The sequence below is a fragment of the Lampris incognitus genome, chromosome 11 (assembly GCF_029633865.1).
Source record: "Lampris incognitus isolate fLamInc1 chromosome 11, fLamInc1.hap2, whole genome shotgun sequence".
In the NCBI taxonomy this organism is placed as follows: Eukaryota; Metazoa; Chordata; class Actinopteri; order Lampriformes; family Lampridae; genus Lampris; species Lampris incognitus.
The window spans coordinates 38557506-38695009 of record NC_079221.1 but is presented as its reverse complement, the minus strand read 5'-3'; the positions used below and the strand labels follow the sequence as shown (position 1 = coordinate 38695009).

Sequence of the window (137504 nt, the reverse complement as noted above, 5' to 3'; positions counted from 1 at the left end):
AGGCCCATGTTCCTACTGAGGCGGGGCAGGAGGAGCTTGTGGATGGAATCACAGGGGATGGTGTCAGCAATGTCCCATCATCTTTCAAATTGACGATAGTAATCATTCAGATCATTGGCCAGGTGCAAGTCATTACTGGAGTGTGGGGGGGGGGGGCTTTCAATTTGTAGTTTGGTGATCTGTCTGAGGCCCTTCCAGGCAGAGGCCGAGTCGTTTTCTGAGAACTGCTGTTGAAGTTTCTCAGAGTAGTCTAACATTTCTCACCGCCTTGCTAAACCTGTATTCAGACTCTCTAAACCAGACCTTCCCCCACTCCTAGCAGACCCAGCTCTAGACAACAGGGGGCCCTTCCTTACTTTGCCTGGAGCCGAGAACTATGAAATAAAAGCCAATCGATTTTATCTGTATAGCCCAATATCAAAAATTACAAATTTGCCTCACGGGGCAACATCCTGTCCTTAGACCCTCGTATCAGATAAGGTACAACTCCCTAAAAAAAAAAAAAACCCTTTAACAGGGAGAAAAAAATAGGAAGAAACCTCAGGGAGAGCAACAGAGAGGGGGACCTCTCTCCCAAGACGGACAATGTGCAATGGATGTTGCGTTTACACAATCTACAGAATACAACATTGAAAGAGGATAACAGAATTATTATGGAATTATAAAATATATGAAGCATATGATGAGCAGGATGCCAAGCAGTATCCAGATGCCACTGGAACAGCCATCACCACCATCACCATGTAAAAAAACCCCACATTAGTCACATGTCTGAGTGAGAGAAGGATAGAAATTGAAACAGGATAACAAAAAACAAATAACTATATACCATATAGTTTATATAACTATTTAAAACCATATTTATTTCATGAGGACAACATGACAACCCTTTGATATTGTGCTACCACCATGTGGCGGGGACATTCCTGCAGTCTATAAAGTGGGCATAATCCTTGCATGACATTAATACACAAACCACACATTTGTAGTAAACATGCCTTCATTCAATAAATGTTCATTAAGAATTATGTCCTCAGACCTCAAATTAGAGACCTCAGCAACATCCCCAAGGTACAAAGTCTTTCTAAACCGTCAATAAAAAAATGGGGGTGATATAACTCTTGATGACAGGCATGTTGATAGAAAAACAACACAACCCAGCCAACTCTCAACAGCAGTCATACAATTCAAAATAATCTAAAATGACAACAAAACTCACTCAACACATAGAAGAATTAACACTGTTGATGTGAGGTGTGAATGAGTATTATCTACCAACAACATGAAAGAACCTAACACAGATGTTATCTGTTATTCCTTCAATAAGATGATTTAACAATTGCCTTGAGCGCACAAACAGGATATTTTCCGGCGCATAGAAAAGACGTTTCCCATGTCCTTTAACTGGAACTGCCAGAATGACTGGAGGGATTTAATTATGTTTAATGGGCTCTCAACTACCCATGACAATATCGTGTAAATACCCAAATACAATCTACGAGAAACATGTGGCCAAATGTGACGAACAATAAAAACAGATTCCAGTTTGATGTTGGGTTAACTACAATGCTGTCAGCTCAGCAAGTGGCAGTACAGGAGCTGCACCAAAAGCTGCATCACTGCAACTGTCTGACAATAAACATCAGATGTCTATAGTCCATCCTTCCATTATCCAAACCGCTTGTCCTGCGCTCAGGGCTGCAGGGATGCTGGAACCCATCTCAGCAGTCATTGGGCGGCAGGTGGGGAGACACCCTGGACAGACCACCAGACTGTCCCAGGGCCCACACACACACACACACACACACACATTCACACCTAGGGACAATTTAATATGGCCGATTCACCTGACCTACATGTCTTTGGACTGTGGGAGAAAACCGGAAGCCCCGGAAGAAACCCACGCAGACACAGGGAGAACATGCAAACTCCACACAGGATGACCCGGGACGACCTCCAAGGTTGGACTACCCTGGGCCTCGAACCCAGGACCTTCTTACTGTGAGGTGACCGCGCCAACCACTGCGCCACCGTGCCGCCCATACAAATATATCTGCACGTTTATCTCGTATATACCTCAAATATCTATACCGCTGCGACAACAAAATTAAGACACATTTAAAGCAGATTTCAACTAAAAAGATTTGTAAAGACTACTTCATCCTGGAACTAATTAAAAACTCACACTGTTACACCCGTTGATGAATTAAAGTGAAACAAATAAAAGGTATGACTTCCATCCCTGTTCTGTCTTCCATTTTGTTTCCCCTGTTCATAATATAAATTGATATTTCAATAATGTAGAATAGAGCCCCCCTCAACAGGAAGTCCAACAGCTGTTATTCAAATCTATGTGTCTTATTGTAATCCAGCTCATAAAATTAAAAAGTTTCAGAAGATGTCTCATTGAGTGTTTCAAATAATGTATTTAAAACAACAAACAGGTTTTCAAATCGTTCTGTAAGATGATGAAAATGTTTTTCTATTACCCCGCAGAAAGGACAAACAGAGGGAAGAGAGAGAGCGAGAGAGGCAAGACAGTGAGAGAGTTTTCTTTCACAAAACCCTTTATTAAGCACTACAATTAAATAAATAAAACATAAGCCAACAATACAGCCAGGATTTTCCCTCGTATACAAATTAGAAGAAGAAACCAAGGTCTTCATCATCACCCACTGAGCACAATATTCCCCCTTTATGCCCATTTAAGGCTGAAAGCCTACCATTTTGTAGTAGGCATGCACAGAGTTCACACAGCCCACCGCCCGGGTCCTGTTCTTACGGCTCAGCCAGATGGCTAATTTGGCAGTAGATGATATGAAATTTATAAGTGTGCGTACCTTTCTTCCTGGCTAGGTATTTGGGGCCTTATACAAACAATTGAAAAGAAAAAGCCTCCCCCAAGCCAAAAAAACCAACCCTTTAACAACTCATACACACACACCAATCTAGGACACTGGACAAATAAATGTGTTAGAGTTTCAAACTTAACAAAAAAGACACGCCTCCCTGTGATCAGGATCCAGGTAGACTCTGTGTCTGTTCATGGTTATTGCCCCATGCACAATCCATCACTGGAGGTCAGCTGATCATTTTTCAACCGGTAGCTTGTAGAGGGACCGCCAGCAGCCTTTCAGGGACACGCCTGAGCCAAAAAACTCAGACTACCTCGACGCTTTCATGGCCAGCATAGACTGAAAGTGCCTCACCTTCACACACAGGATAAGTTGCCTTTTTTCCCAGGTCCTCAAACTTACCCAGCTGTGGGGTGGTCAAAGAAAGGAGTCGGCCCTCCACCTCCTGCCACTCCTCCACATTAGGGGAGACAGTCAACTGTGGAAAGCTATATTCCACATCCTCCTCCCACTGGCCAGCTGGCTCACGGTTCTCCATCATAAATGTCCTCAGGTACTCTGGAAATGATGCACACACATCCTCAATAACATGACTCAACAACCTGGGTCTGATTTTAGTGCATTGTTGCAGGGTCCCTGCAGGCATCAGCAGATGTCCCAGCTTCACACATCCAGCCTCCTTCAGAGAAGATGTTATGCTGGCTGAGGACAGGGTCCAAGCCTGAATGAAGCTGTTGCAAAACAGTGGCTCCTCAAACAGCCACAGACCAGCCATATCAACAGGCTCCCTGGAGGCCTTCAGGATTTCCATGAATCAAGGAGAGAGGCATAGAAAGGCAAGAGGTCTGTGAGATCTGCCTCCCCCAGCCTCGGCAGAAACAGTTGCTTACTGTATCCCAAATGACCAGCTGGCCGCAGGATGAGCTTGGCTGAATCTAGCCACCACACACCACAGTGGTAAAGCAGTCTCTGTGCAGTCTTCAGCCTAAAGATCATCACTTGAGAGTTAATGTCCACAAAACCCTGTCCTCCTTCTTCCACTGGCAAGCATAAGGCAGGGGCTCGGATCCAGTGCTGCCCTGACCAGAAAAAGTCCACTATGGCCCGCTGAATGTCTTCAAGCAGGCCTCTTGGTGGAAGTAGAACAATCAGTCTGTGCCACAGTGTCGAGGCAACCAAGTTATTGGCAACCAAAACTCAACCCCTATATGACAGCTGGGGTAGCAACCATTTCCATTTAGACAACTTGGCACACACTTTCTCCATCCCACCCTCCCAATTCTGCTTTTCGATAATCCTTTGTGCCTAAAAATATCCCCAACACCTTCATTCCTCTTCTCCCCCACTGCACACAGACTGGGTGTTGCTCTCTCTTGCCACTGTCCTACCTGTAAGGGTCACTCTTTGCCCAGTTCACTTTTGCTGATGAAGCCTGCTGATATAAGCCCAGACTGTCTTGTAGTGCATCCATGCCCCCCTGATCCCTAACAAACAAATTTAAATCATGTGCGTGGGCAGAAAATATCAAAGGTAGGTTGTGTTGTGTGCCTAACAGTGAAAGACTGCTGAGACGGCTTCTCAGCCTGCACAGCAAAGGTTCAATAGCCAGACTGTAAAGCTGCCCTGAGATGGGACAACTCCGCCTTATCCCCCCTCTGCACAGGGATTAGCTGCCTCAACCCTTCCCCAACCTTCACCAAACACTCAGAACCACTGTACAACAACTCCACCCATGATACAAAATGGTCACCAAAACCAAAAGCCTTAAGTACTGAAAACAACCATGGTCCACCCTGTCAAATGCTTTTTCTTGATCTAAGGAGAGAATACCAATGTCAAGATCATAAAGTTTACATAGGTCAGTCATGTCTCGGAAAAGAAAAAGATTGTCCATTATTGTTTTGAAAGGTACACAGTATGTTTGGTCCATATAAACAAGTATATCCAGATAGTCAGTCTGTATGACAGTGCTCTGGAAAGCACTTTAAAGTCCGAGCATAAAAGGGCCACTGGTCTCCAGTTTTTCAGCAAAGCCAAATCTTCCTTTTTTAGGGAGCAAGTAGAGAACGTCCCTCTTACAAGAGACATGCATCATCCCTGCATGGAAGCACTCCCAAGAGTACTTCATATAGGTCAGGTCCAACAGAACACCAGAAACACTTGTAAAAGTCAGTGATAAGCCCATATATTCCTGGAGCCCGTCCTGAAGCCATTTAACCAACAGTCAACACTTCCAAGCTGAGTTCTCTGTCCAGGTCTGCCTTTTCCTTGGGACTGAGCTGAGGAAGCCCCTCTAGCAGCTCTGCAGCACTGTCTTGATCATACTCCTCTACTCCAAAGAGAGAAATGTAGAAAGCCACAGCATGACTCCTCATTTCCTTCAGATCAGTCATCACTCTGCCACTGGGGAGCTTTAGGGATGTCATCAGCTTGCTCCTGGCAACAGCCTTCTCCAAACTGAAGGACAGAGAGCTTGGAGTATTCATGTCTTTGATGTTGAGGAAATGAGACCTAACGAGGGCTCCTTTCACTCCCCTGCATGAAAGTCCTGAGCTCCAGTCTTTTTCTTGCAGCAGGCCATCAGCAGCAAAGTCTGGATTACTGTTCATAGCATACTCAATGTTCTTAATACTGTCCTCCAGCTCCTGAACTGCTGCTTTAATCCTAACAGTGGAGTGAGATGTATACTGCTGACAGAAGATGTGAATCTGTGCCTTGCGCACTTACCATCACTGCCTCAGCAAATCAAAATTAGCTTTTTTACTTTGCCAGCAGACCCAAAACTGTTCAAAGCTCTGAGAGAAAATGCAATCCTGCAGCAACGTGTTGTTGAAATGCTAATATGACCTAACTTTTTGCCCCGGAAAAATTATCAAATTTAGTGATAAGATGATAACCAATGACGCCAACTGGAATAATGGAGCTACCAACTAGACTGGATACAAGTGACTTTGAAATGTTGAACCTATCTAACCTGAGTGCACTCATCCTGTTATTGCTCACCCTGACCCACGTGTACTGTCTAGCAGTGGGGTGTTTCAACCTCTATGCATATAGCAAATCTGAGTAACTACTCTGCCTAAGCTACCAGATGACTAAATGTGTGGTTCACTTGTCTTGTCCATGGTGAAATCAATGGGGCAGTTCCAATCCCCACCTATGATCAGCTGCTCCTGACCATACTTCTGCAGCTCACCCCTTGACAGACTGAGAAAGGCTAATCTGTTAGCCCCCTGAATTGGGGCATATACATGGACCAAGCAGAAAAGGGCACCTTTCAATTTCTACCCTTACAGTCAGACACCTCCCCTTAACTAACTCCACAGATGATAAAATTCTTGGATTGGTTCTTTTAGCTAGCAACACTGCTACCCCCCCCCCCACACACACACATACTGAAATTGGTGCCATGGCTGAGTGTATATGACCTCTCCCACCACCACCCCCAGTTTATCTCATTAGTTTGGCCATTAGGAGTTTCCTGCAGAAAAACCACATCCATCTTTTTCGGCTTCACAACCTCAGCCACTATAGCCCTCTTACATCTGTCCATCCCACCATTAATGTTAAGAGATCTAATCCCTGCATAAGATGGGTAGAACAGAGAAAAAGATAGAGACAGAAACAGACTGGCATGAACCAGAAAAAAAGAATGAAGTACCCTGTGATGCTTGATCATATTTCACAACTTTTGTCCTTCTTAAGTTTTCCCCTTTGCTACCTTTCTCAAGGCTGTGATGTGTTTAAGGCAAAAACGTTTTTTTCTCATCAAGTAGCTCAAAACCAACCAGCTTTTACAGATGACCAACGGTCCTAATGAACTTCCCTATATTACTGAAATAATCTTTTACTGACTTACCAAAAGTTTCATCCAAAAAACAAGGAAAAATTATGTCTTCTAGAGAATACAGATCTGTGTTGAGGGTATGATGTTTCACCAACTGACACACCATCAGACTCCAAATCACAATCCATATCCTCAGCCTCACCTGTAATCTGTCTACTGGGAATCTCCTTTACACTCAGTATTCCGCCTTCAGTAGGCCTACCTCCACTCTTCACACTCTGCCCCTCACCGTAGAACACATCCTCAGTCCCTGCCGAGCTGCAGCCACCTGTTCAGCTGCAAGTGTTTCTGCAACCTCTGCCCCCAGCTCCGATGCCATAGGCTGGGAGCCTATTTCCTCATCTAAACCAGTGGAGCAGGCTGTTCCTCCGACTGACTCTGTTCTCCTCTCCCCGCCTCAGAGATATTATCTGGGTGTGGGATGTTAGCATCGGCGGTGTCTGCCTCCGCTTGCTGTCTATGTGAACCACTTTTGGCTGACATTACCACACTCAAAACATTTCAACTGCTCCGAACTAGCATACGCTGTAGCGGTCATCAGAGTCAGTTATATACAGTTAAGTTCATTTAATAATTTTGAGTTAAATATAAGAACAATTTATATCTTGGAAAAAATAATATTTTGTGTTAATCAACATCAATATAACCAAGAACACACATACGTTTCTTCTAAATTTATTTCTGATTTTTCCCCCAATCGCTCCCTATTCTAGTTCAAACACCCACCCTCCTACTGTATGCATGCGCCAACTGCGTCTCTCCGGCCAGCAGTCTCGAAGGAGATGCCTCACCACTTGCGTGACAAGGCGATTCCAGGCCGAACCACAGCTTTTTCCGACACACACAGAGACGCATTCATGTGACGAACACAAGCCGACTCCGCCCCCCTCCCGAAGAGAGCGTTGCCAATCGAGTCCGGCCATAGTCGGTCTGACGAGACCGAGGCGCGAACCCTGATCCCCAGTGGGCAACTGCATCGACAGAGCCGCTACACCACCGCAAACCCTTAAGAACATATGTTAAAAGACCAGTCTAATAGTTCCATAGCGGAACTATTAGACTGGTCGCTGTTCTTGTGTTGCAGTGGGGTCAGGTTGTTATTGTAAGGCTTCTTTTCTTACCTCCTTGATTTAACACGGCTAATGAGGCATGCAAGTTTATGTGCATGTTTCTACATGCTTGTAGCTATTGGATATGCTAAAGGCTAATATGCTAAATGGCGTTCACGTGATAGCAACATGATCCCATCCATGTTTCAGTGAATGTTTAGCAAGCTCATTACCTGGCAGTTTAGCAGCTTATAGCCTTCAAAGTTGATGGGTTATATAAGCTATATTTTGTGTTTGTGATACCTGTTTTAATGGTTATTCTCTGAGAATATTATATCAGATTAATTTTGTTTTGTGTATTTTATTTATCTAGTTCTCAAGGCATGTTTGACGGCATGGATATGCAAAATAAATGCCTGTAACCCAAAGAACGCCATGCGTTCGTGATTTAACTGGAGGGAAGTTACATACACCATGTACGAGCCATAACCGTGTTTAACTCTAAAAGACCCCCCCAAACTATGTGTTGGAGAGTCCAAAAACATATGTCTCCTGCAGGATCTGTACATCTGAGACTGGCAGTTTTGAAAGCACTGGCAAATTCCGCAGCTTATTTTCCAACGGCGCGTTGGACATAAATGGCGGAACACCCGACACTGTGATTCTGGTAAAGGGAACCGATAATGGGGAAACAGCACTATAAATATCCCTGATAACTACACCACTCTCAATCATCTCACTAACATGACACTCCTCCTTCACAAAAAAAAAAAATCTCACCACAGCCTTGTTCATCCTGGAAGCAAACAGTAGATTGCCATTTCCAACTTGCTCTCCCACGGCCAACAAACTCTCCTCCACCGCCACACTGGGCTCCAGTGGGACAATCTGTATCCCGTGATGGATGAATTGGGGATGTGTCTTGGAAGACACCATTCCTCCTGAAAACCACTGACAAAACCACTTCACACTCGGTAAAAGGTATTAAGAAAGCTTACATACACATATGCACATAGAACAAACGAAGACTACAGGGGAAAATCTGAAAAAACATACAGCATACAATTCAACCTCCGTGCCAATCTCACATTCACCACCCTCACTCATGCTCACACACCCAACCTCCCAGCATGCAGTAGAGAGAGAGAGAGAGAGAGAGCGAGAGAGAATTCACTTGTGAATTACCTACAGATATTCTTGAATTACCTAAAGAATATCTGTAACGGCGTCCGCATAGCATAGCAGTCTATTCTGTTGCCTACCAACACGGGGATCGCTGGTTCGAATCCCCGCGTTACCTTCTGCTTGGTCAGGCGTCCCTGCAGACACAATTGGCCGTGTTTGCGGGTGGGAAGCCGGATGTGAGTATGTGTCCTGGTCGCTGCACTAGCGCCTCCTCTAGTCGGTCAGGGAGCCTGTTCAGGGTGGAGGGGGAACTGGGGAAAATGCCGTGATCCTCCCACGCGCTACGTCCCCCTGGCGAAACTCCTCACTGTCAGGTGAAAAGAAGCGGCTGGCGAATCCACGTGTATCGGAGGAGGCATGTGGTACTCTGCAGCCCTCCCCGGATCGGCAGAGGGGGGGGAGCGGCGACCGGGACAGCTCGGAAGAGTGGGGTAATTGATACAATTGGGGAGAAAAAAGGAGGGGAAAAAAAACCCCAAAATGTTTCAATATGTTTGTTTCTATAAATATGACAGAGATCGAATGTAAAGTTCTTTACTGCAATCATCAAGAATACAACACCGCTCGTGCCAAGCACATAACAACAAAAAACGGTGTCCCACACTCAAACTTCCTAATAGAAACAAACATTAACCTCAAAAGTTCCACTGAGAAATAACATATATTGTTACATTTCCTTTTTTTTCCAAACATAACATTAATTAACATAAAGTCCCTTATGTATTTGTTTTTTTTTCCCCAAGTGTCCCCATGAACTCCTTAGACACTGTCCCTGAACTGAATGTGTGCCGCCCTTGTGTCAACTGACTCAAAAAGTCTTTCAGGTGTGCTGGTCTCCTCAAAGGTCGACCAGACCTAGAGCGAGGAGTGTGGGCTACATCTGGCGGTACTGGCCCATCTGAGCCCCCCATTTGAGTTTCCATTTCCATGTTTATCGGTGTTTCTTCTGCCTGCTCTGCGGCCTGTTCCTCAGCTTCCACACATTCCTCTGCTGCGGGGAAGTTTTACTCTATTTCCTTGCTCTCCTTTAGGTGTCTCTTGTTCCTCCTAAAAAAAAACCTGGCCTTGCTCTGTTCTCACCTCATATGACCTTTGCTCCACTGGTCTGAGTTCTGTCGCTCTCTGCCACCAGTGTCTAGGCCCTGTCAGTGGCTGGACCCTCACCTTGTCATTACGGTGCAGCTCTGTGAGGTCCTTGGCTGAGGTGTTGTAGTACTTTGCCTGTTGTTTTTGGTTTTCTTTGACTGCCTCATGATGCGTGGTTGTTCTAGGTCTCAACAGCATCTCACTCATCAGCAGCAGTGTCTTTGTGCGTCTTCCCATGAGCACCATTGCGGGGCTGTTGTCTGTGAATGTGATGGGGTATTACGGTGGTCTAGCAAGGCTAGATAAGGATCAGCCCCTGCCCTCTTTGCTTTGGCCATCAGTCTTGGCTGTTTTCACTGCCGACTCCACTTTTCCATTACTCTGCGGCTAGCATGGAGAGTACGTTTTTTGTTTGAAGTCCCAGTCCTTGCTGAAGTGTTTAAACTCGTCTGATGTGTACTAAGGGCCGGTGTCTGAGTACACAGCGTCAGGTATACCGTATCTGGCAAAGTGTGATTTCAGCTTCCGAATCACTGTGTATCTTTCTCCAACTGATTCACTTCCCAGAAGTTTGAGAGATAATCCACGGTGATCAAGTATTCTCTGTCACTAAATGAAAACAGATTGGTCCCTACCTTCTCCCAGGGACGTTTTGGGGCCTCAAGGTCTCCTTTTGCTGCTTTACACCCCAAGCACTGCATGGGCTGCACTGTCCCATGTAGGTTTTCAGCTGTGCATTCATGCCAGGCCAGTAGACACACTCCCAGGCCCGTCTCAGACATCCATCAACTCCTATGTGGGAAGAGTGTATTCTCTGCATTATCTCAGACTGAAGGGCCGCAGGCACAATAACTCGCTCTCCCCTGAAGATAACCCCATTCTGCACACTAAGTTTGTCTCTGTCGCAGAAATACGTGATCACTGCCAAGGGCACCTCTTCTTTCACTGCCAGCCACCCGTGCTGAATCACCATCTTCAGCATCTGCAGGTCTGTGTCCAACTCTCTAGCGCGCTGTAGGGACCGGAGCCTCTCGCCTGACACTGGCAGATAGAATCAATCAACATGATGCACTACTTCCACCTCCGCAGAGTCTCTGGTCTGAGATACACCCTGCTCAGGGTGTCAGCCAGCATTAAATGTTTCCCTGGGCAGTATCGGAGTCTGACTTCATATCCCTGCAGGCCCATCAACATGCGCTGCAGTCTTTTAGGTGCACTGAGCAGTGGTTTGGTCATTATGCTCTAGAGTGGCTTATGGTCGGACTGCACCTCTACAGGCCTCCCCTAGGTGAACGGATGAAATCTCTCCATCCCAAAAAGCACTGCCAGTAGCTCCTTTTCAATCTGAGCATAGCCTTTTTCTGTCTCGGTAAGGGCCCTGCTGGCATATGCGATCGGTTGTCCCAGCTGCATTAAGGCAGCTCCTAGCCCACTCTCTGAGGCATCACACTGCAACACAAGCTGCTCCGCTGGGTTGTAGTATTTCAGTACTGCAGTCTGTGAGATTATTTCCTTGATTTTTTCGAATACCTGTGTGTCTGTCTGTCCATTCCCATAAGACATTTTTGTGTGTCAGCTCTCGCAGTGGTTCACAGAGGTTGGATGCATGGTCACAAAACTTTGCTAGGTCATTAACCATGCTGAGAAAACGCTGTACCCCTTTTACATCTGTAGGGTGAGGCATCTCTTTGATCGTTGCTACCTTCCCTGGGTCCACCTTCAACCCATCTGATGACAGTATGTGGCCTATGTAGAGCACCTCTTTAAGTCTGAGCTGCAGTTTATCTGAGTTCAGCTTAACATTGAGGTTCCTGCATCTTAGTCTCCTCGGTTTCATATTATGGTCTTGTATAGCCTCTTTGTTGTTCTCTCCTTCTCCCACAATTAGAATATCATCTGCAATGATCTTGACCCCAGGGAGACAGTCCATCGCTTGGTTCAGTTTCCTCTGGAAGATCTCTGGTGCTGGGCTGACCCCCACTGGCATGCGTAGCCACCTGTAGTGCTCCATAGGCGTGGAGAAGGTTGTAAATTAGCTGGATTTCTCATCCAGTTCAACATGCCAGAACCCATTCTTGACATCAACCACAGAGAAGACACGTGCCCTGTTCAAATCTGGCAGCATGTCGTCCATTGTGGGCAGTGGCTCCTCGAGTGCTGTGTTTAGTGGCTTTGGGTCTATGCATACTTTCAATTTCCCAGATGGCTTGCACACCACCAGTAGGCTACTGATCCAGTCCGTACTTCTTTCAACTGGACATATGATCCCTCTCTGCTGTAGACTGGCGAGCTCGTCTTTTAGTGGGTCGTATAGTGCCACTGGAACCCTTCTCTTCGGTAGCTGTACCGGCTCTATGTGCTCGTCCACCTCCAGCTTGCCTGGCAGGACCCCATCTCCATGGAAAACATTGGTGTATTCCTTTTTCATCTGCTCCTCTGACCAAACCCCTGATGTCTCGACTGCCAGTATGTTATGGTGTTGTACTGTGATCAACTTCATTGCTTGGATAGCTCTACTGCCTAGGATGGGTCTGTGTATGTCTTTGTCAACCACAATGAACTCCACCCTGTATGACTTCTTGTTGCATGGATTAGTCACCGTCAGTGTGCACTTCCCGCGTGGCATGAGGGTGCTCTTATTGTACATCACCAACACCCAGCTGCATGTCTCTAGGTGCCTGCCCTGTGTGAGGCTTACAGGGATGACGTTGCAACTCGCACCACAGTCCAGCTGAAATCTGATTGGTTTTCTGTTCAGCAGCATGGTTGCATACAGCGCAGTGCCAGGTTCTGTGGTTGTCTTCTGAACCATATTGACAGTCTCTGACCCTGGGCTTAACGTTGTGCACAGCACATCTCCCTCACTTTCTGACTCTTCTGCAGCATGTTCCATTGATAGGACCCCGTTTTCTCTTAACCGACCTCATCCTTTTCCAGACTGTGGCAAAGTGATTGTTTTACCCACAACCCTTGCACGTTTTCCCATATGCAGGGCATTTCTTTTTTTCCCTCTCATGTCTCTGCCCACAGTATCTGCATTGGATAGTGTTCATTCCCTAACTGGGGTCTATCCGTCTTGGTCTGTCTTTTTGTGACACTGCATGGACTGCTTGTGCATTCTGAGCCTCTATGGCCTTGGCTCTTTGTCTGGAGAGCTCTGCTGCTCTTCCAATCTGCATGCATTTGTCCAAAGTCAGATCTGTCTCTCTGAGTAAATGTTCCCTCAGACGAGAGTCCCATGTCCCACACACTATCCCATCCCCGATAAAAGAGTCTGTGATATTTCCAAAGTTGCATGTAACAGCCAGGGTTCTTAACTCAGTGATATATTCGTCAAAACTCTCATCCTGCCCCTGACTACGTGTGAAAAAGTTATATCTCTCAATTGTTTCATTTTTCTTAGGGTCACAAAATGCAGTTAATATCGTGAGTACTTCTTCCACAAAAAGGTTGTCTCTTGTACTACCAACCCCAAGTGTTTCACATATCTCTCTCCCATTTCCCCCGATCAAATAGTACAGCAATTTCACTTCAACAGTCTCTTCCTTTCCCTCCATTGTAAGATCCATATATAACGTGAATTCCTCCCTCCATCTTTTCCAGGTAAGGGCTAGATTACCTTCCTCAAAGTCAATCTTTCCCGGAGGTTTCAATGCGCTCTCCATGGTTGTTATGGTGACGTTAGCTACTCACGCGCTCTGACTCCAACTTCTCCGACTGGCGGGGAGTAATTAGCTTGTCCTAGCTAGCATCTGGTTGCACTTGCTAACTTCGTTTTCTCAAAGGCGATCGTTGCACTTCCAACCATGGCTTCCAGGTTCATACCACTGCCACCGTGTTTCAATAGGTTTGTTTCTATTAATAAGACAGAGACCGAATGTAAAATTAACTAATTTACTGCAATCATCAAGAATACAACGCCGCTCGCGCCAAGAACATAACAACCAACGGTGTCACACACTCAAGCTTCCTACTAGGAACAAACATTAACCTCAAAAGTTCCACTGAGAAATAACATATATTGTTACACAAAACACCGCAATTTTAAACTTAACCTTAACCACCAACCATAATTCTAATGCCTATCTTTAATACTAGATCCAAGCCCAACCACAATGCCAGCCTTACACCTAACCCAGAAATAACCCTTTACCTAATGGAGACCAAAAAACAAAAAAATGTCCGAGGTACCCAAAAAAAGGTAAGTTTATAATCCTTACAGGTCAATGGGTCTTTTAGAAGTGTGACTAGAAAAAAACATACATACACACCCCGAGAGAGAGAGAGAGAGAGTCCAAGGTCAGTGTAGTTTCATGTTTTTCCGGAGGTTTTCATGGGCTTTGATGTACATATAAGCCTTTCCCCACCCCCGGGAAGACAGCGGTGGTGTTTGGAGACTGACACGTGCACCATGACGTGCTAGGGAACATCACAATATTTTGACTGGCGCATCCTCCGCCACGTTCCTCTCCCGATGCCACTGATACCCTCTGGCGGCCCACTGGTCACAAAGCATTAACAGTGAAGACTATTGACCGGCCTCTGCAGTGGCCCGGCTACTTCACCACTCACGCAGAAACAGAAGAAATGAGCAACGGAAGTTTTCTTGGGGAGAAGCTAAATCGGAGTTTCTGTTTCAAATGGGCTGAGATTTATCTGAAGTGCTAGTGCTACAATACAGCATGAAAACCAATGTTAGCGTATGCCGCTATGATATCCCTGTTAGACTATGAATAACATTACATCTGTGTGGCAAAAAAAAAAGGCAAGAAGAACCGAACACTGGGAGTGTAAAGGGGTCAAACAACATAGAAAATGCAAACAAAACACTGAGCATGAAAAGGAGCATGTCACACGAGACAAGCCAGTCTGGGACCGCTGTGTATGAATTAGGAAAACCTGTCCCTGAACACGTTTGATGTACCCTTCCATATTTAGTGCCAACTTCATTTTAGGGGCCCAAGCAGCACAGCTGCTCCACGCCCAACTCCACACCCGACCAAGCCGGAGGTAACATGGGGATTCGAACCGGGATCCCCATGTTGGTAGGCAACGGAAAAAACCGCTATGCTACCCGGAGCCCCGTTTTGGAGTTATTTTAGGGTTAAGATTAGGGCAAATTTAAAGGTTTATATTTAGAGAAATAGGATTTTGGAATTTTTTTGTCCCTGCAAGGCTATATTAATACAGACTTTCAGGTCTCCTTGTGTCTCAGTAAGGGAGGAACACTGGGAGAGTGGGCGAATCCAAAGCCAAAATATTAACAGAAACAGTTTAGAATCAGAAACACTTTGTCATTTCATTTCATGCACTTGCGCACATGAAATGAAACATCGTTTCCTCCAGACACGTTGTCTTTGTGTTGCAGTGCAACACAAAGATAGAAACACATATCCACAAACTTCAAGAACACATACTATATTCAAACTAACACAGTTCTACTACTACTACTTTCGGCTGCTCCCGTTAGGGGTCACCACAGCGGATCATCCGTTTCCATTCTTCCTGTCATCTGCATCTTCTGTCACACCAGCCACCTGCATGTCCTCCCTCACCACATCCATAAACCTCCTCTTTGGCCTTCCTCTTTTCCTCTTCCCTGGCAGCTCCATATTCAACATCGCTAAATAAATAAATAAATCACTGTCCAGGAGAACGAAAACCAGCCAGGATGACTGTCGGAACTGCCGGTCTATATGGGCTAGCAGTTAGCTTAGCCTGCTCCACTTCCACATCCTGTCAGACCGCCCTCAATGTTTCCTCTTCGGGCACAGCTCCGGTCAGAGCCGTGGTCCTTAGGCCCACAGGACGCAGCAGACCAAGCTCCCTCAGCCAATCCAAGACTAGCTCTCCCAGCCAGTCACCTTCGACATGTGTCCCCACACTCCACGACGACACTAAAAACACAGTCAATGCTAGGTGAGGCCGCCGCCAGACCGCCCTTGGTATTATCAAACTGCCGGTCTGCATGGGCTAGCAGTTAGCTTAGCCTACCCCGCTTCCGCGTCCTGTCAGACCGCCCTCAGTGTTACCTCTTAGGGCACAGCTCCAGGCAGGACCGTGGTCCCTGGGCCCACAGGATGCAGCAGACCAAGCTCTCCCAGCCGATCCAGCGCCAGCTCTCCCAGCCATCAAACGAAGACAAATTAGACGCAGACGTGGACAAAGACACTGCATGGACGGTACTGGGTGAGGCCACTGCAAACGTGAATTTGCACCGCTATCTTCCCACACTGGAAGTGGAACATATGTTCATAATTTGTTTTGTTTTTTTACTTTTTTTTTCATTGACACGTTTTTTTATTGACATGTTTAAATTCTACATGCAACCCAAAACAAAAGCAAGAGGGGGGAAATAAAAGTAAAGAAAATAAAGAACATTAAATAAATAAAATTTAACATGTAAGTGAGAGGGAGGGGAGGGGTTCTCTGCAAGTTCAAGTTCATCTGTCAGGTCAGAGTTCCACAGCACCCTTCTTCTCTATTAACCGCAGTGATGAGAAATAATGACACAGTTCCCTTTGAAATATGAAGAAGTTTGGCTGCGTTTTCAGGGATCTGTTCTTATGGAAAAATAACTTTCCAAGAATAATAATTGTGTTAATTGCCAAATCATGTGTTCTATCTTTCACAAGCATACCAAAAATCCCATCCTCTTTTTTCAGTTCAGAGAAATTGAAACAACCAGTAATGCAGATCTTCCCAAAAGGCACCAGCACACATGTTCATAATGCATATGAAGCAACCGATGCATATGAATAGCTACGGATGATGCAACCATCACTAACATCCAGGCAAAGATACAGTATCTCCCCCTGCATAAATTCAGCCAGCTTTGGGTCACGGGACTCCATACATCAAAACGATTTTAACAAGGGAAAATTCAGCAAGTCATGACGTGCCAGTCATGGATATATAGGACTGAGCTGTGCCCTCTGCCACGGGTGCAAAGCTGCTCTGTTTGTGTCTGCTTTATCTCACGGAGTAACTTACTTGATTAAAGTGCGTCAGGACTACTATGATGTGTAGCCACCACACATCTGTCACGTTTGGTCAGGGAGGCGGGGGGGGGGTAATCCTCTCCATGTATTTGTCCTCTCTCTACTATCGATTGAGGGATTTCCATAACCCACCACTGGGGGGGTGGGGGGCACAGCAATATTGCCCTGAGGCAGACAGATGTCAGTTCTACCAAAGCATCCCAGTGCTTGGCCTGTGGTAACACGTCTCTACATATCTATCTGTGTGTGTGTGTGGGAGGAGATGGTTAGAGCAGACTCCTGATAAAAACAGTGTCTGACCTCCTATGTGCAATCCTATTATTAGCTCCTGTAGGTTGTTATTTGACATGCGGTCATGGGAAAACTTCATCTCGCATCCTCGTTCCAAGTAATAACCCTGGTCACGGAGCAAACACACAGCAGAGCTTGCACAGGAGCCTGGCATCGAGGACAGGCAGTGGGAATGTCGCTCTCAATCTTCCTCACAGTGGCGGAGCCTTCCATAAGGGCCAAAGCTCCTCACATTCATGCGAGGGAACAAGTATAGACGTTGCCTGTCTTGTCTCATTCTACACTTAACAGGGCACCAAAAAGGAATAACAGAATAAGAGGACTATGTCCAAGGGATGCTGTTACAGATACAATACTTAGTTGTACAGATGTTATCTTCATCAGTGTCAGACGTATTTATTTATAATGACTGGCTGATTAGTTCCTCCAGAATGGACAGAAAAAAACAGGAACTTCTGCCTGGAAATAGTGAATCATCTCGCCCAGCTACAACTGAATCTTCCCACTAAAGAGCTGGCATGAATGTACTTTGGTAATGGTATGACAGCCAGACTGTTGACAGAGAAAAAACACAACAGTAGCAAATTATAGTGAAGTAGAGGTTGTCAGATGTGTCTCTCTTTGCTCCATTTCTTCCTACACGTTTCAGTTGGACCCTGACGCAGTGGTCATTTCAAAGAGACTGTAAAATACCTATAGCTAGAGAGCTGAAAGCCTATTATTTCTGTGCAAGATTACAAGATTTGTGTTTCAATATTGGTTTATTCTCAAGTTAGTTGACATAGCTTCTTTTCTTTCTTTTTTTTACCATGATTAATGTCAGTGACACTCATGGATGATGATGTTTTCCTTTTTTGTAAAACAAACATTCATCCAAGGAATGTTGGAATGTTTTGCTAAGTGAGTACATTCTGTTTCAGCAATGCCCTACTTCACATTCAACTCTTTGGACACATTGAGGCGGCCCCGTACAAACTGTCTTCACTGGCCAACAGAAGGACATCCAATACAGCAGTTTGAGGTTCATTATCTTGCAATCTTCTTCTTTCGGCTTGTTCCCCGTTTTTCAGGGGTCGCCCCAATGGATTTTATAGTTTCCATCGGTACCATGTGAGGGTATAGCACCAATAGTGGCCGTTGTTAACGTGGGCCTTGACTGATCCAGTATGGTCTTGTCAATCCACATACTGATTTAGCAAAATTTCATATCAGATGCCCTTCCCGACACTACCACTAACCCTATGGATGGGGGCACAGATAAAGTGCTGGATGCCATCCCAGAATTCATGGACTTGCACCCATGCCTGTCGCAGCATGAGATACATTTTAGTTGTCAAGCTAGGATGCTCAGTGTGAGAGCTCAAACGTATTGTAGCAAATTCAGGGGCAGCCAGGAAGCGAACCCAGGTCTTCCACATCACGGGCGACTGCGCTAACCAGTCAGCTAAGGATCATTATCTTGCAGTAAGGGTTATTGTTGGTATCGTACAACCAGGAGCACAGGCAATGAGCCATAAATGTCATTACAAATTCAAGCCGGTTGTGACATCACATTGCCATGGCCAATCAGTTCACACAAGGTAGTGACGGTGTGAACTGATTGGGTGGATTGGTCATCTCCCAATATGACGTTACAACTTTCTAGATTTTAAAATGGCTTGTATGGCTCGTTGCCTGTGCTCCTGATTAAATCACGAACTACGTACTATATATATGTGTATGATCTTCCAGCGTACTATTAGTATGTGAGTTAAATGAAATCAAGGCAAACTCGTCTTAACCTCAGACAGGCAATTTACTTCTTTTAGCTAGCTAGCTATAGCAGCAGCCAGCGCCATTTTGCTAGGCTTAACTTGCCATCCATTCAGCCATTATCCAAGCCGCTTATCCCAGCCGGGGTCGCGGGGACTTAACTGTAGCTTAACTTCTTACCTACTTTTGTTTAATTTTTTTTGTTTAATTTACATTTTTAGAAAAAATAGTGTAAACTACTAATAAGACACGTTGGTCCCTGGCTAACGGGTCTGACCCTTTAGCCGAGCGGTTAGTGATGTCGCCTTGTGGTGCACTACCCCCGGCAAGAAAATAACCGGTTACATTGGTCGTCACCCTCCCCGGAAGCGCGCCCTCGCGCTTTGTTATTCCCGCGCTCCCAAGAGACTTCTGAGGATCCGCACACTTCCGGATCCCACCAGTGTAACCGGTTATTTTCTTGCCCGGTGCGGGATTCGATGTGGGGTGTACTGCACCACAAGGTGACATCACTAACCGCTCGGCTAAAGGGTCAGACCCATTAGCTAGGGGCTAACGTGTCCTATTAGTAGTTTACAATAGGCTTAACTTTGTGACTAAACTGATATGAACCATCCCGTTAACCAGGTTAGGCTGGAGGCCGGTATGTGGCATAGGTTGGATGGCAAGGTAGGGAGGCTGTTATGGGACAGCCGCGACAAGCACACAACCGGAACTCGCCACTGCAGTAGCACAACGCGGAATGAAAGGCGAAACCCAAACACAGAGCTGATAATGAAAACAGAGGCGAGTAAACTGGCAGCTATGCTTACGTCGCTGCAGCCGTGAGCCGGTTCCCATTTTGGTTCTGCAGTGAGGAGCACTTGCGACGACGACGTCCCCCTCTCAGTGAAGCGGTCCGAAGAAGGCTATCCCAGCTCCCGTGAGCGGCCAGTCCTGTTCGTTGTAGTGTTCAAGTTTTGTTCAAGTTTTGTTTGTAGTGGCGAGAGAGGTGTGCAGAAACGCCGTGGCCTCCTCTGAATGGGTGCCATACAGTCCCCTAATTTAGCATGCCGGCCGGCGCTGACAAATCGTCAATCAGCGATTCCCGCCAAACGAATGGGCGGGACGTGACGTCACATTCATGAACCCTGCTGCCCCCTGGATTTGTAGCGGTTTTTGTTTTTACTCTCTCAGGCGTCACGCAGCACAACACGTGGTAATAAGCATAGCTGCGGCATCTCGTGTTCACAAGCAGCTCCGCACAAAAGAGATGAGGAAAGAAAGACCCCAGAACATATCCGTAACAGAGACGGACAGGTCAGAAACTGACAGGTTTAATAACAGAATGTAAAAGGCTCTGATATTCCGCTTAGACAACGTTGGGATTTTACAGATTTATACTAATGCAAGATACTTTTAGGCAGGTTGCCTTCAATCTGTTGGTAGCCAACAGTCGCGGAAAGGTTTGGAAATTTGAAGAAGGTGTTGGCAGCCTGTGCATATTTGTAAAATGTAAATTAATTCCAGATTAATGTACTAAAGAGACCGTTCTACTGCTGTTCTACTCTCTATCTTTAGTGGTAACAACACCATTGATAGAGATACACAGGAGCGTGCACTTACAGGAAGATTTTATTGTTACCATCTGTGGTTTTGTGTACTGCCAACAGAGTCTAGAATGACTTTGACTAGCATTTGAGTGTTCAGAGCGGAGGGTTGTCTCACCTTGTCATATTTCATTTACAGTTTGTCAAATGATATCAACCAGATTTTATATTCTATGCACACAAGGGTACCCACTGTACATAGTATATGATGACATCCATCCATTAGCTGAACCGCTGATCCTGCTCTCAGGGTCGCAGGGATGCTGGAGCCTATTCCAGCAGTCATTGGGTGGCAGGCGCGGTGACACCCTGGACAGGCCGCCAGGCCATCAGAGGGCCGACACGGACACCCACACACACACACACACACACACACACACACACACACACACACACACACACACACACACACACACACACACACACACACACACGCATTCGTTCCTAGGGACAATTTAGTATGGCCAATTCACCAGACTTACATGTCTTTGGACTGTGGGAGGAAACCGGAGCCCCCAGAGGAAACCCACGCAGACACGGGGAGACCATGCAAACTCCACACAGAGGACGGCCTGGGATGACCCACCAAGGTTGGACTACCCCGGGGCTCGAACCCAGGACCTTCTTGCTGTGAGGAGACCACGCTAACCACTGCGCCACTGTGCCGCCCTATATGATTAAATATGAAACAAAAATAAAAAAGAGTAAAAGTACTATTTTACAGTGTGCAATAGAAATATTGTAAGTATTACCCATCTACATGCTGTGCAACGTGAAGACTGTCCACCCCTTTTTCAAAATTAAATAGTGTACATTTGAAAACATCTGCTATTCTGCAGTTAGTTGAGGATATGGCAATGGTGTATGAACTTACTTACTGGGGTAATGGCTACAGAGAATTGTACTTTAATCAAATCAAATCCATTTTATTTGTGTAGCCCAATATCACAAATTAAAAATTTGCCTCAATGGGCTCAACAGCAACACAACATCTTGTCCTTAGACCCTCTCATCGGATAAGGAACAACTCCCTAAAATAAAACCTCTTTAACAGGGAGAAAAACTAGGAAGAAACCTCAGGGAGAGCAACAGAGGAGCGAGAACTCTCCCAAGACGGACAACGTGCAATGGATGTTGTGTTCACGCAATTTACATAATACAACATTGAAAGAGGATAACAGAATTATAATGGACATAAAACTTATGAAGAACATGATGCACAGGATGCCTTTAATGTGAAGGAATGTGTTATATATACATATATATATATACATATATATGCATATATACATATATATACATATATATATGTGAAGATTTGTTCGCTGAGTTTGATGTGTGGATTTGTTGATCACTTCAGATTATTGGCAATGGCTTCTCTGTATGTTATATCCTGCTTATTTACATGCTGGAAACAAATCATCATCATCACCATTACCAACATTTCTATGATTCACCAGTTGAGGATGTGTGCTACACTGCCTATACAATCCAGTGGGCCATTTCAATGCTACATTAACAGAGGCCACTAAACATTAAGCTCGGGACAGTACAAATAGCAGCTCACTGGCCCAATCGGGCAGGCCAGGGCTAAAAACTGGAGTTTGAGTGACGTAAGTGTTTATTGCCTGGGATTTAATACAGGGCGCAGTGGTGAGCGCGGTCGCCTTACAGCAAGAAGGTCCTGGGTTCGAGCCCCGGGGTAGCCCAACCTTGAGGGTCGTCCCGGGTCGTCGTCTGTGTGGAGTTTGCATGTCTGTGTGGGTTTCCTCCGGGGGCTCCGGTTTCCCCCCCACAGTCCAAAGACATGTAGGTCAGGTGAATTGGCCGTACTAAATTGTCCCTAGCTATGAATGTGTGTGTGTGTGTGTGTGTGTGTGTGTGTGTGTGTGTGTGTGCGTGTGCGTGTGCGTGTGTGTGTGTGTGGGGGTGGGCCCTGTGTGATAGTCTGGCGGCCTATCCAGGGTGTCTCCCCGCCTGCCGCCCAGTGACTGCTGGGATAATAGGCTCCTGCATCCCCGCGACCCTGAGAGCAGGATAAGCGGTTCGGAAAATGGATGGATTGAACCCGGCTTAGAGGACGGGGACGTCCGGCGCGTTTCATGAAAAGGTGATGAATAATGGCTATTTGCCTATTACACAGTGTGATAGTGACGCCTAGCGACGACTTTATAAATGACTGCTCGTTTCAAAACGCGTATATGATAGACGCAAACACACACACACACACACACACACACACACACACACAGTGTGTGTCTATATATATATATATATACACTACCGTTCAAAAGTTTGGGATCACCCAAACAATTTTGTGTTTTCCATGAAAAGTCACACTTATTCACCACCATATGTTGTGAAATGAATAGAAAATAGAGTCAAGACATTGACAAGGTTAGAAATAATGATTTGTATTTGAAATAAGATTTTTTTTACATCAAACTTTGCTTTCGTCAAAGAATCCTCCATTTGCAGCAATTACAGCATTGCAGACCTTTGGCATTCTAGCTGTTAATTTGTTGAGGTAATCTGGAGAAATTGCACCCCACGCTTCCAGAAGCAGCTCCCACAAGTTGGATTGGTTGGATGGGCACTTCTTGCGTACCATACGGTCAAGCTGCTCCCACAACAGCTCAATGGGGTTCAGATCTGGTGACTGCGCTGGCCACTCCATTACCGATAGAATACCAGCTGCCTGCTTCTGCTCTAAATAGTTCTTTCACAATTTGGAGGTGTGTTTAGGGTCATTGTCCTGTTGTAGGATGAAATTGGCTCCAATCAAGCGCTGTCCACTGGGTATGGCATGGCGTTGCAAAATGGAGTGATAGCCTTCCTTATTCAGAATCCCTTTTACCCTGTACAAATCTCCCACTTACCAGCACCAAAGCAACCCCAGACCATCACATTACCTCCACCATGCTTAACAGATGGCGTCAGGCATTCTTCCAGCCTCTTTTCATTTGTTCTGCGTCTCACAAACGTTCTTCTTTGTGATCCAAACACCTCAAACTTGGATTCATCCGTCCACAACACTTTTTTCCAGTCTTCCTCTGTCCAATGTCTGTGTTCTTTTGCCCATCTTAATCTTTTTCTTTTATTGGTCAGTCTCAGATATGGCTTTTTCTTTGCCACTCTGCCCTGAAGCCCAGAATCCCGCAGCCGCCTCTTCACTGTAGATGTTGACACTGGTGTTTTGCGGGTACTATTTAATGAAGATGCCAGTTGGGGACCTGTGAGGCGTCTGTTTCTCAAACTAGAGACTCTAATGTACTTATCTTCTTGCTCAGTTGTGCAACGCGGCCTCCCACTTCTTTTTCTACTCTGGTTAGAGCCTGTTTGTGCTGTCCTCTGAAGGGAGTAGTACACACCGGTGTAGGAAATCTTCAATTTCTTAGCAATTTCTCGCATGGAATAGCCTTCATTTCTAAGAACAAGAATAGACTGTCGAGTTTCAGATGAAAGTTCTCTTTTTCTGGCCATTTTGAGCGTTTAATTGACCCCACAAATGTGATGCTCCAGAAACTCAATCTGCTCAAAGGAAGGTCAGTTTTGTAGCTTCTGTAACGAGCTAAACTGTTTTCAGATGTGTGAACATGATTGCACAAGGGTTTTCTAATCATCAATTAGCCTTCTGAGCCAATGAGCAAACACATTGTACCATTAGAACACTGGAGTGATAGTTGCTTGAAATGGGCCTCTATACACCTATGTAGATATTGCACCAAAAACCAGACATTTGCAGCTAGAATAGTCATTTACCACATTAGCAATGTATAGAGTGTATTTCTTTAAAGTTAAGACTAGTTTAAAGTTATCTTCATTGAACAGTACAGTGCTTTTCCTTCAAAAATATGGACATTTCAATGTGATCCCAAACTTTTGAACGGTAGTGTATATATATATGTATTAAACTTTTTTTTGTCCTGTATCTGTGTTAATATTCCGCTCCTCATTAGTTGAGCACTTATAACACCATTGACGGTTTCGGAAAAAAAGATACATATATATATATGTGTGTGTGTGTGTGTGTGTGTGTGTGTGTGTGTGTGTGTGTGTGTGTGTGTGTGAGAGAGAGATATTTAACAAACCCACCCAACTTCCCTCCAAGGGAAAAAAAACAACAAAACACTGCACCATTAGACAGTCAAGTCAAGTCAATTTTATTTCTGTCGCCCAATATCACAACAATTTTGCCTAAATGGGCTTTACAGCAACACAACATCCTGTCCTTAGACCCTCGCATCGGATTGTAGTGAGCAGGTTTTGATATGTAATGAGCGCGCATGCGCGAGGGTTGAGCCTTGAAGATATGCCTAGCAAAAGGTCAACGTTATGCCTTGGTCTACGGTCCATTCTTTACTAATATAAGTACTGTAAAGTACAATTCACTGTGCCCAGGAACAACGTGTCTACGCTTTCATCCAAGTCCTTTTCCTTAATTTCTTCCACTCTCATTTTCGTTTTACAAACAGCGACAAAATGCCCCCTTTTCTTACATGTCTTTCACTCAGCAGTGCGCGCGGGACACGCATTGAATGGATTTTGATGTGCCTTCCCACACGGATGAGGAGCAACTCCCTAAAAAATAAAACAACCTTTAACAGGGAGAAACCTCGGGGAGAGCAGCAGAGGGGGGGGGGGTCTCTCTCCCAAGATGGACAACGTGCAAGGATGTTGTGTTTACACAATTTACACAATACAACAATGAGAGGATAACAGAATTATAATGGAATTATAAACTACATGAAGAACATTATAGCGAATTCGGGGGACAAGGCAACCACAGGAACTGCCGCGGCCGGGAAGCAAACCCGTGTCGCCCGCACCGCAAGAGGCGTCGCTAACCGCTCGACTAAAGGATCAGATTTGCGAGCCAGCGGCCAGCGTGTCTTGTTATCCATCCACGTTACAATATGATGCGCAGGATGCCAAGCAGTGTCCAGACGCCACCGGGAACAGCCCAGGACCCGAGCCACACGACCACCATCACCATGTGAAAACAAACAAATCAGCTCGTCCTGTACACTTTTGGACGTACCTTTGAAAACCGCTGCCTTTTCTAGGTGCTCCTGCATTGCGGTATCCAACGGCGAAACTAAGTCCACAAGGCCGCGGAAGACGCCGGGGTTATTGGATGAGTTGGTCTCGTCGTGTCCTCTAAGGGCTAGTTCAAATGGTCCCACACAATGTCATGCGGTCTATAAGCTTTGACACAATGTGCCTGCCGGTTTTTGTCCACCTCCTTGTTGTGATTCCGCGCACTCACGCGGTAGCTCTCGTCAAGCTGTGCTGCTATTGTAAACTACTAATAAGACACGTTAGCCCCTAGCTAACGGGGCTCACCCTTTAGCCGAGCGGTTAGTGATGTCGCCTTGTGGTGCAGTACACCCCGTATCGAATCCCGCACCGGGCAAGAAAATAACCGGTTACTTTGGTGGCAGCGGTGGGATCCGGAAGTGTGCAGATCCTCAGAAGTCTCTTCGGAGCGCGGGAATAACAAAGCGCGAGGGCGCGCTTCCGGGGAGGGTGACGACTGTAAACTAGTTTCATAGCGCCATTTAAATGTGCTCTGCTTGACTTGGGTTTCTTAGCCCGTTCTGAAAAGTGCCTTAAATCACTCAGCCCCCTTGTCCTGACCCTGCTACTGGTGACCGGAACAATAGGCGCGGGAAACAGGATACTGTATTCCGTGTTGAGCAGCCACATAGCCATGCTTTCTTCTCATACCATGTTCGCGAAGGTCCTGTTGTAGGTTTTCCCTTTTGTCCTTTGTTCGCTGAGTCATGTTAATGTCTGGTCTATCAGGGGCCAAGCTGCTTAATTACTAACTTGTCTTGTAATAGTAGTCGTTCAGCTCGGGTTTTTTTTTTTTTAATAAACTGTTAGACACAACAGGTGCAACAATGCTGGTCGCCATTTCTGCAGTCGTCTAAACGTGCGGACTCAAGAAAACGGCAGGGGGCTGCAGAGTACATGAGTGGGGCATACTCATTTCTGCCCCAATTAGCCCCTACTGGCGCTTATTGCAGTTCCCATCTTTGACCACAAGGCGCTATAATAAATCTGCAAGCGAAAGCGTGGCGCTTAGGTCTCCTGCCCCAATATTGCGCAACCAACTAAATTGAGACCGAATCGCTGAAATGACGATTTTAACTTTCAAAGATCAAAGGTTGTTGACTAGTTTGATTCATTTACTGCACAAAAACTGGGTAATATTTGTTGCAATGTAAATTACGATGTATTAACGCGGAAAAATCGTTTATGAGAAGGAACTATGTTTTTGGTTGGATTTCTTTTTTTCTTTTTTTTTAGTGGGCGCTGCCCCACCTGCTCATATGAACGGGCCGCGCCTGGTATGTGTAAGTATTCATTGAGAAGCAAAATCTGCTGACTGATAGCCAGTACAGGTTTGGACCAAACAGATCCACATCTCTGACACTCATTGAATTAATTAAAGAAATAATTAATTGCATAGACCAAAAGAGTTTGCTGTGGGACTATTTAGAGATCTAAATAAAGGCTTTCGAAACCATTGATCACAATAGATTAATAGACAAATTGGAAAGGTATGGTATCAGAGGGGTGGTGCAGAATTGGCCAAGAAGCTATTTAAGTAACAGGCAGTAACAACTCTTCTACCATGGTGCGGATGGGAGAGAAGGGGTAAGGGGTAGTTCTGAAGGAAGAGTATGTCAAGAGTGTGTTGGAGGTGAAGAGTGTGTTGGACAGAGTGATGAGTATGAAGCTGGAAATTAAAGGTGTGATGATGAATGTTATCAGCGCATATGCCCTGCAAGTTGGGTGTGAGATGGAAGAGAAAGAAGAATTCTGGAGTGAGTTGGATGAAGTGGTGGAGAGTGTACCCAAGTAGGAGAGAGTGGCGATTGAAGCGGACTTTAATAGGCATGTTGGTAAAGGGAACGGAGATGATGAGGAGATGATGAGCTGGTATGGTGTCAAGGAGAGGAATGTGGAAGGACAGATGGAGGTGGATTTTGCAAAAAGGATGGAAATGGCTGTGGTGAATTGATATTTCAAGAAGAGGGAGAAACACAGGGTGACGTATATGAGTGGAGGAAGGTGCACACAGGTGGACTATATCTTAAACAGGGGGTGCGAGCTGAAAGGAATTGGAGACTGCAAGGTGGTGACAGGGGAGAACGTAGCTAGACAGCATCAGATGGTGGTCTGTAGGTTGACTTTGGAGATCAAGAAGAGGAAGAGAGTGAAACAGAACCAAGGATCAAATAGTGGAAGTTGAAGAATGAAGACTTATGTGGAGTTAAGGGAGCAAGTAAGTCAGGCACTGGGTGGTAGTGAAGAGTTGCTGGATGGCTGGGCAAGCACTGCAGAAATAGTGAGGGAGACAGCTAGGAAGGTACTTGGTGTGTCATCTGGTCATCTGGACAGAGAAAGGAAGCTAAGGAGACTTGGTGGTGGAATGAGGAAGTACAGTAAAGTATACAGGAGAAGAGGCTGGCAAAGAAGAAGGAGGAGAGTGGAGAGATGAAGAAAGTAGACAAGGAGTACAAGGAGATGCGGCATAAAATGAAGAGAGGTGGCAAAGGCAAAGCAAAAGGCGTGTGGTGAGTTATGTGAGAGGTTGAACACTAAGGAGGAGAAAAGGACTTGTACCGATTGGCTAGGCAGAGGGACCAAGCTGGGAAGGATGTGCAGCAGATCAGGACAGTCAAGGATAGAGATGAAAATGTGCTGACAAGCAAGGAGAGTGTGTTGAGAAGGTGGAAAGAGTACTTTGAGGGGCTGATAAATAAAGAAAATGAGAGCGAGAGAGATTGGATGATGTGAAGATAGTGAATCAGGTAGTGTGGTGGATAAGCAAAGATGAAGTGAGGGCAGCTATGAAGAGGATGAAGAGTGGAAAGGTGGTTGGTCCAGATGACATACCTGTGGAGGCATGGAGATGTTTGACTTTGATCAGTGATGTTTAACAATAAAATGTTGAAGCCATTTCAGAATGTCCCAGTTTCTTCAAATGGCACTTCTTCGATTTTTCAGCAACGGAGCTGACATTGGGGTAATACTGATGTTTTTTTTTATTTAAATGTTAAGTCATTAGCTTGTCATTTTGACCTTTCCTCTGAATCACCTCTACCACCCACCCCCCACACACACACCCTTCAAGACATTCACAGACTCATTAGTTTGATGCAAGTCCCGCTGCGCCGAACTGTGGACAAAAGTGGCTGACATCAGCAGTGAGCTCTAAATGCTCCCAAGTCCCCTCGTGAGGATAGAGGATGATAAAATGTGGAAGTAAGCAGATGCACTGCCGCCTTTTTATGGTGTTTTGTCGTTTTAAATGCATGTTGAAGTAGATCTGTCACTACAACTGAACAGCAACCTTGTGCCAGTGCCTAACCCAGTACAGTCAGTGTTAATCAGCCACTGTCCTCTTTCTAGGTGTGTGTGTGTGTGTGTGTGTGTGGGGGGGGGGGGGTTACTGCACCCTGTTGAAAACGGAACAGAGTCATCTGCTGCCTTTTGTTAAAATCATACCCCTCTTCTCCTTTCCGCCAGGGCAACTAAATGAGCCATGCATACATCTATGAGTTCTGAAAGAAATACAGAAATACTCCCCCAAAAGAAGACGGGAGACTTGGTTGAAATGATTAATTAAATGCTGAAACATGTGATGATCTAATTATCATGTTGACTATTCAATATGATATAAACTAGTATCATGATCTATTCTTGGATGCTGTTTCTGAATCCATAAAGATGGTTCTCCATTTACTGATGTTGCAGAAATGCCACCAGGACATGTCTGTTGATCACCGGTACAGACGTAGCCCTTCTGTTAGCTCTGAGAGACACTTTCCCATGTCCGTAGGACTGAACTGTGCAAAATCCGTGAAATAGCAACGATTAGTGATCCAAGTGGTTCCCTTGTATAAAGCTGTCATTTTTGTACCGCTTAACTAATATTTATTTTTGAAAATCTGTTTGTCTTTCCATGTGTTGAATTACTTCTTTGCTGACTTTCATGCAGTGGAACACTCTCTAGTGAATCATTGTGATGCACAGGGGCTAACGTGACACAACACAAACAGTTCTGTTAAGACTAATCTGTCAGTCTGTCCTGGCTAATGACTTCAGTCTTGGCCTTGCTCAAAGAATTGGACAGGAGTTCCCCGTCCGGTGGTATGGAGACTTTTCTGCCTCTAGAGGCTGACTCCACTCTTATCTCGAGCTCCATCCTCTTGCATCAGAAAGCCCCCCCCCCACCATGTCCCTCTGAAACACCCCATCCACCACTTCACCACCGCATATGAGTCATATGACCAACAGACAGACAGACAGACAGACAGACAGACAGATAGACAGATGGGAATGAATTTGATTTTTTTTTTAACTTCAGCATATCAAAGACAGGGATGATGGTTGGTTTTCATCTATGATCTAATAACAATAATAATAATAATAATAATAATACATATAAGTTGTGCAGCACTTTTCAAAGTACTCAAAGATCGGGAATCAGGAATCAGGAATCAGGAATATTTATTTGTCATTTCATTCCATGACCATGCACCAGTGCGCACACACACACACACACACACGCAACAAACACACACACACACACACACACACACACACACACACACACACACACACACACACACACACACACACGTATATAAAATAAACATAAAAGCAACACACCAAAAACATATAACACACACATTAATCACACATAAAAAGCAATTCTTCAAAGGGGGCTTTTGCTTAATGATTTGAATATGGACAGATCAGTGCATTTTCTGAAGCGTTTGGGGAGAGAGCTCCAGAGGGAGGGGGCAGCTATGGAGAAGGCTCTGTCACCCCCAGACCCGGTGCTTGGTCCTGTGTGGTGGAGACAGGAAGTTGGCACCGGAGGAGCATAGGCTGCAGGAAGGAGTATGGTAGTGGAGCAGGTTGGGGAGATAGGGGGCCTGGTTATGGAGGGATTTGTGATTGAGGAGAAGGACTTTGAATTGGATCCATTGTGGGACAAGGAGCCAGTGGCGGTTCTGGGGGGACAGGGGCGATGTTGTCGTGATAGTGGGTGAGCAGGCGGGCGGCAGAGTTCTGGTGGAGTTCAAACTCCATCAGAGTTCCCATCGATGGTATGGCAGAAGTTGTGTGTGGTTTTTTTTAAAACTATTTAATTAATCCCCATGGGGCAATTCTTTCTCTGCATTTGAGCCATGCTAGCTAGCTGTGTAGCTAGGAGCAGTGGGCAGCCACCGTGCAGCGCCCGGGGACCAACTCCAGTTCTTCTTGCCATGCCTTGCTCAGGGGCACAGACAGGCGTACCAACCCTAACATGCATGTCTTTTTGATGGTGGGGGAAACCGGAGCACCTGGAGAAAACCCACCGCAGACACGGGGAGAACATGCAGACTCCACACAGAGGATGACCTGGGATGACCCCCACAAGGTTGGACAACCCCGGGGTTCGAATGCAATGTAAAAGCATGAGCTTATATCCAAAAAATCACCAGACCTAGCAGAATTACGCCAGGTGGTGCCACTCTAATAGATCATATATTCACAAACGTTATGGAAAACAATGCAGAGAGCAGGCTATTAACAAATGACATCAGTGACCATTTACCAGTTTTTGCAGTCTATGGCAGTAACTACAAGAAGGATAAGGATGCCAATAATGTGAAATACAAACAAGTAAGGACAACGAGCCATGATTTAGAAATTAATTACTAACACAAAATTGGAGAATAATATACGATGAAGAAGAGCTCGACAAAGCATAAATATTCAATCCCCAACAGCTCAGCAACCTCACCGTTCCTTGACGTGCTGGTGTGTAAAAAAATAGCATCTTTGTTCACGTTTCTCCACAGATGCCTTGAGGAACATGTGTCCTGGTATCAAGGCTGGATGGCTGACTTGGCTCCAGATTTGCCGTGTGTCGATTAGCTTGTGGTAACTTGATTAAATGCAAATTGATTTTGGAATATGCACCATTTACATACAACTGAAATGAAAGGGGCCTCAATGGGGTCCTATATCCACTCTCTGTACATGCACAGTATAAAGAGTGGGCAGTTGCTGGGTTGGTTAGGTACATTATTTTCGCCCCAGGGAACTCTGGCCACGCCTGTGACGTAGCCCTCCTAAAATAGTTTTCCATATTTGGGGACTATTCCTCAAACATGTTGTAATCCATCGAGTACTGAATCCATCTCTTGGGTGTGGCCACCACAGGCACTCGTCCACACTCATCGTCATGGACGCCTTGTCCCCTGATGCACATCGCCACATCTGCCTAGCACAGTGTATCCCGCCACATGTTCCTTCTCCTGCCAATCCCGCCCAGACAGAACAACTGTCAGCTACTGAGGACACTGCCTGCCTCCTGCCAGTGTTGGATCATTCTCCAGAGTTGCTGTACTGCACTACTATATATATATATATATATATATATATATATATATATATATATATATATATAGTTACAAATATAATTTCTTACATACATAGTTTTGTTACAAATGTACTGTTACAAATGTATATTGTTACATATCTGTTTTATAGCTGGCATATTTTGTAACAAAGGAAAAACAATTCTAGAAGGACAGCTTCATAGATTTTGACAAAACATTTTGAGCTGAATGTGAAATAATACCATGAAATCCTCAAATTTTATTAATCAAGTTTAATGCAACCTTTCACAAAAGCAGACAGTGACATAGCCTACCTTTTGATTTCCATGCTCTGCAGGCCATTAGAAACATTTCAGCCCCCCCCCCCCATGATGTACTCATTCAACGCAATTTCCATTTGTCTTTGGGTCCATAGACATGATGGAAGTCAAACCACCTTCATGGTCTTCAACACCAACCTTTGCTCTCATGTTTGACTTACTGAACATCTGGCTGTGTGAACATCTGGCTGTGTGGCCGAAGGCCTGCAGCCCCATCAGTTTCCACAGATAAAGATGGTACACATCATTTGAAATGTGATATCAAGTTAACAACAGACGTAGTGAAAGCGTTCATGTGTAAGGCGAACCTTAAAGCCACAGGTTAATCTATCCAAGAGCAATCCAACTGTTCCTTATATTCATTTTCATTAACACATTACCACAAAAGGCATATTGACAAAAATCAACCCGAATCAAACTCTTTTAGCTTCCTCAGTGAGCCTTTTTATTCAGATTCAAATCCAGAGTGAATGCAACAGCTGATCCATTGCCAGTCTGTGGAAGAATCCCTGAGTCAGTCAACTCGGTTCAGTGACTGTGCAACAACGCACATCATGCAAGAAGTAATAGCTCTACAGTGTTAGGCTGTAAGAAATCACGGTCTATTACAAAGTCATCGTCCATAAAGAGTCAACATAGGAATAGTCTATGTAACGAACCCGTCTCGGGTTTCTGGTCGACAAGAGTCGCTGAGGGTATTCACAGCTCAAAAATAAACAAGTAGATGGGACAGGTAAATAAATAAATAAATAAATAAAAGGGAGCTAGCGCTGAGCATAATCTTTGCAGGTATTTTCAGACATCATGCCCCGGAAGCGGGCTGTTCATCAGCTGTTGACCCCCGCGCTACATTTGGTAGCAGCCCCAGTGCATGGGCTGTCATTCATAAAGATGTATAGCAAGGGAACAGCTAAGTACATTTTTTTATTCGATTCTAAAAGTGTTTTTAGTAACATTCATAATCAACATTATGTACACAGTTCACTTTGTACATCTTTTCAAGACACTCACACAAGCCGCTGTGTGTCTTCATAGCTCAGCAGGCTAAGACCGACAGCAGGGTCCGGTGGGGATCTACTGGACTGGTGTCGGATGCGATGACAAATGAGGGATGATGGACGTGGACCGCGCCTCTGTGAAGAACAGTCATGTGCATGAAGGAAGATGTGAGTGAAACTACAAGCCGCGCAGCCCCTCTGACATGTATGGACTACACCCACCTGCCCCCCCCCCCGTTACCACACTGTGCCACGGTCCCGCTGCCAAACAGGCCAACTGCGGTGTGCGCCGAGAAACTCACACAAAACCCAAATGAATGAAAAGATAAGAATCACTTTTTTTTTTGGTTGAATTCTTTAATATTCTTAATTGTTTAATTGAAGAAAACAGATACAAATAAGACTTAGAAAAAAAAGAAAGAAATAAAAGCTGTCTTGAGAGGTGCCGTCAAGTGAATAACTTTGAGCCGAAAAGAGGTCTGATTGCCGTGTCAATTGTTTTCAACCGTATCAATAAGATTTAAGAAATACGATCACAAATGATTAGATCATTAGTCACAATACGATTCCTCGTTACGGAAACGCACCAAATAAAGTCTGAAAAGCCTCCTCTGAAACAAAACTGTGTTGTGCAGTTCCAGCCCTTCTCCTACCCCCAAAGGAGGGTTGGGATTGCACTAGCGGTTCGGGCTAACGACTTTTTAATAAAAACAGGAACTTCTGGGCCGCGAGCCGAAAGCAGATATCTTTCTTTATCTTTTTTTTTTTAAATGACGCCTTAAATCCTGACGTGGGGCGGCTCACATGAGCAAATGGTTTGACAGCTTGCTCATTTTGGAAAGGGGGGGAGGGTCAGGTTTTTTTAAAAATTTTTTATTGCTTCTTTTTCCTCTTCAACACTTTGCTACTGCCACGAGCTCAGAGAGCGTCTACATAATCACACGAAGAACGAGTAAAGCAGCACTGTCTATTAAGGCTTGCATGAAATCTCTCCTGGTTAAAATCATTAAACTCTAGAAAATAAATTATTCCCAACGACTAAATATGAACGGTGGAAAGAGCTTCGGCGGGGCTGGAAACTCTAGGGGAGACACACACACACACACACACACACACACACACACACGCACACAATGATGGTGTAGAGATTGTGATGACATGACAACATACAAAAAAAAAAATCAGAATAATTCATACTACATGCCGCGCGGGAGGTGCAAGGAGAGCGCCGGACACCAAGTAGTCACTCCAAATCCTCCGACCGGTTTGCGTTCAGGACCAGGGGACCAACCCTCACTCTGCAGCCAGTGTTTTAATTGGAGTCACAGCAGAAATGAGGACACCTCTTATGAATGGGATTAAAAAAAAAAAAAAAGGTGAAATGTAGTGGAATATGGATTCATTAGCCGTGTCTGAGCCTATGGGTCACTGTGTCGACCTGGTAGCAAGAGACAGAAATGGAACAGGGAAAAGCTGCTTGGGACACGTTCTGTCAGCAGCTTCGATATCATTGAGCAAGAGTGTGTGGTCAGCGTCAAGGGGAGGCCAATACAAAGCAACAGCCACCTAGGTGACCATTTATATATACATATATCCATCCATCCATTATCTGAACCACTTATCCTGCTCTCAGGGTCGAGGGGAAGCTGGAGCCTATCCCAGCAGTCATTGGGCGTCAGGGAGACACTCTGGACAGGCCACCAGGCCATCACTCACACACTCACTCACTCACTCACACACACACACACACACACACACACACACACACACACACACACACACACACACACACACACACACACATTCATTCCTAGGGACAATTTAGTAAGGCCAATTCACCTCACTTACATGTCTTTGGACTGTGGGAGGAAACTGGAGCCCCCGGAGGAAACCCACGCAGACACGGGGAGAACATGCAAACTCCACACAGAGGACGGCCCGGGATGACCCACCAAGGTTGGACTACCCCAGGGCTCGAACCCAGGACCTTCTTGCTGTGAGGCGACTGTGCTAACCACTGCGCCACCATGCCGCATATATATATATATATATATGAAAAAAAAAACGAACTTTGGTGCTCTTAAATCAGCTAAATACGCTCATTTCTTTCGCCTCAAACAGTGCACTAACTGTCGCACCAGGGACCAGAGTGTGTACATCCTCACAGGTGATAGCAAAGTTAAAAACAAGGGTGCGGGGAGGTAAAGAGGGGTGAGCGGGCTTAAAAAGGGGAGGTAGGAAAAGGAAAAAGGAGAAATCCCTTGCCTGAGCAAGCTTGAATTTAAGGCAAAGGTTTGAACGTCACAACTGTATGATCTAAACCACACAACGCCAACAGCTGCCAGGCTAGGCCAGGACAGTAGGTGGCTTGTTACTGTAAAACACTACACGGCTCACGTTGTAGTGGCTGCAGCAGCACTTTACATTGACTCCAGAACATTGATGGGGGGGCGGGGGTGGTGGTTTTGCTGAATATTTCCAGTGTATGGACTGACAATGGTGGTTAGAAAGATCACATCAGAGGGATTTGAGACTGTCTAATGATCAGCGAGTCATCCTAAAAGTCCCTGGCAATAAACGTGCAAGTGACGAGTTGTGTACAAGTGTTTGAAAGTTGGAGGGGAGAGAAAAAAAAAACACCCCAAAAACAAATGAAATTTGAGGGCGATGGTCTTGTGACATGTCGACGGCTGCCAATACAGAACCTGTAACAGACTGAGAGCATCCTCTTAGGACCACTTATAGGATTCGAAGCTCTGACTAAGTTTGTTCACACAGACACTAACCTCTCACTTAGTTTGTCTAAAAACTCTGTAATGCTCCCGTCTCTGCTGCCACCCACAGCAAAGCGCTGGAAATGCAACTCGATCAATACCGTCACTGACATCTGGCTCGGTCAAATACTGCCTAATGGTTAAAGGTATCCGGGAGTATTACCAAACAGCAGAAAATGGACATAGGTTTAAAAGTAAAAACCCACATGGTAAAAAACAAAACAAAACAAAAACAGGGAACCAGGCTGGGCCACAAGGCACTGATTCCCATTACAAGTCCCAGCTAACAAGCGGAAGGAAGGGAGACATACTGTATGTTAAGTGAGGTCACCGCTAAAGTAAACCACATTAACTTACAACTGTAGAAACACACATGACCCCCCCCCTCCCCCCACGCGAGACGAACATAAAGGTGAAAAGGATAAGCTGCTGACAAGCCTGTGTTCCAAGGGCAAGAAGACGAGTGCTTTTGGCCTCTTTTCCTGGTTGGCTGGCGAGTGGAAAACGTGATGGGAAGCAGAGGTCAGACTGCGCAGTGCGGGATATGGGCTAATTTGCTCTCCATGTGACCTCCAAGGGATCAGGATTGAAAGCTGAACGGGGGCATTATTATTTTTATTTTTTTTAAACAGGAAGTCGGAGAGGACGGCAGGGTAGTTGGGGTCAAAAGGGGAGGGGGGGAGGAGCATGGGGAAGGAATACTGCACCTCCCCCATCTTCAATGTCCAATTAGTCCTCGTCTTCTCACCTACACCAGAGAGCTAGGTCCACAGACCGTCTACGTCTACTGACCACGGGCGTTTGTTCCCTTGTGCTCCCTCTCTCTGCCCGTCGTCATCTTTCTCTGTCTATTGTCATTAATGATATCTCTAACTCTGGTCTCTATGTGTAATAGGTTTGAGCCCCCTCCCCCAGCCTACTGGACAGACGTCCCAGCAGGGGGAGATTGGAGTAGAGGGAGGGGGAACCACGGGGCGGCCGCACTGGCACCGGACAGAGACGGCCGCACGCTGAGGGCGGGACAGGGTGGTCTAGTTTTGTTTCTTGGCCTCCTGGTTGCCGTAGCTGGAGCCCGTTTTCTTCACCTCAGTGACGCCTATGAGGCGACGAATCGCTACGGATGCTGACCAAAAAAAAAAGGGGGGGGGGAAGGCAGGGGACGTTAGGAAATGCAGTTTTAATATCAACAGTGTTCCTTGACACTAGCAATTTCTAGTCTTTTACCTTTACTGCCAGATTGGGACTACTGTACAAATGCTACTTGTTAGCAGGTCTACCCTCGATCTGCTGGAGGGATGAACTGCAGCATTGGTGTTATGAATGGCCAGATCTCTGGCAGCAGAGGCACATACCTACAATGAGGAAGAGGATGAAGCCGATAATGAGGAGGGGGGAGCCACTGACGGCCACCCCACAGGCAAAGTTGATGAGGGGCGAGAGCAACAGAGTTGCCCAGAACAGGAAGTTCAGCAGTGTCCACAGCCTGCGGTGTGGGATGATTGTGGGGCCCGGGAAGCTGCCTTCCTTGTGATAGTGCTCCTGTAGGGCATCCTGGCAATGACACAGATGGAGAGTTAGATCTTTATTTAAAAAATACACCATTCTTATTTAAAAAAAAACACCATTTAAACCTGAATATCATGGTTTGCCTGTGACTAAGTATGTACAGCTACCTACGGTTTTAAAGTTTCCTAGAGGGAGGACAGTGGCCCCTCTGTGACTTAGAAAGAACCAAAATGACTATCAAACAAAAGTCAGCTACCTGTGTGCTGGAATGATGACTTTAGTCTGTTGAAAAATTTGAGGCACTTGCATGGTGGGATGTTTTGGAATAGGCTGTTTCCTGCTGATTTTTGAATGTCATCTGTCACAAAGGTTTACTTAGAGATCAGAACTTAACAGACATGTCTCCATTCCACTTATGCTATGTACTTATGTGTGAAAATGCATAGCAGAGCTGGGCAATATCTCAAAATAAAATTGATATAGTGATATGAGAGTAGATATCATCTGGGAATTCAGTTCTCATAATATCCTGATAAAACTTAAATGTTGTCATTCCCTGGACTTTAAGGCTGCATTACAGTCTTCTTCTTTTGGCTGCTCCCGTTAGGGGTCGCCACAGTGGATCATCTGTTTCCATCTCTTCATGTCCTCTGCAGCTTCCTCTGTCACGCAAGCCACCTGCATGTCTTCACTCACCACATCCATAAACCTCCTCTTTGGCCTTCATCTTTTCCTCTTGCCTGGCAGCTCCATATTCAGCATCCTTCTCCCAATATACCCAGCATCTGTCCTCCACACATGTCCAAGCCATCTCAATCTTGCCTCTCTTAGAGGGACAGCTCCAACCTGAGCTGTCCCTCTAATATACTCGTTCCTAATCCTGTCCTTTTTCATCACCCCCAATGGAAATCTTAGCATCTTCAACTCTGCCACCTTCAGCCCCGCCTCCTGTCTTTTCATCAGTGCCACATATAACATAGCTGGTCTCACTACCATCTTGTAAACCTTCCCTTCTGGTACCCTTCATGCCCAACACTCTTCTTCACCCACACCACCCTGCCTGCACTCTCTTTTAAACCCATCCACCTTCGCCACCTCTACTCCTTGCATCCTCACCAATCCACTGTCCTCTCTCTCATTCACGCATATGTATTCCATTTTGCTCTTACTTACTTCCATTCCTCTTCTCTCCAGTGCATACCTCCACCTCTCCAGGCTCTCCTCAACCTGCTCCCTACTCTCACTACAGATAACAATGTCATCTGCGAACATCATAGTCCACCGAGACTCCTGCCTGATCTCGTTCGTCAACCTGTCCATCACTATTGCAAACAACGATGGGCTCAGAGCCAATCTTTGATGTAATCCCACCTCCACCTTGAACCCATCCGTCACTCCTACAACACACCTTACCACTGTCACACTTGTTTCTTTATTTACACATATGAAAAATTAAAAAATATACAATATATAATTGGTAGGTACCATGCCAATCGTTGAGAATTTGTTTTCCTGATGCATTGCTTGATGCAGCACTACCATAAGAGCAAAGTATTTGTGATGTTTAGATTGAGCCTTTGGGTCTTACCTTCTCCTGGTAGAGCTTGTGGAGCCAGTTGGCACACTCCTGTTCATCATCAGGGATGTCCTCCACAGGGAACCGCCTGCACAGGACGGAGGGAGAGACGGGGAGACAGCAAGAGAAATATCAGTCCATTGTCATGTTGTCCCAAGTCTGCTGTAGCAATATCTGACCACCAGGGGGCAGCCCAAACCATTACTTCTTTCAGCTCTGCGGCTATGACGGTGTCAGTCTCACTAAGGGCCATACCGGGAAATGAGAATCACATCAAGGACCAGGCATGTAATTTAACGACATGCTTTTATTTCAGCGAAAAAATAAAAATAAAATATCTTTGATTATATTGATGCATGTCCCATATAGCCTTCTCATTTACAATTTGGTCCACATATGGCCCTAAAAAAGTCAACAAAAATTTTTGCTTAGCCATCATAGCATAGTCAAGCAAAATAATGCATTCTGATTACATTTTTACAAGTAGGCTACCATGCAGCCATCTCACGACAATCTGTTTCACAGGCCTGAATATCACAACTCAATGGTCATGTAGGGCATTTAATAAAACAAAATACATCCTGATGTAAAAGCAAAGTAATGAATCTTTAATTTTGTTCTTGCCCATATTTCTTCAAGTGTCACATAAACCGTATCACAGGCCTGAATATGACAACTCAATGGAAGTGTGGGGCATTTAATGAAAAATAAAAGTAAAGGATTTTTAATCATGTAGTTTACACGTCCCATACAGCCTAGCCTTCTGGTATGCAATCGGCTGCACATAAAACGCTAAAACGTACAAAAACCTTGCAGTCAAGCAAACATGCAGCCTATTTCACGGACCTAAATATGATGCATCAGTATTGGTATGCTACATAGACAGGCCTATTTCCAGACACCTGACAGCTTTTCTTTGATGCAAGTTTATCAATTCTTGGCTTAAAGTCCTGAGCTGTAGCCCCTTTCAGAATGGAAGCAAGATGTTTTATCTGTGAGGTGGAATCTGTGAGAGGACTTGTTGATCTTCATTAGAGAACATTTGATCATACAAACAAGTGCTCCCAAACATGCTCAGGGCACAAAGGTGGACCTTTGGCATCGTGTTTGGGAGATGAATGGTGCAAACTCACTTGCCCCAATAGAATCAAACTTGGCCTTCAGTGCACCATTGTACTGTAATTCAATCAGTTCTAATTGTAAGCGTTCAGGAGCGCTGTTCACATCAACTGAAAATGGATTTGTAAAAAGCTCAACCCTGAATTTCTGAGTCTCAAACTCGGCAAATGTCCTGTTGAATTCTGCTTTGAATGTCTTCAGTTTTTCTGCCCATCTCCCTCTTAGGAAAGCGGTGGTGAGTGTGTTTGCCACTGACTGACAGGTCGGAAAGTGAACATAATTTCCCTGCTGCATTTGGTTCTCCCATAAATGCAGTTGTGATGTCTACAAGACATGTTATTTTGTAATGTTAATTACTGCTTTCTAATGCTTTGTACTGAATTGTATCATTTGTTAAAAAAATGTTTATAGAGTTACACATCACTTCCTGTGAGTCAGCACATCACTTCCTGTCAGTCAGACCAGGAAATGCCGGAAATGCAGGGGAAGCCATATGCGTTAGTCAGTACATGGATCTATTCGCATCTACACACAAGGACTGATGAATCAATGTCGTAAGTTGTTGTATTTCATTATTTACATGTTAAAGTTCATTTGATGAAAAGGTGTTTAATAGATTAAGATTTAAAAATGTTGTATTTACAAGTATATACAAGGTAGTTCATGCCTTTGTAATACTAATTCCAGTACAATTCTAAGTTTGTAAAAAATAACACAAGGCTTAGTGCATTTTCCTTTTCTGTATTTTTATTATCCTGCAGTTTTCACTCCATGTCAATGTGAAGGATTTACCAGTAAATGTTTCTGCAACTACAATGATGACTCTTTCTTCATTTTGAGTGGAGTTTAGCTTCATGTTTAGTCTGCGGTTCTTACGCCCTTACAAGAACACTAAAGTGACAAGACATGAGATCAGTGTTTGCAAAGTATCAAAATGGCTTCCAAAAGTGTAAAATCATCAACCTCAAGTGTAAGATCATTAGTCTCTTCGTTCAGCACAGGGCTAAGGCCGAGGCAGCTAAGATAAGAGCAGCATACGCATCACAGCGAATAAAGCTGAAGCTAGTCAGCTAATAAGGATTTGAAGGCAAGCGCTAGAGACGCTGAAAAAGAGAATAGATGCCTAAGCACAGTTAGAAAAAAATAAAATAGATGCAGAACTAGAAGTGCACTTGAGTGCAGCCCAGCAACTTGACCTCATGACAAAGTGGCTTGGCAAGGAGTCATGTGAATACATAAAATGCATACGCTCGGTGTATATTGGCAATCCCACTGAGGCACTACACAAAGCTTGGGAACATCTCCGCAAGTGTTACGCCACCTCAGAGATTATAGAGAAGTCACTTTTTCAGCGGTTGGAGAGTTTCCCAAAGCTCACCACCAGAGACCATGCCAAGCTTCGCGAGCTCTGCGACTTGCTGACTGAAATCCTTGGTGCCCAGGAAGATGGCTATCTCACAGGTCTGTCGTATTTGGACACCTCACGAAGCATCTCGCCAATCTCAGAAAAACTACCTTTTGGACTTCAGGGAAAACGGTTGACTACTGACTCGAGATACAAAGAAGAGAACAATGGTCAGTTCCCTCCCTTTTGAGTACTTCTGCAGATTCGTGTGTTATGAAGCCAAAAAAAAACAAAAAACGGAACGATCCCAGCTTCATGCATCAAGGGAGCACTGCAACCTCTACCAAACCTGAGAGACTCACCTTGAAGAAATTCAACAATAACAGAACTTTCTCAGTACACAAAATACATGTATCCACAGTGAGAATCAAAAAACTAACAAATGATGACCCAGCCAAGACCTGCCCAGTGCACAACAACCCACAATCACAATAGGATTGTGGGGCATTTAGAAACAAACCAACTGACGAGAGAATGACCTTCCTCAAGGAGAAAGGTATACTATGTTTCAGATGCTGTGCGTCCACCTCACACCTTGCCAAGGATTTCAAGTCATCAGTGAAATGCCTGGAATGCGACAGCACCTACCATGACACAGCCATGCATCCTGCTCTGCCACCTCAAATCCCAAAGGCTGCTTCACTGTCCCAAGAGAACGGCGGGGAGAGAGAAGCCAATGCTAACCCGGCTGTCGTTAGCTCAAGCTGTACAGAGGTTTGCGGTGCAGGCCAATGGAGCTGGTCCTGTGCAAAGATCTGCCTCACAGGTATATCCAAGGATGCTAGGCACAAGGCTATCAACGCCTACATGATAATGGATGACCAGAGCAATCACTCACTGGCCAAACCAGAGTTCTTCAATCTCTTTGGTGTAGAAGGCAAACCATTCCCATATCAGCTGAGAACCTGCTCTGATTTAGTAGAAACGTCAGGGAGACGTGCTGAAGGATTCCAAGTCGAATCTGTAGATGGCAAAGCGGTCATTTCTCTCCTACCACTCATTGAGTGTAGTGAGATCCTGAATAATCGTTCAGAGTCCAACACCAAGTGCCGTGCTACACCAACCCCATCTTCACCATATCGCCAAACACCTCTCGGAACTAGATCCGAAAGCAGAAATTCTGTTGCTTTTCGGAAGAAACCTTCTGAGAGTGCACAAGGTGAGACAGCAGATTAATGGGCCACACAACGCTCAATTCGCACAACGCCTAGACCTTGGCTGGGTGGTAGTGGGAGAAGTGTGCCTGGGAAATGTTCATAAGCTAACGGTCAACAGCTTCAAGACCAATGTGCTGGAAGGCGGTCATCATTCCATTTTTCAACCCTGCAAACTTCCTTCAAACCTTCCCTTTAACTCTTGCTGGTACCCTGACACTCTTTTCCACCCACCCCACCCTGCCTGTACTCTCTTCTTCACCTCTCTTCCGCGCTCCCCGTTACTTTGGACAGTCAACCCCAAGTATTTAAACTCATACGCCTTCATCACCTCTACTCCTTTCATCCTCACCATTCCACTGTCCTCCCTCTCATTCACGCATATGTATTCCATCTTGTGCCTACTGACTTTCATTCTTCTTCTCTCCAGTTCATACCTCCACCTCTCCAGACTCTCCTCAACCTGCATTCTACTCTCACTACAGATCACAATGTCATCCGCAAACATCACAGTCCAGTGGTTTTCAAAGTGGGGGCCGCGGCCCCATAGGGGGACGCCAAGGGGGCCTCAGCAAAATGGAGGGAAGATGAGGGAAAATGCTAAAAAAAATTTTTTTGAAAAATAAATTGAATTATTATGTATATTACGATCAAATATATTTTATAACAAGAAATGCTTATAATGGAAAACAGAAATATTCAATATAATGGAAGGATTCAAATTTGAAGTATAAATGTCATTATTGCATTAACAAAAGTAAGGAAATATATTCAGGAGTTTTTTTTCCCTTTCTTTTTAACATTTGCCGTAGTATTGTCGATGGGTTTCTAAAGACATCTTGCAAAAAGGGGGCCCCCGACCAGAGGCTAATGCTATTTGGGGGGCCTTGGCATGGAAAAGTTTGGGAACCCCTGTCATAGTCCACAGAGACTCCTGCTTGATCTGTCAGTCAACCTGTCCATCACAATTGCATGTGTTGCAATGAAATATGTGAATGAAATATGTGGATCATGTTGTAAAGAAACATTATACTTTACGCATTATGCTTTGAAGGACAAGAGACAGGCTTTTTTTCCTCAGCCCTTTTACAAGGGCATCAGTGATCTCAATGGAAACAGGTCTGTCCTCTGTCCATTGTTCAGTCTCTTCTTTCCAAATCAAACAGATGCTGACAAAGAGAATAGCACAACACAGATGAGCTAACACGTCAGGCCAGGACTCCATAGTCTACACCCATCTACAGGCCAGTGGCTACTCTTTCAAGGATGAGGATGTGCACATCCTTGATAGAGAGGAATGCTGGTTTGAACAGGGAGTCAAAGAGGCTATCTATGTGAAGAGGAAACAACTATCCCTGAACCGAGGAGAGGGGGCTAAGAGTACATCTGTCGTCATCTTACAATGTTGTGAATGCAACTATTCCCCAAACCTCTGTGAATAGTACACATGGCTATTGTAACACTAGATAGTGGTCATAGCAATTTACATACGAAACCGATCGTTGGTTGCTGCTGTTATGCAAATGTGCTGTTTATAAGGGTGGGGATACCTGCAGTCAGTTGAGACTGAAGAAGTCACTTAGATGAATGATGAAACATTTTTCCCATTAAATGTTGTGCCCAGATGAACTGATTCAACTTTCTTGGAGTCTCTTCTCTTGTTTGGAGGGGACTGCCCCAGCCATCAAAAGAAGTTATTGTTCCGAGACCATGAACGTGATAGGCAGCAGTCCAACATTTTGAGAATTTTTCACTATCCATTGTGCCATTGTTATGACACAAAAATGCGCTTGGTAGGAGGCCAAAATGTGTAAAATACATCATGAGTTTCCATGTAATAGGAACTCATAAAGCAGGCAGCATAAAGCATCATCACTGTAATTGTCGTATAATGAATTATAAGTCTAAAGGCTGGTGTTCGGCCGTACCCACCTCACACTCAGGTCTGCTTTGTATTTCTTGCCATTGACGATGCCCAGCAGAGTTGGAGTTTGCTTGTCTTTGAAGTTGAGTGTCACATCATAAACTGCAGTGACTGTGAGCAAAAAAAAGGTTTAAAATAATCAGTCTCATGTGGTTTGATGATGCAGAAATAATACAATTCTGAGAGCATGTCTCCTGTGCGCGTACCTGTGCCCTTGAGACATTTGAGGGTAGTGGTGAAGCCCTTGGTCCGGGGTAGAAGATGGTATTTGAGTTTGGGCAGGCCTTTACTCTCCGCCACCTGCATACTGATTTGGTGCTTCTTCTCAGTAAAGCGGGTGCCTTCGCAATACAGCAGAAACTGTGTCGTGGAGGAGAGCAAAGTAACACGCATAAACACAGGGATATATGGGCGCCTCTAGGATCTACACATACTTGAAGTGACCTCTTTTCTCTCATCCAATCACCTACCCTAGTTTTTGTTAAGTTTAATTACAGATCAAGTGCGACTTAGTGAAAACAAGATGCTAAAATTAAGACACCAACTTATCTCAATGACTTTAAGTGGGCCACAAGGATTACAGCTACAGAAAATAATGTGGCTCACTTGTTCATCATGTACACCATGTACACAAGGCTTTGTCATCAGCAGTGGTCTGATGTCTGCCTTTTGCAGGTAATCTGATCAACTACTGATTTGCCTAAGCTCTCTTGGAAAGCTGGTTAAGAGGTGCAGTGGAAAAATAAGGCTTGGTGCAACTCAATGTGCTCTGGACCTCTAAGAAAGGTCTATGAGGGATGAGTCCTGCCATACTAACCTATATATAGATTTTGACACCGGTCTTCATATGGAACAGTGGGGCATATTGTCACCCAGAAAGATGCTAGGAATATTAAGTCCCTTATTTGTGTGCTCTGAAGTATAGCAAAGTAAAACAAAATGTGTAACACTGCCAAGGCATGCTGTAAGAGTCCCGCTCATGTAAATTTATTAAGAAAATACCCCCTCCCCCAAATGCAGCTGGTGAACTTTAAGGAAATTTGATCTGCAGAATGTGAAACTCAATGGGGGAATATTCAAAAGACAAACTCAGTGCAAGGGCACCATCTGGATTTTGTCAAACAGCAACAGGAAAGTGATGCTTTCTGTGACCATTTTCTCCAGTCTGCTTGAACATTCTTTGGTGGATAGTGGCTCCACAGTACAGCTCTCATCAAGGAGATGCACTGAAAATGACAGATACCGGTGTTGTTTGCGAAACTTTTTTCTTTTTTGGGGGGGGGGTCTCCCTTTTTCTCCCCAATTATATCCAGCCAATTACCCCATTCTTCCGAGCCGTCCCGTTCGCTGCTCTGCTCACCCACTCTGCCAATCTAGGGAGGGCTGCAGACTACCACATGCCTCCTCTGATACATGTGGAGTCGCCAGCTGCTTCTTTGCACCTGACAATGAGGAATTTTGCCAGGAGGACATAGCGTGTGGGAGGATCACACTATTCTCCCCAGTTCCCCCTCCCCCCTGAACAGGCGCTCCAACCGACCTGAGGAGGCGCTAGTGCAGCGACAAGGACACATACCCACATCTGACTTCCCACCCACAGACACGGCCAATTGTGTCTGTAGGGACGCCCGACCAAGCCGGAGGTAACATGGGGGATTTGATCCGGTAATCCCCATGTTGGTAGGCAACGGAATAGACCACCACGCTACCCAGATGCCCCATTTGCAAAAATGTTTTGAATGTATTTTGCCTGTTCTTTTCACCAGCCTGATCTAAACTACTTTTGCACTGGTTGCTGAGATACCAGCCTGTAAACATGCTCAATTAAATGTAGGGATGGGTACCGAAACCCAGTATTAACTTATTATAAAATCTTAACGATACCCACCCGTAGCTAAATGTGCATTAAAGCAACAAGTAAATGGAGGAAGAGAAAAACCCCTCAAATTTAACACACACACAAAGACACATTCATACATACACGCTTGACGCCATACTTACCCACATAAACTCAGGGTAGTCTTTAAGCCTATCCAGGCCTCTGAAGACAGTCTCTCTGTCCTCCTCCCACTTCCTCTTGCAAAAGACGATTTCCAGGAAGTACCAGGTCCAGCCAATCAGAGGCACCTTCAGCAACTCATGTTTGGCCAACACCTTTGAACTCTGGGAGGTGACAAGACAAGCCCAACAGATTTTTATATCCAGTGTCGATTAAGATCTAAGTGTTATGACCTACTGTATTCTGGTTAAGTGGGTTTATATTCACACTGTATTTGGGTTAATGGATTATAATCCCTGTCAAAGTGTTCTTCCAGATCCAATTTAAATTCATTTTCAGATATGACAACCAAGCAAACTAGGTCCTAAAACGCTCATATTCAACAATGGCTACTAATACTTTTAACTGTCAGTTGTTTTAAATTGCTTTCAGTTGTGTATATGTACCTAAATGGTTCATATTGCTGTTGCAATTTCATTCTATTGAGTAAACGATCAATTTTATTCAAGCACTAGCCTCAAGCAACATTAAAGTCTCAGAAGGAAATAAAGCCTTGGATTTTAATCAACCAGCTGCTGAAAAGTTTAGCTGACTAATACGTACACCCCCGTTTAATTGTTGCTGGTTTCCTTTAAAAATGCAAGACATTTCACTGAGAGACGGTTCATCTCCACAACAAACTGGGCTTCATCTCTAATTTTACGCTTCAAAGAAGCATAAAATCCACATAATTCATTATAGACTCATTAAATTATGGTCATTTGAGTTCACCAAGCGTACTTTAAATGGCTGGACAAAAAAAAAAATTGGAAAACTACAACAAAGTACAATTGCAAAGTTGAATACCACCTTTGTACATCACAGACCACAAAATAAACAATAATTTACAAGGGCTCTTTTTAATTTACCTGAGCTGGTTAAATACTGTATATGTGGCAAGAATGGCACTGAAATACTTCACCCTCCCTGATATGAACCACATGAATAATAAATCACTGACATGGGTAAGAAACCACATGAGGAGTTTCACTATAGAAAGTACAGAATGTCGGATGTGTCTGGTCTCATTTACAATATTTTTGTTAGCATTAAAATGCATCATATTTTCCTATTAGTTTTTTTTTTTTTTTAACTGGCAGCCAGAGATGTGCAGGCCCGATGAGGCTAAACAATTTTCTGCACCCCCGTGAAAAAGTCAAATTTTCGGTTCCTAACTGAGGCCACTGACCCCAAGCACGCCAAATCTTTCACACATGGTCCAGCCGCAGAGGAAGTCAATCTCGTAGTTATGGTTGAGAATGATGATGACATGCTCCTTGCCAAATTTGTCCACCGTGGCCTGGTCCGTGTAGAGGGTGCATTCTGTGCCTGACCACCACTCCAGCAGCATCACCAGCTCTGCCAGGATGCAACACAAACAACACCATCACTTCCAACAGAAACTGAGGACTGAGTTATGCGGAGTTATGATACAATAATAAAACTTTAAATATCAATAGGGACTTTGACAAAAAAAAAAAAAAAGGTTCAACTATGATCTAAATTCTCTCCAGTAAAAGGACTGTTGTTCTGTGCGGTATACTATTAGGAATTTTCCCCCTTTTTCTCCCCAATTGTATTTGGCCAATTATCCCACTCTTCCGAGCCATCCCGGTCACTGCTCCACCCCATCTGCCAATCCAGGGAGGGCTGCAGACTACCACATGCCTCCTCCGATACATGTGGAGTCGCCAGCTGCTTCTTTTCACCTGACAGCATGGGCGACATTACGGGGGGGCAAATGCCCCCCCTAACTCACAAAGAATAATTAAAATAATATATCACATAATGTAATTTAAAAATATACAAATATTATTTGCTGTAATTACACCTTAGAGCCGCTGGGGGCAATGTAACGATCTGAAGCGAACCATGTTATCTAGCTATGGTAGGCTAATTGAAAATGTCCAAACGCAGTAACACGTTGTTAAGTTATTTTACAAAGAAAACAAAAATCAATCGGGCTCAAGAGAATGAAAATGAAGAATCGCGTCAGGACGATGATGCGTCTCTCACAGAGACAGGCAACATTTCAGAGCAATCTCTGCGAGAAGTGGACAATGCAGAGATCCAGGTTCAGCAGCGAGAAGCAGGCAATGCCGTGGTGTTACAACCTGCAGCTCCAGATCCTGTTCTTGGTGTAGGAAAACGTTTGAATTTCATGGAGAACGGCCCCTACCAACCTCTTCTGTTATTCCCAGCAACAGGAGGGAGGAGATTTGGAAAGGAATGGTATGTTACCTACCCGTGCCTTGAGTACAGCCTCGCCCGCCGCTGATTGGGCATTCTGTTACTCGTGCCGCGCATTTAGCATTGCTGGCCACAACAAAGAAGAAACGTTTCGAACGGTGGAACACATAGATGTCTGTTCTTATCATTTCTATTTCTGTCCGACACATTGGCAACGTTATGCAACGTTCCAAATGTTGTTGTGTAAAGAAAAGGGACGTGTAGAACTACGTTTTTTAAAAGCGATCCTCGATATGCATCATTTTGCAGCAAAGGTAAAAAAAATGTAAAAAGTAAATGTGTTAAGTTTTGTCACTTATTTAAAATACAAATTTGACATTGAACCGCATGTTTTGTTTATTGCACACTAGTTGTACTTTTACATTGATACAATTGTGTGATTAAAAAAAATCTTTGCCCCCACAATTTTGGGACCCAAATGTCGCCCATGCCTGACAGTGAGGAGTCTCGCCAGGGGGATGTAGCACGTGGGAGTATCACGCTATTCCCCCCCCCCCCCCGAACAGGTGCCCTGACCGACCAGAGGAGGTGCTAGAGCAGCGACCAGGACATATACCCACATCTGGCTTCCCACCCACAGACACGGCCAATTGTGTCTGTAGGGACGCCCGACCAAGCCGGAGGTAACACAGGGATTCGAACCGGCGAGGGTGTGAGTCTTGAAAGCAAACTTGAAGTTGAGCTTATTTTGCAAGCCAGCAAATCATTCACTGCTGCTGTTAGCAGAGGAGAACTGGAGGAACACTGGATGAACCAAAACTAATTCACCTTATTTGCCTCACCACCACGCGGAAGTGCCACAGTCTCCTATGTTAAAACTCCATTATAAAAATAACAATTTCAAGAGTAGGATTAATCAGTCACAGCTGGAAATCCTCTCAGTAGGTACAGTAAAAAAATTCTCTCGGCTGAGCTATGTTTTCTTACCATTGTTTTATGAATGAAAGTCAATCAGCAGAGCAGCCATTCACCTTGATTCATTTTACATCATGATAACCGCAACAATTAAACACATTTGAAGTAATTTAATAACGGCTTTGAAATTATCTCTGTAATTTCATGTCAGACTGGGTCGTTTTCATGGGAGGGTCCACCTAGGAGGCTGGGCATCCACAGACAGGCAAAACATTTTTACTAGGTAGATTTTTCTAGCTTGAGCGCTGCATATTAACAACTTCTTCTTTCCATATTTCCCATTTAATCGACTTGGGTGCTGCACAAGCAAATACGCAAGCAGTGCCTCCGTATTCTCCCTTGATGTGGTGAAATCGTTGGTGCAGAAAAACCATCTAGTGAAAACATGTAAAAACACTGTCTTATTTATTTGTCACACAGTCAAGGCATTCCAACTGTTTTTAGCAATCAAGTCCAAAACCGTGATCCTCTGGTCACCGTGGACAGATGACAATGCACTAAACATATTCCTGCTGGCCTCTCAATGGACATTAATGAATAGATATGGCAGGACACAGGAATTATAAAGTTAATCTTGTATAACCTTAGGCAGTTTAAGACATTATCTGTATTTACACTGTTGTATTCCACCGTGAAGGCTCAGGCCACATGTGACGGTTTGCGGGCATTGTAGTGTCATGTCACCTCTTACGCAACAATGCTGTAAATGCTGCTGGCTCTGCATACATGACCCATAAGACAGATAAAGCAACCAAAAACGAGAATTCAGGCAACCCAATACATGCACCAAGACAGATGTGGAAACAGCTGTAGTAATTTCATTTGAGGCCAGGGCTCAATACTAATGGCGTCCCGGGGATGATAGAAAATATATTTGGGACGAACGGAGATCTCCCCGGGACGCCTCCGGGACGAAAGGGATTTATATTTTATTTATTTATTTTAAACGATCTCTTGGCAAATGACAAACTGAACTGGGTACCGGCTGCAACGGAGCGTGTCTTCTCATTTGATCGACCGATGCTCTATGCCGTTCCTGTGTCTGACTTCCTGCCTGGCTCGATCTCCTCTGTGCACGCAGCTTCCGTCAAAAATAGACTAGGCGCGTATTAGCGGAACCTTATGATAAGTTCAAGCTCTGTTCAGTAAAAATTAGTATTGGGCAAAAGTAAATTATCACCTTTTCTGATGTGTTCAAATGTTCTTGTAATATTTTGTTTTTGTTGACAAGTTTGATAAAACACAGCTATTTGAAGGATAAATTAGCTGACGTTTTTACAGATAACCTGTTTAACTTCCTAACACTAAGCAGCTTATACATAAAACTACTAATGTCAAGAATTTTTTTAATCAAAGCAATTATTTAAATAGAAATACAATCATTTATTCCCTAATCAATTGAGTAGCGTGGGGTTTTTTTTCCTCCGATTTCCCCCCTTTTTGCCTCCCCAGTTGTACCCGGCCAATTACCCCATTCTTCCGAGCTGTCCCAATCTCTTCTCCACCCCCTCTGCCAATCCGGGGAGGGCTGCAGACTACCACATGCCTCCTCCGATACATGCGGAGTCGTCAGCCGCTTCTTTTCACCTGACAGTGAGGAGTTTCCCCACGGGGACGTAGAGCGTGGGAGGATCACGCTATTCCCCCCAGTTCCCCCTCCCCCCGAACAGGTGCCCCAACCGACCAGAGGAGGCGCTAGTGCAGCAACCAGGACACATATCCACATCTGGCTTCCCACTGGCAGACACGGCCAATTGTGTCTGTAGGGATGCCCGAACAAGCCGGAAGTAACACAGGGATTCGAACCGGCGATCCCTGTGTAGACAACGGAATAGACCGCTATGCTACCCGGATGCCCCTGAGTAGTGTGTTTTTATGAAAATAACCACTAGAGATGACAATAACAAAGTAAAAAGACAACGTTTAGAATTTGGGACAGTTTACATGACTTTGGGATGGTTCAAATTACTTTTTGGGATGGTTCTGGGACAGTGTTGAAAAAAGTTAGTCTGGAGCCCTGTTTGAGGTGCTGACAAAACTCAAATGAACAGCCTAAATGTCATTCCCCACCTCAAGTCATCTACAGATAGGTGTTTCTTACATTATTCGTCTATCAATTTTCTCACAATGCATGTAAAAAAAAAACCCAAAACCCCCCCAACAGACTGCATGTTGGTGTGTACTGTGTGGCATCTACTCACGGCTCCATAGGGAGTAGGAGAGCCGGCAGTTGATTCTGCGATAGAGCTGCTTGTTGATGGGCCAGAGGATGCAGGTGCAGAGCTGGATGAAGTTGATGATGAGGCCGCTCACCACGAACACAAAGCCCATAAGCAGCTGCAGGATGAACAGGCTCTTCAGGTAGGCTAGCACACCCATGGCTGAGGAGCCTGGAGAGCTCAGTAGGCTCCTCTCCACACACACTAGGACCAACCTGGGACACACGGACACAGAGATGCCAACAGACAGGCACGGGGGGTGGGGGTGATAGGGACGTGCCATGGGATTGGGGGAAAAAAAAGAATGTATCCTTTCATAGCTTAGAGTTAATGCTGGAGTATTTCTGTAAGCAAATGTACTTTAAGTGATTCAAAAGATGCCAGTGTTCTTACCACGGTGGGATCCTTTTACAAGCCCCGTTTGCACGGCCCTTCAGCCAATACTACGGACCTGAGTAAAACAGAGGCATTGGGGTAAATGTCTTAGTATGGACAGGAACCGCCAGAGAAAATAACTCCAAAAAAGGCTTTCTTCATCAGAGAAGGGGTGAAAGGGGTTTTCCTTTCTTCAAATAGGTTTGAGTTTGGAAGCTACTGAAGCAGAAATATGATGTGTAGTCTCTATCAATCTTGACCACAATACCAATGAACACATGCCAGCTGAGAAATGCTGGTATACCATGAATGGGTTGACATGACTGCCCACTTCAGGCAGTAACCACGCATTGTTCAGAAGTCCTACTCTATTCAAATCTCAAAGAATTTTTGGAATCCATCTCGTGGCCTAGTCCTAGTGTGCAAGAAAATTTTAATTTCTGCCCTGATGCCTCCCGTTTCCTGCCCTTGATCTGTCAAAGGTATTACACATTTCATATCCACATTATGCCTGGAGAAAGACAGATTACATTTACACTTGACATTACATTGCATGCAAATTGCCATGGATGTCAGATCTTAAAATTATCTGGCATCATTTCCCCTGAAACCGTTGTCACATTTCTAGCCTGCCTACTTGTATGATGACAATATATGTTTTAGTGATTAGGTTATCAGAGCTGCTTACCAGCCATTTACTTTGCAACAATATCTTTAGGACAATCTTATACACAGCACCTTTAAAAGTGGCCGCATGGGTCTCTGACCACATCTGGAGGTGAATCAGGTGATTGCATCTTCAATCTTCATTGTATCTTGGGTGCACATTTAAACCTGAACCTTTCTTCCTCAATTGAGATCTCCCTCCCCCCTCCCCCTTTTCTCCCCAATTGGCCAATTACCCTATTTTCTGAGCCGTTCCGGTCGCTGCTCCACCCTCTCTGCTGATCCGGGGAGGGCTGCAGACTACCACATGCCTCCTCCAATATATGTGGAGTCGCCAGCCGCTTCTTTTCACCTGACAGTGAGGAATTTCACCAGGAGGACGTAGCGTGTGGGAGGATCACGCTATTCACCCCAGTTCCCCAGGCACCCTGACTGACCAGAGGAGGCGCTAGTGCAGCGACCAGGACACATACCCACATCCGGCTTCCCACCCGCAGACACAGCCAATTGTGTCTGTAGGGACGCCTGACCAAGCCGGAGGTAACACGGCCTACCAACACGATGCAGCGATCCTCGTGTTGGTAGGCAACAGAATAGACCGCCACACCACCCGGACGGCCCTCAATCGAGTTCTAATCCAACCCTCTAGGACTTTCAATTCCAAATATAAAGGGGGCCAAAATGCTTTCAGGATTGTTATGTTCCTGCTTGACAAATAAGGGTAGATCTGCCAATGAGCCTGTCGTGACCGACGGATGTGCGTCTTTGTTCAAAAGACAAAACAAGTTATAATCTTTTGAAGCATGCGTGTGTTTGTGTCAAAGAGCACAGCAGCTAACACAGCCGTCTATCATGCACACTCATTACTTCAGTGAGGTATTGCTTTCTGGTCCACGACAACTCATCAAACTCCGTCTGGGCTGAATACAACTCTTCAGCCAGCCTACATTATTGTTATTCATCATTCTCACAACTCGGCCACTATTTAGCTCTCTTTGGGTTTCTCTCCATCATATAGTCCCGTCCAAGCCTCTGATTATGGCCCCCATCTGCGTTCTTTTCACCCTTCCTTCATCTGTTCCTTTTATTCTGTTCTGTCAGTTGTCCAGGGATGGACCGGGGTGGACTGTCATCAGCCATACAATGAGGGCCATCTACCTTGCCCTCATCTTTTCATGCAGCGATTTAGTTGGCAGACAAGGAGGCTACTGGTGCCTTGTACAACGACTGTGGGTTGGACACAGTCTGCCAAATGCTGACGGAGACACAGAAACCATTGTGCGGCTGTCCAGGTCTGACAAGGCAGGCCTAGACATGACACACAAAAATCTACTTTGCGTTAAGAATCGCTTGCTTTACACATCTTGAAAGCGGTTACGAGCAGTGTGTCTTTGTAAAGTGTAACATCACTGAATGTTCATCTTGTGGGCAAAGACAAAACACAACACCGAGTTACGTACAGCCTGCTGATGGCTTTCATTCAGCCTCCATGGAAGACAATAAGCACCGTGTTGAAATCATTTTATAGCATCGCATATCAGAAGTTATAAAAGAGTTCATCTTACCAAACCAACTTCAGAATAGGGATGATCAGAAATCAAGCATTCCTCTTGTATTTTCAAGTGTCCTACATATTAATTAAGAGATATAGCCATCCATCCATCCATTAGCCAAGCCGCTTATCCCAATCAGGGTCACGGGTTACTGGAGCCTATCCCAGCAGCCATTGGGCAGCAGGTGGGGGGAGACACCCCGGACAGGCCCGCAGGCCATCACAGGGTCGACACACTCACACCTAGGGACAATTTAGTATGGCCGATTCACCTAGACAAAGAATTACACACACATACACAGACATATTCTACACATAGAATTGTGTGAATTTTGCGGTTAGAGATATATGACAAGTACATTTTGAGTACTTACACAACACAGGGCAAGAAATATGACTTCAGCCAGATAGTTACGCAAGGCAAATTCATATCAAATGTGTATGTCTTATCATGCAATATTTATCCTCTCCGACATTGTGACACACCACAAGAAGAACTGGCAAGGACCTGCTTGCTATCAGATTGAAATACAAACTTCAGTGTCCCTGCCCCAATATTTTCTTTCTATCTCTTTATCCAATTAAAATGTACCTTTTAGTCTCCTGAATGCCGCTGCCGTTGTAATGAAATGCTTTCTGGTGTGTGGGTGTGTGTATCTGTGCCACCTGCTGGGTCAGATAAGCCCCAGCTGGCCCTGGCAGCACCTGTGTCTTCTGGGAGTTACATGACCTTACAGGCATGACCCTTGTTCCCCACAGAGAGAGTCAACTGCAAGTCAACTGGTAACATCATCTTCACTAATTTGGTTACTGCAACTTGCAAAATTTGGGAAAATACCAAACCATGGTGCCAGCCACAGTAATGAATGGAGGAAAGAATACACAAATAAAAACGTGACATATGGGATAAATCATTGTGAAATCTAAATATGTTTCTCCACAATTTTTTGCTTTTTGCTTTTGTTTTTTTTTGTTTAGTGAAACAGTGTTGAGAGACAGAAGTAGGTAAATGTGTTAAGGGTTAGGAGTGAGAAAGTCTACTCAGGGGTCATGAAGGGGAGGATTGCCCAATCCTCTCTTCAGATGAATCAGTTTAAAAGTTGCACAACATCCTACTTTGTGTGGAACTAGCTAGGCCAGGGGTGGCTAACCATGTGCCATGGAGAGCCATGTGTATGCAGGTTTTCATTCCAGCCGGACTCCACACCAGGTGATTTCACTGATCAACAACTCTTCAACCAAACAGAAAGAATGTATCAGTGAAATCACCTGGTGTGGAGTCGCGTTGGAATGAAAACCTGCATACACATGGCTCTCCATGGCACATGGTTAGCCACTGCTGAGCTAGGCCCATGTCTACTCACATGGTACTGCAGCAAAAGCACGAAGGCTTTCACAGCTCTCCCCCGAGATATGAGGCAAGAAAAATAAGATAAATTAGTGACATATAATGCAAGCTATTTGGCTCCAAATGACTGGTCTTCCCTTCTAGTTTTTTTAAACACATCAGACACTGCTGCCATATGTTTAAACTGACTGGTTGATAAAATAACAGCATTCTCCCTCCTTTTAGGAAATCATTTTCCAGTATTATTATCCAGTTTTAACTATCAGTGGAAGCCTCAGCAGTCTGTAAATGAACTATGTAACTTTTAGCTGGTCACCGCACATACCACTCAAACCTCAAGCACTGATGTGCAAACTCAGTGGCTAACAATATCAGGAATCAGGAACATTTGTCATTTCATTTCATGCACCTGTGCACACAAAATGAAACGAAGTATCGCTTCCCCCAGCCCACAGCAGTGCAACACAAAGACAAAAACACATCCAAACTACAAGAACACATATGCCCAAATTTTCAAACTACAAAAAAGAAAAAAAGAAAACTACAAAACACATATAGCCAACATCTTAAAAAAAAAAAATCACTGTCCAAGAGAGCGAATGCCAGGATGACTGTCGGAACTGCCGACCTGCATGGGCTAGCAGTTAGCTTAGCCCGCCCTGCTTCCGCGTCCTGTCAGATCACCCTCGGTGTTTCCTCTTCAGGCCCAGCTACAGGCAGGGCCGTGGTCCCTGGGCCCACAGGACGAGCAGACCAGGCTCCCTCAGTCAATCCAGCACCAGCTCTCACAGCCATCAATGAAGACAAACTTAGATGCAGATGTGGACAAAGACACTGCATGGATGGTACTGGGTGAGGCCACTGCAAATTTGAGTTCACGCCACCATTTTCCCACACCGGTACTGGGTGAGGCTGCTGCAAACGTGAATTTGCGCCGCCATCTTCCCACACCGGAAGTGGATGATATGTCATATCAGTTAAAAATATCACTGAAAATATGCAATCTCAGCTAGTAAAAAACACAATTTTATAACCTAACTTCACCAGTTTTAATAACCTCAATCATTTTTCTGGGACATTGGATCAATTTCATCATTTTCCAGGTGTTTCCATAGCTGGAAAACGAGTCTATAAATTCTCAGATTTTACAGGACATGAGGGAACCCTGACATAAGTCACAGGGAACGAAATTTGGAACTGTTAAAGCAAAGTCCAGAAAGGACTACAGTTTTTTACTTGTCAAAAAAAAAAAAATTCCTTGGATGCAAAAATTATGCACAGGTATTTGACATCAACAGAAAGAAGTTGAGCAGCCACCGTAACCATTTTAGAAGGAAGAGATCCAGAAATAATACAACAACTTAAAAATAAATGTGGTCCACTGCTGAGGAAAAGCATCTTAATGTCTAATTCTACAACAATCATCATTTCCCTTAAGGTGTGAAATCCCATCTTCATCAAAATTTTCAAACCTAACCATCCTGCAAAAAGAACCTCACTTGTCCGACGAAAGAATCTTGATATGAATGTTGGATCTCAACAGGGGTAAAGTAATATTGATATAGTTTTTGGGACCCTGCATGACATCAAAAACAAAAATGTAATTTTCTGCCTCATTCCCAAAGGTGAAGATGTTACATCTCTCCAAAAACAGATTATAATTATATCAATATTCTTCAGTCGAAGGAATTGAGAAGATCAGTACTTATTTATAGCAATGATTCAAGTTAAGGCAGTTAGAACGGCTTGGCTGATATCAGGTTCAAGGACTGTATCATTAGACCAATCATTTAGATCTCTTATCAAAATGTTCTAACTTTGCTTTTCTAACTGACATTTAAATAATTCTACCCACATATACTTTTTCCCTACCTTGTGACCTTGGTCAAATACCAACTTCATCATGCCACAACTTAATATTACTCTGAGTGGGCCACTGCAATATTATGGTTTGGATTTTTCTTTGAAAGTATGCTGAATAAAAATTTCCAGCCTCACATAGGGCTGGGGAGTATTCAACATTATTGTTAATAGTGTTTCAGTTGTCACTTTAAGGACAAAACTCAGTTTTGTCTAAATTAATAAACTATTACCTGAATTCAAAAATTGTTCATAAAATTACTTAACTATCTGAGGGAGTATTATGTTAATTCTGCCTCTTTTACCCAGTTCCAACCAATTACAATTTCAGTGTTATACCCCTTTCACACTGGCCAAAAAAAAAAACCCCGCTAATGTCCACCTTTGGTCAATGTAAAAAGGCGGACGTTAGCAGGTTTTTTTTGGCCAGTGTGAAAGGTGTATTAGAGAGTACAGTCTCCAATATGAACTGGTTATTCTGCAAATTCTTAATAATTCTCTGGCCTCTGGATCTTTTCCAGAGAGTTTTAAGCTTGCCATTGTTCAACCAATGCTGAAGAAATCTAATTTAGATCTCCTGGACCAATCTCCAAATTGTTTTTTTTTTATTATCTAAGATTCTGGAGGGAGTAATTTCCTCTCAATTGATTTCTTTTATGAACACTAATATTGTTTTTAACAGTTTCCAGTCTGGTTTTAGAGCGCTTCATAGTATCGAGACAGCTCTAGTTAAGGTCACTAATGACCTACTGCTGACTGCGCGATTTTAGTTCTTTTAGACTTAAGTGCTGCCTTTGACACGGTTGATCATAGCATCCTCTTACATTGCTTAGAGACTTGGGTTGGCATCAAGGGCTCTGCTCTTAGTTTATTATGCTCTTACCTCACCAACAGAACTTTTTCTGTTGTTCTGGATAACTCTGCTTCCTTGATGGCTCAGTTGAGTTGTGGTGTCCCTCAAAGCTCAGTTCTTGGCCCCCTTCTCTTTTAGATATACATGCTGCCCCTTGGCCAGGTCATTCAAAATCACGATGTGCTTTACCATTTTTATGTTGATGTCACTCAGTTATACATGCCACTAAAGCCCACAGATCCTAGCTCCCTAGCAAATCTCACAACTTGATATTAAATCCTGGATGTCTGGATTGGCTCATTACCTGGACAAAGAGGCATGACCATACCACTCCTGTGCTTCCCTCCGTACACTGGCTCCCTGTGATATTTCAAAATGATTTTAAAATTTTATTGCTTACTTTTAAGGCCTTAAATGGTCTTGCGCCTACATATGTTTCTGATTTATTAAGCATAGCACTGAGACTGCATTACTAAGAGTGTCCAATGACATTCTTATGCATGCTGATAAAGGTGAATACTCTATCCTTATTCTCCTAGATTTAACCACTGCCTTTGATACCATCGATGATGCCATCTTACTTGATACGTTGGAGAACTGGGTTGGCATTTCTGGTACAGCGTTAAATTGGTTTCGCTCTTATCTGACTAATAGATATTTTAATGATTGTATTAACAAACATTGCAACCTTAGGTGACCACGCCTTTACAGTTTTAGCCACAGGCCTCTGGAATAATCTTCCCCAATCCATTAGATTTGCTGAATCTTTGGATTGTTTTAAGCAGCTTCTAAAAGCCAATTTTTTCAGGCAAGCCTTTTTATATATCCCCATATCCTTGCCCTCTGTTTTGGTTTGTTTTTAGCTTGGTCTGTTACACCCTATGCCTTGTTTTATCTCTACTACTTTTGGTTGCTTCCGTTAGGGGTCACCAAAGCAGATCATCCATTTCCATCTCTTCCTGTCCTCTTCATCTTCCTCTGTCACACCAGCCACCTGCATGTCCTCTCTCATCACATCCATAAACCTCCTCTTTGGCCTTCCTCTTTACTGCTTGCCTGGCAGCTCCACATTCAGCATCCTTCTCCCAATATACCCAGCATCTTTTCCTCTCTATCATCATTTCCTCTTTATATTCATCCAATTTATTTTATGCATTTATTTGTATTTTCTGTATCAAGTGTAAAGCACTTGTAACTGGTTTTAAAAGTGCTACATAAATAAAAATATACTTACTTACTTACTTATTGACCTGGTATATACCCTCCTGACCATTAAGATTCGCAGATGGCGCCCTGCTGGTTATTCCCAGATCTCGTTTTGTCACAAAGGTTTATCTGGCTTTTGCTGTTATTGACCCCACACTATGGAACTCTCTTCTTCTTGAACTAAGATAAATCAAGTCTCTAGCTTCCTTTAAATCTTGTCTTAAAACTTTTCTTTTTGTGAAAGATTTTACAAATGTTTGATATTAGTTTTTATTTATACATACTGTTTTTATTTGTACTCTTGCTTATTTGGTCTTATTCTTATGTTTGCCTTATCTGGTTATATTTCTTTGTAAAGCACTTTGTAACATTTTTTTAGAAAAGTGCTATATAAATAGCTATTATTTAATTATTATTATCATCATGATTATCTGAAAAAAATTGGTCTAACATTAGGTTGACACTTTACATTACTAAATAGTTGAATGTGATGAATTTCAGTTGGATTCTTAAACATGGTATTTTTGCATATATAAGATCACGGTCATGATATATATATATATATGTGTGTGTGTGTGTGTGTGTGTGTGTGTATGTATCATATAAAATCCCCTATAACTATAATAATATTTTCCACATCACCCTGCACTAGCCATAGTTTCAATTCTCTGAAACAAACAAACAAACAAACAAATAAATAAATAAATATGGGGCAGCCAAATCGCCCCAACCCCCCAAAAGAGGGCGCGGCCTAAAAACAAAACAAAAACTAGGTATTAAAAGGGTGCACCCCAACTAAATGCCCCCAGTTAAGCTCTGTTTCTCTGAGAGACCCTATGGAGAACAAGCCCACCTGTGACCCATGCAGCCAGGAGGAAAGATTAGACACTGACGGGGTTAAAGCTGCTTACAAAGGGACAGCGGGTTCTGCTTGACATCACCTGGAAACGGCTTCTCCGGTAACCAATCCAAATTACAAAGACTTGCAATAAAAGTCCCTGATTTGGATGAAGGGGGCAGTGACAGCCACCAGGTAAATACTGGTAGATTTGGATGCTACTTTAAAGGTGAAAAACCAATGTGTATCATTTTTTTGAATTATAAAAAATAGGATGTCTGAACCAACCAACATTTGTTAAAATGGTACAAAAATAAAAATCCAAATAGCCAGCACATTTAACCTGAAGCAACACTTATTTTTTTTGTTTTCTACAGGAGCTGGGCAGGTCCAACCTGGTTCATGGCAAAAGACAAACCTGCCCTCAAATTCCACTTACCAGTAGACGTAGTAGGCCATGGCCAAGACCACCAATGCCCCACAGATCCCAGTGAAGATCATCACAGCACTCTGGTTCAACATTTTGGCTCTCAGTATTCCACTGAATCCAAGCAAAATAAAAGCCTAAATTAAAGGCCTGTGGCTCACAACAGATAGTCACAGCTTGTCCTGCTTCACAGCCATGATAATCCCACACAAGACAAGGAGGAGATTATGATGATGACAGCAAGAACACAGGCAGATCGCACTGCCAGATCTGCCAATTCAGCGCGACAGTGGATTGGGGACCACACAGGTTCCTATCACCATAAAATGTGCCAAAACAGATCAATTTCCAATGAAGGTAAACAAAAAAGAACCACCAAAACAGCAAGCCTAATGTGGACTTCACTAATGAACGCTAGGCAGGTTTGAAAAATAGCTGGCTTCTGGAAGGAGGGAGAAACACATGTAAGCAGACGTATCCTCCATGCATTACCCTCTTCTAATCCATGGATCAGATTAGTGCTGATTAGCAAGATACAGGCACCCTGGATATGTCACATCTTATTACCATTAACCATCAAGCGGGCTGGGCTCTTCTGCAATAGGGTGGGGTTAGAAGAATGGCACTTTGTATTCTAAAGGACAAATCAATCTTGGGCTTGCATTTCCATTGGCCACCTGGTGGAATCACTCAAGCGGGGGGCGGAAGCAATGACCCCATCGATGGGTTGAACAGTTTACTTAGATAACCAATTCCAAGAATTATGACAGCTGTTGGTGGTGTCATGTTTCTCTTCCACTAAGTGTGTTGATAGCTAAATTAACATAAATCTCAAAGCAAATGAGCCCTTGACAACATTTATGGTAACCCAAAAATGAGTTTGAACAACCTGTATTACATTTAAAGTGGGCAGATAGGGCTAGTGGCAAACAGAACATTTGTGGGTTGTTAGATTAGGGCCAGTGTCAAATATGGTTCATACAAGCAAGCATAAAGACAGGGGGAAAAAACCAACTGCCAGGACATTACTGAAACAAATGGGTCAGGGGTTCTAAGCCAGAGTACAGCCCCAAGGCTTTGCCACCAGGCCTAAAAGCGGAGTACGAACAAAGACATGAATACATTGTGATTGTTAGACAGTAGAGGTCATCTTAATGTCAAAGTATGAGGAACTAAACATAGTACTGCTGTACATGCAAGCAGCCAACAGTTTCCCACTAATACTTGTACATAACTTCACATCTTTTTATTAATCTTGTTAATGGGCACCTTTCATAACAGACCCATCCATAAATGGCCTTAAAAAAAAAGCATGATAAAGATGGCTGAGCAAGGATGGGCTTGCAGCAATTCCAGTTAACAACTCTCTCTCCATATAAGGCTCCCTGATGGCTCTTGGCATTGTCATAGTCTGAGCTGAAGGCAGAGATGACTGATAAGACTCAAGGATCCAAGAGGTGGCTTTTGCTGTGGTCAGCAAAACTGATGATGGTGGATATAAAGAGGCAAAGGAAGGCAGTATTAAATAGATAGAGCCTTATTTTGAGCTGAGCCTTTAGATTGTTTTTAATGAAGACATGTAACATGTTGAAGCAGTAAAGCTTCTCACATTTATCAATAAAATTCGCTACTGACTTTAGCACTTTGTTGGAGCCATATTAATGTATGACTCTCCTATTGTGCTGAGAAGCACTAGATTTGTAATGACCACTATTTGGGTTAAATATTCATCGTACAAGACTTTAATGCTGCGTTAAGCAATAGTTTTGATATCAACAGTGAATCGACTGACTCCCTTAATGTTAAAGGATTGCTAGTACTGCCCATTGAGAACCAACATTCCAGTCTACAGTTTTCTGTAACTTTCAGCTTATTGTTTGGTTTTGTCAGTCCAGTGCACCTCCCTCTTTGGTAGAATCCTTCCTTCTCTCACCGGATACCCGGGGTACCCCGCGGATAAGCCACTCACAACTCATGAGTTCAGAATTCTGCCACAATCTGTTCAGCGTGAAATGGCCGAGAGTCAAAGAGAGGTTAAGAAGAAGAGGTTAAGTTTCCTAACCAGTCGGGTTACGAAACTCAATCTACCAAGCCAAGGAGACCTGAGTATGCATTTCAGAAGTTGGCGGACCAAATCATGGCTGAAACACGTGAATATCCGACAAGCTTTCGAACGTTGATTAGAAAAATACTGATAGTGAGCATGCAGCCACTGTTGAGACAGGGAGGGAGCTGTTTAGCTGCAAGTCCGGTTTTACAATCTCTGTAGCCCTACCGGCTTACCTCTAGCTGTCAGAAATCACTTAATGCATCTTTAACAAGGACTGCAAACAGCCCACCCAATTATTAAGATTTTAGATCGGTGAATAAAACATTTCTTTTTACTTAGGCTATACCCACAGTTGACCTGTGAATGATTTTCACCTCCTACATGGACTGGAGATTGGCTGTAAAATTTCCACCACAACAAGGCATTTTTAGACTCCAAATCGGGTTGGACATGCTAGTTACACCAGCCTTAGAACTAGACAAGTCTTGTATGTTGACCACATCAACTAATGTACAATACATCTTAAAGTATAAAGTGACTCTGGCTCCAGAGCCAACACTCATACCACAGCTTTAGAAGCTGATCCAGCTTACTGGGACAATAGAACCATATACTACAATGCTAAGAATAATGTATAGGATGAACTGTGTCAATAAGCCATATACTACGCAATAGATTAAGGAAGACACGTTAGATTCTGAGGATATGTAGTTATTTAATGAATGGTGAATACCTGCCTGCAAGCTCGTCTCCTGACTGGACTCTGCAAAACTTATCTTTACTCTTAACCTCGTTGGTAAAGAACACAGCACATAGTGTGGATCATATACTTAGCACAAAAAGTAAGGAAATTTGTGTTTGGTAGATTATTTCTTGTAACAATGCTTCTTGGCAATAAATCTTATACCGTTGGAAAGCCTGTTTATTTCCCTTTTAAATGGTGCCACATTTGTAAGGAACATGCATTTGTGGGATGAGCAGCAGAGCTGAGTATGTGGGTTGCACCGGTGGAAAATTTGCCAAATCTTCTCTGCCAATGCCAAACAGCTTATTTTGCTGTTGCTATTGACTCTTGTTTTGAGCTTCTGGTACCCCAGGTGCTGACAATCAGGTGCCTGATATAAGATTTATTGCCAAGAAGCATTGTTACAACAAAGAAATAATCTACCAAACACAAATTTCCTTACTTTTTGTGCTAAGTTTATATATAAAAAAATGTCATGCAGCTTGTTGTATAATAACGAAGTCATCCTTGTTAGACAACGAACGATTGTTTTGACGGCCTAGAATCTTAGTAGATGGATGATAAATTATGGTACATGCATTCATAAAGTATTTCAAGAAAATAGGTTTTAATCACAGAAGGAAAACTTTACATCACATAAAATCGGCAACCGCTGCTATCATCTGGTGTCAAATATTGATTAGGAGTAGGTTATGAAGGATTGGCTAATAGCTACAAGCTAGTCACTACTAGCTACAGACCCTTGTAACTTGTGCCAAGGACACATTACACAATGATACAACTACATATTCTCCATTGTGCGTCTGATAGCTTGAGCGCTTGATCATGAAATGCACGACAAATTCATCTGCTTGTCTCTGACAACCTTGAAACTTTTGACTAGTTTTAGTGGTCCATCCATCCATCCATTATCCAACCGCTTATCCTGCTCTCAGGGTTGCGGGGATGCTGGAGCCTATCCCAGCAGTCATTGGGCGGCAGGCAGGGAGACACCCTGGACAGGTCGCCAGTCCATCACACGGCCCACACACACACACACGCACGCACACACATTCACACCTAGGGACAATTTAGTACGGCCGATTCACCTGACCTACGTGTCTTTGGACTGTGGGAGGAAACCGGAACACCTGGAGGAAACCCATGCAGACACGGGGAGAATATGCAAACTCCACACAGAAAATGAGCCGGGACGACCCCCAAGGTTGGACTACCCCGGGACTCGAACCCAGGACCTTCTTGCTGTGAGGTGACCGCGCTAACCACTGCGCCACCGTGCTGCCCGTTTTTAGTTTTATAATCCACATTAATATTTGTTTGCTTTAAGGCAATATAGGGGCATAATTTGGTTATTTCACTTATTTGCATGTTTGGAGATTTGATCTAATAGTACAGTGAACGGTGCACTGACCCTCCTTTATTCCTCAACTGAGGGCTCAGGTGGGCAGAGCCATGCATATAGATAGGCGTGGGGTGCACGATGACACCAAAAAGTCCACTTTGTAAAATATCAGCTGCAATAATGATAAGAAAACATTTTTCTGTTCCACTGCCAACCGTCCAAGGCAACTGCCTACATCTCATATGCCTGTAACTGCAACTGGCTGGACAAACATCTTCACTTGGTGATGGAACAAAGCCATAACCTAGTGTTTTTAAAAAAAAAAAACAGACAACAACCTTTGCGCAGTGAATCAGTCCCATGTGTTTGACAAACATTCGGATTGGCTCAAGCCATTAGCAAAATGCGATGTAGCAATAACCCCGACATGAAATTGCTCTAAGAGAAAAGTACACTGCCAGACATGTATAGTAATGTGGTCAACATCCAAAATTGTTTGGCTTTCAAAGCAGCCTATATCTGTCAGACTTCTTGCATCAAACACCTTGGTAAGATCTCAAGAGTAGGATGAAATGTTAAGGAAGAACATGATCAATAACCTTTATAACCCCTTAGAAAAATTAGGTATGCTGCAACAGCAAAGAATATCTAGAAAAAATATGCTAAAAAAATACAGAATACTTAAGATGCAGCATCTTCATCATGTTGACCCAAACCCTCTATATGCAAGATGTCTGCAATTAAAAAAAAAAAATGTATTGTCGACTACAAAAGTATGAGGTATTTCTATCCACTTTAAACCTAATTTATAGAAAAAATGGCCATTTTAAGCTACTTGTCAGCAACAGACTGATACCATGCTTCATGGTTTTAACAGACTACACAGGCACAGAAAATATTCAGTGACATTCCCTTTGTCCCAATTTATAAATTTTTCCCATAGGAGGTGAAGTTGTTCATTGTCCATGTCTACCCCACAACCCCCCTGCTCCACTTACCTCTAAAGGATAATGAGATTACTGAGCCTAGTTACCAGACACTGCCGAGACCCCTGCAAGCCCAATCACTACAACTCTAATTGCAATATAGCAGGCAGATGTCTCTCCATCTCATGTTCCGATGCTTTCGGACACTTCCAAAATAAAACGACAAACAGCTGGCTCTACAATAGCGGCAGAATAAAATTACTGTTATGAATCCCCATCTTGATATGCATTTTGCCCTAAAATGTATGCCCACAGCTATCTTAAGAGCCCACTTAGTGAGACTGGGCTAAATGCCAAAGACACAATATATCCCAGTGCTAGCTATGTGGATTGGCTCACAGGACCCCCAAGAACAGCTGCCTCCTGCAATAAGAAGCACAACCATTGACACACTGTTCACTGGTAAAACTGTTGACTAAAAAATCAAGTTTGTAAAGGCCAGGACATGCCTCTTCACAGGTACATGTATACATGTCCATCTCAGGGAAAGGTTTTTTGTTTTTTTTTTTTGGATGACCGCTGCTCGAAAAGGCCTGCAGAGACGCAATCGTGCATTGCACACCTCCGAAATTTCAACAGTGCATCCACAGGGCTGACTGGCCAAGTAGGAAAGCGTGTCTGGTAGTGAGAAAAGCACAAAACCAATACAGTAGAGGGACAAAGGTGCTGCAGCAATACACAGATGCAAGACAGAAAAAGAAGACAAAATGACACGATACACAACAAAACGCGATGGAGATATTTACAGGTTTTTCACACACTATTTTATCATTTTCATTTGTTTTAAGGTTTCTATGGCTTTTTCAATCCATTCTTCATTTTGCTCCCATTTCGTCTTGGGTACAGATCCATAGCCTGATTTAAAAAAAACAAACTATTTTGCTATGAGTTTTGTGCTCTCTGCAATAGCAGCTTTAGAGAAAATACTCCATTGGAGGACTTTGTATCTGTGTATCCACCTGCCATTGAATGTTTGTATGAAGTCTGTAATAATATCTGTGTACTAGGGTTGGGCAATAATTCACCATTTGTCATCTTTCAGTGGTATTCTATTAGGATGAAATTTAGATATTGCAATACACAATTTTGTTGTCTTATGAATTAATGACAAAAATCTGTTACTTGACATTTCTCACAAAACAAGTCTTTCAAAAATTAGCTTTGGCTTGATATACTTCATATTCGAAACAGTTCAATGTGACGAACTTCAGCTGGAGTCCTGAAAATATTATTTTTGCATATAAGCAGATATGGTGCTAAATAACAATATTGTATAAAGTGTTTTTTGATTATCGTGATAAAATCTTCCATATCACTCAGCATTACTGGGCGCCCTCTTTATATGTATGGATGTGTATACAGACAAAAAAATATATTTTTTTTTGATTGAAAGAGAGACCTGTAGTCTAGTACAGACTAGCAAAAAAAAAAAATCCTCAGGCAGGACAATAAAGAATTAATCTAATACTCAAACCATGTCCTTGAAGGAACATGTGAGCACTACTTCCCAGCAGACCAACATCTATAGCGGACATTAGTGTCGCGCACCTCGCAAACGCATTTCCGTTTAAACGCGTTATCTGGCTTTAAGGGTGGACGGATGTGTCCTGAATGATAATTTGTACTTGCCTGTTAGTGAATGTGAGTGTGCGGACGGCGGCGTTTGCTTAAAGACTGGCCCGAAGTTGTCCTCGCCTGAGGAAGCGCAGGCACAGATGAACTTTAGTAACCCGTGAGTGGTGCGACACGGTTACGCACGTCAGGTCAGCGTCAAAGAGCGCACACGACACATGCATGCAGATAAGAGCTGTAGCGTTTCAAGGCTGTGCCACTGTTAGAGCTCTCTCCTATGCTACCTCAGCTGGCCAATTCGCAGGTTTTGTCAAGACAATCCCATTACCTCCAAATGAAACTTCACCATCAAGCTGGTAAACTAGACCGTGACTGGGAATGGTGGTGACTGGCTAAACACCACAATAATCACCTGATCCGCGTTACCGTTGGCGATCAAACTCGCCTATATTGTCGTGACACGCACATGGCTCGACTTCGGCCAGCGTGCGTTGAACCGCCACCGGCGAAAGTAACCTCGCGCATCGCTCACGCCTCTGGAGAGCTGGATAGCCGGTGCGGAGTCGCCACCGGCGAGGAAACCAGACTAGCTAGCTGACATTAGCCGAGCGTTAGCCGTTAGCTTTGAACCGAGCGCTGCGAGAAGGGCAGAGATTCCTACAAACATGCGGCCAAGGTTAATGTGGGCTGCTCGGATAGTTACCCAAGTTTTGGATAAAACACAGGAGCAACGGGCGTCGACAGCGTACGTTGCAGCTAATCTGTGCGTAACGCACATTAAACACCCAGTGACCTGTGAGCCTTGCTAACAGCATGCTATGCTAGTTAGCCGGCTCACTGACAGCGCTCAGCAGCGGGGTTCTGTGGACTTAACCTACCTGAAAATCTTCCCAGTTGGAGTCGGACCAGCCACTCGACTTCCTTTTTTCCTTCTTCGCAATTTTGTCTATGCTATAGCCACGATAATACTTTGAGGAGACAGTCCTCTTAATGTGACTGCGTCCTAATAATTACTTGGGCTGATTCGATCGCAAGAGCGCTATTGTTTGTCGGTTAAAGCCCCACATCCCCTCAAACGAGTGAGCAGCGCTGACCCACATCCGGTCCTGCCTCTCATTCATTGGGGAAGAAATCGTCAACTTTTCAGCGACCTCCGCAGCCCCACATACGTTAAGTGCAATATAGACACATAATGTATAGTTTCACTAAAATGCGCTTGGTCATAGAATTTCAAGCGGCTTATCTTGGGTTATATTGTTTATACGCATACGTGTCCGGATTACCTATGTTTGACCATTAATTGGCTTTCACTCGAACTCACAAAATGAAACATGGTAACGATTGTGTTCTGTAGGGTTTATTTAATTATCGTGTTCCTTTTGGTGGGAAGGACTGCGACTCGTGCGCCCACTGTCCTCTCCAAAGCCGTGACACAGCTCTGTCACGCGGTAGCAATTTTCTACATCCTTCTGCGTGATTCGATTACGCTTGTTTTTACATTTTGTGTCACGCAAAAGAAACCCAACGTAATCGTATTCCCCAAATGCTTGTTAGAGCCTATTAGTCCACATTAGCCCTCTGCTGGTGAGTTTGCATAACTTCAGTTGAACACTTTGTTATGGAGGAGACTCTGGCATTCTGTGCCAAATCTGGAAATCCGGAAACAATTAGTGTGATTTCCCAACTTTATTTCAATTCAACTCTAACATCTTGTAGAAGTGTCTGTGCCCCACCACCCAAGCCTATGAATGAGATGAGAGAAGGAAAATTCACTTCTCAAGAACAAGGAACTACTTATCCTCAGATGGGAAGTATCGGTCATCTCAGACACTTGGAAACAAAAATAACTGGACTGAAAATTGAAAAGATTAAACATTTATTATTACTCATCTATTGCTCCATATCATAGCAGCAGCTTAAGGTTTGGCACTTAACAGCTAATACTGTGAGGACTTAGTATTACAATGGCATACAAAAACAATCTGTACAACTGTTCTTGCAAACCCTGTTAAGGCCATTATACAGCATGGTCTCACACTGACAACTATGTTATCTGAGATATGGCAATGGTCAAAATATTAAAACAACGATCATTAGCTAATATAGTCTAGATTATCTGTGCAAATTGTTTTACCTCAATTTGAGACACTTACAATGTTGATCTAAAAATTACAGTTAAAAATCATTGCATAATGTTTAAGAGGAGAAAAATGGAAACTAAATGTATAAAAAATTCGGGGCTGTGGATGTCTGTACTACTGAGGATATTAACATTAAAACATTCAATTACCATTTTGTTTAAAACAAAGCATTGTGAAATCAAAACCAGTGTACTCAAACATGAACAGGCTTGTACTATGCAAGATGTTTGACATTTCATGGTACTAAGAATCATACTGGCGCATCTGATCACTACTAATGCATCAATATGTCCCATCAGAGTGAAATGCTTCAGATGAACCACACTGTGAGACATCACAATTACATGCACATTACAAGCACATTATAAAGACACATGCTATTTAGCTGTAATTACATCATAACATATTATAATGCATTATGATTCTGATATTACTATATTTTACAGTTATTCAGGTTTGGATATTCTGATGGCTCAGCCAGTTAAACGCAAACTGAGTTAGCTCAGGCCTGATGACAGCAACCACCCGGCTGTGTGTCCTTTGCTGCGTATTCTCCCCTACTCAGTTTGTCCTTTCTAAAAAGACTAAAATGCCCAAAAAACATAAACGGTTATGATTACGTTGCCCTACAACCTATCAACAACTTGAGATTTTTCCCACATGCTAACATATTAATCGTAACAATCATTTTCTTCTTACATTGCATTTATAATGTGCTTATAATACCTTATGAGCAACACTTAACATTCGGTACGAGTCAACAATGACTTTTATTCAAACTAAATCAGGTAAAGGCCCGGTAGTACATCAATCGGTATTTACTGTGTTCTGCAATCCTAACCAAGATCAATTGTTGTATAGGATCATTTACTTGCATTACATGAAACAGGATCCAAATACACAGACACCTAAACTGTCTTAGCCTAAACATGAGTGGCTTAAGCCTATTTATTTAACCCGCATAAATGATGACAATACGGGTCATCGTAACAACACAGGACATCATTCATATGGCAGTGATTAGAGTGAGTGTATGCAGGATTTTAAAGGGTAAAACCCGCCAACCAGTGACCACTCTCATGCAAACATAGTTGTGCTCCCAAAAAGATCCCATAAGCCAGAGACAGATGACAATCCACGATGTAAAAAGTTCTGTGTTTGTGTCTGGCTGACTGCCCCGCAATTTCCTACCGACATGAGTAATGTGCAGTGCAGAAAGATAAATCTCCTTCACATCAGCAGACTTCTATAAAACTGTAGCCTTGACTACAAGGGCAGGATTCTCTATGTCTGCTTTGCTCTGAACCATCCTGAGCTCCAGCTGGGCAGGGTTAGGCCTCTTCCCAGGACCAGCCATCTCTGCAAGTGAGAGGAGGATGAGAGGCGTTCCAGAAAAAAGTGCTTTGTTTTGGAAAAAGTATATAGGATAACATATCATCAGCTCAAACTTTTCCACCATTTTGCAAGAGTACATCAAGCACTGGATGCTTCACACCAACATACAGGATGGGGTTGTAACGGGATACTGAATAAGTAATCAGAATACAGAAATAAAGCATCTTTACTCAGTCCATGTTACATTTCGAAACACCGGTGTACCAATTACATCCATCCATCCATTATCCAAACCGCTTATCCTGCTCTCAGGATCACAGGGATGCTGGAGCCTATCCCAGCAGTCATTGAGAGGCAGGCAGGGAGACAGGCCGCCAGGCCATCACAGGGCCGACACATGCACACACATTCACACCCTAGGGACAATTTAGTACGGCCGAGTCACGTGACCTACATTTATTTGGACTGTGGGAGGAAACCCACGCAGACACGGGGAGAACATGCAAACTCCACACAGAGGACGGCTCGGGACGACCCCCAAGGTTGGACTACCCGGGGGCTCGAACCCAGGACCTTCTTGCTGTGAGGCGACCACACTAACCACTGTACCGCTGTAGCAATTACAGTTACTTCTTGAAGTAAAGTTAAAATTAATCATACAATCTTTTAAAAACTATTAACGATTTTCAAAGTACCACATGCATTTAGTTCTGTGCACACCAGATGTTGGAAGAACCAACATATCCCTTCATATGAAAAAATGCAAAGACCACAGGGTAGAAAAACTGACAGAAGTGCGCTCACACACACAGAGACACAAACAGTGATCTTACCATTGGCATAGGTTATGGTCCTCTTAATGACATGATGCATGACTGAGACAGTCTTTTCACAGGCAACCTAAGATAAACAGAAAAAGAGTAAGTTACAGACACCAGGCATTTCTCACATAAAATCACTTTTATTACATACACCTAATTCAAACATATAAAAACATAACCTGTGGCAATAATGTCATGCTTGTTTTGAAGACTCTATAACTGCACCGGTTCATTATGGTGGTGCTGTGCAGCTCAGAGGCAGTCTGTGTTAGCTCAGTAGGTAAAACATGACATTAGAATGGCAACTGTTATTGACGCAAGTCCCAGTGGGGACAACCATACCAAAGAACATACGCACCTGATATACTTTAATATACTTTAATGATCCCCGTAGGGAAATTACACTGCATTTAACCCATCCTAGCTGTGTAGCTAGGAGCAGTGGGACCAACTCCAGGTCGTCTTGCCATGCCTCGGTCAAGGACACAGGTTGGACAACCCCGGAATTCAAACCCAGGACCTTCTTGCCGTGAGGTGACAGCGCTAACCACTGTGCCACCTTAACACACTTTGGATACAAGTTGCAACTATAAGTGTATATGTATGTTAACTTAACTGACAGATCTATGGTATTGCTGACCTTCAGGTCTTTTGGGTGGTGGTGGGTCCAGGCCAGTAACATAGCAGCAAACAGGTCACCTGTCCCCACAAACACAGCATCGACTTTGGGGATTTCCATCCGTATCTTCTGGCTAGAGTTGGTCCCATCTGGTTTCACTATATTAAGGCAGATGAACACCGCAAATTATATCCAAACCTGTTTATCTTAAATTGAACTTTTAAGCCTATGCAGCAAATGTTAGAACAACCACAAAACTGTCCAGACCCATGGCGTACCCACTAAGTGTGGAGCTGATCAGAGGAACAATTGCAGAGAAAACCGGAGGACAGACAGAGACTTCTTCCATTTTAGTTAGATTAGTATTCCGAGGAATTTTTAAAAGTATACAGTTAATATATTAAAGACTAATGAGGGTGTGTTTAGTAGGACGTGCATGTGGCCCTACTAAGTGTCCCTCTCAGGTCGTTCATGAGTGAGTGACCACAATATGCGCCCATGAGTGAGTAAGGGACCACATTTGTGATTGTAAGCAATGTTTACAGTGTTTCACATTCATCGTGTGCTGGTGGAAGCAATGACAAGTTGGTGTATTAACACACTAAGTAAATGGACTGGACAGTGTAAAATGTGAAATGATAGTACTGCAGCTGTCTACCTTATATTGCCCATTGTCCATCTATATGACACCTATTGCCCACCTATCAACTGGAAGAGGGCTCCATCTTCCAATGCTCTTCCTTAGTTTCTACCACTTTATTTTCCTATAAAGGTTTTTGGTGAAAACAGAGTTTGGTTAAGTTTTTCCTCATGTGAATCATGGGTCTAAGTACAGAGGGTGTGGTCTGCTGTCATTACTGTTTCTACCTGTTTTCACTGTGTGAACGTGAGATACACAGTGATGTAGGGCTATACAAACAAACTTGACTTAACATGTAAAATATTCATGGTTGTGCAGTTTGTATTGCTATTAGTACATCTAAATGTACCTATTTTTTGACTCCCAAGGGCCACCAGGTATTGGTCCCCATATTTAGAGGGCAGGTATGTGCTGGTCAGTACCACTGTCTCTGGGCCCATTTGATGAAGCAATTCCATCACCTGGAAGAGAGGGAAGATATCAATGACACTGGGGTAGTTGTGATAACCCATAAGAAGGGTGTTAAGGGCCAAGTGACATTTATTTAACCTTTTCACTTACCTTTCCAAATGACAGTTACACAGAGATTTAAACTAGCAGTGCTTGCTTATACACAAGATTTTATATATATATATATATATATATATATATATATATATATATATTGATACTCACCTCAATAGCATCGTTCTCTGTGCTGATTTTCCTGCCAGTTAACAGCCTACGGGACAAATTGAAGCAATTACTTAAGACAACACAGGTGTGGTGGACACATGAAGTGTGCAGTGTGTACAGAAGGTGCTCTATACGTGTTCATGTTTGCCCACCATAAGCCATATTACAAGACAATGGATGTATGGAAATTTGATATATGGAAGACGGGACTTGGGGAAATTATGTATTTTACCATTGGAAATACTTTCAAAATCAGACCAAGTGCCAACACGGGGATCACATTGTTTAGTCCAAGTGTCAAGTTCAATTTCAGAAATCAATCAAAACGTAGGGGAATGTGATGTGTTTGGCAAAACGCATTACTGCTGCATTTTGGCATTTTCCAAATTTACATTGATTGGCCAAAGGGGGCACAATGTCTTTCATGCGTTGTCCAATGTGTCAGCCATCATGTCGCTCTGCTTTTGATGAAACTTTAGAAATAATACATCTCCCCACTTCGTTATATTTTCAAAATTAAACTAGTATACAACACCAAAAAGCCGTATGTCAACCCTCCAACCCCCCATTCCTGTATCTTGTACTGTTTATGATGGCATTTATCAACTTCTAGTAAACAATATCAACAGCATCTGACTGAAGATTATATTTTTTTTCTCCATTTAGTTTTGGTATCCCTTCCCGACCCACTCCCCCAAACCACTTCTACCTTATTTCCCTAAACTATCTCATATAATGACATCCCTCTTTAAAACACAATTCAGCCAAGTTAATTCCCACATCTCCCCTACAATGAGAAAACCGTTGCTCTGAGCTCCAGGTTACTTGATATGGTAGTCAGCTCCCTGTTATCCCTACAATTTCAAGCGAGCCAGTATTCAGGCAATAAAAAAAAAAAAAAAAAAAAGTTACTAATGGCACTGTTCCCAGTAGTTTTAAGACAACTGTGGTTAAGTCTCTACTTAAAAAAAACACACCTCGATTCAGGGTCTCTTAATAACCATCGACCGGTCTCTAATCTTCCATTCTTTTCTAAAAACTATCTTTATGAACCTTTTCAATCGGCTTTCAGGGCCTGTCACTCCACTGAAACTGCTCTGACCAGAGTGGTGAACGATCTCCTACTATTTATGGACACTGATTCCACTTCTGTGCTTCTACTACTGGACCTCAGTGCAGCCTTTGACACCACTGATCACTGTATACTATTAGACAGAATAATTTGTAATTTTGGTGTCTCTAGCTTAACTTTCTCTTGGTTTAAGTCCTACTGATCTGTAAGAACACATTGTGTCTTCTATAATAATATTACATTGAAATTCTTTGACATTAAATATGGCGTACCCCAGGGCTCGATTCTTGGCCCTCTACTTTTCTCTCTTCATATTTTACCTCTTGGTCAAATTATACGCAGACATGCAATTTCCATTGCTATGCGGATGATACTCAGCTGTATGTGCCTATAAGGGCTGATGATCATACTCTAATGACTAATTTAGAGGCCTGCTTGGGTACTGTGAAAAACTGGATGTCACTTAACTTTCTGCTGTTAAATTCGGATAAAACCGAGATGCTGGTCATTGGCCATGCTAGACACAGACACCAATTTGATCAAGTAACTATAATAATAGACAACTCAGTGGTTTCACGAAGTGTGGCAGCCAAAAATCTTGGTGTTACATTTGATCCCAATCTTTTCTTTGATAAGCACATTAAAGAAATCAACAAGACTGTTTTTTTTCACTTACGTAACTTAGCTAAAATTCTGTCTTTTCTGTCCATAGCTGACGCAGAGACTCTATTACATGCATTTGTTTCATCCAGACTTGATTACTGTAATGTTCTGTTTTCAGGTCTGCCACATTCTAGACTAAAAGTCTTCATATGGTTCAGAATACTGCAGCTATTATCCTAACTAAAACTAGAAAATTTGACCATATTACACCAATTCTTGCCTCACTTCATTGGCTTCCTATCCATATTGGATCAGACTTCAAAGGGCTTCTGCTGACTTATAAAATCCTAAATGGGCTTGCCCCATCCTACCTGTCTGATCTCCTTAAACTGTACATTGCAACTTGAGCTCTTCGTTCTCAAAATACAGGGCTCCTGTGTATACCCAAAGTTAAAAAGAAGTCAGCTGGTGGCAGGGCCTTTTCCTATTGGGCCCTGTTCTTGTGGAATAACCTGCCTGCTGCTGTCAGATAATCAGTCTGTAGAGTCCTTTAAATCCAAACTTAAAACTCATCTTTTTGCCTTAGCCTACAATTAGTTGCCTTTAAGTTGAGTGCTTCACAACCTGTACTGTATGGTGGGTCGGTTTCTGTTCCAATGAATTTACCAAGCACTGTTCTGCCGACGTGATTATAGCACATAGATTGACTATTGCAAACTGTTCTCTTCTCTCACATGTCCTTTCTGTCTCTGAATGATGTCTTCTCCATTCTCTTCTTGTGTGTGTATGAATGGTGTGATGTGAGTCTCCCTTGTGTGCACGCGCAGTCTGTCCTCCTCCCAGGTCTCCACAGTGATGGTGGTCACCACCTGGACACTGCTTGGCATCCCCCTCATCACATTTTCTTTTTATACATCTTATAAATCCATATAATGTTGTTATCCTGTTTCAATGATATATCCTTCTCTCACTCAGATGTGTGGCTATTTTTTTGTCTACATAGTGATGCTGGTTGTGTGGCTCGGGTCCTGGGCTGGACCGGTGGTGTCTGGACACTGCTTGGCATCCTCCTCATCATATTCTTCATATATTCTATAATTCCGTTAACCTCTTTCAATGTTGTATTCTGTAAATTGTGTAAACACAACATCCATTGCAAGTTGTCCATCTTGGGAGAGAGATCCCTCCTCTGCTGCTCTCTGTGAGGTTTCTTCCTATTTTTTCTCCCTGTTAAAGGGTTTTTGAGTTGTTCCTTATCCAATGCGAGAGTCTAAGGACAAGATGCTGTGTTGCTGTAAAGCCCCCTGAGGCAAATTTGTAATTTGTGATATTGGGCTATACAAATAAAATTGACTTGACTTAAATTGACTTAAGGTACACCGTGTTGGGTTCATGTCAAAACTATTATGACTTTCTAGAAAAGGTTTTCTCCCTAAAGCTAGCGCAATTATTTTATTGACTGGCCCTGCATTGTTTTGTTTTTTTGGGCCACAACATGTTGCCTCACACCATTTTTATATTATTTTTTTTATGGTAATTGCACTCACTCTGCTTCAAACTGGTTGGGTGTAAGTATGTCAGCAACAGGTACAACTTTGTTCATGTAGACTGGTAGCAGGTTCTCTGGAACGTACTGAAATTGAGAACAAATAAGGGTTGTTTTGTTTTTTCCCCCAGAATGAGCTACATCTTTAAAACATGACACCTAGACTTGGGTAGTTTTCCACGAAATGGAAAAAATATAATTTTGAAAAGACACCAGGTAACTTATGTCATCGTCTGATATAATTATAACAGTTTTACTGCCTGTATGCAATAATTTGGAGATACTGAATGCCAAGCTTTAAATGTTTTTTTTGTTCTTTTTTCTCCAAATACATATGGAAAATAAATCTCTGAAATGGTATTTTAAGGTTTAAAAAGTTCACAATATATTAAAAAAAATCAACTTAATAAAGACTATCAAGAATTTACAGACCAAAAGAAGAACAGGGAGGAAATTATTGTTAGATACACACCATCGCTCCGTGGTCTCCCATGACTGGATCGCAAACTGAAAACAAAGGATGACAAAGAAATGCTCACAATCAAACTCTGATTTCACCCCCCCCCCACCACACACACCATAAAATTTGCCGTTCTGAATTCAATTAAGGTGTGAATTACTTTTACTGACCATACACCAAGTTTGGATTGGCCTTCTTCAGCTCCTGAATAATATCAACCACCATTTCCAAGAAAGACGTGTCCCTGCTGTACCCTTGGGATAGAGAACATCAACATGGCAACAAAAAAAAAAAAAATCAGTACAAGTACAGTAATTCTATTACTTACAACACTGGTTTTCTGCTCGTCTCCATTTTTACTGATAACTGAAAAGCCTTTGCTTTTCAATTACTACTTAACCCTATTACAGAACACCATTATTAGATACTTGAGGAATTTATACTCTTGTTGAATTGATCAAATTAAAATATCATTATTTTTGGTGTGTCTGACGGAGTTGACACAAATCAAGTTATGAAGTGAATAAATGGTAATTTTCATAAAAAGTGTTTTAATAAAAACCTGTTCCCTTACATGGTTTGTTAGCTTAGACCTTTATCTAAAAATATATTCATTTCAAATTAATGTAGAATTAAAACAAAAATAGAAGACTTAAAACATGTTTTGTCCCTTATCTCAAGAATCAGTGCATTATTATTTCAGTATTTTTACCTAAACATATTTTAATATTTTCTAATATCAGAGTTTAATCTTGCTTAGCATAATAAGGTAGACAGATTTAGCTAAGTTCGTTAAATCAAAGCACGGGTAACACGAGGAGCTGGTCTTTGGCGTGTTGACGCCCTGAACTTGGCACTCGCAGACTGTGGTTAAGGTAGAACACACCAAGATGATTTTTTTGGCAGAGTATCTTTGCAGTCACTGAAAAAAAGGAAAGACTAAACGCTCACAAGACATTTCGTAGCTAGTTTCCACATACAGAAGGTTAAAGGTCAACACACTCTGCAAAACCTGTCATACCCAGATACAGACATGAGCAGATGGTACTGCCTAGGTATTTTAATTGATGGTCATTTAACTTTTGAACTACCCCTGTGATGGACTGGCGGCCTGTCCAGGGTGTCTCCCCGCCTGCCACCCAATGACTGCTGGGATAGGCTCCAGCATCCCTGCGACCCTGAGCAGGATAAGCGGTTTGGGTAATGGATGGACTTCACATTGAAAACTTAGTAAAAAAGTAAAGAAACTGAAGCCTAAGCTAGTTTTTTATTTTAGAAACAAATCCTGCTTTTCCCATGTTGCCAGGAAAATATTGGTTGAGGCTACATTACTTCCCTTGCTTGACCATGGCGCCCTATTGTACATGCCCAGTGCTTGCATTTGCTGGATACTGTGTATCACAACGCTCTGAGATTTGTCACAGGCTGCAAAGCTCTCACTCACCATTGCACCCTATATGCCCTATCATTGGCCTGGCGCAGACTCACTCACTGGTACATACAGTGCTGCTTGAAAGTTTGTGAATCCTCCAGACATGGTCACTGTTTTTGTAAAAAACATTAAAATAAGCTTATTACACATACATCCAAATCCCAATTTGTAAAGCACACCTTCCAAATAATGGACACACACACAAAAAGAGATATATTTTCATTATTTAATTCAACAAAGGTAGTTTATTTCACAAAAACTGAAAATTTAACATGTGCAAAAGTATGTGAACCCTTGTATTAGTAGCTTGTGGCTCCTCCTTTTGCAGCCATTACTTCAACCAAACGTCTTCTGTAACCACTAACCAGTCTCTCGCATCTGCTTATGGGGCTTTTTGCCCACTCCTCCTTGCAGAACTCAGCCAGTTGAGAGAGGTTGGAGGGACATCTGGTATGTACCAACTTCTTCAGGTCTCGCCACAACATTTCAATTGGATTAAGATCCGGACTTTGACTGGGCCTATCCAGAGTACGAATCCTCTTTCTCTGAAGCCATTCCTTTGTAGTTTTGCTGGAATGCTTTGGGTCACTGTCTTGTTGCGTAATCAATTTTCGTCCCAGCTTCAACTCCCTGACTGATGGCAGGAGATTCTGGTCAAGAATTTGTTGATATGCCGGCGAATTCATGGTTCCTTGGATAATATGGAGTCGTCCAGGTCCAGAAGCAGAAAAGCAGCCCCAGACCTTCACATTTCCACCACCATGCTTCACTGTTGGGAGGAGGTTCTTTTCTTCATATGCAGTGTTGGCTTTTCTCCAAACATGTTGGTTTTGATTGTGACCAAATAATTCTATTTTGGACTCGTCTGTTCAGAGAATGGACTTCCAGAAGGTCTCTGGTTTGTCCAAGTGCTCTCTGGCAAAGTTGAAATGGGCAGCTTTGTTCTTTTTTGAGAGCAGAGGCTTCCTTCTAGCAACCCTCCCATGAATATCATGGCTATTCAATTTTCGTCTGATTGTAGATGCATGCACATTGGTCCCAGATGCTACCAGAGAGGTCTGCAACTCTCTAGAGGTGATGTGTGGGTTGGCCTTTACCTGATTTATTATTTTTCTGGTGCTTCTGGGTGATAGTTTTGATGGGCGTCCACTTCTAGGCAGAGTTGCTGTCATGTTGAAGGCCCTCCATTTGTAAATTATTTGTCTTACAGTGGCTGGATGGAGCTGGAATCTTTTGGAGATGGTCTTATATCCCTCCCCAGACTGATGGGCTATCACTACCCTCTTCTTCATGTCCTCGGATATCTCCTTTGCTCTCGGCATTGTTGATTTGTATGGGACCACAGTGGTTTGTTGGTTTCCTCTCTCTTTTAATTAGTGCAGGCCAAACCCTTTCCCAAGGATGTCTCATTTCATTGGTCTGCTTAAATGATTAATTAAGCACCCAAATGTGTTTCACCTCAGTCTGTTACATGCTTGACTTAACCAATGCAGCTGGGGGTTCACTTACTTTTGCACATACACTAATTCCATGTTTCATGTAGTTTTTGGGCTACTTAAACAAGTCCCACTAAACAAGTACATGCAACTGATAAACATATATCTGACATTTCATACATAAAAACTGGTGATGATGGAATAAGAAAATCATGGTAAAACAACAGAAAAATCTTAACTGCTCAAGGGGTTCACATACTTTCAAGCAGCACTGTATTTATTTATAAGTCCATCCTTGGTCTGCTCCCCTCATACCTTTGTGGGTATATCTCACTCAAAACTAGCCCTTATTGTTTGCGCTCAAAAGACACCCTGTTACTGTCCGTCCCTAGGGTTTGCACTGAATTTGGCAAACTGGCCTTTATGTACTCTGCCCCTGCAACCTGGAACCACTTGCAGACAGATTTGCAGCTAGATGAGCTGATCCCGATTAGAGGATTTAATAATGTAGTGAAGGATTTGGAGGTGAATTCAATTGGAATTTGTAATTGCTCATTTAGATAGGCCCATTTCCTCTTGTCTGTCTTTTTAAGCATATGATTCCGTGAGTTGCTACTGTATGTTTTGTTTTAGGTGTTTTTAATGTTTGCTTGTATGTTGTTTGCCACACTTTATTGCTCCTATCTTAGCCAGGGTTCCCTTGAAAAAGAGATCTTGTAATGGGACTCACCTGGTTTTGTGTGTGTGTGTGTGTGTGTGTGTATTAAGGGTGCTTTCACACCTGAGCTGTTTGGTCCATTTTAATTGAACCCTGGAGTGTTTCATTTGGGTAAGTATGAACACAGCAATTGCACTCGAGTGCGGACCAAAACAACTGGACACAAGGTCTCAATCTGGTTACAAACATACTCTGTGGTATGAATGTAATCCGACCTAGATTCGACCCAACTGGAGGAAGCATTGGGCAATTTTGGATTAAACCAGCTCCCGTTGCCAGCTGCGCTGTGCATTATGGGTTGAGGACAAGCTTTGTCAACATAGAATTGCTAACTGGGGGCGTCTGGGTAGCGTAATGGTCTATTCTGTTGCCTACCAACATGGGGCTCGCCCGTTCGAATCCTCGTGTTACCTCCGGCTTGGTCGGAGGTAACACGAGAATTGCCACTGAAGGCAGCACGTCTTCTTTGCGTAATGTGAAACAACACATTGTTCTCTAGACGTTACCTTGAAGCGCGTTTCAATGTGCTATTCTGCTCGTATAATTTGGCTTGGTATATGGCCCAAACAATGACCACAATTATGAACAGATGCCACTTCTGCCAATGGTCCATTTTGGATCGCTATCTTGGAAGAAAAACAAACTCTCCTTTCTCTGCTCACCAACCCCGAGATTTCTGACCAATGAACGGCGTGACAGCTCCCACGTGGCTTTTGTTGATAGATTTTGGTTCACTTGAAATTTTGCCGTGTGAAACCAAACCGAACCAAGGGGAAAATGCAACAAAGTAGCAACTCGTCCTCTGATTCGAAACAAATCAAAACGGACTACAGGTGTGAAAGTGCCCCAAGAAAAAAGGGAAACGCTACCCTGAAGGTTGGAGAAGCAAACTTATTAGAGTAAGCCAACAGTTATGAATCCATGGACCGGATTGGCAAATATGGGTGAGGAAGCTTAACAAGAAATTAATTCCCCTCCCTCACTACCATCAAGGTGGTCTTGCACAAGGCACTTAAACACCGACAGCTTCAGTGGAACTATTCTGTAACCAGGATAGTCTGTAGCATTACTTAAGAGATCAAGTATATTTGGTCGGCTTTCAATGGAAAAATAAAGGCAGAGGAAGAAACTGCAACATGCAATGCAAAAATGGGTACAACACACGAGTGAGAATTTAATAGCTTAGTCAGTAATTTTTTCATAGAACATTTTTTCATAGTGCATTTTCTCCTCTCAAACCAACCGAGACACACTAGCTATATGCCTGTAACTCACCTGTGAGGACATAGTCATAGTAGTTGACATTATTGCATTTAATGCCCTCATACAGCACATTCAGTTCCTCTGCCGTCAGCACTTGCCCCTTCCAGTGAGAATAACCTAAGACAGAGGAGATGGAGGACATCAAATATGAAGAACGGTGGCACACACGTGTCCTAATGCTCACGTCAATTACTTTGAATTAGTTTTAAGAATGGACACAGGGACAGTCCTGATAACGATTTAGGAAACGGTTTGCAGATGCAGTCAAGTAAAGAGGCATGACATTCATTTGGATAGCCTCTGATTGCACTAACAACAGTAATAACAGCAACATTCATAAGTGAGAAACTGCTATGGGGGGTTGATCCTGCCTTGTGCCCAGTGCATGCTGGGATAGGCTCCAGTATGGCTGGATGGATAGAGGAAAGGAGATAAAGCACTTTTAAAAAGGGTTCTGTGAATAATCTTTTGGTTTTCCTAAAACATAATATGACTAGTAAATATCAGCAGCGGCTGCTGGGAGGTTCAGCTCGAAATACAATAAATAAAGCCCCCACCTCCACAGACAGACAGACAGACAGACAGAGACAGACACACACACACACTCCCAGAGTTCTACTTTAAAAGCCGAGAGTTGGGGTCATTGAGTTCTTTCTGTTACTGTTTGATAACCGGTTCCTCAACAAACTAGAATTAAGCGACCGCAGTGAATGCTATCTGCTGGGGATGCTCAAAATTGGCAGATGTGGACAGATGTGTGTACCTGCAACCTCTCATTTGTTAGTCTTCCTGGCTTTGTCTGTTATTCATATAAAAAAAACAACAGGTCAAAATTCAAGTGGTATATACATTGCACCTTTAAGTCACAACTTATTGGAACAAGCGCCAGCAGACTTCGCAAATATTTGAAGAATGCGCTTTCACGTCAGAGGTGGCACAAATTTGCACAAGGTCTTAAATTATGAGCATGGCTAATTCTGAAAAGAGCTGATTAGACATTCTGCAGCATTGTTACAGAACAGTTTAGCATGTAGAATTAAATCACAGGCTCTAATCTCTACAGTAGTACTTATATTCTATATCTGTTTAAGACTTCTAGTCAGAAAGACTTCTCGTCAGAAAAATGTGGCTGAAATTTAGCCATCAGAGAGAATGTAAAACTTTGCCTTCCATTACACCCTCCTCTATTTCCCCCCCTACCAGCTTTCTGTTATTTGTTCACTACAGGAGGCCCACTCATGAATACAGAGTTAGGTTTCTGTTCAGAGAGAGAGCTCTGTGCATCTGTATGCAGAACCAGGTCAAGTGTGTTTGTGTCCATCCTGTATCCAGCCTAGTGTAGCTAACAGAGTCAAAGAGGGTTTATTCAAGGTCAAATAGTGAATGGCGGGGAGAGAAAGGAGCAAACTGAAACCAGGGCACAGGCACCCAACTTGGTTTCTGGGAAGGCCTCTTTTGTCAGGGCCCCAAGAGTGAAGAGAGGAAGAGTGGGGTAGATACACACACCATGAAATAAAGATTCATTCATGTACAACAGTCACTTGTTTGCTTGTTTCTGTGTGTGTTTCTGTAGGAAATTATGTTGAAGTTAACGCTTCAAGTTACAGTAGAAATTTTGTGCAACAACTGTTTTTATTAGGTTACACAAGTAGAATTGGTGGTGTTTTAAGATAAACTTTATTGTCCTGAAGATAATGTTCCACCACTCAAACCACTCAATTTGATTGCAAACATAGGAATCCATAAACTCTCATGACTGATTATTCAGGTGTGGCTCAGACAAGGAATGGCTTCAAATTGCCAGTAGACATGATGGAAACTCGTTCATTGAGGTTTAACATTATAGTCTGTAGTGAAACATTAATCTTTTTTTGCCCCCTAAATCTGTTCCTCCAATATCGACACAGACCACCACTACCTCACCTTATTAAGGTTCAGAGAGCAGGAGGCAGTGCTTAATCCCGTGATTCTATGCTGACAACATAAAGTTCAAAGAACAATGGTATGTGATTAACTTGCCTGAGTAATGTATGGCAAGTTGGCCACATGTTACAAACGTAGCCTTCAAAAGTCCAAAACAGCATGATCAAATTTGTAGAAACGTACAAATAAAAAAAAGTCTGGTGGTGTTAGGATGCCATTAATGTTGCCACTAACTTTTCAATGTAGAGATTGGGGTTTAAATTGTCACTGATACCGTTTTAGGGAGGTCATCTGATTCTTACATGTGACATACATAGCTTTTGTTATCTAAGTCAGGCAGATCTAAATAGTTTAAGGGAAAGCAAAAAGAGGGATTCTTCTTTATGTAAAAGTAGGCCAGTGGGTATGAGGCTCAGAGGGATGGGGGCGCAGAAAAAGATAAATGTTGCACAATATGTTAAACCTCAGTGAATGAGTGTCCATCATGACCACTGTGTCCACTGGTAAGTTGAAGAAGTCGTTCCTTGTCCAAACCACACCAGAGAAATCACTCATATGAATTTTAAGACTTCTGTGTGCTGTGACAAGTTACAAAGGAGTGGTGTGAGCCATGGAAAATAGAACACCACCAATTCTACTTGTGTTAACTAATAAAACCACTCAGCTGTTTTGCAGAGGGTTAGATAAGGAGGTACACAATGAACCTGTGTGATTGGAGAATTGCACAGAGTTGATCGAGTCCACTTCAAACCCCAGCACCTGGGAAAGGCGAAATAATGAAGCAGATGTTAAAACAATAAACAATGAATGCCTTGCTCTATATGAAGTCTGTGGTTCCCGACAGACAGTGGATATAAGACTCTGATTACGGTTGCACAATGGCAATTGTATAGTGTGCTTTATGGAGCCATACAGACCAGACCAGTTTGTAAAACTGAACAAAACCTAGAGCATTACTTTTCACCCATTGTTGTCAATGCTTTTTGATATTTCACAATCCATGTTCAAAGCTCGATAGGTAATAGGATACCTTACTGTGCTGCGTGCAATGCAATAAGTAGACAACTGTAGACTGGTCTGAACAGCAAAAGTGAAGATAGCTAGAGCACTTTACATGACAAACAAACAGGAGTCATACCCGAATAAATCCTTATTCCGGAACAGAAAATACACGCATGATTAGAAGCCCCCCCCCCCCATATTTGCTTCAAACTCAGTGTCCCATGGCCATGAAAAGACTTAAAGCCGTCAGTGTAATTTGGCGCAGAGCTGCTTACTGATCTATACCAGGCGATATGTGAGCCATGCAAATCTCACCTGCAAGGGGAACGTTGCTGCCTTGTTTCCGACGTATCCTCTGACGACGTGACTCTGAATGGATAGCACGCGACACTCCATCTCGAAATCTAATAAAAGCGTTACGTTATAAGTACCAACAAAAAAAAAACAAAATTAACCGAAAAAAATAACAAATATCGATATCAGATGAAAGCAAAGCTAAAGCTATGACCAAAGCAACGAACTGAACACACTAGCTGTCACGTAAGCAAACTCGGTGGCAGCTTGATAACTCCCCAAGTGTCAGAGGACAGGAACAGCTTTGACATTTCCACAGGACTGTCTCTTCTCTGTTCAGGCATCTCCGCGGACACCCAAGTAAATCCGTTAAATCTCATTGAACGTCAACCGCAAGAATTTTCAAAATTTCCTCTTTTTTGTATTGACGTAACACTTTTAAGGTGTTTGTAACTAGAATCAGGATAAGCATACAAAATAGGACAATTATTAATTCATCAAACTCAATGAATCGCCGAAATCGATTGGTCAAAATCAACCTTTTCAAGGGACGGCAAAACCGGAAGTTGGGGGGTCCTTATAGTGGTCCGTTGGTTTGTTTTGTAGTTTTTGATTCCGTTCATGCTGTGCGTCGCTTTTTTCTTGGCTGCATCAATTTCCCGTCAGCAAACAAAAATACCCGCTCGCCAAATGCATCCATGCCACTTTTTTTTTTTTTATATAAAAGCGAAGGCCGTCAGGACTCAGGATCAGACATGGGTCTTAATTTTAAAAGAGCGAAAACACCGTGGTCAATGCAATAACCTCCACAGAACAACTGTAGCTGCAAAACGTTGCAAAACTGCATTAGTTGGAAGGGGATTAATTGTTTGCAACTTCGACTTTATCTCCGCTAGGCGGCGGTGTTATTTATCATCATCATCATCATCATCATCATCACCGGTGGTTGGAATCCGTAATGTTAAATTACTGCCACCCACTGAACTGTAAGACCTTCACAGTTCTTATTTAAATTGTACACCCAAAGTGATCCCATTCGTGACATTGTCCATGCTATAACCGACCCCATCCTTAGTTGATGCAAATCCTTCCCGCAGTGTAACATCTAGATCTTCTCCAGATATGCCAAAAACATTCAAGTATCTCCTGGCAGCGTCCAGCACCATCTTGATTCTTTCCGATTTACCCTTTATTCCAGCAACGCAATTTATGCCCATGGCAGGGAATGCCAGAAATCTTTTCTTATCCATGCGGATATTCTGATCAGCTCCATTCCTTTTGCTCTGGTTCTTTTTGCACTTCCACCATCTCTTCATTTTTGCCCCTTCTCTTAGCAGCTTCAGATTACAACGATCCCTTTTCGGCTCTCGTTTGCTTTCTCTTCCTTAATTCTTTTTGGACACTGCTGACCCTGTATCATGAGTTCCCTTGCAGTGCAAACACTTTTCTTGTTCTTACTTAACTTTATACTCCTCCATAATGCAGGTTTCCTTCACACGTCTTCTTACTCTTCTACATACTGCAGCAACATATTCATATTCTTGACAACAAAAACATCTGACAGGAGCTCTCATATGGCCTCCACCTGTAACACTCACGTCACACTCTTTACAGAAATGCCCCTTCAAAAATCAAAAACACGGAATTACTGTTCTCCTCCTCTCCTTACCGGAATGTAGTCTTCTTGCATCACACACATCTGCAACATCCAGAAATGATTCAGCCTCTGCACGCCACTTATCACTCCCTTCTTCTTTACTTTTAATCCGAATGGGAATCAAGTCACACTGTAATAATCTTTAAATACATCAAATGTAAGGGCTCTATCACTCTGACGCGTTGACTTGATAACCATCTCACTTCTCGTTATCCTGATCCGTACAACTCCAAGTTTTCCCCTACAAACTTAACAAATGCATGTAGATTGAAAATCCCGTTTTCTCTCGTCACAGCTATCATCCCAACAAGACACTCTCCTCTGTTCCCAACGACTGACTAGAATCAGTTGAGCAATTTGATGTATTCTTCGTTTTCTCATTTTCTAAACCCCCTCGTGTCATTTTCATTTTCATTTTCGCTGTCGGACTCCGACGTCATTTCCGCCATCGTCCCACCCTCCATCTTGCACCCTCCGTTGAGTCAGGTCGGGCAGCGAAAATGTCAAAACCAAGGTGTATTCGGGTATGAGTCTTGAAACTAAACGAGAAGTCGATCGTAAGCCATCAACTCATTTCTGCTGATCTCAGCACAGGAGGAACACCGGAAATATAATTCGCCTTATTCACTTCGCTACCACCGGAAGTGACGTGAAAACTCCGCTATAAAAAAGTAGGATTAATCAGTCAGCTGGAAATCATCTCAGTAACTACAATAAAACCTTTCCCATGGCTGAACTATGTGTTTGGTTTTTTCTAACTGCTTTAGAATGAACAAAAGTCAATCAGAGCAGCCGTTCACCTCGAGTCATTTTATCTCACGAAAACCGCGACGGTTAAACACATTGGAAGTCTTTTAATAAGGGCTTTGAAATTATGATAGCTTGATCTGTGTCATTTCATGTCAGACTTGGTCGCTTTCATGCGAGGGTTCAGCTAGGAGGCTGCACATCCACAGACAGGCAAAACAGTTTTTTTCATTATTATTATGTAGATTTTTTAGCTTCAGCGCTGCATAATAACCCCCCCCCCCTCAATGTTTCCAGGTCAACTGACTTGGGGGCGCAGCGCAGAAGTCTTGTAATGGCAGGAAAACTCCGTCCGTGCGCGTGCATTTACTCCTGGCAGGCGGAAAAAGGGTTTGTCATCAAGTTCAAACGCCGAAGAAGGGAAATAACGTACGCCTGGCGAAGATCTGCACGCTACTGAGTGCACTTTTCTAGTTTTAATTTTCAATTTCATCTTTATCCGAGTAATTTAACACAGCTGCAACAGCGTCTCATTCTGGGAGCTCATTTTACATTATCGAGCAGAGAGAGGCGTTGCAGCTTGTTTTCTATTCTGCCAGATAGATAATTAGTTTACATTTACATGTTCTTCCAAGTTGGAGGTTGGCATACATGAAACAGGTGAATGTAATCTACTACCAGGAAGACTAGAAAACCAGCAGCTATAGGTTGTTTGCACATGACGTCACGACTACAGATGGAGAGCAGGAAGGGATTTTCTACATAGGAAGCACTATCACAAACTGCCGAAATGCCTATGTTTGGCGTCATTAACTGAGAAACCACATGGAGTTTTTATTGAGTACCAAAAGTTGTTGCTCATGAGGGGGGGGATACAAGAAACTAACCGAAAACGCCGGGAAAAAAATGGCTTGCGAACCGTCGTCTGCAGAAGGGAGGAGCGGAGTCGGATAACGCGCGTGTGCAGTGACCACTTCGTCGAAAAAAAAAATCACTCTTCATAACATAACGATCATGTCCAACATATCTTAATTTCTGTTTATAACTTTCTCTCATAACATCGTCTAAACTCGCACAGTTCGGGCTAAACTAGCTCCATCTCGTCCATTCTGCTTTTCACTTCCTGCTCTCCGTTTGAGTCTCTTGTTTTTTTCCCCACCCGCATTCCGGGAACTCTGCCTCTGATTGGCTAGTACTCGTTGCCTCTGTTGGTTAAGGTTAGGGTTAAGGTGGGGTTAGAGATAGGGTTAGCCAATCAGAGATAGAGTAGGGGCGGGTCTTTCTGGAATCCAGGTGGGAAAAATAATGATGAATCTCGCGCGTCATCAGAATCACGTGACTTCAAATGGTGGTACCTGAGGACGACAGAGAGAGACAGAGATAATTCTCTATTATCACTAGTGTTTCTAAATTTTATCAACGACAGCATCCAAACTACTACTACTACTTTCGGCTGCTCCCGTTAGGGGTGGCCACAGCGGATCATCCGTTTCCATTCCTGTCTTCAACGACAGCATCCAAAATCATCCAAAATCAAAGTGGGAGCAGTGCCATTGTGGCTGACTGAACCACTATAATTAGCCAAACTATAAACTGGTCTTTAGCCAGGGTAACTGTAGATAACCTTGTAGCGGTATGTTTGTACTGACCTGCATTCCGTACCTACCGAGTAGTCACGCGGTCGTGCAGCCTAGTGGTTGTATTATACACACAGATACATGTTTGTACACTGTACCTGAGTTCCCCTGCAATGATTATTAAATGTTAAGCCTAGATGCTAACACTGCCTCCATGCGAGCCATTCTACATGGTGTCAAAACTGAAACCTGATACTTTCCCGACTCGAAAGGTGCATAGTTAGATCCGACGCCTTGTTCGGCGAAGTCAGTTTAGTTAGCGGCGCTGGCTAACTGACGTAGCCATTCCCTCTGCACGTAAGGAACTCCACAAAGACGAAAGAAGAAAAAACTCGCTAGAAGGACGACAATGGCAGACGGATTTCGGCGACCAGACCCTCTTACCTTCGATGGTAGTGTAGCAGAGAATTGGCGCATATTCGAGCAGGTATATGACATATTCATCGCCGCAGCACACAGTGACAAACCAGCCAAAATGCAAGCATACATAATGTGGCGAATTCGGGGGGGCAGCTCGGGAACTGTCGCCACAGCCGGGACGCGAACCCGTATCTCCCACTCTTAACGTTGTCGCAGTGGGAGATACGGGTTCGCGTCCCGGCAGTGGCGACGGTGCAGTGGGAGATAAGGGTTCGCGTCCCGGCAGTGGCGACGGTTCCCGGGCTGCCCCCCGAATTCGCTACATTGGTGTCAGAAGTGGAATGGTGAGACCGCGAGGTCATCAGAAGCGCGTGCGCCCAGAGGCGTGAGGGAGCTGATACGCTGAAGCGCGGGGACGCACTTCCCGAAGGAGGGGGGGTAGTGTAACTTGCATGGATAAGTAGACACGTTGGTCCTAGTCTAATGGGTCGGACCCTTTAGTCGACTGGTTAACGTTGTCGCTTGCGGAGTGGGAGATATGGGTTCGCGTCCCGGCTGTGGCGACGGTTCCCGGGCTGCCCCCCGAATTTGCTACAATACTGCTAAATTTAGCAGGAGCAGAGGCGATCGAACGTGAACGCTCATTCACGTATTTGCCAGCGGTGCTAGCAGAAGATGGGGTCGTCATAAGGCGGGCAGAGACACGAGAAGACCCGGAATGTTTGAAAAGAAAATTCAGGGAAATTTGCAACCCCCAGACAAACATCACCATGGAGAGGCATTCCTTCAACACCAGAAACCAGAAACCTGGGGAAACAGTGGAAGTATGTGTGAGTACACTCAGGATCAAATCTAAAAGCTGTAATTTCAGAGTTCTCCAGGAGGAGCTGATCAGAGACCGTTTAGTGTGTGGCATTACCAGTGATAGTGTCAGAAAAGCACTACTCAAGGAAAGTGAGCTAACTCTAGCTAAGGCTATTCGTATGTGTCAAATAAGTGAACTAGCTGAGCAACACAGCAAAACTCTGGCCACTCCAATGCATGCCCCAGTCAGCGTGGATGCTGTCCAATATCCAAAAGCCTTTAGAAAAAAGCAGAAGGGATTCAGATTAACGTCGCAGAGTGAACAAACTTCAACAACAGGGATCACCAACTGCAGAAATTGCGGTGGAAATCACCAACCAAGGGAGTGTCCGGCATACGGGCAGCAGTGCCACAACTGCAACAAATATAACCATTTCAAAAGGTGCTTCAGGTCCGCTAGACAAGCCCGTGCATACAAACCTGTCAATCATCTGGTCACAGCAGAGGACTCAGACAGCAGCGATGGCTATTTCATGTAGACGGACTATCACTAGTGTAAACTACTAATAAGACACGTTAGCCCCTAGCCGAGCGGTTAGTGATGTCGCCTTGTGGTGCAGTACATCTCGTAACGAATCCCGCACCGGGCAAGAAAATAACCGGTTACACTAGACACTAGAGAAATCAGCACAATCAACCTGGAAAACTTAAAGAACAAAAACGAGATCTATTGCTCCGTCACAGTGAATGGCAAACCACTGAAACTAAAAGTAGACACTGGGGCCAAGTGTAATGTCATCTCCTCAGACACTTACAACTTCGTGAAACAGGTAGAGAAAATTGACAAGACACAGACATTATCCACACAGAAGGCACTGCGCTGCTAAACTGTCAAATGAGGACGCAGACACACACTGCAGTTCCATGTGGTGAAAAACAATGTCCAACCACTACTTGGCCCACCAGACGGCCTAAAGATGGACTTAATCACTCTAAACAACCTATCACATTAACCAAAATGAATGTAGGCCCAATGAGCTAGACTTATACATTTGCAAAAGCCTCACTTGTTAAAGAGCCTAACAGAACAAGTATGACAATAAATGAAAAATATCAAGAGGTTTATACACGTAGATCTGATCACAACATACTAATCCACCTCAGCAATGATTATAAACACATGTTGACGAACATTACGGCAGGCATCACGTTAGCAGGTCTCCAAAACACTTAAGTCTTAACACCCAGTTACAGTCTTAACAGTTTTAAAAAAAATTCACAGACAGGCAATATTTTGTAATTTCTGCTTAGTTTACTGGGGAAGTCTTTCTTCATAAATTGAAATGTATGTGTAGCGCTACATATGGAAAAAGACCCCCCCACACACACACACTTAAACGTATTCATATTAGTTGTAAAATCTTTGCATCGTCTGAAGTCTAGAAAAAAACATGTTACTCAAATGAATTTGATCTAATGGTGCAGTAGCATTTTAACTTATTTTATTTTATATTTTTTAAGTTTTCCTCTTCTCTGATTGAATGGCCTTTTGTAATATTTAAGTTAAAAGAAAAAGAAAAAGAAATGCCCCCCCCCCTCTATCCGGGTTCTTGTGGGTCAGGGTAAAATATGGAACCGGATTCGATAAATGGAACAGGAAGTGAAACGGTGAAGACAAGGCACTCCCAGCTGACAGTAATCACCCGGTCATCTTTAGGACACACGGGGAAATCGAAGAAATGTGTTGTACATTCAAAATTAATACTCTACATACTCGTACAGTAATTTGGTTACTCCAGCTCTGTGTTTTCCGCTGATCCGCTAAACCGGAAACAGGAAGTGGACGGCTCAGTTCTGATTTGACGGCATTGAAGTTCCAGGCGCATCAGCTACCGGGGCCAGTATCAGGCTTTGCACCAAGATGCAGAAAGCGGTTATTTTAATCGGAGGTCCGCAAAAAGGTGAGGAATGTTTATTGACTAACTCGGTTAAGATTTGACCAGGTCGTGTTGGTGGGGGCGGTGCTGTGTGTCTGTTCTAGTGAAGCGAGCTCGCAACAAAAGCCAACACTTGTTGACTTGGACTTGTATTTATCAGTGACGTGGCGTAATGGGAAAGCCTACAAACCCAACAAAAACAAGAAGATCCCGGCAACCTGTTACATTTATACACGCATCATACATAAAAGAATGACTCATTGGCAAAGCCCAACACCATATTTACATTTCATTTCTGCACTTCCATATTGAGTCTGTTGGTAACGTTACTGAAAGAGCATAGTTAACCTTTTTTTTTTTTTTAAACAACTTAAGTACATCAACAAGTTAATGAATGTGTGGGTCAAGTCATCACCTCCATTTTCTTGCAGGGACGAGGTTCAGGCCACTTTCATTTGAAGTTCCCAAACCTTTGTTTCCAGTAGCAGGTGTACCTATGCTGCAGCATCACATCGAGGCATGTGCCAAGGTGAGTGTTACTTCCAGCACCTCGACCGCTGACCTTTACAATTACTTGAACTCTTATTCAAAGTCAGAGTGAGTCAATAGTTGGCAGACAAAATTGAGTGTTGCCAACTATAATAATGACCCTTACATTGTAATCGTATCATAGCCAAGAGTGCATGTCATGCGTTACACTGCATTCAGTGTAAGTAATCCCTTTATCATAAAGAGATGGAGAATAGAAGAATCGGTGTACAAAGTAGGTTTACTTTGCCACATATCAGTATAATAGACATATTATCATCAGAACTTAAAATGTGAAGTGCAGGAAGAAGGGAGGTAATAGTAGGCACTGATAATAATGGTGTTTAAGTAAAGTGCCGCACAATAGTAATAGCCAACACCAGTAGCTGTAGTAGATGATTAATATTAGGTGCAAAGTGTCACCAGGGACCACTTTACGGATTGAGGTAGGCCTTGAAGAGGAAAGCTTTTAGACCTTTCTCGAAAGAAGTGAGTGAGTCAGTAGCTCTGATGGAGACTGGGAGTTTGTTTCACCATTGTGGTGCTAGATCTGGACTTAGAGCTTGTCACTTTGGTAGAGGGTGACGATAGAGGTACAACAAAGAGGGTGCACAGGAGACAAGTCATAATGTGGTCAGTGAATAATCCTGTTATCAATCCTCTCACTAAAGTTCTTCATGAAACCAGAGTACTTATTATTTTTTATTAACCAGTACATTTAAAGTTTCTTTGCTAAATTTTATGCATTAAACTTTTCACAGTCTACATTACCTCACTGTGTGTAATCTATGATGTTACAATTACAATTCTGTTAATTTGTGTATTTTATGCATTTGATACCTATTGAATGTCTGTCAGCCCTGGAAGAGGGGTCCCTCCCCTGTTGCTCTATCTGAGGTTTCCCATTTTTTTTCCTGATAAGGTTTTTCTTGTGGAGTTTTCCTCATTCATGTCTAGGGTCCAAGGTTAGACAGTGTCGTATGTTGTATATTGTACTGATTGTGAAGCCCTTCAGGACTACGATGTGATTTTGGGCTACACAAAAATACTTGACTTGTTGCGGTCATAGTTGAATTTCAAGTTTTTCTTGTGACCCCAAATTTTACTTGTCTTAAGAAATTGAAGAAAATTAATCTTCTTCTACCAAAATGCTGGTGGAACTTTGTGCCTTCTGGTCGGTGTCAGTTTTTTTTACCACAAATCTTGTGAAATACAGAATGGCCTACAATAACCCATTGTCCATTATACTCCTTTTTTCTGAAGGTACCAAATATAAAGGAGATCTTACTCATTGGCTTTTACCAACCAAACGAGGAGCTGTCTAGATTCCTATTAACTGCACAACAGGAATTCAAAATCTCCATTAGGTAAGCTGAGAAATATATCATGTGGTGTAAGGGTGTCAAGATCCTCAAAATTCAAATTGTCAGGTTGGCTGCAATTCCAAAAATATTCAGTGCAATTAACAACAAATTACTCTCCATCCCTCCCCGATTAAGAAAAAAAGGAAAGAAAAAAGAAAAAATACAACCACTGAATGGGAATTGCCATTTGCTTAGATTATAAGATGTAATGAATGTTTTCTTTGATTTCCCAGTATAAAATGTACACCTTAGCCTAATTTCGACATAGCCAAAACTGGAAATACATGGAACATAGAGGAATACATAACAGCTTTATTATCATCTTGAGTGTTATCTTTCAACCTCATTGTTGGCTGGGTACTGATTTTTTGGATGTGGTTCCATATTGTTCTGTATTTGGAGTTGCTGTTTTGATTGTAGAGAATTAAATACATTTGTGTTAGTATTATTGGTGCTGTATGAGACAAAAAAAATGCCCCTGTTAATTCAACATATTTTGTGTTTACCACATGGCTTGTATTAATCTTCTATAATTGATCTAATTTAATTCTGAAAAATACATTTTTTTTCTACTGTATATTTTTATATCAATGAGATGTATTGGGTTTTCTTGTTTATGTGCTGTCACTGCTGACTGAATGAAGGTGAAAATGGTTCTTCTTGAATCTGCACAACAGGTATTTGCAGGAGTATGCCGCCTTGGGCACTGGAGGAGGCATCTATCACTTCAGAGATCAGATTCTCTCTGGCAGCCCTGAGGCCTTCTTTGTTTTGAATGCCGATGTCTGCTCAGAGTTTCCTTTACCAGAGATGATCAGCTTCCAGCGGGAACATGGAGACCCAAGCAGCTTTGTTATCTTGGGGACAACCGTAAGTTTCCTGATTGGCGAATGTAGTTCTCTTATGCAGCTGCTGCAATAAAGTGAAAGCAGATTTACAAGCAGTAGGCTTAAATCCTCGAGTTTTTGCATTTGTTTTTTGGCTAGCAATCAGTTCTGATGTTGCTTTAAAATTTGGTTGCAGGGCATCTGGGTAGCATAGTGATCTATTCCGTTGCCTACCAACATGGGGATCACCAGTTCGAATCCCCGTGTTACCTCCTGCTTGGTCAGGGGTCCCTACAGACACAATTGGCCGTGTCTGCGGGTGGGAAGCCAGATGTGGGTATGTGTCCTGGTCGCTGCACTAGTGCCTCCTCTGGTCGGTCGGGCGCCTGTTCGGGGGGGGGGGGGGCCTGGAGGGAATAGCGTGATCCTCCTACGTGCTACATCCCCCTGGCGAAATTCCTCACCGTCAGGGGACAAGAAGCGGCTGGTGACTCCACATGTATCGGAGGAAGCATGTGGTAGTCTGCAGCCCTCTTTGGCTCGGCGGAGGGGGTGGCGCAACGACCGGGATGGCTCAGCTCGGAAGAGTGGGGTAATTGGCTGGGTACAATTGGGGAGAAAAGGGGGGGGGACTCAAGGTCGTCATGGGAGTTGGATTTTGTTATTTGTGTTCTAACTGTACCTGGATAGTTGTTTGTGTCTGTTACCTCTTGAATGGTATTTTAAATCTAATATGAACTGAAATCATATTTTTCTCCTTACTACAGGCAAACAGAAAGCAGTCAATGAATTATGGATGTATTGTTGAGAACCAGCAAACAAATGAGGTATTAACCAGCCTGGTGGCATTTGCACAGTGTGGCAGTTACCAATGTTTCTCCTGAGAAATCCTAGCAATTCCTTATCTCCCCTTTCAGGTTTTACATTATGTGGAGAAGCCAAGCACGTTTGTGAGCGACATTATCAACTGCGGCATATACCTATTTACCCCGGCCATCTTCCAACACATCGGAGAAGTCTTCCAGAAGAATCAACAGGACATGTTGTTGTGAGTGGGGTGGCTTCCTCTGGGGAGTTCTGTGCGTGGGAGTGCATGGGGATATCATTAATTCCTTTCCTTTGGTTCTATTCATTTGTCTTTTTCTCCTTCCCTTCGCCTCCCTGCCATGATTTCTGTTTCCTGCTCCCCCCATCCCCCCACAATCATCAGATATCCGTACGATGGGTAAGTTGGCACAACTAGGCCTGCACAGCGTGGTTGTAGAGTGTTCAGCGTTTGATAGATTAGTTGTGTTAAAAAGTTTTGCAAAGATTTCACGCTGTTCTGCAGCTCTACAACGCCACTTAAGATTAATGGTTTCCAAAGTGTGGAGTTTTTTTTAGCTGTTTAGAAGTTTTTTTTTTCCTGTTTTGCATGTTCACAACGTATGTGAAATAACTTATCAATGACAGAGAGATTTAAGATATTGTAAGAAATGTGCATCAGTCACTGATCAAGCACAGTTCTGTCAAGCTGTGAAATGAGAACAAACAGCATAAAATTCAACGCAAGCAAAACACTTGTTATACTTAAAAGGGTTACACATTTGTCATACTCGCTTGCGTTACTTTGCCTCCAACCACATTCCTTCCTTTTTTGATACACTTCCATTGTGGGCACTATCCCTTCTTAACATTCATTTCATACATTTTTAACACCTCCTTTCATCTACTGGCTCTCATGGTGTGCTTGCTGGGATATACTGTGCCTGAAACGGCAATTAATATGGAACAAGTAGACTCTTCCTCTATGGTTTTGTGTGATCAGCCTCAGCTTCAACCCAGCACTGACACATCTGAGTCAACTTACTATCACTGATGTAATGCTTCAGTGGAGCATTTGTGTCTGAAGTGCAAGGCTTCAGGGTTTCCGTGGATATCTTCTTTTCTTAACATTTTTTTTTTTTGGCCTTCGTAGGCTTTACTTGAAAGTCAGTTTAAAAGAGACAAGACACTTTCAGTATGGGGGAGAGAGAGAGAGGGAATGACCGCAACAAAGGTCTGAGCCCAGGGACATGGCAAGTAGGCCTGAGCCCAAATGGTACACAGCATATCTGGTTAGTGAACTAGCACCCCCTTTTTCTCCTTGTTTTTAGAGCTCTTTTGATGATACCATTACCGTAAGAATGGCTTCCACATATGCACATGAAATCTTAGGTGAGTTCAATGCAAAAGAGAATAACATTTCTTAATGGGCAGTGTAAGGAATTCATGCCATATTAAATACTTGTCTAAATAGTAAAACATTCCTCTAGCCTAGTCAGGGGAAAAAATGGATGGGTCAACTGGAAGTTTTAACTGGTAATGAAAATAGCTTGAATCAGATGTATCAAGTCTAGGCTGCAGCACAAGTTTGCATGGCTGTTGTGGGATAACACTGGGATTGACCGTCTCAGTAACCTGATGATGCTAGTGATGATCTTATTTCATTGTAAGTTCATGATTTTGTTGTAAAGAGGCTTGTGAGAAACCAGGGGACTCATTTTCAAAAAAGGTTTGACTTTACTCCGGATTTGATCATAGGATTGTTTAAAATAATATTATTAAAGCTACAGTCCCAAAGATTTTACATGCAAACAAATATCATTTTTGTTGTTTCTCTTGTAAGACCTTAACAAGCCAAACAAATAGTTACTGTTGAGTAGGAGTTTGTCAGGAAAATTGATAATGGTGTGTACCTTTTTATCAAAACACTTAATTTCAATGTGTAATCTTGTATAATGACAATTGAGTAGTAGGCCCTCCAGTGCTACACTAGACATAGTAAAAGTATGGGGAAAAAAGCAAAATAAAAGCAAAAGGACAAACATAAACTATACAAGGTTAAATGTGCTAGTGCAATAGTCCCTTTACTGCAAAAAAACCCCACAAAAACAAAACCAACAACAAAAAAACAGGCGCTCCCATCCAGCCTAGAGCTGAGCCAAGTTGAACAGTATGTGTCCTCAGCATAGCAGGCAAATGCAGAAGGCCTGTAGTGCCAAATTTGAAGTGGAGGGACAACATGTATCTAGCAAACAGATGGCAGACCAAGCTCTTGAAAGAGATTTATCAACAGACAATACAACATCAGTTACTAAAACCGAGGTTCAGCTGTGATCTGTTGTTTGGTGGTGGGGACGATGCTGATGCAGTAGTAATGGTGAATGTTTCACTTTCAAATAGATCGCCAGGATTTAGGGTGCTAAAACACCATTCCATAACACATGTTAGTCAGTAAAATTCTATTTTCAATATTGTTGCTTTAAATAATTTTAATGACACTCATTGTGGATAGAATTTAATTTAAATATTTGACATTTCACATAAAACAAATCATTGCATCTGCAGATTTTTGGCACTGCAGTTCTTTAGATCTGTTTTTGGTAATCCCAGCATTGTTTTGGATTTGATTTTAAAGCGAAAACCTTTTTTAAAAATGAGGCTCCCCAATCCCTATCCTACAAGATGAGCCAGTATGTAATGATGAACTTTCCCTTCTAGAGAGGAGCCAACCAACGGCTGGCAGCGGGCTGAGGCCATCCGGCTGGAGCAGGACATCTTCACTGACCTGGCAGGACAGGGCAAGCTCTACGTATATAAAACCCTCAGCTTCTGGAGTCAGATCAAATCAGCAGGGTGAGTGCAAATGTCTTATCTGCTGTCTGCCAAGTGGGCACAATGTCTTTTGCCAATATGTGGTTATCAAGATGGCGCTGGGGATGACAGCCTCGGTACAGCGCTCTCTAATACTGTTTTTGTTTATTGTGTGTGTGTCCGGTTAGTCAAACCCCATTACTTTCACTAAAGAAGAACTGCTTAACATTTGGCAGTTAACTCCACGTAGTTTTTCACCAGTTTTCACAAACCCGGACAGCTTTTTGGAGATCTTAGTTGGAGGAACAGCGGCTCCCTGTGAGACATGGATGCCATGCAGAAGGGGGAAGCAGGCCGGTGCGCTGTTGAGGCTCCAACAGCGGGGAATTCGAGCTGCACTCCCAGCGATTCACCTGGCGAATCTCCACCCCGTGCCCAACAAAATGGACGAGTTGCTTCTCTTCAACGGGGCGAACGAGGACTTTGCACGTTCTGCTGCCCTTTATTTCACTGAAACCTGGCTCAGCGAATTCATCCCCAGTGGATTACGTCTGCCGGGCTTATGCTTACACCGAGTGGATTGCATTAAGCAAAAGGTGGGGGAATTTGCCTCCACACAAAGGTTGGTGTACAGATGTCACAGTGTTAAGTAAATACTGCGGCCCGAACTTGGAGTCATTGTTCATAAACTGCAAGCCATCATATTCACCGTGGGAGTTTTCATCCTTCATCCTGGTCAGTGTGAATGGTGCACTGCAAACCTGGCCATCCAGATTGCTGGCTTGGAACAAAAACATATGGACTCACTTTTCACAATATTTGGGGACTTTAACAGAGAAAAATTAAACCACGAACTACCACAATACAGACAGCATAGTAACTGTCCCACCAGGGAAAATAACACACTGGACCAGTGCTACACAATTCTTAAAAGATGCATATCGCCAGTGGCGGACTGGCCATCTGGAGCACCGGGAGTTTTCCCGGTCGGTCGCTTGACAATTGGGGTCGACGCAATGCAAATTAAAAATAACCCCAGCCCCCACTTAAATGAAAATAACCAAGTGTTGTGTGTCAAGCTGAACATGCCCAAGACTGTGGAGATGATAGTGGATTTAGGGGACACCCCTCAGCACTGCTCCCCCTCATAATATCAAACAGCCCTGTGTCAACCGTGGAGATGTCAAGTTTCTGGGAACTACCATTTACAAAGACCTGAAGTGGGGGACCAACATCAACTCCATCCTCAAAAAGGTCCAGCAGAGGATATTCTTTCTTCGGCAATTAATGTAGTCTGCCACAGGAGCTGTTGAGGCAGTTCTACACCACAGTCATTGAATTTGTGCACATCCATCACAGTCTGGTTTGGAGCAGCAACAAAACAGGATAGAAACAGACTGCAGTGAACAGTAAGGACAGAAAAAAATACTCACTGGTGCTCCCCTACCCATCCTGCAGGACTTAACACACCTCTAGGGTCCGGAAACAGGCGGGCAGAATTGGCACAGACACCCCCCCCCCCACACACACACACACACACACAGGACAGTCTGTTTGAACTCGAACCCAGGACCTTCTTGCTGTGAGGCGACCACACTAACCATTGCACCACCGTGCGGCCTGGTATGTTTTTTTTTTTTTTTTGGTGGTTTTTGAGGTAGATGGTGAGTCTGTAGTGTATACTTCTGGTACATTAGGTGATGTAGTGCAATATAGTGGGAGTATATGGCATTGTATATGGGCATGATGGGTTGTGGAATTGCGGCACGGTGGCACAGTGGTTAGCGCGGTCCCCTCACAACAAGAAGGTCCGGGGTTCGAGCCCCGGGGTTGTCCAACCTTGGTGGGTCATCCCGGGTTATCCTCTGTGTTGAGTTTGCATGTTCTCCCCGTGTCTGCGTGGGTTTCATCCGGTTTCCTCCCACAGTCCTAAGACATGTAGGTCAGGTGAGTCGGCCGTACTAAATTGTCCCTAGGTATGAATGTGTGTGTGTGTGTGTGTGTGTGTGCCCTGTGATGGCCTGGTGGCCTGTCTAGGGTGTTTCCCTGTCTGCCGCCTAATGACTGCTGGAAATAGGCTCCAGCATCCCTGCAACCCTGAGAGCAGGATAAGCGGTTCAGATAATGGATGGATGGATGGATGGATGAATGGGTTGTGGAGTTGTGGTATGGTATATGGTAGTGTATGGGTAATATAGTATATAAGCAGTATGGTATACTATATCAGCATAGGTTGATTACTCAGCTATAAAACTGTATTGTATGGATATATGTGTTGTGCCTACACGCTTGCCTCCAATGTTCTGTTGTTGTTCCATTTATTTCTTGTTCTTTTCTTTTTGTGTGTGTGAGTGATGTCTGCAAGTGCTAGAAGCTGCTGTGTACCGGAGTCAAATTCCTTGTGTGCATAAGGGCACTTGGCCAATAAAGTTGATTCTGATTCTGAACATGGCAAACTTTGAAGTCCCTCAGACTTGTTGGTGGGGGATGTGTTTTGGTTCCACACCTAAGTTAAATGTGTATTTGTGCAAGTCAAGTCTCTGTGGAGTATGCAGTGCTTGCATAGGGCCTGCCACATTGGTTAATATGAATCACAGAGTCAAGGCATCACAGGACAACATTTTGCATGTCATTCCACTAACTGCTCTTTGATAGAAAACCTGACACAAGTTCTTCTATGTGGTAGAAATCAACTATCTGGAAAAATAAGGGAAAACAAAGTGTCATCAAGGATAGGTTGGCTCCCAATGCATAAATATGGCCATGCCGCTGCCTTTTAAAATTCAAAGGAAACTGCTCCGTGTACAGGCTGCAAGCTAGCTGTCTTTTCCAGGCTGGGCAGTTGTCACTATTTATTTATTTATTTAAATTTTTTTTGTCTTTCTTTCTGATCCTTTCAAAGGTCTGCCATTTATGCCAGTCGATTGTATCTCAACCAGTACCATAAAACCCACCCGGAAAGACTGGCCTCAAATGAAGACGGGGGCCCCAAAATAAGTGGTGCTTAATATTTTATGGCTTTTTTTCCCCCATTTTAAATTCATATATTGTTGACATGTTTATTCAAAAAATGCTCCTCTGGTTTCCTTAGGTAATGTTTACATCCATCCTACTGCCAACATTGACCCCACCGCTGTGGTAAGAGACCATCATAATAAAACAGCACTGTATAACCAGACTACTTTATCAGAAATGTCCAGAAACCATAAGCAGCACACTGTTTACTGGGAATACTGAGCAGCAGCTAATGTAGAAATTGCACAATGCAGTTTTCCACATTATCACAAAATAGGATGGAAAATAGGCTTTACTTTTTCCAAGATGGATGATTTGTTGGCATTAATTCAGTAAGATGAGGTACAATGATAACCACTCAGTCGGTTATTTGCCTTTAGTTGGGTCCCAATGTCTCCATTGGTACTGGAGTGACCATTGGGGCGGGGGTGAGAGTCCGAGAGTCCATCATCCTACATGGCGCAACGCTTCAGGTGAGCTCTTCCCTGAATTATTACACATGTTGTACAAGGAAGGGTCCTTTCACAAAATATACAGTAAAAATTCAAATGTTTATCAGAACTGGAGATTTCAATATTGGCACAATTTTAACAGATCTGTTTGAAAACTAAGTGATCAGTTTCAAAAAAATAAATCTTAGCTGTCTGTCTTCTACAATGAAAAGTGACATAGCATTTTGACTGACGAAATCCAAGACTACCAAGTTTCTTCAGCAAAGACTGTCCAAAATGGGGTTAGAGTGTAGGTGATGTATTGGACTTCTGTTGTATATTACCCACATGGATAATTTCTTAGTTTGGCCACAATTTTCAAATAAGCACACAGTGATTTTGATAAGCGGTTTTGCACCTTTCAACAGCATTAACTGATGGCCTCATGGTGCAATTTGCTTTCCAAAGACTCCACTGCATAATGTTGATACTGAAACACTTGAGCCAGCCTGTGGTTTCTCCCCAGTGATTCCTTATTACCCTTTTGACTTTAAAAAGGATCACAGCTGTGTTTTGAACTGCATTGTGGGATGGGACAGCACCATCGGTAAATGGGCAAGAGTAGAGGGAACACCGAGTGACCCCAACCCCAATGACCCCTATGCAAAGATTGACAGCGAGACCCTCTTCAGAGATGGGAAACTCACGCCGTCAATCACTATTCTTGGTAAGCATGATCTGACCTTTGCATTAATATTGAAGGATAATTAATGTGGTTTTTTCTTTTTTTACAACCCGGGTCTTATTTTCTTGGTTTTTGCCATCATGCATATCTGTTACATTGTTTCACTCACCGTCATTTTCTAAATTTGGGATATGGGACAACCGATGGATACAGCATCTTTACTGGCAAACTGAACATGAGCCACATACTTATCCTTTCACCAACAACAAAAACTAGAAAAACTAATGCCTCAGACTGTGTGCATGACTTCCCCTTATCTATGACTTCTCAGTTGTGCTGGGTGGGTAGTTTATTGATTACTGCTACCTACGGTAAGTACTGGCAGCTCAATCTTGTACCAGGCTTATATTACACAGAACCAGGAAGCAGCTCAGCGTTGGGATTGTCCATTGATAATATTGGACAGTTCAGGTACCAACATTTAGCCTACTTTAGTTTCCACTTCAATATGTGGTTTGAACTGAAGGTTGAATTGAACTTGTTGAAATGTGTCTGACACTCGTGTTCCATGGCACCATTAGATGCCATTATAAAGCCGAGTATAGCAGTGGTACTGTGTCCAAAGTCTCAAAGGCAGGGAGTAAAAATTATTTCAAAATCGATATGCAGGATAGCAAAAACTACAAAGAATTATGCTGTAAAAAAAACAAACAATTAGGGCATACGGGTAGCGTAGCGGTCTATTCCGTTGCCTACCAACATGGAGCTCACTGGATCGCATCGCCATGTTACCTCTGGCTTGATTGGGCGTCCCTACAGACACAATTGGTCATTTCTGCGGGTGGGAAGCTGGATGTAGGTATGTGTCCTGGTCGCTGCACTAGCGCCTTCTCTGGTCAGTCGGGGCACCTGTGGGGGCGGGGGGGGGTACTGCTAGGGGGAATAACGTGATTCTCCCAAATGCTACCTCCCCCTGGCGAACTCCTCACTGTAAGGTGAAAAGAAGTGGCTGGCGACTCCACATGTATCGGAGGAGATATGTGGTAGTCTGCAGCCCTCGCTGGATCGGCAGAGGGGGTGGAGCAGTGACCGGGACAGCTTGGAAGAGTGGGGTTATTGGCCGGATATAATTGGGGAGAAAAAAAAAATCTTTGAGCTTGTATTCACTCTCCAACTTAAAATAGTACTTAAATATACATGAGTTTAAGTACTGGATAACTTCAACCATTAGAAAGCACCTTTTTCAAATGTTCATTATTTTGACTGAACTTTAGGCTTTTGACAAACTAATTTGAACCATTTTTAGGATCCATTGAGGCTTAAAGTTGAGACATCTCAGCCTAATTGAAATTTCTTTTGTCCACTAACACTTTAGTCACAAAGTACAAGCTATACTGCGCTGATGACACACTTTGTTTTTTTTCTCTCTTCAGGTTGTAATGTGACCATCCCCTCCGAGGTTATAATTCTCAACTCCATTGTCCTCCCGCACAAAGACCTCAACCGCAGCTTCAAAAACCAAATTATTCTCTAGTTTATCTTCTGCAAGAGCTGTTCACATAGTGTCACAAATGATGGATGCAGCCTGAGCAGTGTTGGCACTGCCTGAGTTACTGTATATAAGATGTCACGAGAGAGGAAAGGGACATTTTGCACTTCTGAAGGATACATTTTGTATTCGTGCATAATACATCCTCCACTGTCAGCAAAACTGGACGTTTTCAGAGGGGCTAATCATGCACATTGAGTCACCTTGAAAACTGCCATTACCCAGAACTTCATATTGAATTTTACTGAACTATTCATTTGCTCTACATACTGATGTAATGCATTTGATTGAATTTGAAATGGTTGAGGGGAAAAAAGAGCCATATTTTTAAGGGTATCTTTTTGTTTTGGGATTTATTGCTTGAAACAAGTAGCTCTCTACCCAACAATAAAAGTAAATCTTAACCAACCATTTAATTCAAAAGGAAGTTATTTGTGAAATGCTGATTATAATAACTTTATTTATATAGCACCTTTTTTTCCCTAAAACATTGTTACAAAGTGCTTTACAAAGAAAACCAGACAAGGCAAAAATAAGAGTAAGACCAAAGAAGAGTAAAAATAAAATCAGTATAAATAAAAACAAACATTTGTAAAAAGCTTTCATAAAAAGAAAAGTTTTAAGACAAGATTAAAAATAAGCTAGAGACTTGTTTTGTTTTAGTTCAACAGGAATAGAGGTCCATAGTTTGGGGGCTCCAACAGCAAAACCCGGATCAGCTTTTGTGATAAACTGAGACCTGGGAATAACCAGCAGGGCTCCATCTGCAAATCTTAATGGTCGAGGGGGCATATACCAGGTCAACAAATCAGACATGTATGTAGGAGCAAGACCATTTAAGGCCTTAAAAGTGAGCAATAAAATTTTAAAATCAATTTGAAATACAACAGGAAGCCAGTGTAAGGAGGCAAGCACAGCAGTGATACGGTCATGCCTCTTTGTCCCGGTAATGAGCCAAGCAGCGGCGTTTTGTACCAGCTGCAGACGGTGGAGGGAGCCCTTGCTGATACCAGAATAAATTACAGTAGTTGAGCTGAGAATAGATAAAAGCATGTACAACTTTTTTTTTTAAGCGTTCAACACCTTTAGTCCCATACCACTATTTAAAGTAATAAATATACCCTAAGATTTAAGTAGCAATCAAGCCATTTAATGTAAGCTTGACAAGGGGTCTGGAGACTGTGCTGGGTGAACAGGCTGCTCCAGAGACTTTAATTAGGAGCCCTTGATTGTCCATCCATCCATTATCCAAACCGCTTATCCGACTCAGGGTCGTGGGGATGCTGGAGCCTATCCCAGCAGTCACTGGGCGGCAAGCGGGGAGACACCCTGGACAGGCCGCCAGTGCTAGAGGTTAGAACGATCACTGGAAGGAAGGTTCACTTATGTTTTACAGCAGGACACAATTTCAAATTGTGCTGCAAAATATTTCTACTATGAGAGACCACCCCTCCACAACATATACTCCAGCAAGAAGAAAGTTTTTTTTTTTACGATGCATGATTACTTTATTTCAAATTCTCTGTAGGCATTTGTGCTTATTAAAATTACCTTAAGTGCTTCAGAGAGAGAGAGAGAAAAAAAAATCGAAATGCACAATACTTATCCTTCATTCTACTTGACAATACAGAAAAAAACTTGTGCCTGCATACAAAAAAAAATCCCCCTCAAGATTTTGAGGCAACAGGACAGTCAGGTTGGGGGCGGGAAGAACTTCCTTCCTACGTGTACCTGTGTTTTGCCACTGAGGGGGTAAAAAAAGAAAACGACGACAAATTATTTTGGTAAATCCTACTGATGAGTACTTCAAATCCAACCACTGGTAACACAGCCATCAATAAATTTGTCTCGACATAAATGTTGTTCTTACATGTTGCTGCGAGATCCACCCAGGTAACTTATTTTGCTCCTCGGAGAGCCTCTGTTTTGAGCCTTGTAATACACATTCAGTTCCGGGGATGTCAGTGGCTTGAACAGCCGCTCTAGGGAAACATACGTACATGGGGTATGGGTGACCATTTGAATACATTTTCTGCATATAAGAATATTTATTTATGACAGAGTTCCATGTTTGCGGACAGGGAACTAGAGGGCGGACTCCTCTAACTTGGCCACTGTAGCCACATAGTAGGCTTCTCTGGCCTGCCAAGTCATGGCGACAGCCCTAGTTCTGCCCAAGATACTGATATCCTGCTCTCATACAGGTCAGCGTCGTAGTGTGTGTACCTTGTCCATCGTTTTGGTTTTTGGCATTGTACTTTGAGGACGAGCCTTGACCCTGCTGCAGGAAGCGCATCCAGTAGTCTTCAGGCAAGGTCAACATGTAGCTAATGACCTGGGCAAATGACATCAAGAGATTCAGTAGAATATATTCAGGCAAACGTTAAATCTGATACTGACTTTGAGACAATCGTATTCCATGACAAAGCACTTGATTAAGAGTAAATTCTTTCTTGTATTGCCACTCAACTGCCACTTTATTATTAGGTACAGCTGCTCATTAACGCAAATAGCCAAACAGTAAATGATGTGGCTGTAACTCAATATAGGAAGTATGCAGACATGGTCAAGAGGTTCAGATGTTGTTGGACCAAATATTAGGGCACTGAGTGTAATTTACAAACTTGGTAAATTCTCATCTCTTCAAAATGGCACTGTGGACAGTCACCTCGGTTCTGCGCACTCGTACTTTTTCTGTTTTTATTTGTTTAGATTCCAGCGACCACATACAGCAGGGAAGAACTTTTAAGTCTCCACCTGTCCACTGGACAAATTGATCGGACTTTTTTTTACTGAATTTACTTGAACAGTTTAACGAAAGTCTTGCTGAGGTGTTGATCGGTACAGCACTCTGCAGACTAGGACGCCGCAGGGGTAAGTGAGCCGGCGCGCTCGTTAAACTGTGACAGCGGGGGATTTAGAACTGCACTCCCACCAATCCACCAGGTGAAATGTCCGCTCTAACCAACAAAATGGACGACTGCTACTCCTAAATGGAAAAAACTTGGACTTTTCCAGATCTGCTGCCCTGTGTCTCACTGAAACCTGGCTTAGTGAGCATAACAAAAATAGTATACTTAATCTGTTGCAGTTCCGACAACTCTGGGCTAACCACAGTACAGAGCTGTGTGTGTGTGTGTGTGTGTGGGGGGGGGGTGTATGCTCTTACATAAATGGTTGGTGTACAGATGTCAGTGTTGAAGAAAATCATGCAGCCCTCACTTAGAGAACTTTTTCATTGACTGTAAGCCATTCTATTCACCGTGGGAATTTTCATCATTTATTCTGGTCGGTGTCTCTATCCCACCCCAGGCCTGTGTTAAAGAGGCGTTAACACACCTGGCTGATCAAATTAAAAACATGGAGCGCAAACAACCAGACTCCCGAGTCATTATCCTTGGGGATTTTAACAGAGCAAACCTCAGCCACGACCTGCCAAAATACAGACAGCATTTTTTAAATGTCCCACCAGGGACAAAAACACACTGGATCATTGCTACACAATATTAACGGACACCTAGCGCTCTGTCCCCCGTGCAGCCCTGGGCCTCTCTCACTGTCTGACTCATCTTATCCCAACCTACAGGCCGAAACTAAAATCTGCAAAGCCTGTGGTTAAAACTGAGGAAATGGACAAATGAGTCAAAACTGGAGCTCCAGGCCTGCCTTGACTGCGTTGTTTTTTGTTTTTTTTCTCCAGATTCCCCCCCCCCCCCTTTTCTCCCCAATTGTACCTGTCTAATTACTCCACTCTTCCGAGCTGTCCTGGTCACTGCTCTGCCCCCTCTGCCGATCCGGAGAGAGCTGCAGACTACCACATGCCTCTCCGATACATGTGGAGTCGCCAGCCACTCCTTTTCACCTGACAGTGAGGAGTTTTGCCAGGGGGGCCTTGCGCGTGGGAGGATCACGCTATTCCCCCCCCCAGTTCCCCCTCCCCCCTGAACAGGCGCCCCGACTGACCAGAGGAGGCGCTAGTGCAGCAACCACGACACATACCCACATCTGGCTTCCCACCCGCAGACACGGCCGATTGTGTCTGAAGGGACGGCCGATCAAGCCGGAGGTAACATGGGGATTCGAACCAGCGGTACCTTTGCTGGTAGGCAACGGAACAGACCACTATGCCACCCAGACACCCCCTTGATTAGAGTGTTTTTGAGGCTGCATCTACAGACCTGGACGAACTTGCTGACACGATGACGTCTTACATCAGCTTTTGTGAGGACATTTATGTGCCCACCAAAACCTTCTGTACCTTTAACAATAAGCCCTGGTTCTCAGTTAAACTCTGGCACCTTCATCAGCCCAAAGAAGAGATAGGATCCAGTATAACAAAGCCAGAACTACACTCACAAAGGAGGTCAGAGTGGCAAAAAGGTGCTACTCTGAAAAGTTGAAAAACAGGTTTTCTGCCAACAACCCATCATCAGTCTGGAGCGGTTTGAAAGACATTACCAACTACAGGAAACCATCCCCCTCACACTGTAGGGAACCACCAACTGGCTGATGACCTCAATGGGTTTTACTGCAGGTTTGAAAAGCAAACTTTCACACCCCTCACCCTCCGCAGCCACAACACACAACCAACTGCACTCCCTGCCTGCCACTCTCCCCTCCCCACCGAACCCCCCACCCGCACTCAGGATCTGTGTTGAGGATGTGCACCAGCTCTTCCAGAGACAGAAGACCAGGAAGGCACTGGGCCCAGACAGTGTGTCACCCTCCTGTCTTAGAGTCTGTACTGACCAGCTGGCCCCCATTTTCACACTGATCTTCAACAGCTCACTGGAGCTGTGTGAAGCAGCTCAACTATCATCCTGGTCCTCTATCCTCCTGCACCTCAGGTGACCCATCTGTTAAACTTCTGAAGTTTGCGGATGACAAAACCATCATTACCCTTATCCGGGATGGTGACAAGTCTGTATATAGGTGGGAGGTTGAACAGCTGGCCCTCTGGTGCGGCCATAACAACCTGGAGCTGAACACACTCAAAACTGCCCCCCCACCACCACCATACTCAAAAGCACAGTGTCTACTGTGAAAACCTACAGATTTCTGGGTTCCACAATCTCCCAGGACCTACGTTGGGCATCCAACATAGATACAATTATCAAAAAGGCCCAGCGGATGTACTTTTTCCTCCAGCTCAAGAAATTCAACCTGCTTCAGGAATTACTGATTCAGTTCTACACTGCAATAATCCAGTTTGTCTTCTGCACATCCATCACTGTCAGGTTTGGTTCGGCCATCAAATAGGACAGAGACAGACTACAATGGACAGTTAGGTCTGCAGAGAAAATTGTTGGTGCCAACCTGCCCTCTATTCAGGACTTACACACCTCTAGACTCAGGAAACGGGCAGGCAACATCACTGCAGGCCCATCACACTCTGGTCACAACCTGTTCTAACTCCTCCCCTCTGGCAGGCGCTACAGAGCACTGTACCCCAAAACAACTAGATATAAAAACAGTTTCCACGGGCTGTCATTCAAATGAATGCTTACCACTGTCAAATAAATCCAACCATTTTGTATTGTACTGTACATTGTACGTATACTGGTACACTCTGTCATGTCTGTCTACCTCAGGCATGTATGTAAGTAACCTGCTAACATCTATTCCAGCATCTCTGATATATTCTCTGCACCACTGCACTTTATCACCTCTTATTTCACCTGTATAAGTCAATCCTTGTGTATATATCTGAAGATTGTTGTGTTGTAGTGTTGTTATTCTAAGTTAAGTTCCCTTAGAGAGCCACGAAACCAGAGTCAAATTCCATGTATGTGCAAACCTACATGGCCAGTAACATGATTCTGATTTTGGTAGTGTGTGTATACTGTATTCTTCATATGTGTGGCTGGAGAAGTTATATCTAACATCCTAACTCAGATGTGCAACTGGATTACTGTACAAGTCTCACATCACTGGTGCAAACACTACAGATAAGTTTGCTTACAGTCCATTTCGGTTTTGCTGCTGCCACTTCTTTAAACAACATGGTTCGGTGTACTTGGACGAAAAAAAAAAAAAAAGCTTTCAAAGCACAGTACAGAGATCCCGACCTTATATTGACGGTTTGTGTCTCTCAAAATGGTCACAGGAGAAGGGTCTGCCATCCCGTGCCCAACTATTGTAGGTCCAAACACTCGGGCCAAATTGTTCTTATCCATTTGACAATGGGGACTCTTCATGACCCTGGAAAAAGGAGAGAGTTATATATGCAATTACTATAGTTACATCATTGTATCATATAAATGTCTATGGTTAGGAGGAGGAGGGCTAAGCATTGGCAAGAAAGTGGAAGAGAGCCATGAGTTGTCCAGGTGGTCAACAAGACATACTCGCAGTCTATTGCCCTATAGGTTAGACCTGCTTACAGTGCTGAAAGGGGAAACCGGTTTTAGGCAGAGTGTCAGACCTTTGCTGACGGCCCCACAAGGAGACTTATTTATAGATTGTACTTTTCCCATGGAGAGGAACACTGAAGTGGGTGTGTGTTCAGTTTTTGCTACAATTGATAGAGAAATGGTTAACCAGGATGCTCTATCTACATACTGTTCTTAAACCAGCCCCAGAGGCATAACAGCGAGCATTTGTACAACAGCAGTCTAATTTTGAAATATACAGTGGCCTCAGAAAGTATTCAAACCCCTTCCCTTTTTGCACACTGTGTTGTAGATTTAATTTTAAATGGATAAAATTGCCAATTTTGTCCATCAATCTACACCCATAACCCATAATGATAATGTCTTCTTAGAAATTTTTGCAAATGTTTTTTTTAAATCAAAGACAAATCTCATTCATATACGTATTCTGACCCTTAATTCAGTACTTTAGGCAGCATGGTGGCCCAGTGGTTAGCGCTGTCGCCTCACAGCAAGAAGGTCCTGGGTTCAAACCCTGGGGTCGTCCAACCTTAGGGGGGTCATCCCAGGTCGTCCTCTGTGTGACTTTGCATGTTCTCCCCGTGTCTGTGGTGGGTTTTCTCCAGGTGCTCCAGTTTTCCCCACCATCAAAAAGAAACATGCATGTTAGCGTTCATACTCCTGTCTGTGCCACTGACCAAGGCAATGGGAAAAGAACTGGAGGTGGTCTCCGGGCACAGCATGAAGGCAGCAGCCCACTGCTCCTAGCTACACAGATCACAGCTAGGACAGGTTAATTTGCATTAACTGAATTTCTACAAGGATATTAATAAAGGAAACTTAATTGTAGAAGCCCCTTTGGCAACAATTACTGTTTCAAGTCTTCTTGAGTAAGTCTCTACAAGCTTTGGACACCTGGACTTGGGCAGTTTATCCCATTCTTCCTGGCAGATCCTCTCAAGCCCCGTCAGATTGGATGGGAAGTGTCCAACTGCCATCTTCAAGTTTCTCCACAGATGTTCTATGGGGTTAAGGTCTTGGCTTTGGCTGGGCAACTCAAGAACAGTCAGAGACTTGTCCCGAAGCCAGCACTGTCTTGGCTGTTTACGTCGGGTCATTGTCGTGCTGAAAGGTGAACCATCGCCCCAGTCTGAGGTCACATGCACTCTGGAGCAGGTTTTCTTCAAGGACCTCTATGTATTTGGCTGCATTCACCAGTCCCTCAATTATGACCATTCTTCTTCTCCCTGCTGCTAAGAAGCACCCCATAGCATGATACTGACACCACCATGCTTCCCCATAGGGAGATTATTAGACAGGTGATGAGTGCCTGGTGTTTGCCAGACATAGTGCTTAGACTTCTGCCCAAAGAGTTAAATTTTTGTTGCAGACCAGAGAATGTTTTCCTCATGCTCTATGTGTCCTTTAAATTCCTTTTGGAAAAATCCAGACAGGCTGTCATAGAATGGCTTCAGTCTAGCCATTCTACGATAAAGGCCTGATTGATGGAGTGTTGCAGAGATGATTGTCCTTCCAGCAGGTTCTCCCATCTCTGCAAAGGACTTTTGAAGCTCTGTTAGACTGACCACTGGGTTTTGGTCACCTCCCTGACCAAGGCCCTTCTTGCCTGGTTACTCAGTTTGGCTGGATGGCCAAGTGCAGGAAGAGTGGTTTCAAACGTATTCCATTTCACAATTATTGAAGCCACTGTGCTTGGAACACGCAAAGCTTTAGAAATGGTTTCATACCCTTGCCCTGAGCTATGCCTTGCCACAGTTTCATCACAGAGGTCTACAGAAAGTTCACTGGACTTTATGGCTTGTTTTTTTTTTTTTTTTTGGTCGGACATGCAGTGTGAAGGTGTGTGCCTTTCTAAACTATGTCCAATCAATTCAATTTCCCACAGGTGGACTCCAATCAAGTTCTAGCCGTGTCTTAAGGACAATTAAAACAAACAGGATGCACTTGACCACAATTTGGAGTGCCACAGCAAAGGGTCTGCATGCTTATGGAAATGAGATTTCAGTTTTTGATTTTTAATACATTTGCAAAAATTTCTAAAAACATGTTTTCACTGTCATTATGCATCATTGAGTGTAGGGTCGCCACCTCAACCCTACCCCGGAGAAGCGGCTGAAGATGAATGAATGAATGAATGAGTGTAAATTGATGGGCAAAAATGGCATTTTTATCCATTTAGAACAGAAGAACACTTTGCACATCTATTTGACGAGACAGGTACGTAGAAGAGGGATGAATGAATCAAAAGTTGCCAACAAACTCCCTCATGCTGTCTATCTTGTAATCATACATTTATTTGCAATGTTTCTGTACTAGACCATCAGGCAAATGGTTCGTGACAATGAGAAGCCATCTTAAATAGGGAGTGGCTATAAGCCTGCAACCAATCACATTCCCCATGTGCAATAGGGAGGCATAATACCAAACGTCAGTTAACTATAACAGTCAGTAGTAGGTACCTATAAATAGATCCTACAGGCGCTGAGAGATAATTGTAGTAAATGTACATTTATAAGGTATTTGTGGATAAACTTAACATAGCATATAGAAAAAGGCAACACCAATGATGAATTTACTTAGAACCCCCCCCCCCCAATACAACAGACATCGAGGCCTTAAAATGCATACGTATATAAACAAACACAATCAACAGGTCAAATTGGTAAATGAACATGATAGTATATAGACATTCATATGTATCCTGGACTGTCTGGAGCTGGACAAGGCACCCCTCGGTTTAATCTTTAGTAAAATAAATAAATAAATTAAAAAAAAATAAATAAATATATATATATATACAGAAAACATAAAAAATATTCAGTATAAGGGATCACAGGAACATCTTAAGAATTCATCATTGAGTCCATTAGGAGCCAATGTTTGAATGGTAAGAACCCAGTAAGCCTCATGCTGTTTGGGTAGTTTGTCTTGGTCACAACCACTAAGTGGTAGGGTGACTGGACAGATGTCATGGTGAGCATCATTAAAATGCACACACCATTATGGTAGTTGTGCATGGTGCAATAATACCATGAAAACAATTTCTCCCATCCCCACACAGCCAAAACATTTCCAATCAACAGCATCATCACTTGTGCGTCCACACACGTTATCTATATGATATGCTGTCTGCGTGGGCTTGCATATGTTGGGAAAACCAACAGAAAACTTAAACTAAGGATCAGTGAACACAAAAGCACAATATGCACAAATGATTGGAATCATCTCAGAGCTGTGCATTTTAATGATGCTCACCATGACATCTCTTCATTACGTTTTTGTGGTAATGTCCAGTCACCCTACCTCTTAGGGGTGGTGACCATGATAAACTACTCAAAACAGCATGAGGCTTACTGGATTCATGCTCTTCAAACATTGGCTCCTAATGGACTGAATGATAAATTACTTATTCGCACTTTCTTGTGATCCCTTATACTTAATATTTTTTTGAACAATTTCTGTAGATTGTTTTCTGTATGTCTTTTTTTACTACATTTTAAACCAAGGGGTGCCTTTTCCAGCTCCAGACAATCTTCGATACGTATGAATAAGTACATATATTATCAAGTTCATTTACCAATGTGACCTGTCGATTGTGTCAGTTTATATATGTATGCATTCCTGTTGCATGTTTTTTGAGGCCTTATTGTCTACTGTATCAATATACTGTATTTAGTATTGGGGAGGGTTCTAAGTAAATGTATTATTGGTGTTAACTTACTATGTAGATGATTCACAGCTGTACATATCCCTATCTCCCTATCTCCTAATGACCTAGATCCCATACGTTCTCTAACTCAATGTATTGATGATATTAATCTATGGATGTTGGAGAACTTTTTACAGTTGAACAAAGACAAGACAGAAATACTTATTTTTGGTGCAAAGACTCAGGGACAGAGAACTGCAGCTCATCTCAGCTCTCTGTCTCTGGAGTACAAATGTGAAGCTAGAAATCTCAGTGTAATCATAGACAGTGATCTGAATTTTAAGAGCCACATCAATCATCTCACAAGATCAGCCTTCTACCATCTTAAGAACATTTCAAAACTAAGGGGCTTTCTATCAAAATCAGACTGTGAGAAATTAATCCAGGAATTGATAACAAGTACATTATACCAGGGGTCTCCAACCACCGGGCCACAGACCGGCACCGAGCTGCAAAGCATTTGCTACCGGGCCACAAGGAAACAATATGCTATACAATATTCAAATAAAAGCCTGGTCCATGGCTGGACTGTGTCGTACTAGAGGGCTTTTAATTTGAAACTGATATTTGAAGTGTTTACAATGATTTAATTTTATCACTCATTCACATGGCGGTCGGCAGACCAATGGTAACTAACTTCATAACTCAGAGATGCACTCAGTTAACTCGCTACTAGCAGCTAGCTAGCTACCATGAGTACCGGTAAAAAACAAATGTCGCTTGAGAGTTTCTTCGTAAGAGGTAGGGGAGATAAAAGGTCTAATGACAATGATAATGCAGAGAGCAGAGGCCGAGACAAAAAAAAAAGCTTCCTTCAATAGGAAATACAATGAGTCGTACCTCAAATAAAACTTTATTGCGACCGGTGACTCGCATGCTCCGAGCCCCGTGTGTGATATGTGGAGACAAGCTGTCTAATGAGGCAATGAAGCCCTCAAAACTGCTTCGGCACCTTGAGTCCAAGCACCCTGCACTTAAAGACAAACCTGTGGTGTTCTTTGAGTGAAAACAATGTGAGCAAGTGGGACAGAAGCAAGTACTGACAGCCACCACCTCTACAAATGCTGCTGCTCTTGAGAGCGTCGTACTTAGTGGCTAGTCGTGTTGCTACTAAGAAGTCTTCACTCTTGGTGAAGAATTGATTCTGCCTGCTGCCAAGGACATGTGCTGTGAACTGTTAGGGGAAGCTGCAGCTAACAAGATGGCAAAGGTTCATCTTTCAGCTATGACAGTTTCAAGGAGAATTGATGAAATAGCAGAGGACATAGAAGCACAGTTGTTGGAGAGGCTTAATGAGTCACCGTGAGTCACCTGCTATCCAGGTCGACGAGTCTACCGATGTCGACCACAAGGCAATACTGCTAGTTTATGTGCGATATATATTTCAAGATGATCTGCATGAGGATATGTTGTGTGCTCTGTCACTGCCAACTAACCCAACCGGAGCAGAACTGTTCAAGTCTTTGGATGACTACATGTCAGGCAAATTGGACTGGTCATTCTGTGTTGGAATATGTACAGATGGGGCCGCAGCTATGACCAGACAGCTGTCTGGTTTCACTACCCGAGTCAAAGAGATTGCTCCTGAATACCAGTCTACACACAGTGTGATACACAGAGGAATGCTGGCAAGCTGAAAAATGTCACCTGATCTGAACAGCGTATTGAGTGACGTTATTAAAATTATCAATCACATCGAAGCACCGCACCCTTAACTCGCGTCTGTTTGAGTAGCTTTGCGAGGAAATGGACGCAGAGCACAGACGCCTTCTCTTACACACTGAAGTCAGGTGGTTATCAAGGGGGAGATCCCTGGCCAGGGTTTTTGAGTGAAGAGAGCCGCTATAGATTTCTTTCTGTAAAAAAGTCATCACTGGCAGCACACTCGAGTGATGAAAAAAAAAACTCACTTATCTGTGTGACATCTTCAACCTCCTCAATGAACTCAATTTGTCACTTCAGGGAAGAATGATAACTGTCTTCAAGTTGGCAGATAAAGTGTCTGCATTCAAAGCCAAACTGGAACTGTGGGGCAGCGAGTGGACAGGGGCATATTTGACATGTTCCAAACATTAGCTGGGATTTTGGGAGAGACTGAGGCTGCACCATCCTTCTCCCAGCTGGTGCGCGATCACCTGGGCTTCGCTGTTGACAGAATTTGAGCATTACTTCCCAACTAAAGATGACCCAAGAAATGTAAAGGAATGGCTCCGTGACCCATTTGTGAATGTCCCCGGCGAATCGTCCATGTCAAGGCTGGAAGAATATCAACTCCTCGATGTTAACGTCAAACAGACTTCTCAGTGTGTTTGACGTTAACATCTCTGCTGACATTCTGGATCAAAGTCAAGGCTGAATATCCTCTGAGATGGCAACGAAAGCATTGAAAACTGCTTCCATTCCCAACATCTCTGTGAAGCGGGCTTTCTGCAATGAAAACAAAATTGCGGAATAGACTGGACATAAGAAACACCCTTCGGGTGTCGCTGTCTCCCATCACCCCTCAATTGGACCGTCTTGCTGCAGGGAAACAAGCCCAGGGCTCCCACTTATTCAGTGATATTGGTGAGTTGCAATGTTGTCATATGTATGTTATGTTAATGCGAGGAAAATGTGCGCTGTGTGTTTAATATCCAAACATTACTTTAAATGTTATGATATTGACTTATAAGCCTAACCTATATTCCAGTCATTATTGACCCACCCCCAACCCTTCCCCCATCCGCCGGAATATTGTCAATATTAAACCAGTCTGCGGTGCAAAAAAGGTTGGGGACCCCTGGACTATACTACTTCAATGGACTATTCACTGGCCTCTCAAAATCAGTTGTGTGCCAACTACAGTTAATTCAAAATGCGGCAGCACGTGTTCTCACTGGAACTAAAAAGTATGAACACATTACACCTGTTCTTAGATCTCTGCACTGGCTCCCTGTTAAAACTAGAATCGATTTTAAAATCCTGTTAATTGTATACAAAACGCTAAATGGCCTTGCATCACACTATATAAAAGACATGCCAATTACTTCCAAACCAGCAAGAACTTTCAGGTCCAATGGCAGTGGTCTTTTAACCATCCCTCGTGCTAGGTCTAGAGCAGGGGAAGCTACATTTTATATTTATACCCCAAGTAGATGGAACGCCCTGCCTGAGGACCTGAGAGAGGACCCCACACTGGTCACATTTAAAAGCAGGTTAAAAACCTTACTTTTTAAAACAGCCTACAGCTAAGTTCTTGGTGTGTGTGTGTATTCTCTTCCCATTTTTACTTTTAATTGATCAGTTTTATGGCACTTTTATTTATTCTACTAACTCAGTTTTAAACTTGTCTGTACTTTTATTTATCTTATTTTATGCTTTTATAATGATTTTTCCCCTTAACTTTTGCCTGCAAAACACTTTGAATGACCTCTGTGATGATAAGGTGCTATACAAATAAACTTGCCTATATGCTTTGTTAAGTTTATCCACAAATTAACCTTTTAAATATGTACATTTATTTGACTGCAGTTATCTCTTGGGGCCTGTAGGATCTGTTTAGGTACCTACTACCGACTGTCATATAGTTAATTGATGTTTGGTATTTATTGCACGTGGGGAAATGTAATTGGTTGTGGTTACAGCCACTCCCTATTTAAGATGGCTTCTCATTGTCACAAACCATTTGCCTGATAAAGGTCTAGCACCGAAACATCGCAAATAAATGCATAATTGCAAGGTAGACAGTGGGTGGGATTTATTTGCAAATTTTATCCATTTAAAGTTAAATCTACAACACAAAGTGTGCAAAAAGTGAAGAGGTCTGAATACTTTCTGAAGCCATACATACACACACTATACAGTGGTGCTTGAATTGAATCTCAAGAGAACGTGGGTCATGCAGCAAGACAACGACCCTAAACACACAAGTCGTTCGACCAAAGAATGGTTAAAGATGAATAAAGTTAATGTTTTGGAATGGCCAAGTCAAAGTCCTGACCTTAATCCAATCGAAATGTTGTGGAAGGAGCTGAAGCGAGCAGTTCATGTGAGGAAACCCACCAACACCCCAGAGTTGAAGCTGTTCTGTACAGAGGAATGGGCTAAAATTCCTCCAAGCCGGTGTGCAGGACTGATCAAGTTACCAGAAACGTTTAGTTGCAGTTATTGTTGCACGGGGGGGGGGGGGGGGGGTCCACACCAGATACTGAAAGCAAAGGTCCACATACTTTTGCCACTCACAGATATGTAATGGATCATTTTCGTCAATAAATAAATGACCAAGTATAATATTTTTGTCTTGTCATTTTTTTAAACTGGGTTTTCTTTATCTACTTTTAGGGACTTGTGTGAAAATCTGATGATGTTTTAGGTCATATTTATGCAGAAATATGGAAAATTCTAAAGGGTTCACAAACTTTCAAGCACCACTGTATATGACATATTGTCAGAGCAACATTTGTGTCAGGAAACTTGAACAAGGTCCATTCAAGTAGGTCTTACTTTTGTAAATGGAGCATGAGAAAAGCCAAGGTGTCTCGATTAGCCTTTGGTAAGTCCCATATAGCCTGGCGCATGATGGCCACACTGCTTTCTTCATCAGGCATCTCTGGCAGAGAAAATGGAACACAGCAATGAGGTAATAGAAAATCAAAGTGTGATAGAACAGCCACATTTTAGGCAAATAAAAAAGGAAAAACAAGGGCACCAAAACCTGCCAAAGTGCTGCTTGATTCTCACATCAATGCCAATTCTGTAAAACTGAATCTACAGGGGATGTTGATGTCTTGTTGAAAATGGACAAAACATGGCGCGGGATGATTCCAAATGTGCACACACAGGCGCATTCTCATTATCCCTTTATTTGCCAATTGCCCTTCGGACATGATTTAGTAAATAGAAACAAATATGCTCCAAGGACACAGTGGTGCATAGGTATTATTGAGTTTTGATTGTTTTTTTAGTCATCAGGGCATCTGCTCTAAATGGATGATATTAGGTAAATTAAATTAAGTGCCTGAGGGATTTTATATTTTCCGGTTTAGGCAGCCATTCAAATATGCTCTTTGAAAGCATTTGAAGTGCACTTATTGCATTTTATGGGACAATGGCTGTTACACCTTGTGTTCCTGCCCACAATGGGATTTCTGAACAGAGGCCACAGTGGTTATCTTTCATCTTTAGTACCTCGCATTGACTCATGCAACAACCGTTCCATCCCCACAACTAGGAAAGTAGCTTTGATTATCTGATTTACATCAATGCTGTGGGCTAAGCTGTGGCTGCCTCATGACTTGCTGGTGTAACGGTTCCTTGCTCGGCAATCACAACCAAGTATGCCCTGACAGTATTACGATGAGGCCTGCAATTACACTTAATGACCAACTGCTGTTGTACTAGTTGTTGAGGCTGGGGAAATTACACAACTCATGTATATGAAGTGTATCAAATGAGGCAGTTCTTGTGCTATTTAGTCTAATTTCCAATGCAGTATACCCTGTTGGGAGCGAGATGTTTATTTAAGCTCTTGTGTGTGGTTTTTCCCTCCCCGCTCTTTGTTTTGCCATGTTCAGATGTGCAAAGAAATTCATGCCATAATCTTGGATGTCCAACCTGAGGCCTGCATGAAGGTTTTGTGCAGCCGAATGGTAACTAGAGGCTCCTTTAGCTTCCTCAGAAAATCTTTGAGAAGGCCACAGACAACATGGATCTCGGCCACTTTGCTGAGCATCAGTGATCCTCTCCCTTGGATGTACTTCTCCCTCAGCTCCTTCACAAGGCGCTCGCACCCGGGAACGCGGTAAATTCCTTTCTGGAGTGGGGATTGAAGAGGTGATCAGCCATTTGGCTAATGGCTAATAATTAATACAACTTAGGAGGTAGGGGTAGAATCATGCCGTGGGACCCTTAGGATGGTCTTACCTCCTCCAGCCCCCTTCTCTCGATTTCATTCACACACTCGACGATTAAGAGGGGGACTCGAGGGCTGGTCACTGGAGCAAAGCTCTCCAAAGTGTCCTGAAGATGAGAAGTTATAAAAAAAAAACGCATTAATAGATTTATCCTACTTGCACTAGATTCTTCACTGGTGATAAATAAGGCTGCTGTCCTAGGCAGATTTCAGTGCAAAGCAATCCAGAAACAGTGTACAGCCCTTTACCAAAGTCTGTACATGAGAGCAGAAAGTAAAGAGCACTCCACCGAGGTACCTTGCTTCCATGAGCAGCCGAGGTGGCAGAAAGCATGCAGCCAGCAAGGCACTTGTGTTTGCACTCTGGATGGGCAACCACACGACAGTCCCGACACTTCAACGCCACCTTCCCGAACCGGATCCTTTTTCCACATGGCACGCATGTTTCTGGTCGGATTACCTGAGAGAGAAAACAAAAAATCCACACAGCACTGTAACCATTCTGTGCGACTGGAATGTCTCAAATATCAAAACGCCATCTAAACCCTAGATTCTAGATCATTTTAGTGAGTTTGCCGACATGTACAGGTTAAAAATGTGCCAGGCTGGTCTTGGTACTCTGATTTTAACATAGCAGGATAAACACAGCTACAGCTAATAACATTAATAATGGGTCTGTTGGATGTAGGTATGCCAAAGAACTAGCATTGACGGTACTATTGACAATTATTGGAGGGAGGTCTGTCTGTGTCTATGCTAACGGGTATGCCCAAGTCAAATGGATCCATTTTTTTTTAGCAGCAGCTGTGTTTATCCTGCTATACTAACATCACAGAGTACCAAGACCAGCCTGCCATGTTTTCAAGTGTTACATGGTTTTTAACCTGTAAATCTCAGCAAACTCAATGAACTGGTTCTACGGTTGCCCCGGGGCATCCACTGTCAACACTAGCATGAGGGATTTCCTTCTAACAGCTCCTAATATTGGTTTTTGAAGTTGAAAATAATAATAATAATAATAATAATATACCTTAAAAAGTATGTTTCAGCCTACTCCACCTCTTTTAAATCGTTAGATTTTACCCACCCTCTTCCCAATTAAAAATAAGTGAGAGAAAGAAAAGTGTTTTCTTGTTACACAGTCAACCTTTAAAGTTGCCATTTCGAAACCTTAGGGATATGCACTAAAACACGACAAGCTCCACCAGATATGAAATGAAATGTTCGAAGCCACTGGATGTCTAAGTGAAACCGCCCCACTCACCGTCTTCAGAGCATTTGCAGTTTCTCTTTTCATACCCCACCCCCCCACCCCCCCAAGACGAATCACAAGATCACCTCCTGTTGAAGTGTGAGCTGTTGCTTTTGAATCGGCTCTTACCGTTCTGGACAGGAAAACATGGTTGAGGGGTTTCTGCTCAGCAGGAGCGTAAACCGCTCCAATGTTGACCTCTGACATGGTCTCAACATCTGCCACCTCATCAAGCTCCGCCATACTCTTATTACGGGACTCCCAGACTGTGGTTTGGTCTGACGAAACAAGAGCAACATGTGTCAAAAAGTGGTCTTAACCAAAATGCTAAACCACTGTCGTCATCATTATATTGGTCCAATGCAGATGTAACATTGAATCCAAATCAGTGTCTTTGTCTTGTCGCAAAAAAATGTAAAACACTTTCCTTACCTCCAATTAAAGCCAGGTTATCTTGCTGCAGCGTGCTGGGTGGCATTGCTGGGATTTCTTGGGTTATGTCAATCACCACATGAATTTGACCTCCGGTCTCTAGGGTTGTGACAGATGCCTTACCGATCGTCTGAACTTCCTGATTGACACAGAATAAGCTCAGCGGCAAAACACACATCAATCCAAACTAAATGAGTGGGCCACGAGAGCTCAGTAGGCTGATCCAATGCCCGCTGCGTTAAAAGGAAGAAGAAAAAAAGGTCTGAAGATAACAGAAACCGAATGGTTGTTTCCTTCCAGCCATTTCTTCCTTGTCTGTTTGTGTGATTGGGGGAGGTTGCCAGCAGCAGGCATACTCCCTATAGCTATAGTCCAGGAATATTTCCACTTGAGAGGACAGGAGCGCAGGAATCTACAGAGAATAGTGCCCAACAGTTGCACTGATGGATGAGCCGTCAAATAAAAACTGACATCTCTCATACACCAAATTCATTGGGGGGCAGGTGGGGGGGAGCAATTTACTGCCAAGTACGGTTTCATGTTTTGCTTCACTAGTGAATGCCAATGTTTTGTTAGCTGTGCTCTGAAACATTAAAAGTGCAGTTTCGGGGTGCCTCCATAGCCAAATGGTTACAGCGCATACCCATACCACATGGTTGCAACTGTCGCCAGTTCGAATCCAGCCGGTGATCGTTGTTGAAGGTCATCACCCCCTCTCTCAAAAGATAAAAAATGACAACAAAAAATCTAAAGAAAAAAAAGAAGTGCGGCTTCACAATGCTTCAGAAAGATATAAGACTAGAGTTGTGAGCAGTTCTTTTTTTTTCTTTCCCTTGGATTTCCCCCCCTTTTTCTTCCAATTGTACCTGGCCAATTACCCCATTCTTCCGAGCCATCCCGGTCGTTGCTCCACCCCCCTGCTGATCCTGTGGAGGGTTGCAGACTATCACATGCTTCCTCCGATACGTGGCGTCGCCAGCCACTTCTTTTCAGCTGACAGTGGCAAGTTTTGCCAGGGGGACGTAGCGCATGGGAGGATCACACTATTCCTCCCCAGTCCCCCCTCCCCCCCTGAGCAGGCGCCCCAACCAACCAGAGGAGGCGCTAGTGCAGCAACCGGGATACATACCTACATCCGGCTTCCCCCCCGCAGACACGGCCAATTGTGTCTGTAGGGACGCCCGACCAAGCCGGAGATAACACGGGGAACGCGGTTCGAATCCCCGTGGTAGGCAACGGAATCGACCGCCACGCCACCTGGATGCCCGAGTTGTGAGCAGTTCTCAACAAGTGGTTAGTTGCAGCTCTTTAAGATGAGTAATGAAACATTTCTCTCAATAAACGTTGTGCCCAGATGAACCGAATCAACTTTCTGCGATGTTGAATCAGTTGTTTCATCTGTTCAAGTGCCTGAACTTGAAATTGGGAAAATGGCTTTTCTCTAATGATGTAAGTACAATAGTATGAAATTCTTTACATGAATAAAGCCATGTTATGTCCTGGTCCTTTGGTCACCATTCCAAATAGTGAATCAATCCATGACCCCTTAAGTTAGTAGAGATAAGAACTAGTCTGAATTTTACAACTTCTGACTAATAAATTCATAAGTTTGGTTAAGGGCATTTCAGCAAAAAACATCTACAGGTCAAAGTCATAAGAGCCTGAAATAGAATCACTTGACAGTCAACGTTCACCTTTTCCAAAGTTTTCCTTTCCAGGAGGTCTCCAGAGCAGTTTCCCACCCTTCCTCGCATCCCAGCAGGACCGCCAACAGTTGGTCCCATGGATGACCGCTAAGAGGGGTCAACAGAGCACTCATTACTTTATGAGGATGAGGCATGTGTGTTGGCGATTACTTATTTGTTGTCGACATTATAATCTTAAATCTTAAGTGCCAATGAAACATCCCAGATCTCTGAGGCCTCCAGCGAGAGGGAAGTTGACACCTGCACATTATACCCAATATCACACAAGACCAATTATTTCAGAGAACCTTCCAAACTGACCGTTAAGTTGTAATAAGCAATGACTGTGGATGGAAGGTTTATTTATTTATTTTGGACCCCCCCCCCCCTTTCTCCCCAACTGCACTTGGCCAATTACCTCACTCTTCCGAATCATCCAGGTCACTGCTCCACCCCCTCTGCCAATCCGGGGAGGGTTGCAGACTACCTACCACATGCCTCCTCCGATACATATGGAGTCGCCGGCCGCTTCTTTTCACCTGACAGTGAGGAGTTTCACCAGGGGGACGTAGCGCGTGGGAGAATCACGCTATTCCCCCCAGTTCCCCCTCCCCCCTGAACAGGCGCCCCGACCAACTAGAGGAGGCGCTAGTGCATCGACCAGGACACATACCCACATCCGACTTCCCACAGCCAATCGTGGCCCGACAAAGCCGGAGGTAACATGGGGATTCGAACCGCCAATCCCTGTGTTGGTATGCAACGGTATAGACCGCTACGCTACCCGGACGCCCTGAAGGGTTTTTTTTGTTTTTTTTTGTTTTTAAAAAGGATGTTTATTTTGTGCAGTGCAGGGCCATCAAGGAAGTTCTCATCTGTTCGTGTCAAACAGTAAAATTACCTTAAGGTTGTGCAGTATATTAAAGCTTACCCTCTTCTCTCTGACTCTAGATCTCAGTGGCCTTAGCCCAGTTGTGTCCAGGTCCTACAGCAATTAAAGCAACACTCAGCGAGGGAGAGGACACCGCTCCTTTCAGAGCAACTTCATAGAATTGAGTTATCATGTTGTCCATCTTATTGCAGTATGCCACAATGACTAAATGCCACCATTTTAGTAATATCTTATTTGTTCAATAAAATGGACATACCAAATCATCATCTGTTCTGTCATAGCTGATGTCAGAGTGTGACAGGAATGAGGACTCATCAATGACACACAAGCTAAAGAAAAGGAGATAAAAAACAGCACACTAGATTATTTTTTTCCTTTTTTAAAGTTGTACCTCCAAAAGAGCAGACTAGTATGGCAATGCATGTCGTACTGTTTGCTGCTCTTGTGCTGACTGATGCTGGCTCCCTTGTGGTTGAAATTGGCCAGTAGAGATTTCTGCTGCTCATTCAGACATGCACTCGATTTGCTGTCATGGACCAGAATATCACATATCAGCTGCATCTGCCGCTGCTGGAAGAGCAACAGGGTGCCACGTTTGAGTCTGTCCTCGGGTCAAAAATGATCAAATCTTACACTTGCTTTTGAATGATGCAGGTGTGCAGCTGTGACGCAGCAAACACTGGGCTCTGCAGTGATGTTAATATGACATGACATAGCAGTGGCTGCTGTCAAGTGGCCATGGGACAATTTTGAGCAAAGTTTTGTCCACAAATTTCTCCTGAATTCTAACATCAGTAAATAACAAACAACACTAGTTTGAACAACATCTTTAGTGTATTCAATATAATTGCTGTTATTCTCTCATTTGTTCTCAATTATAAGAGTTTAGTTCATCCCAATGACCTATTAGATGTAATATAGTACGCACCAAACCTATCGTCAAAAAGAAATTTACAGACATGGGAACTGTACGTTCAGTAAAACTTATTTCCAGCCACCTTTTCGGTTTGACCCACCAAGTACTGATAGTCTTCCTCGATCTTGAATTTCTTCTTTATCTCCAGATCCACCTGGTTGCGAGCATGTTTAAGCTTAACCTCCAGAGCAGCTTTGGCCACGTCTGACTTCACCAGGAGCTCCTTGTACTTTTTGAGTTCTAGTTCAGCCTGAAGCCATTTTCTCCTGGTGACCTCAAAGTTCTTCACTATTTCAATAAACTCTGGAATTTTCAGTGAAAGTTAGTTTCCTCTGCCCCCCAAAACACACACACACACACACACACACACACACACACACACACACACACACACACACACACACACACACACACACACACACACACACACACACACACACACACACACACACAAAAACACAAACACACACACAAAATGAATATTGGAAAAATGTACCTAGAAAGTGTTGGAGATAGGGATGGACGGATACTAGCTTTGGATATCTGGCCAATACCAGGCTGAAATAGGTTTGTTATCAGTTTTTTGGGGACTAAAATCAGATACCATCAACCATGAGTAATGGTTCAAAATTAAAGTTAAATGTATTGATTTACTGCATATGGAAGCCTCTTCTTATGTTACATTTAATGGTGGAAAAAAAACTAATTTTTTTGCTCACTGACAATAGAGGTCTAACTCTGCACTGTTCAACAGATTTCTGGGGTGTCTGAGTAGCATAGCAGTCCATTCTGTTGCCTACCAACACGAGGATCATCGCTTCGAATCCTCGTGTTGCCTCCGGCCTGGTGGGGCGTCCCTACAGACACAATTGGCCGTATCTGGGGGTGGGAAGCTGGATGTGGGTATGTGTCCTGGTCACTGCACTAGCACCTCCTCTGGTCAGTCGGGGCACCTGTTCGGGGGGGGACTGGGGGTGGGATAGTGTAATCCTCCCACGCGCTACGTCCCCCTGGCGAAACTCCCCACTGTCAGGTGAAAAGAAGCGGCTGGCGACTCCACATGTATCAGAGGAGGCATGTGGTAGTCTGCAGCCCTCCCCGGATCAGCAGAGGGGGGTGGAGCAGCAACTGGGATGGCTTGGAAAATAAGATAATTGGTCAAGTACAATTGGGGAGAAAAGGGGGGGAAATCCCCTACCCCCCAAAAAAATAATGGATCAGATTGGTTCTTGGTATCGGTCGATGGTCAAAATCGGTATCGTGAAAAAGCGATATTGGTGCATATCACAAGAATGGCTATCTACACCCTCACACAGCATTAGGTCCATTGGGGTGTCGTTTTCCCTGGGTTGGACTTTGTTTTTAATCTGCATTTCATCTTCTACTGCTCGAACAAAGACCCATTTCTTGCAACCCAGTATCATGGTTTTTCGTGCTCATAGTCACGACAAGTAATCTATTGAATCCCGTCCCGGAGCACGATTGTCCTACTTTTTTCGTGCTACACTGAACAACATTTAAACCCGTGCGTTTTAAATGAGAGCATTGTTCACTTTTTTCGTGCTGAACTGAACATCATTTAAACCAGTGCTCCTCAATTGGGGTACAATGTTACTTGGTCTGCATACTTCCACCTATGCAATATTAATTGTCTTCACCCATCACTTACACCTAACAGCACCGCCATACTTATTCACACCCTGGTTACATCCCGTATTGACTACTGCAATTATATCCTCTTTGGTCTTCCCCTCAAGTGTCTTGATAAACTTCAATTGGTCCAGAAGCCAGCTGCCCGTATCACTACCAGAACTCCTTCCATAGATCATATCACGCCTGTTCTTCAGCAACTCCGCTGGCTCCCTGTTGAATACCGTATTGACTTCAAGATCCTGCTCCTCACCTTTAAGGCCCTTAATAACCCAGCTCCTTCATATCTTTCTGAACTCCTTCATATCCACACGCCCCTCTCGCACTCTCAGATCCTCTTCTGCTCTCCAACTCACTACACCATCGGCCCGCTTGACCACCATGGGGACTAGAGCCTTCAGTCATTCTGCCCCCCGCCCACCTGCCTATGGAACACTCTCCCACAAGCTATTCACAACACTGACTCTCTTTCAACCTTCCAATCCCATCTCAAAATGTACCTTTTCAAACTGGCATATTCAGTCAGATCCACGCTTCAGTGAGTTTTGTGCTAATTATGATTTTATACTTACCTGTTGTATTAACTTTTTATTGTCTACCCTGCTCTGTTTTGTTTTTATGTGGTCTGATACAGTGCTGCTTGTTTTTGTTTTTTTTAACTGTGTTCTGTAAGGTGTCCTTGAGTACTCTGAAAGGCGCCCACAAATAAGATGTGTTATTATTATTATTATTATTATTATTTTCTTCAATTTTAGAGGGGGCGAGAAGTCCCTAGAATAAAATGTTGGCGTTCAACGTTTCTGCAAACCACGGATAGTTAAAATCTCTGACGTTTATTTAACCCCCCCTTTTTTCCCTCCCCAATTGTAACCGGCCAATTACCCCACTCTTCCGAGCTGTCCCGATCGCTGCTCCAACCCCCTCTGCCGAACCGGGGAGGGCTGCAGACTACCACATGCTTCCTCCGATACATGTGGAGTCAACAGCCCCTTCTTTTCACCTGACAGCGAGGAGATTCGCCAGGGGGACGAGCGCGTGGGAGGACCCCCCCCCCCAGTTCCCTCTCTCCCGAACAGGCGCCCCGACCGACCAGAGGAGGCGCTAGTGCAGCGACCAGGACACATACCCACATCCGGTTTCCCACCCGCAGACACGGCCAATTGTGTCCGTAGGGATGCCCGACCAAGCCGGAGGTAACAAGGGGATTCGAACCGGCGATCCCCGTGTTGGCAGGCAACGGAATAGACCGCTACTTTGGTTAAGAAACGTCTTTGGTAAACCTCGACGTTTCTGAATACGTTTCATATCAACGTTTGCAGCAACGTAAAATGTCAACACATTGTATTCTGGGCACTGGGTTGCGCCACCTTCTGCTGAAGTCGAAGAAAAGCTCCAAATAAAAGCGGCGGCATGTCCAGGGTGTCTGCCCGCCTGCCGCCCAATGACTGCTGGGATCGGCTCCAGCATCCCCTCGACCCTGAGAGCAGGATAAGCGGTTTGGAGAATGGATGGATGGATGGTTTAAATGTTGTTCAGTGCGGCACGGAAAAAGTCTGAGAAACGCTCGCATTTAAAACGCATGGGTTTAAATTTCGTCGTGCGTGGCACGAAATAAGCCAAGCCGCACAACACGATTCAATAAATTAGTTTTCCTGACCATAAGCACGAAAAACCGACACCCGGGTTGCAACAGTGCACGATGAGAGCCTCTGGTAGAGCTTCGAGTTAGTAGATGTCTGTTATCTATCACTTCATGCTATGAAATGGTGTAAGAAGCAGCTGATTAATTCTATTGAAATGCTTCGGAAAGTCTTACCGTCATTCTCTGCGTTGAACACACTCTCAATGCGGATCCTATCGATGCACAAGGACAGAAGTTCTCCCAGAAATGCTCGAGATTCCTCCATCAATGATGTTACAGCAACTCACAAGTTCAGGCGCTAATCAAAGCAACGCACGAGTTTACACGACGGGCCCCGACTTACTTACAAACGGCTCCCCAATTGACGGTCTGAGTTTCCTAACCCGGAAGCGGTCATTGTTGTGTAAATAACTTCCGGTTAGCACATCCCGCGTGGCCAAAGCGAAGTGAAAGAGGCCATGTTCCAAGATCTTTGGGGAAAAGGTTGTGGAAGGCTTTTGTTGTGGACGCTGGTGAATGCATGAATGAACGGGGAGTAACAAAATTAGACAGCAGACATTAGAAAATTAGACATAAAGCATAAAAAAGGATCAGACGCTGGTTGCCGTTGATTAACTTTATTAATAAGTTGAAGAGGCTTCCCAGCTGAGGAATCGCAAAGGAAGAGCCAGAATGCGGTGGAGGATGGAGGAGTCGCGCCATATCAGCATGTCTCTCTAGGTTTGTACGTCTGTCTAATTATTACGCTGTTTTATTAACCTGTCTACCCACTTATATGTAGACTTGTCAGTTTAATTGGTACATTTTATTATTGTGTAACCGGTTATTTTATTGCCCGGTGCGGGATTCGATACGGCGTATACTGCACCACAAGGCGACATCGCTAACCGCTCGGCTAAAGGGTCAGACCCGTTAGCGAGGGGCTAACGTGCCTTATTAGTAGTTTACAGTCTTCACCCTCTCCCGGAAGCGCGTCCTCGCGCTTTGTTATTCCCGCGCTCCGAAGAGACTTATGGGGATCTGCACACTTCCGAATCCCATCGCTGCCACCAATTTAACCGGTTATTTTCTTGCCCGGTGCGGGATTCGATACGCGGTGTACTGCACCACAAGGCGACATCACTAACCGCTCGGCTAAAGGGTCAGACCCGTTAGCTAGCGACTAATGTGTCTTATTAGTAGTTTACAATTGTATAAAGTATATTTAATGTTTTAGGGATGTATTGGTTTATTTTTGTGTCTGTTGTAGTTTGTGGTGTTGTTGAACTGTACTGGGTTATACCGAGAGCCGTTTCTAATATTTAGTCTACTCTATCCTCAGTCATAAATGGGATGGACAAACGCTTCTCAAAAACAGATTACGTAAAAAATTTATTATAATCTTGCTAAGCGATAGTAGGGCGGCCTGTCCAGGGTGTCTCCCCGCCTGCCGCCCAATGACTGCTAGGATAGGCTCCAGCATCCCCGCGACCCTGAGAGCAGGATAAGCGGTTCGGAAAATGGATTGATGGATGGATGGATAGATAACCTTGCTGAGGTTAACATTTAATGGTTAACATCTCCCAGCTGGACTACGGCAACTTCCTCCTTGGTGGCGCCCCGGCGTCGGCCATCAGACCTCTGGAGCTTGTTCAGAAAGCTGCAGCTCGTCTGGTGTTCAACCGCCCTAAGTTCTCCCACACAACTCCCCTTCTCATGTCCCTACACTGGCTCCCAGTAGCTGCTCGCATCCAGTTTATGACTCTAGTGCTAGAATACAGGGCAGTGAAAGGAACAGCTCCTTCCTATCTCCAGGCCATGGTCAAGCCCTACATCCTCGCCCGACCACTTCGCTCTGCTGCCTCGGGACGCCTGGTTGCCCCGTCGCTCAGAGGCCCCTGCTGCCGATCGACCCGGTCACGGCTCTTTCCTGTCCTGGCCCCACAGTGGTGGAATGAACTCCCCGCTGATGTCAGGACAGCGGAGTCGCTGCCCATCTTTTGGCGCAGGTTGAAAACTCACCTATTTAAGAACTACTACCCTGTTACTTGTTCTTAGCACTTATTGTATTCACTCATTAAAAAAAAATCTCTTTCTTGCACTTTTACTTTAGCACTGGTTTTGCTCTTAGATGCTTGTTTAGATGCATTTATGACCTCTGATGACTAGTAGTTCTCCTGATTTCCTACGTTAAATGCACTTATTGTAAGTCGCTTTGGATAAAAGCGTCGGCTAAATGACTGTGATGTAATGTAATGCAGGGCTGCTTTAACTGGGCCTACCTAATAAACTGCCAAGTACAGGGAAGGTTTGACAACTTTGATAATTTCTTAATATTGAAACGGATTAGCCTACAAGTTCAAGTTCAATTTTATTTTTCCCAGAAGAGCAATTGGTTTTGCAGCATGAAGTGCAACATACAAACAAACATGAGATAACATTAGTAAGAGTAACACAGACTTGGCATACATTCTACATACATACCTGCCATTTGTCTTCTTGGTACTCAAACACCAAAAGTCGATATTCAGTCTGACAGGCCTTGTAGAGTTAGATGTACAAATATCACTGTACATTAATATAAGGACTACCTGCACCTCATTTGTGTCATGAACATCATTAGTCATTAACCAGGACAGACTTCAACGCAAACAGTACATTTCATATCTATGATACGGTAATAATGTAGGCTACAGTAACTTTTTGACTCAGAACTTGGGAAGATAGGTGTGCTCCTACACTGCCTATCAAGCAATGAAATAAATAGAGACCTTCTCAATCATAAGCAAGCACCTGACCAATTAGGCTAGATGTTAGAGGGAAATTTAATTCTGGTAGACTTCAACAACTCATATCACACAATTCATATTTAGAATGCAGTTGATGACCGCAAGGATGACACGGACAAAGCAGAAGTCAATGAGAGAGACCTGTCGGGTAACGGTGTCTGAGGAAGGCTTGCTGCCAAGCATTCTGCTCCTGAAGAACTACCTACATGTCTCTGAACCAGACATTGCCAGCCACATTCCCCAGAGTCCCATCAGAGAAGACATTGGAACCCCCCACCTTGACAGAGTTTCAAGATGCCTTCAAGAGCCTTAAAACCCACAAGGCTTCTGGTCCAGATGGGATCCCAGCTGAGATCTTAAAGGAAGGTGGACCAGAGCTCCTGTACCACATCCACGTCCTCCTCCTCAAGGTCTGAGAAAAAGAAGAACTTCCTTCAGAGCTCAGGGATGCTCGAATAGTGGCCATATTCAAGGAAGGGGACAAGGTGTATTGTGGAAACTACAGGGGCATCTCACGCCTGTCAACAACAGGCAAAGTCATTGCTCATGTCATCGCAAACCGACTGCTACCACTGGCTAAGGAAGTATTCCCAGAATATCAGTGTGGCTTCTACCCATACAGAGGTACAGCAGACATGATATCTACGGCATGCCAACTCCAGGAAAAATGCCATGAACAAAGGCAGCCCTTGTACATGGCTTTCATAGAACTGAAAAAGGCCTTTGACTCAGTATACCACCGGGCTCTGTTGAGCATACTATCAAGATATGGCTGCCCTGACAAATACATCAGAATATGGAGGCTTCTACATGATGGCATGTCAGTCACAGTGGTCAGCAACAGCAGCTCTGAGTCAGTGCGCTTCACTGTGAAAACAGGGGTCAAATGACATAGTGGCAACACGGTGACCCAATGGTTAGTGCTGTCACCTCACAGCAAGAAGGTCCTGGGTTCGAACCCAACCATGGGGGTCATCCCAGGTAGAGTTTGTGTGGAGTTTGCATGTTCTCCCCGTGTCTGCGGTAGATTTTCTCTGGGTATTCCTGTCTGTGCCCCAAAATGGAGTTGGTCCCTGGGTGCTGCAAGGCGGCTGCCCATTGCTTCTAGCTACACAGCTAGGATGGGTTAAATACAAAGCATGAATTTCCCCATGCAGATTAAAAAAGTATATAAAAAATCAAAATCAAACGGGGATGCATCATCGCACCCACCCTGTTTGCCATCTTTATTGCTGCCATATTCCACCTCATTGGCAAAGAGCTGCCACGGGGATCCCAATCCTATGCAGAACTGATGGCAGGCTCTTCAACCTTAATAGGTTCAAGGCCAAGAGCAAAGTCTGCAACACCACCATCATGGAACTTCAGTATGCAGACAACAACATCATCGCAGCACACTCCGCACAAGACCTCCAGGACATTCTGAATGCCTTTGCCAAGGCATACAGAGCCCTGGGTCTAGCATTAAACATCAAGAAGACCCAGGTCCTATATAAAACTCCCTTTGTCCTTTGTTCACTGAGTAATGTTAATGCCTGGTCTATCAGGGCCAAGCTGCTTAATTACTAACTTGTGTTGTAATTGCAGTTGTTCAAACAGTTTTTTTTAAATAAACTCAACACTGTTAGACACAGCAGGTGCAACAATGCTGGTAACCATTTCTGCAGTAGTCTAAACGTGTGGACTAACTCAATAAAACGGTAGACAGCTGCAGAGTATAGGAGTAGGGCAGACCCATTTCTGCCCCAATGAGCCGCTATTGGCGCTCATTGCAGTTCCCACCTTTGACCACAAGGCGCTATGATAAATCTGCCGGTGAAAGTGGGGCGCTGAGGTCTCCTGCCCCAATATTGCACAACGAACTAAATTGAGACCGAATCACTGAAATGACGATTTTTTACATTACATTACGTTCAAAGGAATTGAATCGAGTGCAACTGGACTTGGTATATATCCGTGTATATATCCGGATATATACCAAGTCCAGTTGCACTCGACTCAATTCCTTTGGATAACCATGACCTGGATGAATGAGAACATTCACAGACATTACATTACATTACAGTCATTTAGCTGGCGCTTTTATCCAAAGCAACTTACAATAAGTGCATTTAACGTAGGAAATCAGGAGAACTACTAGTCATCAGAGGTCATAAGTGCATCTAAACAAGCATCTAAGAGCAAAACCAACGCTAAAGTAAAAGTGCAAGAAAGAGATTTTTTTTAATGAGTGAATACAATAAGTGCTAAGAACAAGTAACAGGGTAGTAGTTCTTAAAGAGGTGAGTTTTCAACCTGCGCCAAAAGATGGGCAGTGACTCCGCTTTCCTGACATCAGTGGGGAGTTCATTCCACCACTGTGGGGCCAGGACAGAAAAGAGCCATGACCGGGTCGATCGGCAGCAGGGGCCTCTGAGCGACAAGGCAACCAGGCATCCCGAGGCAGCAGAGCGAAATGGTCGGGTGGAGGTGTAGGGCTTGACCATGGCCTGGAGATAAGAAGGCGCTGTTCCTTTCACTGTACCCTGTATTCTAGCACCAGAGTCTTAAACTGGATGTGAGCAGCTACTGGGAGCCAGTGTAGGGACATAAGAAGGGGAGTTGTGTGGGAGAACTTAGGGCGGTTGAACACCAGACGAGCTGCAGCTTTCTGAACAAGCTCCAGAGGTCTGACGGCTGACACTGGAGCGCCAGCATGGAGGGAGTTGCCGTAGTCAAGCTGGGAGATGACCAGAGCCTGGACAAGCACCTGTGCCATCTCGTCAGCAAGGAATGGGCGAATCCTCCTGATGTTATAGAAGAGAAATCTGCAGGAGCGAGCAACCGATGCAACGTTTGCAGCAAACGACAGTTGGTCATCCAGGATCACACCCAGATTCCTCACAGTCCGAGTTGGCGTCACCACGGTGTTGTCAATGGTGATGGCCAGGTCTAGGTGTGGGCAACCTTTCCCCGGGATGAACATCAGCTCTGTCTTGTCCAGACTGAGCTTCAGGTGGTGTGTCGCCATCCACTCCGAGATGTCGGTCAAGCATGTAGCAATGCATGTCTGTACTTGTGTGTCAGAGGAAGGAAAGGACAAGATCAGCTGGGTGTCATTGACATAACAATGGTAAGAGAAGTCATGTGAGCGAATAACAAAACCCAGGGATGTCGTGTACAGGGAGAAAAGGAGAGGACCCAGAACCAAAACCCTGTGGAACGCCTGTAGTCAGTCTGCGAGGCTCCGACACAGATCCCCTCCATGTCACCTGGTAGGAGCAACCCGTCAGGTAGGATGCAAACATTGAGAGTGCAGAGCCTGTGACACCCAGCCCCTCGAGGGTAGAGAGGAGGATCTGGTGGTTCACTGTGTCGAACGCAGCGGACAGGTCCAGGAGTATCAGGACAGAGGAGAGAGAGTTTGTTCTCGCAGAGTAGAGCGATTCTGTCACTGCAAGGAGGGCCGTCTCTGTCGAGTGACCCACCCTGAACCCAGACTGGTTGGGGTCCAGGAGGTTGTTCTGGTGGAGATACAAAGAAAGTTGGTTAAAGACAGCATATTCGAAAGTTTTGGATAGAAAGGGTAGAAGGGAAACTGGTCTGTAGTTTTTGACTTCAGAGGGGTTAACTGATGGTTTCTTGAGAAGGGGGGTGACTAGCAGTTTTGAAGGCAGATGGAAAGCATCCTGTCTGGAGGAAGATGTTGATGAGGTGGGTTAGATAGGGAAAGAGTTCAAGTGCTATAGACTGGAGAAGAGAGGAGGGGACCGGGCCAAGGGAGCATGTGGTGGGGCAACTGGATGTGATGAGGTTTAGAACCTCGTCGGGGGAGAGGGGAGCGAGGTGGGATAGGGTGGGATGTGGAGAGGTGAAGGAGGGTGCAGAGGGTGGGATAGTGCAAGCAGCACTAACTGGGTGGTGAGAAAAGGAGGATCTGATGTTGTTTACCTTCTTGTCAAAGAAGTTAGCAAAGTCATCAGGGAGAAGGGAGGAAGTAGGAGGAGGAGGTGGGGGTTGACGAAGTGTAGAGAAGGTTTCAAAGAGTTTCTTAGCATTAGAGGCAGAGGATAGGATTTTAGAGCGATAGAAGGCAGCCTTAGCAGCAGAAAGGGAGGAGGAGAAAGTGGAAAGAAGAGATTGGAAGTTGAGATGGTCCTCTGGGAGTTTGCCTTTTCGCCATTTGCGCTCTGCCACTCTCAGGCTCCGCCTGTCAGTACGTACTGAGTCGGTCAGCCAAGGGGCATGTGGAGTTGGGCGTGCAGGCCTGGAGGTGAGGGGACAGAGATTGTCCAGAGAAGAGGAGAGGGTAGAGGGAAGAAGATCAGTAGCATAGTCAGGGGGTAGGAGAGAGAAAGATTCAGGTGTAGGGAGGATAGAGGTAACAGAGGAAGAAAGATCAGTGGCGGAGAGAGAGCGGAGGTGTCTACGGTTGGAAACCGTGTGGGTAGGGGAAGGGGGTGAAGAGAGGGAGAGAGAGAGTAGGACATGAAATAGTGGTCAGAGAGCTGGAGGGAAGTAACAGAGAGATTGGAAATAGGACAGTGTCTAGTAAAGATAATGTCCAGCTGGTTGACAGCCTTGTGGGTAGGAGGAGAGGGTGAGAGGTGAAGGTCAAAGGAGGAGAGGAAAGAGAGAAGAGGATCTAGCTTGTTAGTGTGGATGTTGAAGTCACCGAGAAGGATAAGTGCAGAGTCATCAAGAGGGAATTACAAGACAAGTTTGTCAAGCTCCTCCAGAAACTCACCAAGGGGGCCTGGTGGGTGGTACACAACCACGATGGTGAGTTTGACTGGATAAGAGACAGTAACAGCATGAAATTCAAAAGAGGGTGGAAAAAATTGTGGAATGGAAACAAGAGAGTATTTCCATTTCAGGGAGATTAGCAGGCCAGATTTTAACTTTCAAAGATCAAAAGTTGTTGACTAGTTTGATTCATGTATTGCACACAAAGTAGGTAATATTTATTGCAATGTAAATTATGATGTATCAACATGGAAATTTTGTTTATGAGGAGGAGCTATGTTTTTGAGTGGATGATTTTTTTTTTTTTTTTTAGTGGGGTGCTGCCCCA

The 137504-nt window shown here is 43.7% G+C and overlaps 4 protein-coding genes across 4 annotated transcripts; 1 reads left to right on the top strand and 3 right to left on the bottom strand.

The window, feature by feature from the left end:
• Positions 1 to 33731: 33731 nt before the first annotated feature.
• LOC130120578 (1-acyl-sn-glycerol-3-phosphate acyltransferase gamma-like) lies at positions 33732 to 69135 on the bottom strand. Its single transcript, XM_056289186.1, has 10 exons — positions 68966 to 69135; positions 52661 to 52718; positions 52250 to 52482; positions 48073 to 48242; positions 46847 to 47008; positions 45052 to 45205; positions 44854 to 44956; positions 39256 to 39331; positions 37514 to 37712; positions 33732 to 37284 (listed from the first exon to the last, which is right to left on the bottom strand). Exons 3-10 carry the CDS (start codon positions 52425 to 52427, stop codon positions 37193 to 37195), a joined length of 1134 nt encoding a protein of 377 aa, XP_056145161.1. The 5' UTR covers positions 52428 to 52482; positions 52661 to 52718; positions 68966 to 69135; the 3' UTR covers positions 33732 to 37192.
• Positions 69136 to 69907: 772 nt separating this feature from the next.
• LOC130120849 (pyridoxal kinase-like) lies at positions 69908 to 86435 on the bottom strand. Its single transcript, XM_056289630.1, has 12 exons — positions 86304 to 86435; positions 86089 to 86177; positions 85476 to 85530; positions 82861 to 82965; positions 78170 to 78253; positions 78012 to 78046; positions 77541 to 77626; positions 74319 to 74364; positions 73993 to 74104; positions 73025 to 73161; positions 72397 to 72463; positions 69908 to 71587 (listed from the first exon to the last, which is right to left on the bottom strand). Exons 2-12 carry the CDS (start codon positions 86167 to 86169, stop codon positions 71475 to 71477), a joined length of 921 nt encoding a protein of 306 aa, XP_056145605.1. The 5' UTR covers positions 86170 to 86177; positions 86304 to 86435; the 3' UTR covers positions 69908 to 71474.
• A 6556-nt stretch (positions 86436 to 92991) lies between these two features.
• On the top strand, positions 92992 to 105626 carry gmppaa (GDP-mannose pyrophosphorylase Aa). Its single transcript, XM_056289653.1, has 12 exons — positions 92992 to 93233; positions 93641 to 93738; positions 95001 to 95104; positions 95779 to 95971; positions 96696 to 96755; positions 96846 to 96976; positions 99451 to 99585; positions 102446 to 102543; positions 102635 to 102681; positions 102939 to 103031; positions 103548 to 103716; positions 105108 to 105626. Exons 1-12 carry the CDS (start codon positions 93194 to 93196, stop codon positions 105206 to 105208), a joined length of 1269 nt encoding a protein of 422 aa, XP_056145628.1. The 5' UTR covers positions 92992 to 93193; the 3' UTR covers positions 105209 to 105626.
• A 1463-nt stretch (positions 105627 to 107089) lies between these two features.
• Positions 107090 to 129948, bottom strand: si:ch1073-416j23.1 (rac GTPase-activating protein 1). The gene is made up of 15 exons (XM_056288923.1): positions 129858 to 129948; positions 126492 to 126694; positions 125906 to 126045; positions 125732 to 125804; positions 125515 to 125568; positions 124593 to 124691; positions 122899 to 123037; positions 122596 to 122744; positions 121513 to 121674; positions 121226 to 121321; positions 120917 to 121115; positions 119807 to 119912; positions 111292 to 111424; positions 107450 to 107558; positions 107090 to 107205 (listed from the first exon to the last, which is right to left on the bottom strand). Exons 1-15 carry the CDS (start codon positions 129946 to 129948, stop codon positions 107090 to 107092), a joined length of 1869 nt encoding a protein of 622 aa, XP_056144898.1.
• Between the last annotated feature and the right edge of the window lie 7556 nt (positions 129949 to 137504).

What these genes read in the sequence shown, in the direction of transcription:
- gmppaa (XM_056289653.1), top strand. Translation starts at nt 93,194, where the DNA reads ATGCAGAAAGCGGTTATTTTAATCGGAGGTCCGCAAAAAG. An exon ending in AATCAACAGGACATGTTGTT is followed by an intron (nt 96,977 to 99,450) that starts GTGAGTGGGGTG and finishes TTTCCCTTCTAG; the next exon opens with AGAGGAGCCAACCAACGGCT. An exon ending in AGTCAGATCAAATCAGCAGG is followed by an intron (nt 99,586 to 102,445) that starts GTGAGTGCAAAT and finishes ATCCTTTCAAAG; the next exon opens with GTCTGCCATTTATGCCAGTC.
- LOC130120849 (XM_056289630.1), bottom strand. Translation starts at nt 86,169, where the DNA reads ATGGAGTGTCGCGTGCTATCCATTCAGAGTCACGTCGTCAGAGGATAC. An exon ending in GCAATTCTCCAATCACACAG is followed by an intron (nt 82,966 to 85,475) that starts GTTCATTGTGTA and finishes CCTCTGTCTTAG; the next exon opens with GTTATTCTCACTGGAAGGGG. An exon ending in CAATCCAAACTTGGTGTATG is followed by an intron (nt 78,047 to 78,169) that starts GTCAGTAAAAGT and finishes CTTTGTTTTCAG; the next exon opens with TTTGCGATCCAGTCATGGGA.
- si:ch1073-416j23.1 (XM_056288923.1), bottom strand. Translation starts at nt 129,948, where the DNA reads ATGGAGGAATCTCGAGCATTTCTGGGAGAACTTCTGTCCTTGTGCATC. An exon ending in AACCTTCATGCAGGCCTCAG is followed by an intron (nt 119,913 to 120,916) that starts GTTGGACATCCA and finishes TTTCTCTGCCAG; the next exon opens with AGATGCCTGATGAAGAAAGC. An exon ending in ACACAAACCGTCAATATAAG is followed by an intron (nt 107,559 to 111,291) that starts GTCGGGATCTCT and finishes TCATTTGCCCAG; the next exon opens with GTCATTAGCTACATGTTGAC.
- LOC130120578 (XM_056289186.1), bottom strand. Translation starts at nt 52,427, where the DNA reads ATGGGTGTGCTAGCCTACCTGAAGAGCCTGTTCATCCTGCAGCTGCTT. An exon ending in CAAATGTCTCAAGGGCACAG is followed by an intron (nt 44,957 to 45,051) that starts GTACGCGCACAG and finishes TTTTGCTCACAG; the next exon opens with TCACTGCAGTTTATGATGTG. An exon ending in ACAAGCTCTACCAGGAGAAG is followed by an intron (nt 37,713 to 39,255) that starts GTAAGACCCAAA and finishes TGTCATTGCCAG; the next exon opens with GATGCCCTACAGGAGCACTA.